Here is a 125,315-nt window from a genome sequence, read left to right as displayed (position 1 = left end):
AATGCTTTAAATTTTCCTATTTCTTTTATGATTATTGGTTCATTCTGTTTTTTACTCTTTCATGAGATAATGGTGATGACATAGTCTTCTGGAAAATCACCCACTTCCTCCAAATTTTCAAATTTATTCCCAAATAATTAACATAAAATGTCCTTAAAATATATCTCTTCTGCATCTGCAATTATGTTTTCTCATATTTAATGTTGCATATTTTTGTGTTCTGTCCTTAAGTTTTCCCATGAGTTTATCTAATTTATTAGTCCTTTGAATACCCACGTTTCTAAATGTATGTTAAAATTATGTTTTACCAAGCCCTTAGATATTCTGTTTTTCCCCTGGATGTGATATTTGATTAGCTTTATAATTCTTCCTTTCAGTTTTTGCTCTTTAACACATTTAGACATATTTTAAGTACTTGGGTACAGGTCTTACTCTGCTTTTTCTCCATATAGTAGACAGTTTTACCAACATTGACTACAGAACAATCCATTCTCCTACAGTTTGCGTGTGTTTGTGTGAGTGTGTGTGTATGTTTCTGAGCTCTCTATTCGTTCCATTTCTCTCTGTAATTCTGTCTGTTGTTGTATTATAAATTCTGATGCTATATTGTTAGGTGCATATATGTTTATGATCATTAAATACTCTCAATTTCTTTTTCCCTGGTTGGTACATAACATTCCTCTTTATCCCTGAAGCTCTCCTGAGCAGCTCTAGCTCTGCCTGGGCACTCACTCCACCAACATTCACAGTGTTCGATGTCCATGTCACTTGTCTCTGCTTTCACTCACCAGACACCACCATACAGATTTCCACCTGACAACAGAAGTACCACAACAGCCTACAGGAGGTGTATGGCTTTGAGGAGTTGGTGAAAGAGTCACAAAATAGGAGACATTGAAACCAGTCCTGAAATAGAGACACTTTGTAAATCTCCATGGTAAGGAGCCCAGGATTAACTAATTAGTTTCATGTCAAATAGAGCCTAATGCCCAGCTTATCTCCACCCTCTGCTTTTCCTCTTAATCACCTCTTTTCACCAGACTGAAAGGAGTGGTACTATGAAATATCATTCATGATATTCAACCAAGTCAGTAAAGAAAAATATGCTGGACATAAACTGAGTCCCACACTCTCAGAAAAGCTACCGCCTCTTCCAGGGTTCCAGGACTGCCTGCTTAGAGAAGTACCCTCAGAGAAAGTGCCTTGATTTGGAAAATTAATGATGCTTTTACATTTGCTAGTGTGATGGTTAATTTTATGTGCCAACTTGGCTAGGCCCTGGGACCCAGATATTTGGTCAAACATGCCTGGATATTGTTGTGAAGGTATTTTTTAGATGAGATTAATATTTAAATTAGGAGACTTTGAGTAAAGCAGATTACTCTTCATAATGTGGGTGGGTCTCTTCCAATCGATTGAAAGCCTTAAGACGAAGATTGACCTCCCCATGAAGAAGAGGGAATTCTGCCAGAAGTTGGCCTTCAGATTCGAACTGCTGTACCAACTCTTCCCTGGATCTCTGGCTTGCTGAACTCACCTGCAGATTTTGGACTTGCCAGCCCCCACAATCACATAAGGCAATTCCTTAAAATAAATCACTCATGTATGTATACACACACACACTCCTACACACACACACATACGAGGAAGTGGGTGATTTTCCAGAAAAATATGTCATAGATAGATGATTGATAGATAGATAATAGATAGATAGAGAGAGAGAGAGAGAGAGAGACAGATAGATAGACAAGGCCGGGCACAATGGCTCACGCCTGTATTCCCAGCACTTTGGGAGGCCGAGGTGGGGGGATCACCTGAGGTCAGGAATTCGAGACCAGCCTGGCCAACATGGCGAAACCCTGTCTCTACTAAAATTACAAAAATTAGCCTGGCCTGGTGGCGTGCACCTGTAATCCCAGTTACTCGTGAGGCTGAGGCAGGAGAATCACTTGAACCCAGGAGGCGGAGGTTGCAGTGAGCCGAGATCGCACCACTGCACTCCAGCCTGGGTGACAGAGTGAGACTCTGTCTCAAAAATAAAGAAAGAAAGAAAAAGATAGATAGATAGGGCAGTGCTTCTGAAATTATTTTCCAACATACACCCTAAGGTAGGGTGGGGAGAGTGGAGGAGGTGGAGGAAGAGGAGGGGGTTGAACTGAGGGAGTGAGGCTCCTGGATCTTGACCTCTTCACAAACAGAGAAGTTCTGCTTTTATTATTATCATATATTGGAGTTCTATGTAATGTCACTTTGGGGGAAAAAGATTCTCCTAAAAGTGTAAAAGCCTGGAAACCACTGTTCTAGGGAATTTCAACGTGGCCTATTTGATGGTAGGATCTGTTTTCTTTTTTCTTTCTTTTTTTTTTTTCTTTTTGAGACAGAGTCTCACTCTGTCACCCAGGCTGGAGTGCAGTGGTGTGATCTTGGCTCGCTGCAACCTCCACCTCCCGGGTTCAAGCAATTCTCCTGCCTCAGCCTCCCGCGTAGCTGGGACTACAGGTGCATGCCACCACGCCCGGCAACTTTTTTTTTTTTTTTTTTGTATTTTTAGTAGAGACGGGGTTTCACCCTGTTAGCCAGGATAGTCTCAATCTCTTGACCTCATGATCCGCCCGCCTCTGCCTCCCAAAGTGTTGGGATTACAGGTGTGAGTCACTGCGCCTGGCCAGGATCTGTTTTCAATGGACCCCCTTCCTTAAGTAGGTTGAGACATGAATTAGGCATTTATTTACTGTTTTCCACAATATTCTGCTCTATAACATCCCATAAATTTCTACGAGACTCTTTAGTATGATCTCAGCCCAGACAAACCCTTTCCAAGGGCTCAGTACATTACGTCACACTTGCAACTTAAGGACGGCCCTGGAGTTTTTCTTTGACGATACCGGGCTCTGCCAGGTTTGTCCACAGTCGGTCTGATGTCCGTGTGTGGAAGGCAGGTGTGGAGGGGCTGAGGGAGCCATGCGCTCCGGGAAGACAGAAGGCAGCCACTGTCAGCGGGGACTCGGTGAGGCTTCCTGCATCTCTAGGTATGACATCTCCGCACGCAAAACTCCCCTGCCCCCAGCCCAGGTCATCATTTCTATAATCATTTACTGCTGGAGACAAAATCTCCGAAGGACTGACTGACTCAATGGTATGTTTTCTTGCAGAGAATCAAAGGAGTAGGGGTAAGAAGGAACTATTTCCCTCCTCCTCCCTCAATAACTGACTTTTGGCTTATTTCAAATACCAAAAGCTGCATTAGTGCAAGCACTCAACTTCGTTTTCTCAGCTCGTTAGGAAAAGGAAGCCGGCGTTCAGTTGACCAGGCTTTCTGGTCTAAAGGCACAGACAAGGGAGCGTTGGCCGTTTGTTTCCTAGACGACGAGGCTGCCTCAGCCACTGTGCGGTGCGAGGCCACCGGCCGCGCCTTCCCCTCCGGTTCACTAAGCCTGTCATTTGCAGCTTGCCCGAGGCACCAGTTCCCACCCCCAGGCAAAGCCCACCCTACCCAGCCAAGCATGTTCTTAAAATTCTTTACAGATTAACCCACATTAATCTAAACCCGGTAAAGGCAAACGTTTTCCCTTCCACTGGGAGCTGCATTGTAATTTACCCCAACAACCTGTTGAAAAGACCAAGGGAGCTTAGCAACCAGCCGTCCCCAGGCCCTGGAGGGAAGCTGCAATTACCGGGTGCGAGGCCGGCGGGGCCGCAGCCCCCACTTCAAAGGCGCGGGAGGAGTCGAGGGAGGCAGAGCTGTAATTAGTGCGGGCCCCGCCGGGCGACCACGGGCCTGCTCACGCCTCGCGGCCTCCGAGGAGCAAGGAAAGGCCCGCGTGGGAGCGCAGAGCCAGGGAGGAACAAAGACGCCTCCTGTTTGATGTGAATCACCCAGAACTAGGGAAGGGAGGCGGGCGCACCTCTCCCGCCCAGGCCCTGCAGAGTCAGGGCGCAGGAAGCCTGGCTTAGGGGCGATGGCATGGGACGGCCACCCCGCCCCGCCAGCGCTCCCCCAGCGCCCCGAAGCAGGATGGAGACGCCCTGGTGTGCCCCCCGCCAGGCTCCTTGGACCCTTTGGGATCTGCGGACACAGGGCCTGGACTGGCCACATCCCTGCTCCCAGAGCGCAGACCCCGCTGGGGCCCACCCTGGGTGTCCGCATAGGGAGGGGCTAGAGAGCAGGAGCCCCCCACCGCCGCGCCTAAGGAGCCATGGGGAGGGTGCTGTGGGGAAGCTTCCAGAAGGACCCCCCAGAGAGAAGGAAGGGTGGGATTCAAGGTGACCGACCACCAGCCATCTGCCTGTTGGCTTGTTGATCCCAGACTGACTCCAAGTCCCCGTTCTGGCCTCCATATTGGTGTCCTATGTTTGTTATCTTAAGGTGTTTTTAAAACTGGGTTTTCTAAGGACACGGATGCAGGAGGTACCCTCCAGCAGCAAGGTGCTGACTGGCGCTCAGGGTCTCTGTGGGTGAGCGTGCCTGTGAGTGTGGACGGGCATGTGTGTGGGAGTGACTTCCTAGAATGAATCCAAGAGGAGCCTCTTTGGGGCAAGGTGGTGGGGCCAGGTGGGAAGGCTCTGGCTCTGTGGGGAAGGTGGTGGGGCCAGGAGGGAAGGCTCTGGTTCTGTGGAAGGTGGTGGGGCCAGGTGGGAAGGCTCTGGTTCTGTGCACATTTCTGTAGTATTTAAATATTCCAGGTTTCAATCATGGATTACTTCTTTTCTAGAAGGACCAAAAGGGTTCATTTGGGATTATGAGCTATTTTTCTTCTTATGATTTTCTAGTATATTTTTAAAAATCTGATAAAGTGGACAAGCACGATGGCTCACGCCTGTAATCCCAGCACTTTGGGAGGCCGAGGCAGGCGGATCACCTGAGGTCGGGAGTTCAAGACCAGCCTGACCAACATGGAGAAACCCCATCTCTACTAAAAATACAAAATTAGCCAGGTGTGGTGGCAGGCGCCTGTAATCCCAGCTACTCGGGAGGCTGAGGCAGGAGAATTGCTTGATCCCGGGAGGCAGAGGTTGTGGTGAGCCGAGATCGCACCATTGCACTCTAGCCTGGGCGACAAGAGCAAAACTCCTTCTCAAAAAAAAAAAAAAAAGTCAAGCTAGGACCACGCTTTTGAAGCATGTCACAGGGATCTGAGACCTGGGGTAAGCCTCGGAGACTGGCTCATCTGGCGCTTTTGGAGCGTGTTGCTGGGGCCTGAGGCCTGGGGCAAGCCTTGGAGATGGGCTCATTTGGAAAGGGCTCACCAGGCTGCAGTCACTGTGTGGACTTCCCCGAGGGCCACCCTGTGCCCTGCTTAACATTCTGCCGAAGACAGCAATGACAAGTTCAAAAAAGTGAGGTTGACAAAGTGAAGAGATAACCCACAGAATCGAAGAAAATATTTGCAAACTATCCATCTGGCAAGGGATTCGTAACCCAAATATATGAGGAGCTCAGACAACTCAATAGCAAAAAAAAAGCAGCCAGGTGCAGTGGCTCACACCTGTAATCCCAGCACTTTGGGAGGCCAATGCAGTGGATCACTTGAGCCCAGGAGTTTGAGACCAGCCTGGGCAACATGGCAAAACCTTCTCTCTACAAAAATACAAAAATTAGCCAGGCATTGTGGCGCACACCTGTGGTCCCCGCTACTCAGGAGACTGAGGTGGGAGGATTGCTGATTGCTTGAGCCCGGGGAGCAGAGGCTGCAGTGAGCCCTGATTGTGCCACTGCACTCCAGCCTGGGCAACAGAGTGAGACCCTATCTCAAAACAACAACAAATAATAAACAAACAAATAAATAATAATCATCCAATTAAAAATGGGAAAAGATGTGAACAGACTTTTCTCAGAAAAAGGCATACAAAGGCCACCAGGTGTTTTAAAATATGCTCAACATCACTGATCAGCAGAGAAATGCAAATCAAACCACAGTGCATTACCATCTCAGCCCAGTGAAAATGGTTTATATCAAAAAGACAGGCAGTAACAGATGCTGGTGAAGATGTAGAGATGGAGAGCCCCCAGACAATGTGGGTGGGAAGGTAACACAGTACAGCCCTACGAAAAACAGTACGAAAAGCAGAACTACCATGTAATCCAGCAATTCCACTACTGGTGTTTATCCAAAAGAAAGGAAATTAATATGTCAGAGATCTCTGCACTCCTGTGTTTATTGCAGCACTGCTCACAATAGCCAAGATACGGAATCAACCTCAGTGCTTATCAGTGGATGAATGGATAAAGAAAATGTGGTAAATATACACAATGGAATATTATTCAGCTATCAAAAAGAATGAAATCCTGTTATTTACTGCAACATAGATGGAACTGGGGGTCATTATGTTAAGTGAAATAAGCCAGGCGCAGAAAGACAAACATCTCATGCTGTCACCATGTGGAAGCTAAACCAGAGGCTCCCGTGGAGGCCGAGAGTGGAGTGGTGGCTCCTAGAGGAAGGAGGCAGAGGGGGAAGAAAGGAGGGAAATCTAAACGTGTTTCTTGTCACTGAGCTGTACGCTTTAAAATGGTGTAGATGGTACATTTTATATGTATGTTATTCCTCAATTTAAAAATTAATGTAAAACGTGAGGTTAATGTTGCAAATGTTGTCACTGAGGCACCCACGTGTTTACCTTGTGTTTTGTGGTACTCAAGGACAGGCAGGCTATTTAGAGTGCACATTTTTTCAGCTTCACCAGAAATAGAATTTGTGGCAGTTTGTGGACTTTGTCATGAATTAAGCTTTCCTTTGGCAAGATCTTCTTTCCTGTGTGGGCTTGGGTGAGTGCCTTTGCCTGCTGGAGGGAGGTGGAGCCCGCCTCAGTGGTGGTGGGGGCTGTGGGGATGGGGGGGTCTTTACCCCATAAGGAGCTCTCAAGTGCCCAGGCATCTCATTGGGATTGCAATCACCATCCCCATGGTGGGCTGATTCCGGGACTCACTGGCAGCCCTCATGACCCACCTGCTGGGCACCGTGAGCCCACCCACCCTCATGACCCACTTGCTGGGCACCGTGAGCCCACCCCAGCTGCCCTACAGATCACAGATGCTTGAGAGGCTCCTGGTGCCCGATCCTGCTCCTGCAGCTGAGCAGCCTGCCACGCCCGCTCCTCCTCCCCAGGACCACAGGCTGCCAAGTTCTGAGTGTCTCCCACCCCAGCCTGTCCCTTTCTCCACCAAGGGCCAGCACAGCCATCTGGGTTGTCCACACCAACTCCCCTCCACAGTCCTCATTCCTGAGGGCACCCCTCCCTACTCAGCCCTGCTGCCTGTTCCTCTAAGGGACCCCTCCTGGACAGGGTTCTCAAAGTCCAGTGCACACGAACCCCTGGGGGTTCCAACTTGTGAGGTCAGCATGGGCTGGGAGTGCCCTGACCCCACTTTGAGAAACACCACAGCTCCATCCCCAGCAGAGGTGCTGGTCCCTCCAGGGTCCTTCTCCATCTTGGAGGGACATGTGCCCTTCACTTGCTCCTACTCAGGATCTAGGCCTCCTTGCTGCGCCCAGCACAGCTGCCCTGAACTCCCCCTCCCCTCCGCCGTGGCCTCCCCTCCACTGCGGCCTCCCCTTCACCGCAGCCTCCCCTCTGCCATAGCCTCCCCTCCACCACGGCCTCCCCTCTGCCGTGGCCTCCCCTCCGCTGTGGCCTCCCCTTCACCGCAGCTTCTCTGGCCTCCTGGGAACTCCTTGGCTGCTCCTAAGCCTTGGTCCCTGGACAATCGCAGGTCCAGCTCAGCACCCACATCCAGGTGATGTTCAAATGGGCCCAGCTTCAATTCTCAGCCCACAGAGCTCAGAAGACAGCTGAGGCCTCTCGTCAGAAGACCCCAGGCTTCCCCAAAGGAAGGGACGTCTCACGAGGACAGCCTGTCACCACCATCCTAAGGGACTTCCAGGGACCACAGTGCCAGCACTTTCCATCAGAACGGCTGACAGTGTTAGAGCTCACACGTCATTCATTCGCCTCACAAACCCTGAGGGAGTGCTTGCTCCAGAGACCCCTGGGCTCCCAGAGCCTGGTGCTGGTGACAGTGGTATGGGAGGGGCACGTGAGCCGGGTGGCACAGCAGGGCAGCACGGCGACCCTAGGGGCGCTGTGCGCGTAGGAGATGGGGGCAGTCCTGGGCCGCTGAGCTTCTCTGAGGGGTCATTGTCCTTCAGGCAAGTAGCAAGAAGCGGCCCACGGGCTTCCAGGTCACGGGAGCAGAGTGAACAAGCCTGCAGCAGGAAGAGCTGAGGGGCCTGGGAACAGCGGAGCCCGCGTGGAAGGGACAGGAAGGGGGATGGAGTCCGGGCAGCAGGGAGAGACCCAGAGGATGGGAGGCCCAGAGCCACCTGCAGCCCTGGGAGAGGCCCTAGCAGCCAGGGCTCAGGAAAAACCATCCTCAGAGAAGACACATGAGGTCATTATTTAGAACAAAAGTAGGTAGATAAAAGCATATCCTTTGGGAGGCTGAGGCGGGCCGATCACCTGAGGTTGGGAGTTCAAGACGAGACCAGCCTGACCAACATGGAGAAACCCCAACTCCACTAAAAATACAAAATTAGCCAGGCGTGATGGCACATGCCTGTAATCTCAGCTACTCAGGAGGCTGAGACAGGAGAATTGCTTGAACCCGGGAGGCTGAGGTTGCATTGAGCCAAGATCATGCCATTGCACTCCAGCCTGGGCAGTAAGAGAAAAACTCCGTTTCAAAAAAAATAAATAACAAGTGGGAAAAAAAAAAAAAAAAAAGCGTATCCCAGCATTAGAGCCATTCTCAGCATCAGAAGTCAAATTGGCAAAATGGCAACTCAGTAAGCATCACCACCAGTGGTGTCTGTGGTGGGAGAGTGGAGACCATAGACCCCCAGCACTGATAATGTTGGTCCAAGTAAAATGCAAGAAATATGTGGTCAAAGTGTCCCTTGAATAACCGCATTTTTCTCGGGTAGAATTCCAAAATTACAGCGCGTTACATAGCACTGGTCCTGCCCCTACCATGATGACCCACTTCTGGGTTGGTGGATGAGAATGCGCTTGTGTCTTACTCGTGCAGTTTGCTAAACTAACAACCCAAAGGCCGTCGCGCCCTTACAGTTTTATTCCCCGCTGACAGATTTGAGGGGAGCCGTCAGGTGAGAAGCTTCTGCGAGGGTTCTAGTGTATTACACCCAGCAAATAGATTACATCACTTAGACATACATTTGCTTTTAAAAATCACTTTATTTTTCCTATGACACAAGAAATAATAGGTTGCTTGTTGAAACCTCATCACACACTGATGACAAAAAGTAGGAAATGAAAATTGATCACAATTTCACTGTCAGAGATAGACACTGAGCATCTCGGCACAGTGCAGCAAGAATGTATGTAGATATCCATGGTAGATAAAAGACACATGGCCATAAGACGTGGACTGTCCCGTCATCTGTGAGCCGCCAGCACAGCTGATGATGTGGGTGGCACAGGCATTGAGTCACTGCTGGGAGTGGCTGTCATCCCTCTCCTGAAGAGGTGGGGGATAGGAGGGCCCGTGGGGTACCTGGAGATGGTCCCTCCTCCACATGGCCTGTGCAGAGCTGTGCAGCTGGTCAGAGTGAGCTCACCAGGAGCACCGGCTGGTTCCAGCCCTGGGCCCCCTTGAGTTCTGCACCAGCACCCCGCCCCTGTGAATACGCAGAGATGAGAGGGACAGGGCCCCGCTGGACCACAGGCTCAGGACGGGTGACCGACCATCAGTGAGGGCCGGGAAGTGGCAGGTGCTGCACACTGGCCTGCTGGCCCAGGATCACCTGATCTTGAACCTGCCTCTTGAGCGCTGATGGTGTGCATCTGTGCCCCAGCACTGCAGTAAGCCCAAGCCGCCAGCAGGCCAAAGACTTGAGGCAGCGCACAGGGCGGCCAGGGGAGCACAGCACCCCTGACCATAGCAAGAGGCACAGCAAAGCGGCCTGCAGCGGGGGGGGGGGGGGTGGTGGAGAGCCTGGTGTCTTCTGCGTCCTATGAGCCAGGCTGCGTGTGCCCCAGTGGCTTCTCCATAACTTCTGGGTTCTGTGGATGTCCCTGCAGCCGGAACTCCTGACCGAGGCAGCCCTGTCAGGGTCCAACCAATTCCCTGAACATTAGGCAAGAGGTGGTTCCTAACCACACATCAGCTTCTTGATGACTGTTAGTGGGTTTTGGCCGCTGTAACAAAATACCACCGACTGGGTGTCTTGAACAACAGGCTGTGTTCCTCACAGTCTAGGGGCTGGAATTTGGAGGCCAAGGTGGCAGCAGGGTCAGGCTCTGGCAAGGACATTCTTCCTGATTTGCTTGCAGCCGTCTTCTTCTTGCACCCTCATGTGGCAGAGACAGCAAAAGTGACAGCATGCTCTCTGGGGTCTCCTTCATAAAAGGACCCCATCATGAGGGCTACAACCTAACCACCTCCCAAACGCCCCACCTCCTGGTGCCTCCACACCAGCGTTAGAATTTCTATACAGGAACTCCAGGGAGATGCAATCGGTCCATAACATTCTATTCCTGACCCCGAAATTTTATGTCCTTCTCACATGCAAAATACATTCATTTCATCCTTCAAACCCCAAAGTGGTGGCTTGTTCCAGCATCAACTCTGAAGTCTAAAGTCCAAAGTATCATCTAAACACCATCTAAATCAGATAGTTTAGTTCCTTCCTAGCTGTGAACCTGTAAAATGGAACAAGTTACGTGCGTCTAAAATACAATGGTGGGAGAGGCATAGGACAGACTCTCCCATTCCAAAGGGAGAAATGGGAAGGAAGAAAGGGGCAACAGGTCCCATGGAGCCTGGACCCCAACAGGGCAAACCATGTTAAATCTTCAGGCTCAAGAATCATCTTTGGCTTGAGCCCCTGCCCTCCAGACCCACTGCAGCAATGGTCCTACCCCTGCAGCTTGTGGGGGCAGGGGTCATGCCTGCAAGGCTCTGGGCAGCCCTGCCCCCAAGGCTTTGGGCAGGGGGCATCTGGCCTGTTGATGCCCATGTGGCAGCCCTGATGGACTCTAAATCACCTTCTGGGTCCTTCTTCCCTTGTCTTGAAAAATAGTGCATGTTCACAGCCAAATAGCTCCCTGGTCCTGCTCAGTACAACCCAAGTCGGACAGCCAAACTCACTTCCTTCTCCTCTCTCCCACCTTTGGTTCAAGATGAGTGTTCCTGCGGGGACAGCTGGTTGTGACTGTGGTTCACACCCAGCAAATCCCCTTATCAGAAGGTCACCTGGCCATGCCCTTAATGTTCTCTTCCAAACACACGTTCTCATTTTTTTACATTATGCATAGGCTGAGGATTTTCCAAATCTTTAAGTTCTGGTTTATTTTTGTTTAACAGCTCGGTCTTGAAATCATTTCTAGCTTCTCACATTTTACCCTAAGCAGCCAGGAGGAACTTAGCCATCCCTTCAACACTTTGCTTATAAACCTCCTCAGCCAAGTATCCTGTTTCATCACTCACAAGTTCTACTTTCCACACAATACCAGGACATGAACACAGTTCAGCCGAGTTCTTTGCCGCTTTTTAACAAGGTGGCCTTTCCTCCAGTCGACACTAGCATGTTCCTGGTTTCCATCTGAGCCTCCCCAGACAGCCTTCCCATCCACTTCTACCAGGGTTCTGCCCACAATCCCCTAGACGTCCTCTGAGAAGACAGAGGCGCTCTCTGCAGTGCTCCTCTTCTGAGCCCTCACCAGAATCACCTTTAAAAAGCTATTCGTAGCCATCTAGGCTTTTTCTAGCACGTGGCTCTGAATGATTCCAGCTGCTCCCATTCATCAGTTCCAAGGCCACATCCACATTCGCAGGCATTGGTTGCAGCAGCTCTCACACCTTGCACTGATCTTCTGTCCTGGCTTGGGTGCCACAACAGTGCACTGTAGACTGGGTGGTGTTCAGACAACAGGCATTTATTTCCTCACAGTGCTGGGGGCTGGGAGTTTGAGACCAGGGTGCTGGCACAGTTGGGTTCTGTTAAAAGCTCTCCCAGCTTGCAGACGGCCATCTTTGCACTGTGTCCTCACACAGTGGAAGGGACAAGGCAGCTCTCTGGGGCCTCTTTTGTATGCACACAAATCCCATTCACAAGGGCTCCACTCTTATGACCTCATCAGCCCCCAAAGGACCCATCTCCCAACACCCTCACCTTGGCAGTTATGGTTTCAACAGATATATTTAGGCGAGACACATTCAGTCCACAACAATGACCACAAAACCCAGATTTTAATTCAATGAAATCCAAACAGCATGGCAAGACTCCTCGCATCAAGATGCTCAGGTTTTTTTTTTGTTTTTTGTTTTTTGTTTGTTTGTTTGTTTTGTTTTGTTTTTGTTTTTTTGAGGCGGAGTCTCGCTCTGTAGCCCGGGCTGGAGTGCAGTGGCCGGATCTCAGCTCACTGCAAGCTCCGCCTCCCAGGTTTACGCCATTCTCCTGCCTCAGCCTCCCGAGTAGCTGGGACTACAGGCGCCCGCCACCTCGCCCGGCTAGTTTTTTGTATTTTTTTAGTAGAGACGGGGTTTCACGGTGTTCGCCAGGATGGTCTCGATCTCCTGACCTCGTGATCCACCCGTCTCGGCCTCCCAAAGTGCTGGGATTACAGGCTTGAGCCACCGCGCCCGGCCGATGCTCAGGTTTTATGTCACATGGAAAGCTAGTCACAGCCCCATCCAACACAAGTCCTATCTGCAAGATGCTGACAGCCTGGTGGCAAGAGGATGGCAAGGGAAGGAGAGGGACGGGCAGGAAAGGCAGGCTCCACAGAGGAGATGCAGGTGAGGGGAAAGGAACACTGGGAACGGCTGGGTGTGAGACTCGGAGCCAAATACACAGCAGTAGAGGGACTTCTGCCCCTGAAACAGTGAGGAGGCCCCTGTGGCCTGGCACCTGCGGCCTGGGCGTGGGAGCTCAGGAAGCGGCCACAGGCTTGGGAGATGCCTGGAGCCAAAGAAGCGAAGCCACAGCCGGGGCCCAGACCAGGCACGCCCTGCAGGGCTCGGCTTCCCTCAGCACAGGTTTTGTTCTTCAGCTCAGTTTTAGGAACAGGATAAAACAGCATTAAAAGACAGAAGCAAGATGGGGGTAAATGAAAATAAACTATGTTTTTACCACACTTCTGACACCAAACGTGTGGGTTTCCATACCAATTCTCCAATTCTGCATCAGTGCCAATGGGGTATCCCGCAATATAATTCAGTTCTGACACTAACTGCCCAGGGTCAGCACAGACCCCTCAGGCCGAGGGGTGGGCCCAGGAGACTGTCCCCACTCCAAGTGCCAATCACAGGTCCAGGGTGTCACCTGTCCCCAGTACCTCGGCTATAAATTGGGAGTTCCCATGACCCCTTCCTTGGGTTCAATAATTTGCTATAATGACTCACAAAACTCAGGGAAACATCTCTTCCGTTTGCTGGGTTACTGTCCTAATAAAGGGTGTACTGAAGAACACAGATGAGCAGCGGGTGAGGGGTGCACAGGGCAAGGCCCAGAGGGACCCTGAGTGCAGGAGCTGGTGTCCCTGGAGCCTGGGCTGCCCCACCCTCCCAGCTCAGGATGTGTTCCCAGCCCAGTAGCTCTCTGCATCCGCTGTGTGGGGGTTTGAAGGAGCCTCTGTGATGCACAACTGGTGAAGTTAGTGACTCCTGGTGACTGACTCAGTCCCCAACCTCTGCACAGAGGTCACAGGTTCCAGCAAGTCCCAGCCTCAAATCCTGCTTTGGTCTTTCTGCCACTAGCACCCCATCCTGAAGCTGCCTAGGGCCCAGGCTCCACTCATCTGCCTTGGTCTTTCAGGACACCAGCACCCCATCCTGAAGCTGCCTGGGGCCCAGGCTCCACTCATCTGCCTTAGTCTTTGGGGACACCAGCACCCCATCCTGAAGCTGCCTAGGGCCTCGCCTCCAGTCATCTCATCAACAAACAGAAAACATTCATCTCTCCTGAGAATCCAAGGGTCTTAGGAGCTAGGACAAAATATTGTAACACGCAAAGCTCCTCTCACCCCATCGCTCAGGAAGTTACAAGCGCTTTAGAAGCTCTGTGCCAGGAACCGGGGCAGGGACCCCAAATCTGTATTTCTGATTATGTCACGGGGCCTTCTAGTCCTGGGGCAGAGGCTGCGTCCAGGATACTGCACGGCTGTGTTTGTGGAACAGCAGATCCATACGGAGTGTGCCCTGACTCTTGGGCACGTTTTTGGCTGTCTCTGACGGCAGTGCCTGCCTTCCCTGCCCCTGGAGCTGGGCCTGCCGGTGGGTCTTCTGGGTGGGGGCGATTGTTGGTTCTTGCCTATGACTGCTCACTTCCTGGGCCTTGGGCCATGAGAAGCAGAGACTCAGGGCATGGGGTACTTCCTCCCCTTGAGCTCTGAGTAACTTCAACCTCCTTGGACTTGCGCACATGCAAAAATAGATTTTGGCTGTTTTAAGCCATGGGGATGTGGGCTGCACCTCATGTGAGCTGAACGGCACATCTGGGCCTGCGTCTCGTGACTGACTCAGCTGCTTTAGCTCTTGGCCTCGGATTGTAGGGTGCCCGGCCTTGGAGCACGACCCCCGAGAGGCAAAACCCTTGTGGGGTCAGGACATGTCATCCATGAGAAAGTGCCACATGCCCTGAAGTCCGCTTCCCCACATGTGCTGTGGCTGTATGTCCCCTCCAAATGTCACTGCTCGAGATGGGGCCCCGCCTGGGGTGGGGTGCAGGCGGGGTTAAACCACCCCTGGGTGAGAGGGAAGAGCAAATCTCTTCACTTCGCTGGGCTTCCATCTCCTGACCCATAAAATGAGAACCCTGCTGGTGGCCAGCGTCCTGCCTCCCCAAGTTCCTACAAAGCAGGTGGCCTGGGTCTGGGCTCAGCCCCCTCCACTGGGCCAGGAGATAATGCTGTTAGCATAACTACAGCAGTGGCCACTCCCAAATGCCACTCGGCCCCTGGAAACTCAGCCTTCCATCCAAAGGGTCCCCGAAGTGGGGAGCAGCCCCTCAGTCATTCCACACAGCAGGGCCCACCCCCCCACCATGCCAGGGTTACACATGCTCAGGGCACACTCCATATGGATCTGCTGTCTGCCTGGATGGCTTCTCACCCACACAGGGGATTCAGGGCATGACACAGGTCTTTAGGACACATTTGTTTAATTCCTGAGCTTCCCAAAACTTGGAGGTTTGGGAGAAAAGGGGCTGGAGCTAGAACAGTAGCTTTGTACCCTGGGGATTCTGGCCAGCTCTTGCTGCCATTCCGCCCGCCCCTGGCCCTGTCCTCTCCCAATTCCCATTTCCAGCCCTGCCCTCCATGCCCGTCCCACAGACCTCTGCCTCCTCACTGTGACCAATGCTGAGTCATTCCCTACTGTCGGAGCCTCCCTCTCCCAACCCCAGGCCCCGGCTACCTGGAGGGTGCCAATAGGAGGGGGCAGCACAGGAGAGGCCCCATCCCTGGAAATGAGGCCAGAGCTCCTCTGGGAATGGCCAGGGCTACCTGGCAGCAAGTCACGAGCAGGGCCTCACTGTCCCTGCATGGCTTCCCCGCCTCCTGCAGGGGCCAGGGCTGGGGTGCGTTCTCTGTCTTCTCAGTGAGGAAGCGTAAATGTTCCAGGATGGAAGATAAACGTTCAGGAAAATGAGGACCCAGAAATTCTTCATGGGCTGCATGAGCCCTGAGGCCCGACTGGCAGGCCGCTGAGGCCACCTGAAAAACTGGTGACAACGGGGGGCTCAGCAGCTACCCAGAGACAATCAGAGCAGGCAGAAGAGTGGCACTGGTGTGGAGCTCCCAGGCTCTGTGGGGCTCCAGGCACCACCTTCTCCAGCCCTCGCAGCCAGGCTGGGGTCCCCAGCTCCCAGTGTTTACCCAGCAGGCCCTGCCTTCTGACAAATTAACTCTGAAAGACACAAAAAGTGTGCTGTGTGCTTTGGCTCTGACCTAAGACAGACAACACAGAACACATAGAGGGTGTCCCACTTGAGGAGCCTCCATGCAGGCAGACAGGTAATCCAAAGCTCTGAATTCCAGGTCAGGCCCATGCACCGTGAGGAGAGAGGAAGCAGATGGTCCTCCCTCCAGGGATGTGTCACGTCCTCCCACAATACACAGGGTCTCCATCCCCCGACGGGGTCACAGGTGCTCCCTGCAGGGTGCGAGACTGTATCCTTCCTTGTGGTCTAGGCTGGAGAAAGGTAGACTTCAGGGGAGAAGACCTTGTTCCTCTCATGGTGGTGGCCAAGGAAGCAGGGCAAGACCTGAGATGTCAGGAGTGCTGGTGTCCTGGGGCTGCTGTGACAGACAGCCACAAACCAGGCAGCTTAAAGCAACAGAAAAGTCTTGTCTCAGACCTGGAGCCAGAGGTCCCAGATCAAAGTGTCGCTGGGCCACACTGTCTCTGGAGGCTCCCGGGGAGGATCCTTCCTGCCTCCTCCAGTTCCTGGTGGCTGCAGTGTTTCCCGGCCTGTGGCCGGATCACTGCAACCTCTGTCTCCATTGTCATGTGGCCACCTGCTGAGTCTCTGTCTCCACATGACCTTCACATAAGGACATATGCCTCTTGGGTTAGGGCCACCCCAATGACCTCACCTGCACTTGATTACACCTGCAAAGACCCTTTTTCCAAATAAGGGCATACTCACAGGAACAGGACTTCAGTATCTTTTTTGGGGTGACCGTGCAGAATCATGGGTGTTTCTGCAGGCCACCGCAGAGGGCCTGAAGTCCAGCCTGTCAGTGGTGAACTAGGGAAACTGAGGCAGAGATCCAGAGGCTTCTTTGAGGCACGGCAAGCTGGAGAGGAGCTGGGCCCACTCCTGGCTGGATCCTCTGGGGCTCTCCAGAAGCCTCGCCTTGAGGCTGTTGCAACATCCCTGTCCTGTTGCCACATCCCTGGGTACCCCAGGTCCACCTGACTTCCCACCTCTGTCCTAGCCAGCAGCAGCTGGGCCGCTGCAGGCTCACATGCTTCCAGGGCACCAGCCCTCCCTGAGTGACCCCCCCTCCTCATCATCTGCCAGTTCACCCACGCGAGAGTAGACAGGAGAGCAGGCATCTTCCTCAGGGTCCCTGTGGCAAGGCAGCACAAGGTTCACTGAGATGATCATTTACAGTAGGCTGCATGTCCAGAGGCCAAGGCAATAGCCTGGTGGGAACAAGTTAGCAAACACGGCAGGACACCACAGTACAGGTGAACTGGCAGAGTGTAGGAACCAGGCCAACGCAGTGAGTGACACAGCTGCCCTGACTGGGCCAGGTATCCATGGGAGGGGCAGACACCAGTGCTTAGCGAGGACATGCAGGGCCCTGTGCCCCGAGATAAATCACAGCTCCCTCCTGAGAGCCCTTCTGGGTGTCCCCCATCTACTGTGGGGCCACAGAGGCCATGTCATGGTGGATCATGGAAACAAACATCCCACAGAGAGGACAGCAGAGAGAGACGGGGCAGCTGGGATCCAGCAAGCAACCAGTCAAGCCTCTCTGAGAAGGGACTTGATGCAGAGGCCCTCTGCAGGGGACAAGGCTGAGGTTTCCAGAGAACAGCCAGGGGAGGGGTGGGGTGGAAGGCAGGGGGAGGGGGAAGGACAGGTGGGGGGCAGGTAAGCAGGGGTGGGGCAGGCAAGTGGGGGCAGACTTCATCTGTTTTGTGGGCAGGGAAGGGTGTCTGTATCTTACTCTGGTGTAACAAGAAGCCAGAAAGGGATTGAGCAGGGTGGGGTGCATGATCTGAGCACTAGGGAAGAGACTTGGGGGCAGAGGTGGGAGCAAGAGACTGTTGGGAGGATCTAGGATGTCCTGGAGAGATGATGCTTGGATAAAACTAACACATTTTAAAGGCTGGACAGACAGAGCTGAAGGAAGAGGAGATGTGGATGCAAGGGAGGAAAGCAGGCATGGGGAGCCCTCTTCCCTCACACACCACTGCTTGGCCAGACTGCAGGCAGAATAAAGGATAGGGATAGCCTGCCACTGCATGGACTCTGGTTTTTCTCCCATTGGTCAAAAATGCAGCATGAAGAGTGATGTGGGGGAAAATGAATTTAAAAGGTGTCATATTCTAAAGCATTTTGAGTAATACAGGAAGTTTCTTCCAAATGGATACAGGAAATAAATGATTTCCCCCAAACTGTCCCCTCTCAGCCCAGCCCTCATCCATGAAACAGAGGCAGCCTGCTTCTGCTGAACAGCCCACTTGAACAGTGGAGTTTGAACCCAAAGATGGAGGAAGAACCTCAGAGCATGGAAGACAAGGGACTCAGCCTGGGCATGGTAAGGAGGGCTTCCTGAAAGAGAGGGTGCATAAGACAGGCTTTGAAGAAGGGGTTTTTGGGTGGAAAAACAAGGGGACAGCAGTTTCAGGCAGAGAACATGCTGGTGGATGCCGGAGCATCCAAAAAGGAGAGTGCGGGAGAGTCTCACTCAAGATATGCTCACAAATGAGCCTACATTCACCGGAAAGCTCATTAGAGGCCTTAAGAGCTCACCACAAACTATCATGAAGACAGAACCAGAACCAAATGTTTTCTTTGTTTATGAAAGGCAACATTGCTCTTATGCACCTGGTGGAATGTACAAGTCATGTTTATTTGGGGGCAATCTCTCAGTATTTAAAATGGCCAGGCCGGGTGTGGTGGCTCACACCTGTAGTCCCAGCACTTCGGGAGGCCGAGGCGGGTGGATCATGAGGTCAGGAGATCGAGACCATCCTGGCTGACACAGTGAAACCCCGTTTCTACTAAAATACAAAAAATTAGCCAGGTGTGGTGGTGGGCGCCTGTAGTCCCAGCTACTCAGGAGGCTGAGGCAGGAGAATGACGTGAACTCAGGAGGCGGAGCTTGCAGTGAGCAGAGATCGCACCACTGCACTCCAGCCTGGGCGACAGAGCGAGACTCCATCCTGAAAAAATAAAATAAAATAGCAATACCTCTGACCCAGTGATTCCTGTTTGGGATGTTTTTTATATACACAGTTTTACCTTCACATACATATAACAACATAAGGACCAAAATATTATGGCAGTGCTGTTTAAGAACAGAAGATGGAAACAAATTGGCTGTCAATACAGAAGGGACTGAGTAAAGGTTGGGATGTGAATTCAAGGGCCACTCAAATGAAGATGGTACATCTGGACATTTTCCATGACACAAGACCCCACATAGATCATTAAGAGAAGCAAAGATGGTAAACCACCATCTCTCCAAGGAGGTATGAATCCAGCAGCTGGCAGAAATGGGTTAGAGGAAGTCATCATCACTCTATGCAACTCTAAATCATGTTCCTGCATTGCTACTCAAAATACTCAATCTAAGTCAAGGCCTTGGTCTGGCAAGCACTAGCTAAGTCGGCTCTCTGTCCTTCCTGCAGAGACCTCTGAGCAGCAGCTGCCAGGTGTCCTCCACAGGGGTCAGCTTCTGACCTGGGAAACCCTGAGAAGCCTTACCTTTCAACTCAGCACACAGGAAATCAAGAGGAGTACATCCTGTTTCCAAGCTTTCTCCTGTCCTGGATCCAGAAGCCCCAAGTCCCCTGAATGGCATAGGCCCCAGGGCAAGCCAGGCAGCTATTAGCAAGGGAAAGATGAGTGGGTGCCAGACAGGCCAAAGCCGTATACATCCCCACAGAGGCAGTGGCAATAATCCCAGTGAGAGAGGAGCAAGAGAAAAGGAGGGACAACTACACACAGACTTAAGAGATGCAAAGGGAGTGAATCAATAGCAACCTTAGAAAAAAAGGTCTTCAACCATGGGCTAGCCCCACTCTCTCAAGGGCATGCAGTCATCTGAGGATCCAGGCCCAAGAGCTTTAAGAGATATATTATTTTCTTGAAATGTAAAGTGAAAAGTTGGCATTAAAAAAGGGATGTTGAGGCCACAATGGGTGCTCTGAAGGTAGAGTGGGCACAGTGGCAGTTATCCTTAACTGCTCCTTTTCTAGCCCCTGCACTTGCCAAAAAACACATTTCTCCTGAGACAGTCGTGTTCAAGCAATGACAATGTAGGAAGAAAGCAAAGATGGCAGTGTAGATCCCAAGTCCATGAAGGAGACACCTGGGACAAGCTTCAGTGTCCCTCCCTCTGTCCATCCACCTGCCCAGCCATCCATTTATGCATCTATTGCTCTTAGACCTAGGGTATCATGTTACTCAAACAGCATGCTGTGAAACGCCGCTCTGCATCCTCTCTGTTCTGGGCCATGAGAGAGGGCTCCACTTCTGCCCCTGCACCTCAGCCCCAGGGTCAGTTGTATATTTGTAGCACCTCAAGGAAGAAGAGGTGGGAAGTTTCACATTTCCTTCAGATGGACCAGTAATAAATCTTTAAGGAAAAGGACACACATCAGAACACCCTCTCCCTCTCTTTCTTCCTCTCCCTCATCCCTCAGAGCCCAGCTGCCATGTAAAAGAATCCAGGCTCTCCTGCTGGACAGGCCATGTGGTACAGAACTAAAGCACAAATTGACTGCCAGCCCTGTGAGGAAACTTTCTTAAAAGTGACCCTCCTTTTAAATCCTTCAGATGATGCAGCCCCAGCCAACATCTAACAGCAACCTCATAAGATGTTCTGAACAAGAACCACCAACTAAGCTGCTCTTGAGTCCCTGACCCCCTAGAAACTGCCATAATACATTTGGCTGTTTTAAGCTACTGATTTGGGACAGTTTGTCACACAGCAGTAGACTACAGTACATACTATAAATCCAGAGTCACTTTGCATTTGGGCACAAGTCTTTCTTCTTGTTGCCCAGCTGCTATGTTTGCACTTGTCCGTTCAGTCCTCAGTCCTGACTTGACTTAGACCCACATGAACAGCAACACAATGCCAATTCTAGCTCAAATAAGACATTTAGCACAGTCTTCAAAATACTCATCCTAAGCTCCAGGCTTATGAATAGCCAAGACATTATTATCTCTTTGCTTTTAATTTCTGCAGGGCTCAGTTTCATTCTATCACAAAATGATGATATATGCAGGAGGCAGATAAGAGAGGGTCCCCAGAGAATCTTCAGCCCACCCTACAAGTGTTTATATCAGATGCTTTTGTGCAGATGAGAGAACCTGCCCAGGGTCTTATCTGCGCATGCTCTCAATGGGTTAGGGGCCCCCCTGTGCACTGGGAGAATGGGGTGGAGGCACGGGAAATGCATGCCTTGTGCAGTGGGGAGGAGCCTGGCCTCTTCAGCTCGCATGTGATGACCTGGAATTCAGTCTGTGAGGCGCGACCCTGTTGGCAGGACCTTGTTTTATTTTTGCCAAGAGCTTTCTTTTAATAAATCTCCTCACCTTTCAACATGTCCACTTGCCTAATTTTTTCCTGGTAATGGGACAAGAACCCAGGTTTTAGCTGAGCTAAGGAGTAAAAATCCTGCATAATTTTGGTGGCCCATACAGGGCCACGAGGAAAGGTGAGCAAATGCAGACCAAAACATCTTTTTCCCTTTTGTTTTTCAACCTATTTGTCCTCAGACTTCTTCTGAAGGTAAAGGAATCAGGCCCCCACCCTTGCCATTCCCAGGGGTCAAGAATGTCAGCCTCGTCCAACCCAGAATTTCTACGGCATTTTCCTTCATTGTTTGGGACAGATGGGTGAGCGGCATCTCCCCACCCGTCTCCCCTCCCAGCTGGGGCTGGGGTGCACGGCTCCAAGGCTGCCTGTGGCAACCTGGCCAGCATTCCCCACCAGAGTCCATGGTGTCTCCCCCTCTCACGGCTGAGGAGTCCAGCTCCGTTCAAGCCCGAGGGAAGAAACAGCAGTAAGTTTCCCTCCCTGTTGGAGGAAACTATTTGCATAAGAATAAGAGATTCTTTCCCAAGGCATCTTTCCAACCCTGCACTTTAAGTGTTTTTTCTTTTCTCCACCAGGTCAAGAGTTAACTTTTAAGTGAGAGGGTTTTTTCCCCCACTTTTAGAAAGTGTTTTACTAAGCCAGGACCCTAGCTATCACTGTTTATATTCCCTGTAAAATTTTAATTATGAAAAAGGATTTGTGGGCCAGGTGCGGTGACTCATGCTTGTAATCCCTGCACTTTGGGAGGCTGAGGTGGATGGATCACCTGAGGTCAGGAGTTCAAGACCAGCCTGGCCAATATGATGAAACCCTGCCTCTACTAAAAATATAAAAAATTAGCTGGGCATGGTGGCGTGCACCTGTAATCCCAGCTACTCAGCAGGCTGAGGCAGGAAAATCACTTGAACCCAGAAGGGAGAGGTTGCAGTGAGCCGAGATTGCACCACTGCACTCCAGCCTGGGCAACAAGAGTAAAAAACTCCATCAAAAACAAAAAAGAAAAAAAGAAAGAGAAAGAGAGAGAGAGGGAGGGAGGGAGGGAGGGAGGGAGGAAAGGAGGGAGGGAAGAAGAGAGAGAGAGAGAGAGAGAGAGGAGAGAGAGAGAGAGAGAAAAGAAAGAAAAAGAGAAAGAAAGAGAAAGAAAGAAGAAAGAAAGAAAAGAAAGAAAGAAAGAAAGAAAGAAAGAAAGAAAGAAAGAAAGAAAGAAAGAAAGAAAGAAAGGAGAGAAAGAAAGAAAAGGAAGGAAGGAAGGAAAAAGGAAGGAAGGAAGGAAGGAAGGAAGGAAGGAAGGAAGGAAGGAAGGAAGGAAGGAAAGAAGATAGATTTGTGAGTTGGTCTTAAGCTACAGCCAATCTGGTGTGCTCTGCATGTCTTTCTGTATGGTCAGTAGCAAACTTTGCTGTAGGCTTCATCTTGTTTTACCTCCTTGGGAGCATGACCTGTAACCTCATGGCAATGCTTTGGTTTAGCCTCCACCATTTTACAATGGTGGCCCGGGTAATCCTGGCTTAGGGAATGAGTTCTTTCTGGTTTGATATCTGCATGACCTTTGTCATTTGTTGATTCCTTTCCCCTCCACAAACTGCCTTGGATTTTCCTTTCTCTGAGCCTTTAGAAAAGTTTGAAAGCCAGAAATATTGGCCACTTGGCATGGCTAAAGTTGGGTAATGAGATTAAAAAGGATTTTATTAAGAGCACTCAGCTTAATTAAAAGTGGATATCCAAGTTATAGGTATATTTAAAAGGCCTTTGTTTTTCTCTTCTTGGATCTTGTTTTTGCTGGAAAGAGGTTTTTCCCAGTCAACTGAATTATTTTTCTCCATTTTGCCTTGCCACTCTTAATGCACACATGAGAGAGGAGAGACCTCTAATTTCCTTATGGAGCCCCAGGAATTAGACGCAGATGGATCCCTCTCAAAATCTATTTTTGTCTTCCAGCTATGCTTGTTTATGAGACCCTAGAAACTGCATGTTTTCCTAGTCTTGCTCTTAAAGGGCTCCACCCAGAGGCCAATAATCCAATTAGGAGATTGGCAAATGAAAAACATTATAGCTACTGAATCTTCTTCTGCCTGTCTGTATAGTTATATATGTGTTGTGTGTGTGACATCTATCAAAAAAAGAGCTCTAATTAATTGACTTAAGGAAGGATAAGCACTTGGATCAAATATTTTTTAAAGGGAAGATAAAAGTTGTGGCTCATCTTTTAGCTCATGTGACTTTAATTTATGGCTTTTCCATAAATTGAGCATTGAAATAAAAGCCCTATCTATCTAGCAAATTTTGCTATCTAGCAAAATTTGTAAAGGATTATAAAAAAGTTTTGCTTCTTAAAAAATGTCTGAGTCATCATTTTGGAGAAATAAATAACTTATGGAAATCTGTAATTCTATTTCACAACATCAACTCTTTTAAACCTCTAACATATTTGACAGGCTTCCTAAAATCAAACTTCTGTTTCAAAAATTGTCTTTCCTGATCCCTGGCCTTTGGATGCTACAGAGGGCCCCTGGAGCACCCAGAAGAGAGGTAAACAGGATTACCTGACATGGTTAGATACATGGGATTGCCAAAATGATCTTTAATCTTCTTCAGGTTATATTTTAGGGAATAATATTAATATATGTTCCAAAATTGTATGGGATTTCTAAAATTCTAATGTCTGAGTATGTGCTATCAATCACAGTTAAGGTTGTTAAGTCATTATAAACTACAGAGATAACCAAGTGTATCTGTCAATTGTGTTTCTGACTCTAACTACCCTGGACATTTCGTTACTCATAGACGATTGTTGTCTTGTCTTGATCCTCTTCAAAGGATGGTTTATAATCAGCTGCAGAACTTTGCCAGGTGCTCTCAAATGCAGGTTTCTGATAACTTTGGAGATTGTGACATTAGAATAAAGGAAAAACGTACAGGACTCATGAAGAGCTGAACTGTTCACAAATATCAAGTAAAACAAGAGTTAACTGAAAGGACGGAACTAATAGAAAACTGAAGTAATCTTTTTTACTTTTGCTTGGAAAATTGCTGATCCTTGTTTTCAGAATCAAGGAAACATTTTGGGCTATTTATGGCCTTTAATAACTGAGTAAGGTATACTCCTGTGAACAACATTTGGAGCATATTTGTCTCTCTCTCTGCCTGGCTTCTCTGGGATTTGAAAACTAGTTGTAAGTATTCTTAACTTATGGCAATATAGCTGTTTGCAGCAGTGCAGTAAGAATCCATTTTCTTTTGCAACAATACACAATTGGAGAAACTGGTTGTTTTACCAAGGCTTTGACTGAAGGGTATGCTTCCCTTTAAGGAGTCAAGCTCAATTTGCAGAGCCAGTAAAAGTCCCTTGGGAAAACTGGCCTCATACCTGGTCTACACAGTCCCCATAAAGGATTTCTAACCTGCAGTGAGTAAAGAATGTCACTTTCTAACTGGCGCAGGAACCCCATGCTATTGGGACCTCAAGAAGATAGGAGTTTACCCAGCTCACAGGTATTTGAGGGTAAAAACCCATGCCGGGGCTCAGCTTTAGAAAGTCCTATCTGAGATTCCTTGTGAAACAGAGTTCCATCAAAGCCAATCTAAAAGGCCCGTGTAAAAATAATTATGCTTGCTGCTCTTTATGCAAATAATCAGGCCAAGTATGGCCGGGCGCGGTGGCTCAAGCCTGTAATCCTAGCACTTTGGGAGGCCGAGGCCGGTGGATCACTTGAGGCCAGGAGATCGAGACCATCCTGGCTAACACGGTAAAACCCCGTCTCTACTAAAAAATACAAAAAACTAGCCGGGCGAGGTGGCGGGTGCCTGTAGTCCCAGCTACTCGGGAGGCTGAGGCAGGAGAATGGCATGAACCTGGGAGGCGGAGCTTGCAGTGAGCCGAGATCCAGCCACTGCACTCCAGCCTGGGCGACAGAGCGAGACTCCATCTCAAAAAATAATAATAATAATAATAATAATCAGGCCAAGTATAAGACTAAAGTCTATTTTGCAAACAACTCAATCCCATCATGATTTAACAAAAATGAGGACTGGAGAGAGAGACATTATCTTTCAAAACTTATCATACATTTGTCATTAAATTCTAGACTCATTTGTTGTTTTTAAGTTTTTGCCTACATTTTAGACTAACCCTGCTTATTCCTGTGAACCAACCAGCGATCTCCAACTGTGGCTCAGAAGGAACAAAAGGGGCTGGGTAATGTAAAAATCTGAATCAATAATTAATTCTGAGCAATTATCCTGCAAATCCTGCCAGGTGATGGGAATAAATATCCCATCACCTGGAGGTTTCCTTTTTGTGAAAGTAAGACCAAGGGAGCTAACCAAGGCCAAGCCCCATGCACCCAAATCTTAGCAATCTTAACTATATCCACCAGTTATCAGGGCATGTCACAGGACATCCTTTTCTCTCCCTTGTTGGAGGAGGACTCAATTCCACAGCTTCATCTTACCATTTGGCCTATGACAAGGAGTCCATGCAACCTCCTCGAGACACATTTTTGTCCCAAACTCAATTCCAAGCTTCAGGTCAAAGCCCTAGGAAAGAAAATTGGATCTGAGGGACCCAGAGGCAGACGACAATGGAAGTTAAAAGGCACAGCACAGGTGAGTGATTCCTGCAGGTTAAGCCAAGCCTCCCGTTTCATGGATAGAGGTCATGCTAGTATCCATGGCATACGCGAGTTCTAGGCAATTCGGAGGCTACTGATAGCAGGAGAAATAGGACGTACATGGGTGAGAGCAGATACTCCCCCCTCTAGGCCCCCCTGGTAACATGGGTGAAAGTTGATTTGACACCCATGGGTGGCACCCTGTTGTGGTCACTGGGACCCAGGGATATGAGGAGGGAAGAAAGAAGGTTGCCTCACTTTCTCTCACTCACATGCCCCAGGTATTTTCTAGGAAGAGAAGGGAACCTGGGATGCCTCAACTCCCTGTTTCTAGATGGGTAGCCATCCATCTTCAACTGTACCCCTTTCAAATGCATCCTGACCCCCAGAACTCCTTTGAAGAATAAAAAAGCCTTCTTTTTTTCCTCTCTCCTCCTGTCCTGTCTTCATAGATAAGTAATTGTGTCTCTGTACAATAGGACACTCCCCTCAGATGCATCCTCCAAACTGGGAAAAGTTAATTTCCCAAACCTTAAACTGGTTGGCTTAGGATTGAACTCAGGGGAAGGAATCCCAGAAGCGCAACATGCTGGCAAAAGGGTCAAGGTTTTTTTTTTTTTACCCGTTGGGTTTTTGGCCTCCCTCTCCTTCTACAAACTGGCAAAAGGCCTCAGGATTTTTGAATTGTCCTTAACCACCCATGATTTCATTTTGATACATGTTTTCTAATAACCTAGTTTGTCTCCTCTCGCCTTCAGGCCATCAAACTCCAATTGGTCATGCAACGGGAGCCTCAGATGATAGCCCCTTCTCCTGGGAACCCTTAAATAGGCCTCTGAGGGAGTTCTGACTGCCGTTTCCCCAAAACAGTGCCCCTGTCAATAGGAAGCAATTAAGACTTCGTCCAAGGCCGGGCGCGGTGGCTCAAGCCTGTAATCCCAGCACTTTGGGAGGCCAAGACGGGCAGATCACGAGGTCAGGAGATCGAGACCATCCTGGCGAACACAGTGAAACCCCGTCTCTACTAAAAAGTACAAAAAAACTAGCCAGGCGAGGTAGTGGGCGCCTGTAGTCCCAGCTACTCGGAAGGCTGAGGCAGGAGAATGGCGTAAACCTGGGAGGCAGAGCTTGCATGAGCTGAGATCCAGCCACTGCACTCCAGCCTGGGCGACAGAGCGAGACTCCATCTCAAAAAAAAAAAAAAAAAAAAAAGACTTCGTCCTTATTCTTATCTTTATTCTAATGCCAATTAGATGTACTTCTTTAGAGGGGGAATGACAGATGCAGAAGACAGATGAGGGAAGTTGTCCAGGGCTTTGTCTGCGCATGCCCACAACAGAGTGGGGGCCCACCTGCGTACTGGGAGGATGTGGTTGAGCCATGGGAAGTTAGAGCCTTATGCAGGGAGAGGAGCCTCATCTCTAGTTCACATGTGGTGAACTGGAATTCAGTCTGTGTGGTAGGAGCCTGTTGGCAGGACCTCTTTTTTTGCTGAGAGCTTTTTTTTAGTTAATTCTGCTTTCCTCACCTTGCAACATGTTCACGTGCCTAACTTTTTCCTGGTTGTGGGACAAGACTCCCAGGTTTTCGCTGAGCTAAGGAGGAGAAATCCTGTATCAATGACACATGGACTGCGTGAATACTACGTGGAGTGTAGACATGTGAACAATGGAAAAATCCCACCTAAGCAGGAGATGCACTTTCCAAACCATTACCTACTTCACTTTTCAGTATTTTATTAAATATTGTAATTATGTTTGTGCTGTTAGCAGAAAAACCAAACTCTCTAAAATTAAATTTTAAAGAGATATTCTGAACCAACATGGCTGATGATGGCCCACGGAAACACAGTCTCATGAGGCCTGAGAAAGTGTGCCTGACGTGTTGGGTTATGGGTTTTTTGTGTGTGTTTTCTTTGAGATGGAGTCTCTCTCTGTCGCCTAGGCTGGAGTGCAATCACATGATCTCAGCTCACTGCAACCTCTGCCTCCCAGGTTCCAGCAATTCCCCTGCCTCAGCCTCCCGAGTAGCTGGGATTACAGGCATGCACCACCACACCCAGCTAATTTTTGTATTTTTAGTAGAGATGGGGTTTCACCATGTTGGTCAGGCTGGTCTCGAACTCCTGACCTGAGGTGATCTGTTCACCTTGGCGTCCCAAACTGCTGGGATTACAGGCCCGAACCACCGTCCCTAGCCTATGGTTCGGTTTTATACGTTTCAGGGGGTCAAGCGTTATAGGCAAAGACATAAATCAATACATGGAAGGTATACATTGGTTCAGCCCAAAAATGAATGTGAAAGGAAAATAAATCTTGGGGCCCCAAAACCCAAGTTAAAGGGAAAATTCAAGCCGGGAACTGCTTAGGTTAAAGCTGCCTCCCATTCTATTCTGCCGAGACCAGCTCAGTCTGGGAGACCCTAACCCAGTGGCGCTAGAAGAATTAAAGACACACACACATTAATACAGAGGTGTGAAGTGGGAAATCAAGGGTCTCACAGCCTTCAGAGCTAAGAACCTCGAACAGAGATGAGATTTACTCATGTATTTATTAACAGCAAGCCAGTGATTGGCATTGTTTCTATAGATTATAGATTAAAAGTATTCCTTATGGGAAATAAAGGGATGGGCTGAAATAAAGGGATGGGCTGGGCTAGTTATCTGCAGCAGGAGCATGTCCTTAAGGCACAGATCGCTCATGCTATTGTTTGTGGTTTAAGAACGCCTTTAAGCGGTTTTCCGCCCTGGGTGGGCCAGGTGTTCCTTACCCTCATTCCGGTAAACCCACAACCTTCTGGTGTGGGCGTCATGGCCATCACGAACATGTCACAGTGTTGCAGAGATTTTGTTTATTGCCAGTTTTAGGGCGAGTTTATGGCCAGAATTTGGGGGCCTATTCCCAACACTATTCAAAGTCATCCCTCTGCTCACGGAGAGAGACGCGTATCTGATTGCTTCCTTTGGAAAGGCTCACCAGAAACTCAAAAGAATGTAACCATTTGTCTACCTATAACCTGTAAGCCCCCTCCCCACCTTTGCTTCAAGTTGTCCTGCCTTTCTGGACCAAACCAATGTTCATCTTACATATATTGTTTGATGTCTCATGTCTCCCTGAAATGTTTAAAATCAAGCTGTGCTCCAACCACCTTGGACACATGTCAGGACCCTGAGGCTGTGTTACGCGCAGGTGTCCTTAACCTTGGCAAAATAAACTTTCTAAAATGACTGAGACCTGTCTCAGATATTTGGGGTCACAGGCAGAATATTGTGAATGGGGGGCTTAGAGGCTGTAGGTAGATTCAGAGATTATTTCATTTGCAATCGGTTAAAGGAATAAAGCTTTGTATAAAACTTTGGAGCAGGCGGAAAAGAATGTTTAACATCAGGAAGTCTTTGAACCAATACACTGGGTCAGTGTGACCTACGAGGTGTGTGGCTTCACCCTTGTCTGGCATGAGCTTAGGTCCTGTTTATACTTTGTCAGTTTTGGGGGACTGTTTTGAGACAGGGTCTTGCTCTGTCACCCAGGCTGCGGTGCAGTGGCGCGATTATGGCTCGCTGCATCCTGGAACTCCTGGGCTCAAGGGCTTTTTGTGCCAGGAGAGAAATATGTTTTTCAGGTTTTTCTTGGATCCCCTTGGCCAAGAGGAGGTCCATTCAGTTGGTGGGGGGCTTCCAATATTCTTTTTAGTTTACAGGGCAGTTCTACACATTTTTGTATTAAGGGAAAATCCAGAGAAAAAAATAAAAAAATAATAATTTAGCACTTAGATCCTTATGTTCATAGAATTTTTAAACTCTAATTTCAATTAACACATCTATTTTTTGTTGCAGGGAAGTGTGATGAGCAACAAAAGACTTTCTGGAATAGAAACACCTCTTTTACGACGGTGAGGAAGCGGACCCTCTGTGTCTTTGGAAAACCAGATCACGTTCCACGGTATTCTCCGGCCTTTGGTCCTTTTACTCTCCCTGGCCCTTGCGGAAGTCAGGCTTAGCAGCGTCTGAGTCCACTGAGCCCTGTGCTGCCACCTCTGTTAGACCCCGCAGGGCATCAGCAGCTCTCAGGGGGCCCCAGCCCAGGCCTGAGTCAGCCTCTCAGAGGCCACCAGCTGCGTTCACCAGGCGGGCGCCAAGGCTGGGAAGCACTGCTCCAGGGCAGAGCCTCTCAAAGGCTTTCCCAGACCAGCCCCAGGGCTATCACCTGGGAATGCATTCGAAATGCAAATTCTCAGGCCCCGCCCAGCCCTTCAGAGTCAGCAGGCAGGGCTGGGGCCAGCCTTGTCTTAACAAGCCTCGGAGTGGCTCTGATTCTCTCTATGGACTGGGAACCAGTGCTGGGGCTTCAGGGAGAAACTCAGCCACGCTGAGACTAGCACCGTAACGCATTTGGGAAGTGGGGGCAGTGGATGAGGAGGGGCAGTGGCAGGCAGGGGAATGAAGCCCGGGTTGACGAGAAAGAGTGAAATTTGAGTAACTGCAAGGAAAGGCCAAGAATCCCACCGTCAGTTCACGGCCTTAGACGTGGCCCACAGGCAGTGAGGGGGAGACCTCTCAGGCTTCACATGGGGTCAGAGACCAGGACCCTGGAAGCAAAGGTTGGGAGCAAGGAAGCAGCGTGACCGCTCACACCCCACCTGGAGGCCTCAGTGGGCCCAGGGCGCCGGCACAGAGCAGGTGAACAGAAATCCTTTCGGGAGCTTCCGCTGCAAGCACTACGGTTGCCCAGGCAGGCGGAGACCTGGACTCGGCTTCTTTCCAGACCTCGCAGTATTTCTGTGCCCTCACCTGGCTGTGAGCTGCAGGTTGAGAGAAAGGCCAGAACTGGGGCAAGGGAGCCCAAGGAGAAGGCCAGATCCCCTCACGGGGGTGGCCCTGAATTCCTTCGCCGGGCAGAGCGTCACTGGGGGTCTCCAGACAATGGACACGGGCTTTGATGAAGGGGCCCCAGAGAGTATGTCTGTTCACCAGCTCTGTGCCGACCAAGGCCTCCAGGTGGGGTGTGAGGAGTGGTGCTGTTTCCTTACTGCTAACCTTCGATTCCAGGGTCCTGGTCCCTGACACCCTCTGAAGCCTGCAAGGTCTCCACCTTCCTTCCTGTAGGCCACTTCCAAGGCTGTGAACTGACTGCGGAATTCTTGGCCTTTCCTTGCAGTTACTCAAATGTCACTCCTCCTGGGCTGGTCCAGGAGACCTCAGCTTGGGGCAGGACCTGTGGCCCCTCCAGCAGCATGCACTGTGCCCATCTGCCACTGGTGAGGAGCTTCCAGGAGAAACACAGCCACCCAAGGGCAGCACCCACACAGCTGGCTCCTCTGCACCGATGCCAGCACCCCGCAGCGCCAGTCACCCACCCCATGCGCTGGCCTCCCTGCACTGATGCCAGCACCCCACAACGCCAGTCACCCACCCTACGCGGCTGGCCTCCCCGCACTGGTGCCAGCACCCCACAATGCCAGTCACCCATCCTACGCGGCTGGCCTCCCCGCACCGGTGCCAGCACCCCGCCACGCCAGTCACCCACCCTACGCGGCTGGCCTCCCTGTATTGGTGCCAGCACCCTGCAACGCCAGTCACCCATCCTACGCGGCTGGCCTCCCCGCACCGGTGCCAGCACCCCGCAGCACCAGTCACCCACCCCATGCGCTGGCCTCCCCGCACCGATGCCAGCACCCCACAACGCCAGTCACCCACCCTACGCAGCTGGCCTCCCCGCACCGGTGCCAGCACCCCACAACACCAGTCACCCATCCTACGCGGCTGGCCTCCCCGCACCGGTGCCAGCACCCCACAACACCAGTCACCCATCCTACGCGGCTGGCCTCCCCGCACCGGTGCCAGCACCCCGCAACGCCAGTCACCCATCCTACGCGGCTGGCCTCCCGCACCGGTGCCAGCACCCCGCAACGCCAGTCACCCACCCTATGCGGCTGGCCTCCCCGCACCGGTGCCAGCACCCCGCCACGCCAGTCACCCACCCTACGCGGCTGGCCTCCCTGTATTGGTGCCAGCACCCTGCAACGCCAGTCACCCACCCTATGTGGCTGGCCTCCCCGTACTGGTGCCAGCACCCCACCACGCCAGTCACCCACCCCACGTGGCTGGCCTCCCTGCACCGATGCCAGCACCCCACACCACCAGTCACCCACCCCACGCGGCTGGCCTCCCCGTACTGGTGCCAGAACCCTGCAACGCCAGTCACCCACCCCATGCGCTGGCCTCCCCGTACTGGTGCCAGCACCCCACAACGCCAGTCACCCAGAGTCCACTTGCCCCGGGAATGAAACCATCCTCAGGCTGGGCGCTGTGTCCTCGGTGGTGGTGTCTAGGGATGGGGCACACAGCCCAGTCTCTGCCCAGGGGTCGGAAGCCCTTGGACAAGTCCCGGCTACTCCCTGCCCTGGCAGGCTGAGCGGATGCCCGTGCGCTGAGCCAACCAACCAACAAACGTCCCTGCTGTGTGTGCTGTGTGTGTGCCGTGTGAGTGCCGTGTGAGTGCCGGGGCGGACGGCCTGCTTGCTATGGATGTGGGGCTCCCTGCAACCCCACAAGGCCTCGCAGCAGCCTGGCTGTGTCCCTGCACCTCTGTGTGTTGGCAGAGGTCAACAACACCTGACCCCTCCATGCTGGCCCCCTGCCTCTCCATTCCCGCTTCCTCCCGTGAATGTGCTGTGCCCTAAAGTCATGCTTCCTCCACAGGCTGCACTCCATCTGCCCAGGTGATGACGGTCACCCAGACACTGTTGCTTACAGAGTCGCACACACATCACTAGCTGGTTTCTTGTTCCAATAACACTGGTATTTTTAAAAAGCAAATTTAATTCCTTGATCCACTGTGGTTGGGTGGAGTTTTGTAAAAGGTAGAATTAAATGCCAGGTGTGTGTCAGATAACTGAACCAAGCTCACAAGGCACAGGTCAGTGAGTGACAATTGTCAGAGGCAGGCAGAGACCGTGATGGGCTCGGCTCTTACACAGAACATTCCCCAAGGGAGCAAAGCCTGGCAGGAGGCCTCCCTTGGAATCCACTGGAAACTTCAGATGCCAGTTACAGGGGAGCATCAAAACGGAGAATGCCGCATTTATGCCCAGGCCCTCGCCCGCAGCGACCTAACCCCTTCCAGAGGCTCTGCTGGCTGGGGCTTGCACCTCTTCCCTGCGGCCGCTGGAGCTCCCGTGCCTGCTCCTGCACCCCGCAGGGTGAACCTTCAAAGGCCCGGTGCCGGGCTCCCTGTGCTGCCGAGAACGAAACCCGCCCTTGGCGGATGAATCCCCTCCACCAGCTCTGGGGTCACAGCGTGGCTAAAACACCAGGCCGGGCTCTGCAGAACGGTGTCTCAGGGGCACAGCCTCTTCACACCCACGGTACCTCCCAGGAGGAGCACAGGCTTCTGGGCGTGCTCTGTCCCTGGGACCCTCAGCTCACAGGCCAGGAGGTGGGACCCCAGTGACTGTGGCAACGGCCGCACGCTCCCCACGTCCCAGGCAACTGCTATGGAAAGAGGTGATTCCCAAAAGGAAATGGGGGAGGGGGCGCCACCCAAATCAGGGAGAATGGGTGCTGTGGCTGAATACAAAAGCGTGTCCCCGCAGCATCTCACAGGCCCCACATCCAGAACAGGGCCCCACATCCATTGCTCCAAACCTGTTCCCGGCCCCTCGGTCCTCCCCGTGGCTCCAGCCACCCCCTGCCCAGTGTCCCACTGGCAAGCCATAGTCCTCCCTTTCTCCCTCTGTCCCCTCCCAGCCATTGGCCCATCCTGTGGATTCCACTCCGAATCCATCTCAGATTAATCAGCACATCCTGTGGACTCCACTCCGAATCCATCTCAGATTAATCAGCACATCCTGTGGACTCCACTCCGAATCCATCTTGAGTGCACCTGCTGTCTCCGTCTCCATAGCGCCCCCTGGCGCCCCTGCCCCACTTCAGCCTCTGGCCTCCCAGCCACCTCCCCCCCTCAACCTGACTCACCAGCGAGAGGGACCCTTTGAGGACCCAGGTCCCAGCGTGTGGCTCCTCAACCTCCTCCAGCCTCTCCTTGCAGGAGGGATAAGCTCCAAACCCCCAGGCTGCCCGATGGAGGCCAGGGCACCAGATCTCTCCCCAGCAGCTCCGCCCGGGAGGCCTCTGCAGGAGGCCCCGACCCGCTGGCTCCTGGACCCCTCGCCCTCTGCTCAGCCCAGCCTTTGCCCGTGAAGCTCCCAGAGCGACCCTTTACAGCCACTGCCGATAGGAAGCCCCCTCTCACCTGCCCAGGGCTTTTTGGGTTCACGGTGTGCGCCCGGAGCCGCTCCTCACCGCCTCGAGCACTGGACGTTCCCTTCGTCCATTTTCACTTGTGTGTCGTCCGTCTCCCCAAATCCACGAGGCCCACAGTTGCCGAGTGTTTTCTCCATTGTTATCCCAGCACCAAGCACAATGCCGGGCACCTGATGGGTAGTAAATAAGTGTAGAGAGACAGAGAAGGAGAGAGGGAGAGACAGAGGAAGGAGGAAGAGAGGGAGGGAGAAACAGAGGAAGGAGGAAGAGAGGGAGGGAGAGAGGAAGGAAGGGAGGGAGGGACGAAGGGAAGGAGCGGGGAAGGAAACGGGAATTTTTAAACTTCTAACATTTAACAATTTGTTGACAACTTATTGCATAAAGATGTGATTTTGGCAACAGGAGCCAGGAAATGCTCAGCGCTTCTTCACCTGCTGAGCCTCTGCCATTGCACATGGCCTCGCTGCCCGGGGCCGACAAGCTGTGTGTGCACACAAGAGTGCATGTGTGTATGTCCATGAACGCGTGTGAGCGTGTGCATGTGCGCTGTGTGCACGTGTACGTGCATGTGAGTGTATGTGCATGTGTGTGAGTGTAGCTGTCTAACCAGCAAGAGCAATAGCCTCATTCGATTCCAAGGCTGTGTGAGTCACCTCCTGCCACAGGTAATTAAAACTGGGGAAAGGCCCATGGCTTTGAATAAGGCAGATAGAATCTAGCCAGATAAAGGAAATGATTGCATCTCCAGGTGGCTGAAGGGGAGGAAGCTGGACTCAGTCCGAGTGTGACTCCAGGTTTTCAAGTGTAAAACATGAGGAGATGTCAGTCGGGTGCCACTGCTAATGAGGCAGCCCGCAACTGGTCTCGACGTGCGTCTGTGCCTGTAAAAGATGAAAGTGCGGCACCCTGAGAGAAATCACACATCTTCGCCGTCCATGCTGCTCAGAGCCCCAGCTACCTGTTCTGCGCGTCTGTGGCTGGGCCGTGTGTTCGTAGTAGAATCCACTGTCAAAGCACCTACCCTCAGGGGCTCCTAGGGGAGGGCCGGTTCGGTCCAGCAGCATGGGAGAGATGGTGCTGATGAAGAGGACAACACAGGGCTGTTTGCAGGGCACCTGCCACCTGCCAGGCTGTGTCCACAAGCACAGCAGCTGCTCCCACATGGCAGAGCTCATGCCACAGCTCCAGGACGGTCTGATGCCAGAGCCCCAGCTCTCCGCCAGCCCCAGGCCACTGTGCAAGGCCCTCAGTGAAGAGGGGGCCGTGGCTCTGGCTGCAGGATGCACGGGCTCAGGATCAGTTTCAGTCAATCCTTGATTTCTCATCATTGCAGCTTCTCAGAGGAGTCAGTTCACAACGAGCAGAACAGCTTCCTGGAGAACCCTCCACACAGGAGGGAACCATGGAAAGAGTGTCTACATACGGCTCTGATATGAGAAACTAAGCTCTGGACTTAGTGCAGTAGCCCATAAACCAGAGAGGTGATGTGAAGAGACCCACCTGAGTGTGCAGCAGCACCCAGGCCGTCGGTGCCCTCCTCATGCTGAAGACCTTTCCAGAGCTCAAGAAACATTTCTAAAATCTCGTGAATACCATCAAAGAGGTAACAAGCCAGTGAGCACTCCTGGGCCAAGACCCAAGAGAGGACAGAAAGCTAAGAGATGGGCCCAGGGTTTGGAACCGCTTTGCTCTGGAGGCATTTGACACCTGCAGGAGGCAGCTAAGCAGCTGAGCTGAGTTGCCCATGACCTGGAGAACAGGAACTGGGGTCTGCCCAACAAAAGTGGGTGCCCCAGGCTGGGCACGGTGGCTCACGCCTGTAATCCCAGCACTTTGGGAGGCCGAGGGGGGCAGATCACGAGGTCAGGAGATCGAGACCATCCTGGCTAACATGGTGAAACCCCATCTCTACTAAATACACAAAAAATTAGCCAGGCGTGGTAGCGGGTTCCTGTAGTCCCAGCTACTCGGGAGGCTGAGGCCCGAGAATGGTGTGAACCAAGGAGGCGGAGCTTGCAGTGAGCTGAGATTACGCCAGTGGACTCCAGCCTGGGTGACAGAGCGAGACTCCGTCTCAAAAAAAAAAGGTGGGTGCCCTGGGAAGCACCTCTGCCTCATGCTAGGACCCAGAAGGGTTGCACTCTAGGACCAGGGTGAGCGGAATACAAGTCAGCCCTTGCACAGCCTGCAGCCTGGCTTCTACGCATTCAGGCCAGGAAAACATCAAGCCCAGAAGTGATGTTAAGGCAATCTCCAAATAGTGATGCCAGGCACCTAGCAGAAGCAATTTTTAAAATCCTATCTGGAAGAAAATAACACTATCCCAGGCCTCAAACTATTTTTTATGAGTAAGTTTTCAGATAAAATGCCCAGAATATAAAGATGACCAAACGTACAAGGATACACAACCACGTGAACAAAAGCCAAAACAACAGAAAATAGACCCTCAAAGACTCCAGCCTGGATACAGATGGAAACATCTGGGCAAGCTTGGAAATTCTGGCAGGAAACTAGAAATTACAAAAAGTGGAATCTGCATGTTTGAAACACGACAAACTGCCACAAACTTAGAGGCTTAAAATAACATAATTTATTCTCATACAGTTCTGGAGGTCAGAAGATCAAAATGAGTCTCCCTGGACTATTCCAACATATTTTTAACTCCAATCCCAGAAGGAAAGGGGAGAGAAAATGGGGAGAAAGGAACATTTGAACAGATACTAGCTGGCAGTTTTCCAAAACTGATAAAATGCATCAATCTGCAGATGTGAGAGACCAAGAGAAATCCAAGCTGGATAGATACAAAGAAACACACAGCTAGTCTCATCATCGTGAAACTACAGAACACTAAAGTCAAAGCATTAAAGCAGCTGAAGAAAACTGCAGATTTCCTTCTGAGGAGCCACAGGAAGCCGCACAGTGGCCGTGGAAGCTGGGAGACAGTGAGGTGGCATTTCCGGTCCTCTCCCAACCTACAATCCCCCACCATGCAGATGCGACCTCCATTCTTTGTACGGCAGCTGGGTTGGTAAAATACAAACTTCAGTATCCTGCCACCTGGGGGCACCACTCATTCTCCAAACATTTATAGGGGGACTGTTCTGTGTAATGGGTTAAATGTCCTCTGGGTGACAGAGCAAGGCTCTGTCTCAAAAAAAAAAAAAAAATACCATCTTGACCCTCTTTGTAATAATTTGAGACCCTTTGAGACCACCCCCCAGTAAAAATTCAAATTATGTGTTAATTTGCAAAATTTATTTAAGGACTGGGCACAATGGCTCACGCCTGTCATCCCAGCACTTTGGGAGGCTGGTGCAGGAGGACTGCTTCAGCCCAAGAGCTTGAGACCAGCCTGGGCAACATAGCAAGACCCCATCTCTACAAAAAATAGAAAAATTGGCCAGGTGTGGTGGTGCATGCCTGTAGTCCCAGCTATTTGGGAGGCTGAGAAGGGAGGACTGCCTGAGCCTGGGAGACTGAGGCTGAGGTGAGTCATGATTATGCCACCACACTCCAGCCTGGACAAGAGAGTGAGAACTTGTCTCTCACACACACACGCACACACACACACAATTTAAGAATGAACAGAACTGGAGTGATGGAGAAGAGGGAGGGTACTCCTACTGAAGTTCAGGAATGTGGGAAGGTTCTAGAAGGCCAATGGCTAGAGCACCAAAGCATGCTGGAGGAGCAGGGAGGTATGGACACCAGGCATGACCCAGAGAGCCCCAGATCTGCTTTGCAGGGCCGCCAGACCCCACATCGAACCCTGTGGACAAACATTTCTCCTGAGAGTCACCTGCCGCAGTTTGCCACAGTTATTACAGTTACCACGGGACTGAACGAAGGAGGACAAACGCAGAAATGAAAACTTAAAAGAAACTGTTTTAAAGAAGGGTTCCGAGGAAGAAGAAGAGGGTTCCTTGCTTCTAGTGAGCAAGGGCCGCCGCCCTGAGCTTCTACAGCCCTTCGTGTGCATTAGGTAGAAAGGGCAGGGAGGAGGGGGTAACAACTGGCCGGCTGCTTGATTAATCACAGGTTCACATTATTGCTCACAGGCTTCAGATGTGCCTCATCACAACAAACACTGGGCTTGAGGCGTGACTGCCCTCAGCATTCCTTCGGGCCACAGACGCAGGTTGTCAGTTTGCCAACATTCTGCATTTATGAGAACAGTTTGCTGTTTACTCACACAGCCTCACTGGTATACAGAGTTGATCACGACCCTCGTGCTTTCGGCCTGCAACACTTGTCTAGCCTTAGCATGCGATGGGGCCTCTGCTTCCCTGCTCCCCTTAACAGCTGTCCAGCCATCTGAAGGACACAGCCAAGAATATGAACAATGACAGTGTCTGCAATGGTTTTCATGGTAGCAAAGACCTGACTGCCACAGGGAAGACTGATGGGGCCTCTGAGGTGACTCTGAAGCAGGGGGCCACTCAGAAACCTGAATGCCAACAAGAGGGAATGTGTGTAGAGGCTGAGAAAGGCTGTGAGTCTGGGCTCAGGAGACGTGCAAGGCTGAATGCCGCCTGTGCCCTGTAGCCGGTCACTATTGTCCATCTGGGCCCCATCTCGGCCCCAGGACACCACAGGCAGGCAGGATGAAAAGGCGCCCACCTGCTTCTGACCAGGCCCCTACCTCCCGCCGCCACCTCTGCCACTCCCAGCATCCTGGTACAGAGCACTGTGCCGGGTATTAAAATAGAACATGTGTCCAAAGACAGGGCACAAGACCAGGGCACCAAGAAGCAATTATCATCAGTGCTGATCCAGACTATGGATATATTTTAGTTCCAGCTTTTTGCTAACCTTCCTTTTCTGATTTTTCCAAAATGATCATAAATTGATTTTTCATTGAAAATTAAAAGGTTTTTTTCAGTGTTTTGTCTATTTAAGGAGAGGCCACTGCTACAGTCCAGGTGAGAGAGAACAACCTAGAATGCAGGTGGGGTAGTTTTGAGAATTACCAGGACACGAGGCCATGTGTTCAGGCAGGGCCTGACAGGGAAGACATGGGGACCCCGGGACCTGAAGGGGCAGCTGGGGGTGGTGACTGGAGCTCCAGCCACAATGACCGGACCACTCAGACGGTTTGGGACAGGGATGGTAGAGAGGGCGTGCACTGACGTTTTCGAGGAAACCATGAGGAGACTGTGGAGGGAGGCGAGTGCTGGAAAGCAGAGGCCCAGGTGGAATCCCACAGGGCCCAGGTGGAAGAGGCCACTGAGGAGGGGCTCCCAAGGGCGAGACTGCACAGTAGAGAGCTGGGGGGTGGGGATGGAGGGTCACGAGAGGTGTGGAGGCGGAACCCCAAAGTCCCTGAATGCTGAAAACCAGCACAAGGCTGGGTGGAAAAGAACTCACTAGACTGGTTGGTAATGAGTGTGAGAAGCAAACTTACCTCAAGCCCTAAGGTTTGGGGACCATTTGCTTCTGCAGCATAAGCCAGGCCCACTCTGACTAACAGAAACACGTCCCCATCCGGGACCCCACAAAACCATACGCAGGCCACAGGTTATTTGCCACATGAGTGGCCAGAGCAGCCCCATGTGGTCCACAAACCCCCAGGGCCAGTTCCTGAGGCCCAGATGGTCCTGCAGCCAGAGGGTACCACCTCCCTGGCCTGCGGGGGCTCCCCCCAATGCCACCCACTCAGCCCTCAGGGGTTGGTGGAAGAGGCCAGCCAGTGTCCAAGGCAAAGCCCTCAGGCTGCACTCTCTGCCAGTGCGGAGCTCCAGGCACAAGTGACACCCTCAGCCACCAAGGCCCACCTGGGGTGTGAGCCGGCACCCACCAGCGACCTCCTCTATCACCTGCAGGTGGATACACCAGCAGCAGCCTGATGTGGGGGCTGCAGGGACCCCAGCTCCCCCTGCAGGGACGCTCACCTGGAAGCCAAGGCGGGCAAATCAGATGATTCAAGTGGCTAATTTATTTATGACAAACAAGCTAAATGTAGGTTAATTACTTTGTAATCATTGTCTGGAGGGTACATGGTAATACCAGAGGCGGTCCACACACACTGAGTGCAGGCAAGTGTGCGCTGTCTCATGGGCCTGCCGCCAGTCACCTGGGGCAACACAGGCTGGAGGTATCTGCCCCGCGGCAGGTGCCCCAGGCGTGGGACGAGCCCAGGCGGAGGAACATCAGGCGTCACCTGTCCGGGGCTTGCACGCTGGTGCCCTGGGCATTTGTGGTGCACACATGTGTACATGCAGAGCCTGTCTGCCCTCAAGTCCTGCAGCCCCTCCTCCTCCCCTGGAGCTGTGTGCCTTTGTGGTCCCTCATAAATGTGGGGCCCACTGTGATACCTGGGGCGGCCCCTCCTCACTGTCACCAGCTGGCCCCTGGGCTTCCTCTGCAGCCTCCTCCTTCCTGGACTCCATCCTTTCCCACACAACAGCACAAGTGAACGTTCCCGAAGGTCAGTCTGGATCCCGGGCTGCAGGGCCCACCAGAGCCGTGCCACGCCTCCCTCACATCCCATCCCCAGGCCCAGTCCCACCAGGCCAGCTCAGGAGCCCCTGCCTCTCCCTAAGCTCCAAAGCTCCACCCTAATTCTAGAACGAGCTACTGCCCTGAGCCCTCCCCACCCTGACCTGGCTCCCTCTGCTGAGGCTTCGGCCTTCCCTGAGCCCACTGAGGTTGAAGCCCCGCCTCGAGGCCACCCCCTCCAATCAGCCGGCCACTTTGGCTGACAGTGGCTGGTAGGCTTCTCCAGCTCCCACAGCCATGGAAGCGAGGGACTGATCCACCCCTACAGAGGGCTCCGGTCGGGCACATAGCAAACCCTGCTATGCCCTCCTGCCGGCACTCTGTGATCCGCAACCCAGAAAGAGCCTGGAGCTGAGCAGCCCCTGCTGCCCTGTGGCCCCTCTTCTCCCCTGTGGACACCAGGCCAGCGGTGTTGCCAGATGACCATGCCCCGCCCAGGGGGACTTGCCCTCATGGGAACTTGCCCTCATGGTAGCGGATGGTGTCCTTGCACAGAGCCCACTGACATCCCCCAGTGGCCAGCCCAGGGGGACTTGCCCTCATGACAGTGGATGCTGTCCTTGCACAGAGCCCACTGACATCCCCCAATGGCCAGCTCAGGGCACCGACACTGATGGGCAGCGGCCTCTCCGAGATGGGGCTTCTGGCCTTTCCTGCTTGTTTGGATGGGCCTTAGCCAAGGTCTGTCGGAATCTCCAAACCCGGCCTCCAAACACCAAGTATGGGCTTTGACGCCCGATGACCAAAGCCAAAATGAACATCATGTAAGCTCTAAACGCTCTTTAAAGGGTGGCGAGCAGGCGTCGAACAAAACTGAATTTATGTTTGCGTCCCCTCCCTGGAGGTGCGCAGCCCTCACTCTCTCCCTGCAGCAGACTTCAGGAGAAAACGCAGAAGATTTGGCTGCGCCCACTCCTGCCCCCAGAGTGCCCCCAGCAAGAACGGTCGGCCTGAGCAGTCGGGCAGAGTTGTGCCTGCAAAAGGCAGACCACAGATTTTTTTTTTTTTTTTTTGAGACGGAGTCTCGCTCTGTCGCCCAGGCTGGAGTGCAGTGGCGCGATCTCGGCTCACTGCAAGCTCCGCCTCCCGGGTTCACGCCATTCTCCTGCCTCAGCCTCCTGAGTAGCTGGGACTACAGGCGCCCGCCACCGCACCCGGCTAATTTCTTCTATTTTTAGTAGAGACGGGGTTTCACCGTGGTCTCGATCTCCTGACCTTGTGATCCGCCCGCCTCGGCCTCCCAAAGTGCTGGGATTACAGGCGTGAGCCACCGTGCCCGGCCAGCAGACCACAGATTTTACCAACATTCCCATCACTACTTCATGATTTTCAAATTTAAAAAGTGACACATATTGGCTCTAACAAGGGAATCAATACAAAATAAAGGTGTGAATTCCCTCAAGGTTCTGCCACTGACTAGGATGGGGGCTAGTCCTGGACGAGCACGTCTGTCCTAAACAGTCAAACACTGGACAGAACGCACAGGCACCTGTCGACGGGCGCGGGTGGGTGAAGGCTGTGATCCGGGTGGAAGGGCACGCTGCAGGTGCCACAGCTCCCTTCCCAGGGCAATTTCTTCCAAGGCACAGAGGCTAGACTCCAGGCAGAGCCTGGCAGGGCCACTGAGCCTAGGAGCTGGAGACAGGAGCAGGAGTGCACAGAGGCAGGGCCTAAAATCCATGGGGCCCCAAGGCCTCAGCTGGGTGCTGCTATATTTGCCCAGAGGGAGCACATGGCAACCGACAGAAAAGCTGCCTTGGGCTGAGGGGGGAGCAGACAAGAAGTGGAGGGTGCTGGGGACATGGGGCTCTGGCCGGGCCAGCATGGAAAGAGCCCCCAAGTCCCTCTGAGATCCCCTGGGCATCTAGCCGAGAAACTAGAAAGGCCACAACCAAGAAGTGAGGAGGACGCCCTCAAGTAAGGTCTACCTAGACCCTGGCCACGCCTAAAGGCGAGCCCTGGCAGGAGCCACAGGAAAGACGGAGGCTGGACGTGGAGACCCGCTCAGGTTCAGAGACTTGGGAGGCCTCTGTGACATTTCTCAGACCCCACCCAACAAAGCATAAAACCAAACTCAGACCAATTCAGGTGGACCCACCAGTTCTCCAGAGCCAAGGGGACCAAGAACAACAGTTCTCTTCTGGAGAATGGGAGAGTCCAGGGCGTCTTCTAGGAACGGTTACATCGCTTTTCTCTCCATGCTCATCACTGCCTTGTTCTGAGGTGACTCCAGCTGTGCTGAGCTGCACGGAGCAGGGGAGACCTTCTCAGAACATTCCAGATTCCAGCTGGAGATGGTGGGGAAGGGGCCCTGGAGTTCCTGGGAAGAGGGCTGGGCAGGGCCTCTCACTCAGGCATGGACCAAGGAAAGTTCTCGGCTCCCCAAAGCTGCACACACAGAGAAAAGGCCCACGCCCCACAGAAAAGCTCCCAAGAGCTCTGCCGCCACCACCAGAGAGTCTGGAAACATACCATTCAAAATACTCACATAAAATCACTCAACATACAGTGAATTTAAAAATTACAATTCCCAAGAAAAAGATGATCAACAGATGCCAACCCCAAGACCCGGCCGAGGCTGCAACCTTCAGACGAGGCTCTGAGGCAGTTCCGGTAGCATCCTCCGGAGGCGAAGGTAGGCACACCTGGGCTGCGTGAGAAGACAGGCGTTCTCAACAGAGAAACGGAGAGCAGGAAACAAACCTACCCAAAGACTGTAGAACTGAAAAATACAACATACGAAATACAAATTTTACCCCATGGGCGCATAGCAGAATGTAGATGGCGGAAGAGTCAGTGACCCTGAAGATGGATGAATAGAAATGGCGCATTCTTGAAGGGGTGGCCTACCCCTCCACACCTGTGGGCGTTGCTTGTTAGGTGGAACGAGAGACTTAAGAAATGAGACACAGAGACAAAGTACAGAGAAAGAAAAAGTGGGCCCAGGGGACCGGCGCTCAGCATACAGAGGACCCACGCCGGCACCGGTCTCTGAGTTCCCTTAGTATTTATTGATAATTATCTTTACCATCTTAAAGATAAGGGAGTGGCAGGACAATAGGATCATTATAGGGAGAAAGTCAGCAGTAAGACATATGGATAAAGATCTCTGTGACATGAATAAGTTTAAAGGAAAATACTGTGCCTTGATACGCATATGCAAACATCTCCATTAACCTTTTAGCAGCATTGCGCCAGCAAGTCCCACCTTTTGCCGTAAGGCGGTTTTCTCCTATCTCAGTAAACAGAGCATACAATCGGGTCTCACACCGAGATGTTCCATTGCCCAGGGACAGGCAGGAGACAGATGCTTTTCTCTATCTCAACTGCCAACATCCGCCAAAAGGCCTTCTTTTCTCTTGTACTAGTCCTCCTCAGCACAGACCCTTCACGGTTGTCGGGCTGGGGGATGATCAGGTTCTTCCCTTCCCACGAGGCCCTATTTCAGACTATCACATGGGGAGAAACCTTTGACAATACCTAGCTTTCCTAGGCAGAGGTCCCTGCAACCTTTGGCCGTGTATGTGTCCCTGGGTACTTGAGATTAAGAGAATGGTGATGACCTTTAACCAGCAAGCTGCCTTCAGGCACTTGTTTAACAAAGCACATCCTGTACAGCCCAAAATCCATTAAACCCTGAGTCACCACAGCACACATGCCTCTTGCAAGGACAAGGTTGGGGGTAGGGTCACAGATTAACAGCATCTCAAATACAGAAAAAAATGGAGTCTCTTATGTCTACTTCTTTCTATATAGACACAGTAACAGGCTGATCTCTCTTTCTTTTCCCCACACATTCTGAAGAACAGAGAGCAAAGGGTGTGAGTGTGTCGTGTGAGTGGCTGTGTGTCCGGGCATGTGTGGGCGTGGCACTGTGTGGGTGCGCAGGTGTGGGGGTCTGGCACGTGATGGTGGTGCAGGGGCGTGGCCAGGTAGCTCCCTGGTCCACTTCCCACCTCACTGTCCTCCAGCACATGGTGTTCAGCATGTCAAGGGCTCTACCCTCCTCTGCTTCCCTGTCACCACCCACATCGTTGTCCACGGCAAACCCTGGCCCTGGGTTCCCAAACAGGAACAGCCCAATGGAAGGTTAGGCTGACTCGGTCCAACTGAGTTCTGGGTTTGGGTCCCTGTTGGGGGGGCCCATTGGCCAGCACCCCAGCCTCTGCCCGCTGGAGGCCAAGAGCACACCGCCCCTCACTGTGACAACCAGAAAGGTCTGCAGATGGAACCCAGTGTGCCCAGGAGGCCAGGCAGCCCCTGGTTAGGAACCTCTGTGGCAAACACAGAAGGGGACTGGGTTGGAGATCACACTCAACTGGAGGTTACATTTTCGTGTTTCTTGCTAGAAGCAGCCGGAATGGACAGGTGTTGGCAAGCCAATTCCAGGACCTCTGGCCAGGAAGCCGGGGCCTCTATCCAGCTCCCAGTGTGCTGAGAGTTGACCTTGACCATGCCACAACTGCCAACTTTAACCAGGAAGGGCTGCCACAGCCAGGCCTGCTAGGTACCCTTGCTAGGTAGCTACTCAGTCTCGTCAGAGCCACCAGACACAGACTCTCATGACCCCACGTCATCAAGGAGGGTCACATGGCTGGTGGTGGCAGGTTGAGGAGCCAACCTGTCTTCCATCCAGGGACGCAGCTCTCAGGCCCAGATGGCTCCACCCAGCCCTGAGGTCTTTGCTGGCAGGCCCAGGATTGGCCAGCTAAGGGCACGTGTTTGTCTTGCCCATGTCCCCATCAGTTCCAGGGGTCAGGTTCTTGCCACATCCACCTCTCAGCAGCCCCTATAGGAGGAGAGAGGGGTGTGCTCCAATGCTGGCTGCCAGCAGGGCTGCTCTGGGGCTGGGATGAGTAGCCTTCCCAGGTGCCCACTCTGGGCTGCTCTGGCCCTCTCTCTCTCATGTACACCCCTGGAGCAGGCCAAATGCTTTGCTGGAACTGCTCCAAAGACGCCCCCACAGGCACACACACTCTCATACATGTGTGCACAAACACACATGCTCGGTGACGTGGAACCCGAGGTCTGGGTGGGATTGGCCCCCCCTGGGACATTTGGGATTGTGCTGTGGCCCCGTCCTCTGCTTTAGGAGCTCCTTCAGGTGGGAACCGGTCCAGGAGGAGAGACCCATGAGAATCCCCAAGTCTCTTCTGCCCTGAAGCTGTAAATGTTTCATGTGGTTCCAACTCATTCAGTATATTATCCAGGATTTCAAAGACCCATTAGCAAAGGACAACCTTCCACGTCTCGTTTCCATCTGAATTGGTTCCAACGTGAGATGGTCCTCTGCCAGAAAGCCCCACACAGGCACGCAATCTGAGTACTCGTCTGGTTTCCCGCTGCTCCTCCACCAGCCCTGAGCAAACAGGAGTGCCGCGCACACAGGCTGGGGCCATGGCAGGTGTCCAACGTGCTCCCTGCCCAGCAGGGATGTGCCTGCCATGGGACGTCCAAGAGGCAGGCACCCAGCACACCTGGGGTACCCAGCACACCCGGCACACTCAGGGCACCCAGGACACTCAGCACACGACACCCACCCACCACAACCAGTACACCCGGCGCACCCAGCACACCCGGGCACCCAGCACACCCGGGGCACCCAGCACACCCGGGCATCCAGCACACTTGGGCACCCAGCACACCCGGGACAGCCAGCACACCCAGGCACCCAGCACACCCGGGCACCCCACACACCTGGGCACCCAGCACACCCGGGACACCCAGCACACCCGGGCACCCCGCACACCTGGGCATCCAGCACACCCGGGCACCCCGCACACCTGGGCATCCAGCACAACCAGCACACTTGGGGCATACCCAGGACACCCATACACCCAGGCACCCAGCACACCCAGCACACGCCGCCCCAGGCCCATGGAACTTGTGCTCTGATCTGAAAGTTCTCTTCAGACTCAGACTGGAATGTTGAGGGTCTGAGATGGTGGCCGCCTGGTAGGGACCTGGCCCTGCAGCGGAAGGGTGAGCAGCTGGCCCCAGGCCTCTCAGTGGGTAACCTCCTGGAGGGACGCCACCCAGGGTGGGGCTCCATCCACCCCACGTTGGAGGAGCTCTCCTTTGGACAGGCCTGGGCGGGAAGGCATCCAGGAGCCATGTTGCTGACTGCTGCCAAGTCTCAGGTGGCCCCGTGGCTGTGCTCTGGAGGTGGCCCCACGTCACCCTTGTGAGGATGCCCCCTTCCCTCCTGGCACACATGTGCCCACGGCCACCTGAAGAACTGACCGGGCAAGGGGGCACAGCTGAGGACAAGATGTCCTGACCACAGCTCAGACGTGCGCTGGGCTGGGAGGGACAGAGACAGGAGATCCTGCCCCGAGAGGTGGGCAGGGGCAGCCTCCTGGACACGCCCACCACAGAGAGAGCTGCTGTCTCCGGAGCTACTCCCTGTTCTCTGAGCTTTGCACACATGGTCTTTAATCCTCACCACCACTCAGGGCTGGGGCGTGACTACCATCAAATCCATTCCCAGACCAGAAAACAAACACCTAGACAGGTTCCCTAGCTCGCCCAGGTCATACAGCTGCTGGGGTCTGAGGCAGGCCAAGCCCCAGCAGGCTGACCGGAGCCACCTTCAACTGCCAGACCCACAGCTCACCTACAGCCACTGACCAGGCAGCAGTGGGGCTGCCCCATGTCAGCCTCTGCCCATACATAGGGCAGGACCACAGAACATACCCTGTCCACCACCCCACACCAACTCTGCCCATGCCCATTCGGCAAACCCCAGACAACAGTCCTGGCAATATCATGAGCAGCTTTCAGGTCTGTGGCCCCCAGCCCAGCCCTACTCACAGTCACACGACAGGGTGCCACTGCAAAGTCTAAACCAGGGATAGGGCCCTGCATCATCTCCCGACCACAGAGATGGAGCTGAACGCTCTGTGCTTTACACACTTGAAAAACCAGTTCCTATCACTTTGCCATCCTAGCCTCTCATGAAATTGTACTCAAAACAGAAAGCGATAGCAAAAGAAAGCTACAGTGTGCATTTTTGTTATCCCTACGACAAGCAACTTAGAGCAACAGCGCTGCCGGCTACCACGCTGGCCGATGGTCACCCCAGGCCCCCGGGGGGTTCTCATAAGGATGTAGGGCAGTGAGTCACCTGACCAGTGCACCACTCAGCTGGGGGCACGGCCGCAGGCAGCTGCAGGGCCACACTTGTGGGAGGCGGACAACATGCGTGGCCACCGCAAGGGGAGGAAAATCTGGAGTCTGGAGCAGAAGGAAAGTGGGTGGGGCGTCCAGAGCACTTCCCTGCTGAGCTGGTGGACAGAGGAACTTACAGGCATGTAAGGGAGGGTGCTGAGGGCCTGGTGTCTCCTGGCCCCGAGTGGAAGGTGAGGCTCTGCCAAGTACAGCACATGGGCTAATGAGCCTGATGGTGGGGGGACCTACAGGGCCAGACCAGGGTGCGAGAAGGGGCGTGAGGTGGCTGTGTTGCAAAGGCCAGCAGCTGAAGTGGGGGCAGGTGGAGCAGTGGAGGCTGCCCAGCAGGCCTCTGGGTCTAGGTGGACACTGCATAGGAGGGTGCAGTGGGCCTCATGCCAGCAAAGCAGACAGGGCTGCTGGCAGCCAGTGCAGAGCCCACCGCACCCCATGGAGGCAGAGGGGCCGCAGTCCTGGAGGGTGGGGGACTTTGCAGATGCAGTGCTGCATCAGGGCATGGCGAGGACCATTTCTTGGCTAGGGCTTTGGCAAGTGACCTCGCCTCCCCCACCTCAACTCCTCAGAACATGTCCTCGGACATCTCATGGCCGGGTTCATAGGGAAGCCTTCAGAGGGGAAGACGCCTGGACGTGTGAGGACTTGGCAACTTCTGGTGTCAGAGCTCGGGTCCTGGAGATCAGGTGTCAGGTTCCACCACAGCCAGCAGCGCTCACAGTCCAGGCATGGGAACAGGGGCACAGGAGGGGCACAAAGGTGGAGAGCCCCGTCTCCCTGACGCTCCTACAGAATCCCCAAACCAGTGCACCCACCCAGTGGAGGGCAGGGCCAGGACACTCACCAGTGTGAGGCCAAGGGCAGGGGTTATGGCTGTTCACCAGGGGATGACGAAGGGCATGGGCCAGCTGCCTCGGGGGCACCAGACAGTTGGCACTGCCCAGTGGGTGGGTTCGCTGGGTGTTGAGGCCTGGAAGGTGTGTCCGGGATGGGGAGGGGTGCAGGCTATGGCTGGCTGAGTGGAGCCGGGGTTTGGGGGAGGAAGCTAGCATCTCCTGTCTCTGCAAGGGGGTTCACATTGCTTTGTCCCCTCAACAAAGTCAGGCTCTGGTGACAACGGGGCACAACCTGGAGAGATCTGAGGAGCTGAACACCTCCAGCTTCCACAGGGCTCAGCCAAGACCTGGGCGCAACAGCATTCCCTCCCAGATGGGGCCACCATCCCCCATCAGCACGACAAGACCTCCTCCCAGGATGCCCCCCACAGCCCAGGGGGCTGGCCTTGTCCACAGCCCCTCTCCAACCCCTCCCCACACCCCAACCAGCCCCACGGTCCCCTTCAGGGCAGGGTTTCCAGAATCCACCTGTCCTTGGTGTGTTCGCTGCCCCTTGGCAGCCCCAAATCTTTGGACCTGTTCCCTGTTCCCTCCTTGTGTCCAGGTGGCATCCCCAGGGCCCTCGCCTCCAGCACAAACTCCAACCTGCAGAAACCTCGTCAGCTCAGGAGGCCACAGTGCAAGGCACGCCCAGGGGAGGGAAGCTAGGCTGCCCTGGGATGCCTTTCTGTGCAGCTGGAGCAGTTCCATATCCAGTGAAGAAACTGATACTGAACAGCACTCCTCTCTGAAAAATTAGCAACCTCATCTACACAGAGACCGGATTGGAGAAGCCCCAGCAGGTGCAGCAATCCCAGAAGTAAGTCAGAGCTATGGACGCCACCTTTGCTGTGGCCCAAGCAGTGAAATGGGGCTGCTAACCCCCAGGACGGGTGAGAAGCCCAACACCCAGAAAATGAGACCCTAGAGCTTCCCCAGCCACTGCAGCAGCCCCCCCTACCCCGGCAGCCCCCCGACCCCGGCAGTCCCCCCACCCCAGCAGCCCTCCCCACCCAGCAGCTCCCCCCATGCCAGGAGGCAGATGGGCGCACGGGAAAATCAAGGACGGCACTCAGCCAGACAGGCAAACCAGAGCCAGCAGACGAAACCCAGAAACACAGAGCAAATGAAATGGTAAAAATCACCATCAATGCCCAAGGCTATCTGTGCAGAAAGGGTCCACAGAGTGGGCGGGGATGGCCGTCCTGAGGCCGGCTGGCCGGGCTGGCCCTTGGCTGGCGTGTGGGAACTGGGATTTCCGAGGGGCTCCCCCCGCCCCACCTCGCTGGGCCTGTGCTGTTTGTACAAGGTGGTTTAGGCAGAACACCCACATCCCCGCTGAGAGCCTGGAATTCTGGCGCAGCCCAGGCAGAAGCTGCTCACGTGACCCGTCCCGGGTACATCACCAGGCAGGGCGTCCCAGCTGCTTGCAGTGGGGGTGAGGCACATCCTGCGTGACCCCTGCCCCAGGAGAGGCCTCCAAAGCTGACTGAGCCTGGTGCCCCTGGGCTTGGCCCCAGGAACCCTTCCCTTGGCTGATTTTGCTCGTTGTCCTCTCTGTGGAAGATCACAGCCGTGAGTACCACGACCTGCGTGGCCTGTGTCCTCCTAGAGAATCACTGCCCTGGGTGGTCTTAGGGACCCCAACTCAGTATCACATTAGAGTTCTTAGTCATTAAAAAGTATGGTTAGTGAGAACACCGGACAGAGGGCAGAACAGACATGCCTGGGGGCCTGTGCTGAGGCACTCACCCAGTACTCCCCACCAGGAGCGGCCTGGGAACCGGCCCTGGGAACGAGGTGCCAGCACCTGGGGGGGCCTGGGGACCCTGCCTCACAGGATTACAAAGAAAAGCCAACTGCAAACTACCAGAACAGAAACAGCAAATCACTGACACAGGAATCTGCCTCTTTATTGACATGCTAAGTAACAAGATGCAGAGGCAGGTCTGATCGCGACCGACCGTGACCACAGAGGACCACAGAGGAGTGAAGACAGGGAGCTGTGCTTCAACGCAACTGCAGGAGGGAAGGGCGGTGGGAACAGCCTGCTGGCTTCTAGTGGTCAAATGTGCCACTAACATGATGGCATCTGCTGAAAAAGCTACAAAATGTCATTTACAGGTTAGTGAACACATCCGTCTCACAGACCCCAACTAACCTGAGAACTCCAGAGAAAGACCACAGAATGACGGAAGGGAGATCAGAAACAGAGAAGAAAACGTGCCAGAGCTAACCCAAATCTGCAGAAAAGGCCCCACCGTGAGGTATCCCAGCTGGGATGATCTGGTGTGCTCCCTGGGGGCAGTGGCCACAGGCTCCTCTGTGGCCAGGTGACAACACGACAAAGGGACACACACTGCAGGGCGGGGAAAACACAGAACTTTATTTCAACAGAGTGATTAGGTTCCACCACACAACAGGGACACCATGGGATTTTTTCATTTAATAAATACAAATGAATAAAAATACTTTGTTAAGAGACTGCCTCTCCTCCCTCTCCCCATTTCACAGAAGCCTCCAGGCCAATTGTGTGCCCCTCAGGGGCCCGCACCCACAGCCCCCGTCTACTTACACAAACGACTCTCCTTTACAGAGAGGGCTCCCTCTCATTTGCCTGCAAATACTACTTAGGTACAATACCGCTCCTTTCCCCCATCTCCTTGCAAATACAAGTTCTTGCCCCGCGTTCCAAATTTTAAATGAGTCCCTTAAGAAAAGGAAAGAATCTGCTGTCCACAAAAGCCCAACGTGAAGCTACTTCAACCAGAAACTCACCCATGACACTCTGTGTGGGTTCAGTCACACAGACCACGATCCATTATGGAAGGGAGGGAGAAAAGTGATCACATCAAATCTACTGTATGCCTCATAGACCATCCCTTATTTCAAAAATAGAAATTCCTATTTAAATGCCGCCTGTGTGCAACAGGCCTGGTATTTGCTTCTGCATGTGGCAGATCTGTTATTGCTTACACTGTGGCCTCCTGGCCTGTGCTGCTCAGCGGGCCCTGTGAGAGAACATGGGAACCACATCAAAATCCTAAGTCACAAAACAAGGGCTCTGTCCCCAACCTGGACCCAGGGGCCCACACGCCCACCTCCACAGCCCAGTCAAGTGTGGGGATAAGGCACTCCTCTGTGCTCTGGGCTAAAATATGGTAGAGTCCCTTCTGACTTTTGAGTTGCAAAGAATGATTTTGTGCTAATAAATTCCCGGTGCATCCAAAATGTACAAAAACCCTAGAATTTCCAGTTTATAGATGGGAAAAAAAAAATTTCTGTAGATCCAGAAAAAAACTTCCATTGAAACTTTAAAGACCTCACTTGCACCTGCTCTAGTAATGCACTAGTTACTAATACACAACTGTAAATCTTTGATGAGTATGATCGGGAAAAAACTGTCTGTCCTTGTGATCAGCAATAAATTTCTTTTTTTTTTTTTTTTTTTTAGACTGAGTCTCACTCTTTTGGCCAGACTGGAGTGCAGTGGCGCGACCTCGGCTCACTGCTACCTCTGCCTCCCGGGTTAAGCAATTCTCCTGCCTCAGCCTCCTGAGTAGCTGAGACTACAGGCGCACGCCACTACGCCCAGCTAATTTTTTGTAATTTTAGTAGACATGGGGTTTCACCGTGTCAGCCAGGATGGTCTCAATCTCCTGACCTCATGATCCACCTGCCTTGGCCTCCCAAAGTGCTGGGATTACAGGCACGAACCACCGTGCCCAGCCAATCAACGATAAATTTCTTTTCTATCTACCCCATTTCTTATTAATTCACACTTAAAGCATTTCCTGGAAGTATTTCTAAGTGTGATGGTTTGTAATACATAACAAATGAAAAAGATGTAATTAGATTATAAGAAAAGCATCTGCCTGTAGAATGTGAAGGAAGAAAGGAAGTAATGGACTCTTCATGGAGCCCACAGGGAACCAGAAGGGACCCAGAAAGGGTGCCGGGCCCTTCCCCTGTGCTGTAGCTCCAGGGCCCCATTTCTTCAGAAGGAGCGTTCTGGGTATTCCATCGTCCCCTGGAAGTCTGGCAGGTGCGACCCCCTCAACACTCCAGGGAGGGAGGGAATCCACAGGAAGCCATGAACTGCTGGTTTCAGCGGGGAGAGGTAGTGCTGACAGCTCTGATAATCTACCTGAAGCCCTTTGTGAGGAATACTGTAAAACTGCAGTAAGCTGTCAATATTCGACATTGAGTCATCACTTCAGAAGAGAAGCCTGTTTGAAGTTGGAAAGGTTTTAAAAAAAAAAAAAAAAGATACTGTGGTTCTTGCAAGTCTGCTTGTTTGGTGCCAGCACAGAGTAGCACTGTCATTAAGTGCTCCGGAGAATGCTGAGCTGCTTGGCGGTGTGTGCGCCTGTGCGAGGCGAGGTCTCAGAGTCCCAGAGACTTCTGGACGATCTGCTTGGCAATCTTATAGAACTGCTCCCGGTCATCGCGCCACATTTTAGACGCATCCACGTTAGCTCCACTTTCGTCATTGGGCTCTGAAAGAAAAGGGAACGCCCTCCATGTAAAAGGGAGTCCTACATGTAAGCAGCCTGGCAAGGCCTCCCATTTACTTAAAACACTGGAGGAGGCTTTCAAGAGCTGTGTCTCAGAAACAAACAAGAACCTGAGAACTGCATGGGGTCAGCCCCACCTCTAGAGGGCTGGCCACGCGGGTCTCAAAGAGCCACTCATGACTCCTGTGTTCTGAGTGTCTGAAGACGCCAGGACAAGCTGCCATCTGTCTTGCTGTGAACACGTGACACCCACCTAAGCACAGGCCCACACGGCCTCCCACAGCAGCCTCCTGGGCCACTGCACTTCCGGCACCCAGACAAGCTACATGGGACCCACCTGCTGCTTATTTCACCTGTCTCAAGACACCCTGCAGTGTGGTTTCTCTCTCACAGAGCACCCTCTCAGCAAAACTGCCCCTCACAGCTCCCACCAAGACAATCCCAAGCAAATGTGCAGCCTAAGGCAGACACCTGACCCCAGGACACTTGACCCACCCACCAGACAGCGGCTCTGGCAGTCACTCCAGAACTGCAGTCAGGAGGCACGGAGGGAACAGCCAGGGCCTGCCGGAAGGCAGAAAGGAGAGAGACCACCAGAAACGGATGACATGTGCTGAAGCAGCGGCTGTGCAGTGTGGCGGCAGTACTGCTCAGAATGCACACGGGGACCGGTTCAGAGCAGAGCTGATGAGGATAAAACCCACAGCTGACATCTGAAGACAGCCTGAGCCACTGCCTCCCTCCCCACCTCCAATCTCCTGGCCTGGCTCCCTCTACTCAGCACATGAAGGGAGTTCCGCCTCAGCCCTCTCAGGATACACACTCACATCACAGGCCCTGACCTCGCATCCCTCTGGACTCCACTCCACGGCGCCCAAGCGCTCTGCAGAGAACAGCTGAGTGGTCTCACTCTGGCATCCACCAACCCCCCGGCCCTCTGCTGGGTCTGCTCTTTCCTTTCGGACTCCCACCTTCCTTTCCCACACCCTTCCTCCTGCCTGCCCTGCTGTCACCCTCCGTCCTACTCCATCACCTGTACCGCCTCATCCAGAAATGACCCCATATCTTCACTCCCATGTTTGACCCCCTTTTGTGGATGGAGCCCCTTGTCCTACACACCTCAAACAGTTCCCCAAATCCTGCTGTCTCCTGAACCCAGAGCAGCACTTCCGGCACACCAAGAACCAGGAGTCCCAGAGCCCGTACCTTTAAGGTCTCCCAAACCACCCCTTCCTCTTAGCCCTGGGACCACTCAGCCCTTCTCTTTTCTCTCCAGGCTTCTGCAACACCACGAAGTCTCTGTTTATCTTCCATCACACTATTAGTAACTGCTGCAAGGATGGCCCTTCGAACGCACAGCTCACAGGACGTCACCCCCCCACTCCAATCCCCAGGGTCTGCTGGGGCTCCTCTCCCAGCAGCCTTGGCTCCAGCCAAAATGAGCTGGCAGTGCCCCCACCAAGTCAGCCGCCTCCTGCCTCTGGGCCTCAGCCCAGGCTGCTTCTTTTGCCCCAAATGTCGTTCCCTCCCTCCTACCTCATCAACACCTACACGTCCTAAACATACTCCAGACAGCCCCACCAGGAAGTGGCCCGAGAGTCCCTGCATGTATCTGATCTCAGGGTGTATCCCGCTGGCCTCTAACTGCTAGTAGGCTTGGACAGTTCCCTAGAACCATGGGAACACATAGGTGGGGTCTTTGTCACACAAAGCTTTACACCCCCAGTCCAGTGGGTGGCATGTAGTCGGTCCTTAATAAACACCTACTGAGGGAAAAAGAGGTTCAAGGACCAGAGACCAGTTAATTATGACCGAAAATACAATATACAACACCAGGCTGCACTAGAAGGCATGCTTACAACTGGACAAGTATATGGAGATAACACTAAACGGCAATAGCATGTGTAAACTAACTGCAAATGAGTAAAAGTTCATTATAAAGACAAGATGACCCAAGGCAGGAGAACACCTGCAGCCTGGGTCTCCACAGCAGCTCCTGCCAGGCGGCTCGGGCCTTACCTGCCAGCATGCTCACCACCGACAGCAGGATCTTCTCCACGCTCTGCACTGGACTCCACCGCTCCGCACTGCTCTCGTAGCCCATGGGGTCGTCGCCTGGCGCGTGGAGGATGGAAATGCAGACTCTCCCATCAGGGTAGACTGCAAGGGTCAGAGGCAGTCAGGTGAACCCAGGAATGGTGCCCAAGGCGTCACCGCGCTGGGGCAGGCTCCACAGATAATGAGAACAAGGATTACAGACACGGCAACCAAGTGTTTGCACAGCTGGGGCATAGCCTGGGGCCCCTGAGTGTCACGCTTCATGTCTGCAGGAATCCCGGTGGGGCCAGCTCACTCACTGACAGGCTCCAGGCTGACCTGGCCAGTTCTAATCAGCTGTAATAATCTAATCCACTTTCATATAAACTTTTTTCAAGCACTATACACAAAAAGAGTAAATGAAAGGTTATCTGGCAAATATTTTATCAAAATATCTAATGTGATTAGGATTATTTACAATACTTTTCAGAGCTAGTTTCTTAGGTATTTCTAATTCTACCATTAAATCCCTGACCTGGTCTGTGTAAAATATATGTTCACATGGCTACAATAAAGGCAACTGGAATTATTTAAATATCTACAAAAAGAAAGACACCAGGATTTCTCTTGGTAGCTTACTCTAATAAGAAGTAAATTATCATCAGTACTACCTGGAATGGAGATCAATGTGTCTAAATCAAATCCCTTTCCACCAAATATCATCATTAAAAAGATACGCAAGGTCTGATGAAGACAAATACATTTTTAATTCACAGCATGTAATCAGTCCTCTTTTACATATAATTGGGAGGAATTCTCAGATGGCTCCGTATATACTCAGACATCCAGCAATCCATCTAGATAGACTCAACTGTAAAATTATAAAGCCATTAAAGTTATAATAATAGAAATAGCAATTTTTAAATACTTTTATTTAACTCACCTAAATTCATGAGTTCTGAATTTCATGAAAATTTGCGAATGTTAATGGTGATCATTTACCTTCAAACAGTCTTGTCTTTCATACCTGGTCCTATGTGTTTCCTTCCACTCATCCATTGTTTCAGTGGTAAATCCTCTCTACTATCCAGGAACTGAACCACAACTTCTCATTCAAGGACAGTGGAAGAAACTAAATGCATACTTGCCCTGCACATCAGGCTGTCCACCTAAGATCCACATCCACAAAATCTGGAAGTTTCCCACTTCTGCGTCGCCTTCTCCAGGTGGGGGTCCCATAGGTGACACTGTGCACCCCCAGAAGCACCAAAAGCACCTGTGTCCCTGCCACAGCCCTTCCCCTTCACCAAGTCCCAGCAGTGCCACATCCTAAAACTCTCGTGGATCCACCCACATCTCTTCATCTTTAGTGCCCACATTTGGTTCCCAAGCTGCCGGTGTCTCCACCCTAGACCACTACAGCTGAGGGCCTGCCTGGCTTCCTCCTATCTGTCCTGTGCACTGTACCCAGAGCGAGCCGTCAGATATCGCTCTGGTCATGCTACTCCCTTGGAACCTTTCAATGGAGTTCTGCCACTCCCAGAAGAAAACATCAAAACCTTCAGTAATGACCAAAAGGCCTGAGGTAGTTCGGCCCCTTCCTTCCTCTTCCCTCACTTCCTGCTCTGGGCCTCTGCACATGTGAAGGACCCCTCCTCCCCGAATCACTTAGGTAACTCCTGCTTCACTCCCTACAGATGGTCCATCCAACCACCACCTCTGCAAGGTGCTGCCCAGACCTTCCTGATGTGACTTTGCATTTGTTTGTGTGATTCTCCCATCAATGTCCATCCCTGTCCTTGGACTATATGCTGCTGAAGGTCTGTTATTTGCTCACGACTATATCCCAGCAACTTGTAGTAAATGTGTTGGATTTTTTTAAAGTACTTATTGACTGTCTAATTTTTATGATATTGATAGACCTACAGTTCTCAAAGATAATTTTTACAAAATCAAAATAATCCAATTACAGTAAGGCAAAAATTTAAAACTGTATTATCTGAGCATTAAAAATAATTACTAGAGGCCGGGCGCGGTGGCTCAAGCCTGTAATCCTAGCACTTTGGGAGGCTGAGACGGGCGGATCACGAGGTCAGGAGATCGAGACCATCCTGGCTAACACGGTGAAACCCCGTCTCTACTAAAAAGTACAAAAAACTAGCCGGGCGAGGTGGCGAGCGCCTGTAGTCCCAGCTACTCGGGAGGCTGAGCCAGGAGAATGGCGTAAACCCGGGAGGCGGAGCTTGCAGTGAGCAGAGATCCGGCCACCGCACTCCAGCCTGGGTGACAGAGCAAGACTCCGTCTCAAAAAAAAATAATAATAATAATTACTAGAACACTAAAAATAATAATCAGACCACCTGCAGTACATAGTCACATAATGTAATCAGTTTATTGGTCATATTTGTCACTAATGCCACATCACAGGTATTGTTCTGAATAATATATTTATCCTCAATACAATTTTAGTATCTTAATTACCTACAATCCTCTTCACAGTTGCATTTTACAGCCAACCAACTTGAAACTGACTACTTCAATTACTCTTACCTATCAATTTTATTTTTTAACTTTTTATTATGGAGAATTCCAAAAACACACTTGAGTAGACAGCATATGATGAACCTCCATGTTACCATTTAACTCAGGCTCATGGCCAGTCTCCCTGAAAGAAAGGCAGGCTTCTGAGCATCTCCTGTGCACACAAGACTGAAGTAGCTCTGAGACAAGAAAAGAAGTACCAGATGGTCTTTCTCAGACGGCCACCCACTACCTATGCGTACCAATATCTGCAGTAAATGAGAAGTCCTTAATGAGGGTTAGGACAGCAAGTCTAACAGCAGAGGGCATTTCCACGAGGGAAGTGGCGGGGGCGTCGGGGGACAGTCCTGAAAACCCCTATGGCAAAGAGGAGTTCGAGTAGGGCTCTGCCTAGACAGGTGTAGACAAGGGGAAAGTATACCAAAGGGATTCCATTTTAACCCCAGAGAGAAGTCAGAGGCTCAGAAAATTCTATAAATTCTCTCATGCTCTTTGATATGCATACAATAAGAAATTTGTTTCAAATAAATATTTCATTTTTGCAAAATAGGATACTTTATTTGCTTTTCTTCTCTATAGCTATTAAGATCGTGATTATCAGCGGCAATAATAATCATTTATAAGAAACATTATTCTAAATAACATCATTGAAGATATAACATATTTCCTTATTAATTCTCTTACGTATAATCCCCAAATGTAAAAGGAAGAAATAAAAACTACAGTTGTTCAGGAATTCCAATTCCTACTACTGGACACATTTTCAAATAGCTACAGTACAATTCACTTAAATGACCTTATTTTTTTCCTCCTTGTAAAAGTAATGTATATTAATTTTAGGGCAAAAAAAGATTTATAAAAAGGAAAAAATAATTTCAATCTGAAAAAAGAATCACTTAACATTTTTGTGCTTACTTTTCCAATTATATATACATTTACATGTAAATTTATTTTTCAAGAGGAAATTACAACAGTCCTACTGCTTTTCCCAGTCAATATAACACAAATATTATTTTGTTTTATTGATTCTTATTTTAGATCATTTTAAAAATCTACATCACATTCTAACATATACGATATGGTTTGGCTGTGTCCCCACCCAAATCTCATCTTGAATTGTAGCTCCCATAATTCCCACATGTCATGGGAGTGACCCAGAGGGAGGTACTAAATCATGGAGGCACACCTTTCCCGTGCTGTTCTCGTGATAGTGCATAAGTCTCACGAGATCTGATGGTTTTATAAAAAGCAGTTTCCCTGCACACACTCTCTTGCCTGCCACCACTAAGATGTGCCTTTGCTTCTCCTTTGCCTTCTGCCATGATTGTGAGGTCTCCCCAGCCATGTGTAATTCTGAGTCCATTAAATCTCTTTCCTTTATAAATTACCCAGTCTTGAATATGTCTTTATTAACAGCGTGAGAACAGACTAATACAACATATAACTTAATTTATTCTTGTGTTAAAAACCCAGGTTAAGTCAAAATTTTCACCATTAAAAATAACACTATGACAAAGATTAGCATAACCCCTTCTGAGCACACACCCACAAGTAAAACTTCCTCCCCAGTGAAGTAGGGTGGCTGGTCAAATGGCATCCAGTTTTCTTTTATCTACATTAAACTGACCTTCAAAATTGAAATCATGTGTTTAATACCACCATGCTTACCTGGCTGAATTTCAAAACCTAAGAAGTGTTTTCTAAAGATCTACATCATAGACACATAGAATATACCACATTTCAAGTGGTTGATAAGATTATCTCTGCACCTATCTTGGTACCACAAAAACTACTTCCAAAAGCACTTACTGTTAGGATGAAACATCTCACAGGTAAATCTCATCTTTGGGGGACTTAACGGGTAATCAAGTGGGAAACTCAGGATGGCAGGAAAAACGCCAAACTCAAAGCAGGTGTCTTCTGGGCCCCTAGAAGATATCAAATATGTAGACTGAACTTCAAAGTACATTTTTCAACATCGACCACAACTGAGAAATGGGTTAAGAACATTTTTACCACTTTAAAAATGCACATGAGGCCGGGCGCGGTGCCTCACGCCTGTAATTCCAGCACTTTGGGAGGCCGAGGCGGGCAGATCATCTGAGGTCAGGAGTTCGAGACCAGCCTGGCCAACATGGTGAAACCCGTCTCTACTAAAAATACAAAAATTAGCTGGGTGTGGTGGCGAATGCCTGTAATCCCAGCTACTAGGGAGGCTGAGGCAGGAGAATCGTCTGAGCCTGGGAGGTGGTGAGCCAAGACTGCACCACTGCACTCAAGCCTGGGTGACAGAGCGAGACTCTGTCTCAAAAAATAAACAAAAATAAAAATTAATAATAATAATAAAAATGCACATGAAAAGATTATCTAAATGACAATGAATTGGTACTTTTTTCCTCAACTGAAAGCAATGTCTCATTCTCCTATTTCAATCTGGTCTAAATCTTAAGTACAAGTACAAAGACTGAGTTACAGGCAGTTTGCACATTTATAAAGGTTAAGAGTTGAGCAGCAAAACCTCTTGATAATTAGGGGATCAGAGAAAATAACTCATGTCAATGCTCTAAGATCTGGGAGCTTTTTCTGCAGATGTGGTACAATCACATTTTAGGATAAGGGTATGAATTACGGCAAAGGATATAGCAAGATTCCATTGTATTTCAACAGATAAGGGGCTAAGAGTTGTATTTTAAAGGTGATTTTTAATTTTTAAACGTGCCCAAGAAGGCATCTTTGCAACCTTCAAGAAGCAGATGAAGAGCACATGTGATCACTGCTGCATGCTAGGTGAAAGGCTAGGCACACAGGTACCACCACTCCAGGCCGCAACTGCAGGACCACGTGTCATGCCTTATCCCACTGATGCAACACTAGAACAACTCCCCGTCATGGGCACAGACACAGGCATGTGAGTCTCCCTGGACCTATACTTTCCTCACAAGTAAATGGAAGAAATAGATGAAACCATTTCAGAAATCCTGCTTAAGGTTTAAAACCCAACAAGTATAAATTAACACTATCTTAACCAACAGTTCAAGGCAAGATGGCCACAGGAGAGGAAAGTGATAGCCACCATGCCTGTACCTTTACACCAGGGATGAACTCCTCCTCTCCGGCAAATCACATTAATAAAACACACATTCAAGGAGTTCTAAAAGATCTTGCACCATCTTTCTTTGATAAAAAAGCAAGACTGCTGAATGACAGTGACAGACACTGAAACAGTGGAAATTGCATTGTGTGCGACTCATCAGATCAATAAACAAGTCAGTAAATCCGTTTTACTTCTATGAACTGAAAGAACAAGTCCCTTCATAAACAGCTCTGCTCCTCTAACAGTAACGGCTAAGGCAGAAAGAACAGCTGCGCGGGGGCCAAGGCCTGGATGAGCAGAGGACAGTCCACACAAGACCTACTGCCTTCAGAAAGAATCCAGGATATGGCACAGGAAAAAAATAATTTTTCAAAAATACATTTTAAATCTTTAGTTAAAAAATAGATTTATTAAAAGTAAAATTTTGCTTTAAAAATCTTAAAATTATCTTGGTTCAGTGAAATTAATAACAACAGATTTGGAAATATTTATCTCTACAATTAAAAGAAAAAGACAAAAATCAAAAAGAAACTGAACAAAGAGCTTTAGCTTTCACCTGGAGGCGGCACTCAGGGCTGTCGGCAGCAACAGCAGATGCCGAACGGCTCATGGCCCTGACGGGGCTGATCTGCGGGCAACAGTCAGAAGAGAACAAGGCAGTGATTGCTTCGTGGAGACAAGATTTTTTCAATCTAAAAGACAAATTTTGATTCTGAAAACTGTCTTTGCTACCTTTTGGGAAGAGAGTGAATATGGCCACTTTGTTTTGGGGAGCGGGTTACTGAGTGACAGTCCCCAGAGCCTCCGCATGACCAGCACAGGGAACACCACCGAGGGAGGCATGAGCACAAGGTCCTGCTACTGGTACAACAGCTACGCTGGAGAGGGCAGTGCCCGGATGAGTACCCCCGGCCCTGCACTGGCCCCCAGCACCCAGTAGCTTGGGGATGCCTCAAGCCTGGGTTACTCTGCTCCCCCTGCAATGGCCTGAACAAACACATTCCTGAAGCCCAACCTTCTCAACACAGGGTGGGCACACACCATGTATCAGAGTGACGCGTGGCCACCCCGAGCCTCCTGTCCAGTACAAGAGCTCAGCGCAAACGATAACCGCCACCCATTCACTCTCCACATGCACTCTGATGAAAGAGCACCAAGGATTGTGGTTTTCATTTTACTGTCAAGCAAGGCTGGAAAATTCAAGGATGAAATGACTTAGTCAAGGTCCTAGATCAATTTAGTATTAGAGTTAAGAGAACACAGTTCAAACTGTGAAATCAGAAATCAGGTACATAAAGATAGTATCTTTAAAAGTAACACTGTTCATATGTCAGGAACGCTTGCCAGCACTCAATATTTCTGGCACCTCTGAGTCTAGAATAAGAAAAAATGTCTGGGTAGTGTTTTTGGAATGAGCCAAATGGTATTTGCTCAATACTTTGATAACAGATCTTTGTTTCTCACAATAGGGCTTTCTTTCAAAAAAAATTTTTTTAATCTACCAGGTCGTTCCTAGCCTCAGAAGCATGACCAAACATTTCCTGAAGTGCGCCCACATCTTAAATATCAAAGTTATTTGCAAACGCTCCGGTTTACTGCTGGTTTGAAACTGGGGTTTCTTTCTCTTTTCTAGAATGCCTGGCGCCCAGACAGGAGGGCAGGTGGGCAGTGGTGTGCAGCAGCATGCCTGACCCTATGGAACATGCCTTCCAGGCAACTCCTGAGCCAGGAGTGGGAGACGCCACAGTGCTGTTTTTGGACAACTTTTATTGCCATACTCCCAGACAACCTCACTTCTCTTTCACCAAAGATGGCCTCACCTGGGAATCTTCAAAAGAAACAACAAGAACAAGGAGGATGCAAATATATTAATCAATGGGGAAATTAATCAATGGGGAAAGAACTGTCTTTTCAAAAATGGTGCTGAGACAACTGGATAACCACATACAAAAGAATGAAACAGACTCCCACCTAACTCACATGAAACTAACTCAAAATAGATCAAAGGCCTAAATGTAAAAGTGACAAAACACAAAACTTCTACAAGAAAACAAGAGAAAATCTTTGTAACCTTGGGTTATATACAACACCAAAAGCATGCTCCATGTAAGAAAAAAATGCAAAATCGCACTTCATCAAAATTAACAACTTTTTAGTTTCAAAAGACTCATATTAAGAAAACAAAATGGAGAGTTGCAGATTGGAAGAAAATATTTTAAAATCCTATGTCTAATGAAGGACTTGTATCAAAATATATTTAAAAAACTCTTATGTCCCACCAACAAGAAAACAACCCAATATAAAAATGGGGAAAAGTTCTGAAGTTCACCAAAGAAGATACATGAATGGCCAATAAGCCTATTAAGAGATGCTCAACATCATTAGTCGTCAAGGAAATCCAAGTCAAATCTGTACGGAGACCGCACTTTACACCCACCAGAACAGCTATTATCAGACAACAGTGTTGGTGTGGAAGTAGAGAAACTAGAACACTCATACACTGCTAGTGGGAATGCAAAATGGTGAGCTACTCTAGAAAGACAGTCTGATAGCTTCTTAAAACATTAAATGCAAATTTACTCCATACCCCAGCAATTCCAGACCTCTATATCTAGTCTAGAGAAATGAACCCCATGTCCACACAGACAGTGTGACATGACAAGTATTTACAGCAGCATTTGCTCAAAAGAGCCAAGAGGTAGGAAGCCCAAAAGTCCATCAACTGGGGAATGGAAAAGGAAGGAGCTGCTGATATGCAGTATAACGTGGATGAATCGCAAACATGTTCTGCCAAGTAAAAGAAGCCAGGCACAGATGATTAGACAGTGAATTCCACGTATAGGAAAAGTCAGAAAAGGCAAATCTATAGTCAGAGGAAAGAGTAGGGATTGCCTGTGGGTTGGAATGGGAACTGACTGCAAATAGGCTTAAGGATCTTTTTCGAAATATTCTAAAACTGGATTGTGGTGATGACTGCAAAACTCTAGAAATTTACTAAAACCACTGACTTCTATACTTAATGCAGGTAAAACGTACAGTATGTAAATTATCTCAATAAAGCTGTTCAGGCTGGGTGCCTTGGCTCCTGCCTGTAATCCCAGCACTTTGGGAGGCTAAGGCAGAAGGATCGCTTGAAGACAGGAGTTCGAGACCAGCCTGGAAAAGAGAGCAAGACCAAAGCATTTTAAAAACCAGCTGGGCGTGGTGGTGTGCGCCTGTGGTCCCAGCTACTTGGGAGGCTGAGGTGGGAGGATTGTTTGAGCCTGGGAATTGGAGGCTGCAGTGAGTTGTGATTAGGCCACTGCACTTCAGCGTAGGTGACAGAGCTAGACCATGTCTCCATAAGAAAGGGAGAGGTGGGGAGGGAAAAAGGAGGGGAGAAAGGAAGAGAGAAAGGAAGGGAGAGAGGAGACGAGAGGAAGGAAGGATGGACAGACGGTTCCAGACCTATTATTCTAGAATCTGCCTTTATCATCTATATTGTGTACATCTTTCCATGCCAGGATGAAAATTCCACCTGAACTGTTTTAGAGCTACATGGCATTACTCTATATAGATGCTCCATAAATTATGTGGAAGAGTGATGTTTCCTTTTTTATTAATGCAATGAATGTGGCAATAACTTCTTCATATAGGGAACTTTGTAACACTTTTGTTGAAGAAACTGCTATGGTGAGATTACATACAATACAAATTATAAACACCTATTTTATTATCTCGGGTCTATTTTAGCAAGGCATAATACTGCCAAGAGATGCTCTGTGACAGTCTTCAGTCAACAAGAAATCTGGACATAAAGGGAGGCTGCTGTGCCCCCGACACTTGCCCCCAGTGTGAGAAGGGCTCCGGGTAGAAGTGGCAGCCTGGGAACCCTCAAGCTGGCTGCCGTGAGCCAGTTGGAGAACCTGGGAGCATCCATCCACCAGCTGGGCCCCAAACACACCATTCAGTAAAGGAAGGTCCTTATTTCACCACAGCCTCTAGAACCACTGGTCTGGGGAGGTGACAGCAGTCAGGCACGAACCATCAGGAAGGTCACTATGCCAGCTGATCTGGGAATGCTGGGGCAGGACACAGCAGACAGCAACGGCCAAGGGACTCCACGGCTTGTCCGGCCACTGGGGTTGAACAGCTGTCTAGGGCTCCTTCCATCCTACAGAAGTGCATCAGTGAAAGAGGGCACCCACCCTCTCTGCAGCTGCACCCCCGTCACCATGACTTAGTGGCAATGGGGTCACAGGCCACGGACCCTAGAGCTGGGCAAGACCTGTAACCATCTATCTAGAAGATGCTGATGAACCTCTCTGTTTTGATCCAAATAAGTGAAAGAGAGGCAAAATGACTGGGCCAAGAGCAGCAGGCCATGCTAGCAACTACAGCCATGGTGGCCACATCCCCTGGTGTGCCGCCGTCCCAGCCACACTTGATTTGACTGCAGGCTCAGACCCCACCATGAGCTCAGCAGGGTCAGCAGAGTTATTTCCGGTGTTTAAAGACGCAGCCTGAGGACTCTCATTATTTAGTCCTCTCATTCACTAATCTGTTCTATTCTCTATCCTAATCCCTCAACCCTGATCTTCCAAGGTAAAGATTTCAGTTCATCTTTGACATGTCTGTATCCTCAGACAAGGGCCCTAATATATAAAAGGCACTTAGTATTTGTTGCTTAGATACCTAAAATGACATTTTCTTCACTGGCCCTTAAGGCAAGCACAACAGCAAAAACCACCAGCCACGAGACTTCCGTGAGGCAACCCCGGGTTTCAGAAATACTAGGGTAGAAAGGCAGCCCTGGAAGCCATCAAAGAATAAAGAGAAAAAGAAGAAACCTATCACCAAGGAGTAAAGACTCAGCCAGATGTCTGCCAAAACAGGAGGGTGAGACAAACCAATGGGAGGACAGTTAATTCCCTAATAGGCGTTTTAAGTGCACTTGTAAACGGCCTCTTGTTTGTGAAGGGTCTGGAACAGGACCAAAACCCACAAACTCACCAGGATCTTCAAGCAGGGGAATTCCACACTAATGCAAAAAGCCTTGTTCAAACACAAAAGTGCTCTACCTAAAAATAGTTCTAATTACTTTTTAAGACAGGTTTTCAAAATATTGGTTTAATTTTATACTGTTTATTTAAAATTGGTAATAGTTACCCTAATAGATTTTTAACAATGAACATTTTTTTAAAACCACACTGGAAGGCTCAACTGTTCCTTTAATGAGCTTCCAAATAGGCGTACTGAGGAGCCAACATCCCCCAAATACTGCAGACCCGACAGGCGTCTTCAACCTCTACACAAAGACAGGCCTCCCGCTACTCTGTGCCCCTGCAGCAGGCATGCTGCCCCACTGGCCTGAGTGCAGATGCGCCTGCGTTAACACATGAAACAAGCAGGTTACACATCAGTTCATGTATATGACCTCCTGCTTCTACAGAAATAAAAAGAGCTGCCCCGAAACAAGTATACAGCCCCACAGCTCACTAATGAGGACAGTGCAGACTGGGGGACTCGCCATTCATCTCATAACTGCCTTGGGGGCCACATTACACACAAACACAGATTCCAGAAACCTTCAGACACAGAAAAAACACATGCCCACAGGCCCAAGCAATTAGGATGTTACAAATGATCAGGAAATGGCAGGCCTGCCGTACCATCTGAATAACGTTTGATGATTTTTTTAAAACATTTTGTTTATCTAAAAAACTAATTTTCATATCAATTTAACCTCCACAGACAATACTTAGCTGTGATTTGTTTCTCAGACTAACCTATAGAGCATTAAGAATTAATGTGATCCAAGCAACTGGCAAATTCCAAAAGCATAAGGAAGTTTAAGGTCACATCAAGCCAGAGCTCACACTTGTTTCACAGCCCTCACTTTCTGGTCCTTGCCCTCTAGAGCACTTCTCAATGCAACAAAATCTAACCCGAGGCCTTTCTGCAAATTAAAAGACCTCACTAATGAGAAAACAAAGACTGGGCTTGGTGCTGTGGCTCAAACCTGTTATCCCAGCACTCTGGGAGGCCAAGGCAGGGGGATCACCTGAGGTCAGGAGTTCGAGATCAGCTTGGCCAATATGGGGAATCCCTGTCTCTACTAAAAATACAAAAATTAGCCAGCCATGGTGGTGGGTACCTGTAATCCCAGCTACTAGGGAGGCTGAGGCAGGATAATCGTTTTAACCCAGGGGGCAGAGGTTGCAGTGAGCTGAGGTCACGTCACTGCACTCCAGCCTGGGCACCAAGAGTGAAATTCCATCTCAAAAAAAAAAAAAAAAAAGAAAAAGAAAAGAAAGAAAACAGAGACTGATTACAAATTTCAGCTTCCTAAATTTTACTTAACCTCACTTTGCTGAAAATATACTAAGAATGGCCAAAAATTGCACATCTAAGGTAGAAAGAAGAAAAAGCAAAGTGAGTCAGGGCCATAGAACACTCTAAAATCAGGGGTTCATGTGTTTCTCTTTCCAAGCAACGTCACCCTAAGTTAAATGCCATGAATCCCAGAACCATGCTGCTCACTTACTTGGGTCAGACAGAATACAAAGCCAACAAACCCAGACGAGGCAACAGAAAAAAGTAGAAGCAGCACAGGAAGATACAAACTGGGAGGAAAGGAGAAGAAAAAGAAGTCCTGGCCCAAAGGCAGGGCAGGCAAGGCTGCACTAACATGCCTGTTGTGATCAGACACACCTTCGAGGACCCTTTTCTCATCAAAATTTCAGACCTGTAGGGACTACTTCTGGAAGCCAAAGCCACCTACACCACTTGAGGTTAATTTAACCACGATCATACAACATTCCAAAATTACCACCTTAAAATTCTCAAATATATAATACATATATTACATGCTTATAACTAAACCTTTGATTGGCTCTAAGGAAACACTCATTTCTTTTGGATCAACGCTCAGGTTCTTCTCTCCTTTCAGACCAGCAGCCTAGAGAAGAGCTGGGCATTACTGGAGAACTCAGTCTTTTTTCCAGGTGACGCTTTTGGGCACAGTCACACTGCTGATGTGATTCTTACATCTGACTTCCAGCAAAGACCTAAAAACTAGTACACATAAGATTAACTTACATGATCAATGCCTCCCATTCAAAAAAATTCTCTTCATTCATGGGGCCTGTAGGGTGAGAAAAAATTTCACAACATTTTAACTTTGAAGGAATTTTGGCAATTAAAAGTAAATTATAAGGAAGTTAACTTTGGTACCTTACCTGCTACAATTCCTTCTGGAGGATTCAGTGTTAATTCTATAAAATTAATAAGTAAAACCATTACCAAACAGAATAAATGTTACATTGTCATTTTAACAAAACACCTTTACAAAATATATAAGCCTATAAACCACAGAATATGCATATTAACAAGTGAAAATTCTGTTTGCCCAAAGTGAATACCTAGTACAATAACGGTTCTGATAAAGACCAAACAGTTTTTTTTGTTTTTTGTTTTTTTTTGAGACAAAGTCTCACTTACTCTGTCGCCCAGGCTGAAGTGCAGATCTCGGCTCACTGCAAGCTCCGCCTCCTGGGTTCACACCATTCTCCTGCCTCAGCCTCCTGAGTAGCTGGGACTACAGGCACCCGCCACCACACCCAGTTAATTTTTTGTATTTTTAGTAGAGACAGGGTTTCACCATGTTAGCCAGGATGGTCTAGATCTCCGGACTCGGTCTCCCAAAGTGCTGGGATTACAGGCGTGAGCCAGCGCACCAGCCCAAACAGTTCTTTATACCAACAAAATACAGACTTTCATTTTTCCTTTTATTTTCACTAATGCAAAAGCAAACATAAGAGGTACAGTGTCTTTCCAAACTGTTTCCACTGGTTACTTTGTTGTTTAGTTTTGAGACAGGGACTCACTCTGGTTGCCCAGGCTGGAGTGCAGTGGGCAGAGTACCAGGGAAATTAATAAAACAGTAAGCAAACATACAGAAAAAAAAAAAAATCAATGAAACCAAAAAGTGGTTCTCTGAAGAGACAGAAAATTATAAATCCTTGCCAAATAAATATTAGGTATAAGGACTGAAAAAGAAACAAAACTCATTATTCACAGATGCTATGTCCATATACACAGGAAAGCCCCAAAAAGTCTAAAGACAATTAGTAAAAGTGAGTTTGGCACAGTTGCTGAATATGAGGTATATACGTGTGTGTGTGTGTGTGTATATATGTCTAAAAGCTATATAAAAATGCAAACAAGAATAGCCAAGACACGCCGGGCGCGGTGGCTCACGCCTGTAATCCCAGCACTTTGGGAGGCCAAGACGGGCGGATCACGAGGTCAGGAGATCGAGACCATCCTGGCTAACACGGTGAAACCCCGTCTCTACTAAAAAAATACAAAAAACTAGCCGGGCGAGGTGGCGGGCGCCTGTAGTCCCAGCTACTCGGGAGGCTGAGGCAGGAGAATGGCGTGAACCCGGGAGGCGGAGCTTGCAGTGAGCTGAGATCCGGCCACTGCACTCCAGCCTGGGTGACAGCGCGAGACTCCGTCTCAAAAAAAAAAAAAAGAATAGCCAAGACACTATCTTTAAAAAGAAGAAACAGAAAGCTTCGTCTATGAGTTACCAAGCCTTCCTTACAGAGCTACGGAAATTCAGGCAATGTAGCACTGGCTCGAAGTTAAATTGAACCATGGGGCAGAAGAGAGAGCCCAGAAGCATACCTGTGCCAAACCAGACCCTGACTCGAGGGAACACAGAGCTACGGCCCAGAGGCAAAGGGCAGTCTTTTCCATGAATGATGCTCATCTCTAAGACAAAAAAAAATCAAACTTTCCCCATCTCACACCACATATAAAAATCAAAATAGGTAAGAAGAAAAAAGGAGGCAGAGTTGAACAGAGCCACTGCCAGAGTCAACATGGATAGTGCTGTGGTCCAAACGCTTTTGTCCCCCCAAAATTCCTATGCTGAATCCTAATGTATGTGGTATTGGGAGGTGGGGCCTTTGGGAGGAGATTAGGTCAGGAGGGCAGAACTCTCATGAATGAAGTTAGTGCCTTTATAAGAAGAAATAAGAGAGATTTGCCTCTTGGCCATGTAAGGGCACAAGGATAAGACAGTCATCTGCAAACCAGGAAGAGAGCCCTTACCAGACTTGCCAGCCTCCAGAATTGGGAGCAATAAATGTTTGTCATTTAAGCTCCCTGGTCTTTGGTTTTTTTTTACAGCAGCCTGAACTGACTAAAACAGATGACAAATAAGCATATGAGAAAATGCTCAACATTGTGAATCATAAGAGTAATGCAAATTAAAACCACAATAAGATACAGCTCAATAGCTTCAGCATTATCCATACCTTTATTCACAACAGAATGACCAAAATTAAAGATTTTAACTGCTGGCAAGTTTAGCAAGTAGATCTCTCGTGCATCACTGATGGGAATGCAAAATGGTCTGGTTACCCTTTGGGAAAGAAGTTTGACCATTTCTACTAAAATTAACTATATATTGACCCTAAGACCCAGCAATTCTACTGGGTCTTATGTTGCCATAGACTTGTGTGTGAATGTTCGTAATAGCCCCAAACTGGGAACAACCCAAAAGTCCATTGATATGGTTTGGCTTTGTGTCCCCACCCAAATCTCATCTTGAATTGTAATCTCAAGGTGCTGAGGGAGAAACCTGGTGGGAGTTGACTGGATCATGGGGGCAATTTCCTCCATGCTGTTCTCATGATATCTAGTGGTTTTATAAGTGTTCGAAAGTACCTCCTTCACTCTTCTCTCTCTCTTGCCACCTTGTGAAGAAGGTGCTTGCTTCCCCTTCGGCTTCTGTCATGACTCTTAAGTTTCCTGAGAACTCCCTAGCCACGTGGAACTGCGAGTCAATTAAACCTCTTTCCTTTATAAATTACCCAGTCTCAGGGAAGTTCTTACAGCAGTGTGAAAACAGACGAATACAGTAAAATGGTACCAGGGTGCTGCTATAAAGACAACCTGAAAATGTGGAAACAACTTCGGAACTGGGTAGCAGGCAGAGGCTGGAACAGTTTGGAGGGCTTAGAAGAAGGAAGATGTGGGAAAGTCTGGAACTTCCTAGAGACTTGCTGAATGCTTTTGACCAAAATGCTAATAGTGACATGGACAACGAAGCCCAGGCTGAGGTGGTCTGAAAAAGAGATGAGGAACTTCTTGGGAACTGGAGCAAAAGTCACTCTTCCTATGTTTTAACAAAGAGAATGGTGAGATTTTGCCCCTGCCCTGGAGATCTGTGGAACTCTGAACTTGAGATGATCTGAAATTGGAACTTGTGTTTAAAAGGAAAGCAGGGCCGGGCGCGGTGGCTCAAGCCTGTAATCCCAGCACTTTGGGAGGCCAAGACGGGCGGATCACGAGGTCAGGAGATCGAGACCATCCTGGCTAACATGGTGAAACCCCGTCTCTACTAAAAATACAAAAAATTAGCCAGGCGTGGTGGCGGCGCCTGTAGTCCCAGCTACTCGGGAGGCTGAGGCAGGAGAATGGCGTGAACCCGGGAGGCGGAGCTTGCAGTGAGCTGAGATCCGGCCACTGCACTCCAGCCTGGGCGACACAGCGAGACTCCGTCTCAAAAAAAAAATAAAAATAAAAAATAAAATAAAAAATAAAAGGAAAGCAGGGAGTAAAAGTTTGAAAACTTTGCAGCATGACGATGCAATAAAAAAGAAACACCCAATTTCTGGAGAGAAATTCAAGGCAGCTGCAGAAATGCACATAAGAAGGAGCCAAATATTAATCGCCAAGACAATTGGGAAAATGTCTCCAGAGCATGTCAGAGATCTTGGCAGCAGCCCCTCCCATCACATGCAGGGAGGCCTAGGAGGGAAAAATGATTTTGTGGGCCAGGCCCAGCCCCGCCACTACTCTGTGCAGCCTTGGTACTTGGTGCCCTGTGTCCCAGCTTTTCCAGCTCCAGCCATGGCTAAAAGGGGCCAAGGTACAGCTCAGGCTATTGCTTCATAGGGTGCAAACCCCAAGCCTTGGCAGCGTCCACGTGGTGTTGGGCCTGTGGGTGCAAAGAATTCAATAACTGACATTTGAGAACCTTCACCTACATTTCAGAGGATGTATGGAAACGCCTGGATGTCCAGAACAGAAATCTGCTGCAGCGGCAGGGCCCTCATGGAGAACCTCTGCTAGGGCATTGAGGAAGGGAAATGTGGGGTTGGAACTCCCAGAGTCCCCACTGGAGGACAATCATCCTCCAGACCCCAGAACAGCAGATCCACCAAGAGCTTTGCACTGTGCACCTGGAAAAGCCGAAGACACTCAATGCCCACCATGAAAGTAGCCGAAGGGGGTGGGTGCAGGAGGGCTGTCCCCTACAAAGCCACAGGGGCGGAGCTGCCCAAGGTCACGAAAGCCACTCCTTGCATCAGTGTGCCCTGGATGTGAGACATGGGGTCACAAAGGAGATCATTTTGAGCTTTAAGATTTAATGACTGCCCAACTGGATTTCGGACTTGCATGGGGGTCTGCAGTCCTTTGTTTTGGCCAATTTCTTCCATTGGAAATGGGAGTATTTATCCAATGCCTGTATTTCCATTGTATCTTGAAAGTAACTAACTTGCTTTTGATTTTACAGGCTGCTAGATGGAAAGGACTTACCTTGTTGCAGATGAGACTTTGGACTTGGACTTCTGAGTTAATGATGAAATGAGTTAAGACTTGAAGGCCTTGCTGGGAAGGCAAGATTTGTTTTGAAATGGAATGGAATGGTTTTGAAACGAACATGAGATTTGGGAGGGATCGGGGGAGAAATGATATGGTTTGGCTTTGTGTCCCTACCCAAATCTCACCTTGAATTATAATCCCCAAAGTGTTGAGGGAGGAACCTAGTAGGAGGTGACTGGACCATGGGGGCAGTTTCCCTCATGCTGTTCTCATGATAGCGAGTTCTCAGGAGAACTGATGGTTCTGTAAGTGTGTGGAAAGTTCTTCCTTGGTTTGCTCTTCTCTTCTCCTGCTCTTCTCTCTCCTATCCCCTTGAGAAGAGGTCTGTTTCCCCTTCTGCCATAATTATAAATTTCCTGAGGCCCCCCAGTTATGCAGAACTGTGAGTCAACTAAACCTCTTTCCTTTATAATTACCCAGTCTCAGGTAGTATCTTTATAGCAGTATAAGAATGGGCTAATATATCCATCAACCGTATAATGAACCCACATCCTGCCATGAACAGGGCCTACACAAGGAAAAATTATTTCACTCAAAATGCCACTAACATCTGCTGAGAAGCCCTGATCCAGGGAACAGAGGTCCTGAAGAGACCCAAGCGCTGTCACAAGGGTATGCCGACACCCAGCAGTGAGAGGAGACAGAGTGGTAAGGAGGGGCCAGCAAGGCAAGTCAAAGGCAAGTGCTGGCCCCAAGGGCCAAGTGCATTAAACATTTTAGGGGCGGGTGGGAATTGAATGTGAATGAGGTCAAGTACCAAGCAGACTAAGACCTTGGATTTCACAAGACACACCCTGATGGTCTCCCTTTGTGCCTCTTCGTGTGGAATAGATCAGGAGAAATAACCACAGAACCCAATTTGCCAGGCTTCCTACACCAAGTCATCTAAAATCTAGTCCCATTCTTGTGTCTCAAGCCAAACCGCCTAATTATAAGAAAAAAATAACAGATTAAGGCAGACAGACTGTAAACTGCTAAGCAGGTGGGGTGCGGGAGAAACACAATGTCAGTGGGCAACTAAGTAGAGGCCTGGCAGCAGAATACACAAAAGTTTTACAAATCACTTTCGTGGAACTATGAAGAAGAGCTCGTACCAAAGAGAGCTGGCTTTATTCTTCATCTGGAGTTCCCCTTTGGCACTCCCCTGTGTGACACCCTCCCTTAGGGAGGGGAAAGGGTGGTCTAAAAACTGCAGCTCCAGACCTGCTCCTGGCGATGCAGGCTCTGCACAGAGACCTGCCCAGGTGTGCGCTGACCTTCCCGCCAGCTTTGTTATTCAACAGTGGCCTCTACTGGTCAATAAAGAATTGCAGCAATAAAGAATTGCAGAGTTCAGAGGCTGGAGGGAATGGTTCTGGACACTTGATTTTTTCCGTTTTGTTTTTTTTGCTTCCAAAGCATATACACGCATACACAAAATAATATACAGCTTTGTGTTAACTGATAAGAAACAAGTTCAAAAAAAGATATGAATCTTAGTATCAGGGCAATTTTCGGAGGCCATTCCTTGCCACTTAAAATAGTGGCTTAACAAATAGCCACCACACAGTGAAATATAAATTTAACCTTTGACCCAGCAATTTCATTTCTAGGAATCCATCCCACAGATAACATTGGTGAAGATAAAAGATGTATACACAGGCCATTCATTTCAGGACTATTTGTAAAAACAAAAAGAAATTAAAAAGGACTCGAGTGTCTATCAACAGAGGACCAGTCAAATTATGATACATATACCAGTGGAATACTTTGCAGGTATAAATACCTCTACATGCAAATACAGAACAAACTCCAGGACATATTACATAAAAAAAACAAGGTGGACAAAAGTGTGTGACTAGGGCCTTTAATGAGGTAATTAAAATTAATGTGGTCATTAGGGTGGACCTTAATCCAATCTGACTAATGTCCTTATAAGAAGAGATGAGGACACAGGCATACAGAACAGGGCCTCAGAAGAAACCAGCCCTGCCCTATTCCTTATCTTGGACTTCCAGCCTCCAGGACTATGAGGAAATACATTTCTGTTGTTTAAGCCATGCCCACTTTGTGGTAGAGCAGCCCTAGCAAGCATAGTGCTGAAACAACTGCACTGCCATTTACAAATAATTTACAAATAAACTTTGGCCTTTATCTCACACCATACGGAAAACTTTATTATATGGATCCCAGACCTAAATATAAGAGCTGAAACTATAAAACATCTAGAAAAAATCATAGGTGAAAATCCTACTGCCACTTGATGTTTAGCAGCTATTTCTTAAATATAACACAATAGCAAGAAATATTTTAAAAGTCAATAACTGAATTTCATTGAAATAATAAAAACCCTCTTTTTTTTTTTTGAGACGGAGTCTCGCTCTGTCACCCAGGCTGGAGTGCAGTGGCGTGATCTCGGTTCACTGCAAGCTCCGTCTCCTGGGTTCACGTCTTTCTCCTGCCTCAGCCTCCTGAGTAGCTGGGACTACAGGTGCCTCCCACCACGCTAGGCTAATTTTTTGTATTTTTAGTAGAGACGGGGGTTTCACTGTGTCAGCCACGATGGTCTTGAACTCCTGACCTCGTGATCCGCCCACCTCAGCCTCCCAAAGTGCTGGGATTACAGGCGTGAGCTACTGCGCCCAGCCAAAGAACTCATAAAACTTAAGAAAATCAATACAATTTTAAAAGGAGCAAAGACTCAAGTCGCTTCATCAAAAAAGACACATGGATGACAAACACATGAAATGATGCTCAACATCATGAGTCTTATGGAAATGCAAATCAAAACCTCAGTAAGGGCTAGGGGCGGTGGTTCACAGTGGTTCACGCCCGTAACCCCAGCACTGGGAGGCCAAGGCGAACTCCTGAGGTCAGGAGTTAGAGATCAGCCTAGCCAACACAGTGAAACCCTGTTTCTACTAAAAACACAAAAATTAGCCAGGTGTGGTGGCACGCGCCTGTAGCCCCAGCTACTTGGGAGGCTGAGGCAGGAGAATTACTTGAAGCCAGGAGGCAGATGTTGTAGTGAGCCGAGATCATGCCACTGCACTCCAGCCTGGATGACACAGCGAGACAGTATCAAAAAAAAAATAAAATAAAATAAAACCCCAGTAAGACTGCTATACACCCAATAGAATGGCTAAAATTTTTAAAACTGGATGAGCACAGTGGCTCACAGTTGTAATCCCAACACTTTGGGAGGTCAAGACGGGCAGATTGCTTGGGCCCACAAGTTCAAGACAAGCCTGGGCAACATGGTGAAACCCTATCTCTACCAAAAATACAAAAATTAGCTAAGCGAGGTGGCATGTAACTGTAATCCCAGCTTCTTGGGAGGCTGAGGTGGCAGGATTGCTTGAGCCTGGGAGGCAAAGGCTGCAGTGAGCCATGACTGCACCACTGTACTCTAGCCTGAGTGACAGAGAACCTGTCTCAAAAACAAAACAAAAAAAAAACACAACACATCTGGTCACGCCAAGTGTCAGCGAGGAGGTGGGGCAACGGGATCGCTTAATACAGATGCTAGTGAAATGTGAACCGGAGGAAAACAGTTTGGCCATTTCTTTAAAAATTAAACATACACTTATCATTATAACTCTGGTTATTTACACAGGTGAAATAAAAGCATATATCCACAGAAAGACATGTACACAAATGTTCATAGCAGGTTTATTTCTAATAGCCTAGACCTGGAAACAATCCAAATGTCCAACAGGTAAATATATAAACAAACTGTAGTCTATCCATGCAATGGACTACTACTCTGCAATAAAAAAAGAACAAAATACTGACACAGGCAACAACACAGATGAATCTCAATATAATAATGCTGAATGAAATAAGTCTGATAAAAAGAAAGTACAAAACAACCTACATGGTAAGTGAAAGTAGATGGGTCACCACCCAAGAACTGGGGCAGAAGGGAGGAAGGGAGAGATGAATTAAAAAGGGGGCAGGAGGAAACTTTTGGGGATAATAGACACATTCATCACCTTGACTGTGGTGATGGTTTCATGGGAATACACACATATCACAACTCACCAAATTGTATGCTTCAATATGTCAGTTTACTATACGTCAATAGTACCTCAAAGCTTTTTTTTTAAAGGTGGCTGGGGAAAAAATGACAGCATAAAGGCTAAAAAGATGAAGCACAAACAGGGATAAAATAATTATAGCATATATAACCAACACAAGATTAGGGGTACAAAAAGGGATGGGACTATATAAACAACTCCTACAAGTCAATAAGAAAAAGACAATTCATCTAAAATTGGTTTAAAAAACAATGAACAGACATTTCACAAAGGAAAAAACATGAATGGCCTATCTACACGAAAGGATGCTCAACTTCATTCAGAATCACAGATGTACAAATTAAAACCTCAAGATACCACATCATACTCATCAGATCGCTAAAAACGAAATACAGTACACCATCAAGGTGTTAGCAACCATGATCAGCGCTGGGAATGATCAGCTGCTGCTGAAAGCAATACATACTGGACAACCACACTGAAAAACAGTTTGGCATTACCAAGGAAAGCTGATTATGAGTGTTCTGTGACCCTGTGTTACGACCCAAATGTGTTCACCAATACACATATTCAAAAACATTCACAGCAGCATTATTTGTAAAAATTAAAAATTGGAAATAACTCAAATGTCCAACGACTGAATGGATGAATTGTGGCTTATTCACAAAATGAAATACTACTCAACAGTGAACATAAACTAAGGCCACAGTTATGCACGACTTAATGCTGTTTCAGTAGAGGATAGGCTGCATATACGAAGAGGGTCCCCTAAGATTCTAATGGAGCTGAGAGATTCTGATCACTAATGATGTGTGTTACATTTTGCCTGCAGTATTCAGTACAGTCACAGGCTGCACAGGTTTGTAGCCTAGGAGCAACAGGCTCTACCATATAGCCTAGGTGTTTAGTAGGCAGTACCATCTGGGTTTGTGTAAGTACACTCTAGGATGTTTATACAATGATGAAATCATCTAACAACACGTTTCTCACTACCCTGGCATTAAGTGACACGATCGTAAATGCTTCAACATACATGAATTTCAAAAACAAGGCTGAGCAAAAGATTTGATTCACAGAACACATATTGCATAATTCCATTTCTACTAAGTCCAAAAACAGGTAAAAGTAAACAATACTTAAGTGTTATATATAAAGAAAATAAAGACTTATACAAAATTCAGAAAGGCAGTTAAGTTTTGGTGGTGGTAGGAAGGAGCACAAAGACTTCCAAGTTGCTGCCACTGTTCCATTGAAACTGGTGCCATGGACACAGACATTCATTTTATCATTTAATCTGAACATACACCTTTTCTATACTTCTACATATACAATATTCTTCACAACAAAAGTTTTAAAACTGGGCAAGACCCTGTCTCTACAAAAATAAAGTTTTTAAAAACTAAAAAGGGGACATCATGGGGAAACACGACAGTAATAGGAAGGGACAGACTGGGTCTGGTGGTTCAGGGAGGGCTCCTCCCTGTAGCAGGGAGGGCACAAGTGATGAAACCAGCCAGGGAAGGAAAGTGTCACTGCACCCAGCCCAGGAGAGGAGCATATCAAGCCCGGAGAGTTAGGGGACAGCAATTAGGTCAGGAGGGCTGGAGGAGAGGGAGCCAAAGGAGAGCACAGGGCACTGGGAGGACTCTGGTTCTACTGCGACAAGGGTCCTGAGCACGGCAGCGTGATCACTCTCTGCCACACTGAGGGCAGAAGAAAATGTGTCAAGAGCAGGAGGTAGAGGACCCAGCTGGATTCTAGGAAAGAATCTAGGCTAGAGGTGAGAGGCGCTTGGACCAGCAGGGAGCAGTGAGCGAAGGTTGAGATGAAGTCTGAAGGAAGGATACCAGATTACACATGGCTATAAAAGAAAGTGAGGTGTTAAGGAAAGTCTAAGGATTTTAGCCCAACAACTGGAAGAACAAGGCTGCTGTAAGTGCAGGGGGGAAGGCTGTATGAACAATGACAGTGGAAAATGCAGGAACTCAGTGGAAAACGCAGGAACTCAGTTTTAGAGCTCAGTTTCATACACGTAAGTTTTGGGTTCTAATCCTATCTAATAGGAATTAAATCTTATCTAATAGGAATTAGATACTGTACTGGGTTAGTGTCCCCTGAAAATTCAGGTATACCCAGGCTCTGTGACTGTAACCTTATTTGGACCAGATTGGGTCTTTAAAGATGTAATTGAGTTAAAATGAGGTCATATCAATTAGGTGGGCCCTAAACCGAATTATTGGTGTTCTTGTAAGAGAGAATACGGGCACCAGTGCACACAGGGAGAAGATGGCCATGTGAAGATGGAGGCAGAGGATGGAATTACACTACCTCAAGCAAGAGAACACCAATAAACGCCAAGGAAGACCACCAACCACCATTAGCTGGAAGAGGCAAGTAAGGGTTCTCCCCTCGAGCCCTCAAGAGGAAGAATGACCCCATCAACACCTTTCAGATGTCTGGCCTCCAGAACTATGAAAGAATAAATTTCTGTTGTGCTAAGCTCTCTATGGGTAGCACTTTGTATGGCAGCCCACTTCTACCTAGGTCTATCTCTGACACTCCTAGGAAAGGCTGGATGATGAATAAAAACAGGACATCAAGACAAGACAGCAGTTTAGAACAATTGAGTTCTTTCCTGGCTCTCCTTTTCCCCTGTTTGTGAACCTAGGCAAAATCATCTTGTCTGTTGCTCAATTCCACAAAATCTGTAAAATTAGGGGGCCTGAACAGAATCATAGGCAAGGTCCCACCACCTCTAAATTTCTGCAGTTCTATGACTATTCCCAAATACAATAAAGTGGGCCTGAACATCTATCCAAATCTATCTAAACCCCTTCTATGTAGAGATTGATTCTGTCAAGTCCACCTTTATACTGGAATGTGCTACCTTAAAATACGTTATGAGGACAAACTAGATGTTAAGATACACAAAAAATAAACACTAAATGATACACAAAAAATAAACATTAAATTTTATCACATTATTAAGATACAGGAAAAACAAAGTCCCCTCAATAACATACCGTATTCATCTTCTGTCACTGCTGTAACACAAACTACCACAAATTTAGTGATTTAAAACAATACTCATTGATGATCTCAGAGTTTCCAAGTGTCAGAAGTCTCGACACAGCATGGGCCAGCTAGTTCTCTGCTCAGAGTCTCACCAGGGCTGCCACTCCAAGTTCATTGAGGTTGCTGACAGAATTCAGTTCCACAGGGCTGTTGGCCGGGGGTCATTCTCAGCTTCTTGAGGCCGCCCACCTTCCTCAGCTCATGGCTCCTTTCATCTTCACAGCCAGCCACAAAAGGTAGAGATCCTGTCATATGTCGAATCTCTCTGACCGCCCCCATCCTGCCTTCATTGCCTGCTTTTGAGCCTTATGTTATTGGATCCTCCAGGGTAATCCAGAATAAACTCCCTCTCTTTAAATCAGCTGATTAGTAACCTTACTTACATCTCCAAAGGCCCTCCACCGCAGTACTAGAAAGCGCTTGAATAACTAGGGCATGTGAATCTTAGGGAGGTATGTTTAGAGTTCTACCTTCCACACATAGTCCAAACTTTCATGTTAACATGTAAAAACACACAATACACTTCTGTGACAAACCTTTGGAAATTAACCATTATTTAGGTTTATTACTGCAAACTAATTGACAATTGAAATAACAGATGAAGCTTTTGTCAGGACAGTAAAAGGGAGAACATATCTTTGCTAATGCAAATATCCTTAGAAAATACAAGTTCAACAACGCAAAGACTGGCCTGAAGCAGCAGCCTGAACTTAATTTCCTATGCAGGGGTTTAATGATTTTCTTCTCAATAAAAATGAGAAAATGGCTGCTCACAGTCTAGCCTCATCCTAGAAACAGGACAAAAATAAAACTAAAACAGAGACACAAACACAAACCAGGACACCAAGAAATGGTAGGTGTTTACACATTTGACCCACCAGCCAGGTTTCCCATGAGGACACAGAAGTAACAGTTCCCCATATCCAATCCTCTGTTCTAGTATGAACGTTGTCAGAATCAAAATGGAGTCACTTTTGTCAAACCCTGACAACATGGAGGTCAAGATGAAGACAGAAAAATCAGCCAGGTGTAGCGGCACGTGCCTGTAGTCTCAGCTACTCAGGAGGATTAAGTGAGAGGATAGCTTGAGCCTAGGATGTCAAGGCTTGCAATGAGCTGTGGTTGTGCCACTGCACTCCAGCCTGGGCAACAGAGCAAGACCCTGTCTCAAAAAAAAAAAAAAAAAATTATTTGCCAAAATATGCTTAATTTTTATTGCTAAAAAATGCTAACAATCATTTGAGCCTTCAGCAGGTCATAATCTTTTTGCCGGTGCAGTCTTGCCGGGATATTGATGGCTGTTGACTGATCAGGGTGGTAGTTGCTGAAGGCAGGAGTGGCTGTGGTAGTTTCTGAAAATAAAACAATTAAGTTTGCCACAGGGACTGACTCTTTCACCAAAGATTGCTCTGTAGTCTGTGATGTTGTCTGACAGCATTTTACCCAGACTGGAACTTCACTCAATATTGGAGTCAATACCCTCAAACCTTGCCGCTGCTTTATCAACTAAGTTTATGGAATAGTCTCAATCTTTTGTTGTCATTTCAACAATGTTCACAGCATTTTCACCAGGAGTAGATCCCATCTCAAGAATCACTTCTTTGCTCATCTGTAAGACTCAACTCCCCATCTGCTCAAGTTTGATCATGAGATTGTAGCAACTGAGTGACATCTTCATGCTCCACCTCTAACTGCAGTTTCCTTGCTATTTCCACCATATCTGCAGTTGCCTCCTCCCCTTAAAGTCATCCATGAGCATTGAAATCAACTTTTTCAAAAGCCTGTTGTTGATACGGTGACCTCCCATGAATCACAGATGTTCTTAATGCCATCTAGGATAATAAATCCTTTCCAGAAGGCTTTTGATTTTCTTTGCCCAGATCCATCAAAGAAATCACCTTTCATGGCAGCTATGGCCTTATGAAATGTATTTCTTAAATAAAAGTGAAAATTGTTCCTGGATCCATGGGCTGCAGAATGGGTGTTGTGTTAGCAGGCATAAAAACATTTATCTCCTTATACATCTCCATCAGAGCTCGAGTGACCAGGTGCACTGTCAGCAATAATATTTTGAAAATAATCTGTTTTTTCCTGAGCAGTAGGTCTCAACAGTGGGCTTATATTCAGTAAACCATGTTGTACTTAGATGTGCTGTCATCCAGGCTGTTGTACCATCCCTAGAGCTCAGAGTAGATTCAGCATAATTTTTAAGGGCCCTAAGATTTTCTGAAGGATAAATGAGCACTGGCTTCAACTCAAAGTCAACTTAAAGTGACTGACATTAGCCCCTAACAAGAGTCAGCCTGTCCTTTGAAGCCAGTCACTGACTTCTCTCTAGCTGTTTAAGTTGTATATGGCATCTCCTCCTCCCAATACTGCATAAGGCTATTTTACGTACCTTGTAAATCTATCGCTTAATTTAAGAGTCACTTTCATCTTGATCTTAGCTAGATCTTCTGGAGAACTTGCTGCTTCACCTTGTGCTTTTATGTTATGGAGACAGGTTATTTACTTCAATCTCATGAACCAACCTCTACTAGCTTCCAATTTTTCTTCTGCAGCTTCCTCACTGCTCTCAGCCTTCATAAAACTGAAGAGTTAGGGCCTTGCTCTGGATTAGGCTTTGGCTTAAGGGAATGTTATGAGTGGTTTGATCTTCTATCCAAACCACTAAAACTTTCTTCACATAAGCAGTAAGGCTTTTTCACTTTATTATTCATTGTGTTCAACAGAGCAACACTTTTAATTTCCTTCAAGAACTTTTCCTTTGCATTCACAACTTGGCTAACTGGTGCAAGAGACCCAGCTTTCAGCCTGTCTTGACTTTCAACATTCTTTTCTCACTAAACCTAATCATTTCTAGTTTTTGATTTGAACTGGGTGGAGTGCAACTCTTCACTTGAACACTTCAGCCCACTGTACGGTTATTACTGGCCTATTCAATATTGTTTTGTCTCAGGGAAGAGAGAGGCCGGGAGAGAGATGGGGAAACAGCCAGTCAGTGAAGCACACACAACATTTATTAGGACGACCATCTTTTATGGGCATGGTTCGTGATGCCCCAAAATAATTACAACAGTAACATCAAAGATTACTGATCGGCCGGGCGCGGTGGCTCAAGCCTGTAATCCCAGCACTTTGGGAGGCCGAGACGGGCGGATCACGAGGTCAGGAGATCGAGACCATCCTGGCTAACCCCATGAAACCCCGTCTCTACTAAAAAAATACAAAAAACTAGCCGGGCGAGGTGGCGGGCGCCTGTAGTCCCAGCTACTCGGGAGGCTGAGGCAGGAGAATGGCATAAACCCAGGAGGCAGAGCTTGCAGTGAGCTGAGATCCGGCCACTGCACTCCAGCCTGGGTGGGTGACAGAGCGAGACTCTGTCTCAAAAAAAAAAAAAAAAAATCAAAGATTACTGATCATAGATCACCGTAATAGATTAAAATGTGACACAGAGACACGAAGTGAGCAAAAATGGTGCCAACAGACTTGCTCCCATGCAGGGTTGCTTGTAAAAAAACTTGTAAACTTGTAAAACATGCAATATCTGCGAAGTGAAACTCAATCAAGCAAAGTGCGCGGGAAAGTAAGTGTGCCTCTACGTTCTGCTTTAGCAGACACTAGGTGGCGAGCGTTATTTGAACTTTTACAGCAGGCCGCGTATCTGCTCCTGCACATTCATGGATTCGACCAACTAGGAATACAAAATACTTGAAAAAAATAACGATTTAAAAATAAAAGTAAAAAAAATCAGTATAACTATTTGCGCAGCACTTACACTGCATTAGGTACTATAAGTAAACCTTGAGATGATTTAAAAGTTATGAGAGGCTATGCATACATTAAATGCAAATACCACGCCACTTTATAGTAGAGACTTGAGCATCCGTATCTGCAGGTGGGCCTGGAACCAATCCCCTCCAGATACCAAGGAATGAATGACCATACCTGAGTGAACCTGTATTTGCAATGTTTTGGTCTGCTTAAGCCAAACATCAACTCTCACTGTGCAGTGTCACCAATACAGCTATACGAAATCAAGCTACATGTATATTCACCACTTATTTCTGTTTTATCACATTCATTAGTTCAGCCTATTTTTAACCTTCTTCCAAAATTACCCTCAATCTAATTACAAAAGCAGCGGCTAACTTTATTAAGAGTTTACACATCAGGTATTTAGCACTTCACCGGCAGTATCAACTTTAACCTTTTAAGATAAAGAAACTGCAGAGACTGCGAGAGAGGAACAAGGTCAAAGAGCTAAGGAGCTGAGAGGCCGGGTCTGAACTCGGGCCCTGCTCTTAGCCGGCTATCTTGTCTCCGCCGGCGAGTCAGGTTTCTGGCGCTTTCAACACAATGGCATTCCAAGACTTCTCGCAGCAGTTCTTCCGAGCGGGAATTCGGTGTAAAACGATGGAATGCCGAGTGCTCCTAGGTTCTCATTTCTCCCTTCGCTCTCCTCAGACATTAGAAATATCTAACGTACCGGGTAGGAAAGCACTCATGAGGTTTTCTCAACACTACCTAGGAGGAGTGACAGGTGGCACTGTTCAAAAGCCCTTTTCCTTCACTGAAGGGAAAGCCAAAATCTGACCTTTCACCTAAAGCTCCACCAACGAGTCTTTTTCCCCTTTTAACGCATACACTTTTCCCCCCTAATTCCTCAGCAGCAACTCAGGCCTTCTTCCCCAAGCTCTCACTGCACGTTCTCAAGGCTGCCAAGAAAAGAATTACTAGAAAAGAGAAAAAAGAAAGCCCGCAAAGACTCAACTGTGTGTGCTCTCAACTAACACGGCGCCGGCGCTGCCTTTACCGACGCTGGGAAGGCTTCTCCTCACTTCACGCGTGAGGGCAGGCAGCGGGCGCAGAGAGCGGCGCTCCGGGGGACCCACAGCGGGGCTCGCGGTGGAGGCCCCGCGCCCGGCTCCCCCGCCAGGCTCTCTGCCCCAGCCCCACCGGACGACGCGGGCCCGGGAGCAGGAATGCGGGACGCTGCTGACCGCCCAGATCCCCGAACTCACGTTTGTACTCGGCCATCAGCCTCTTCAGCGCCGTCCCCGCCATGGCCCCGCAACAGCTTCGCTGAGCGACCTCGCCTCAGCCGCGCGCGTCCCTCCTGCCCCGACACCGGGGGCTGCTTCCGGGTCACCGTCACGAGCCTAGGAACTCTTCCGGGGCGTGGTGCGCAGCGCGCGTGCGCAATCGCGGAAGCGCGCTGTCGGGGCGGTGGCAGTTCAACGGGCGGCAGCGGGTTCTCTCGGCTCTTGCCCCGTCCTTAGTCGCTCTGCGTGGTTGGTTCCGGTCCCGGCACAGAGGCCTCAGGGTCCTGGTCTTGTAGAGACTTCCTGAACGGTGGCGCCTGTTCTAGTGTGTGCGCTGCCTGTTCCGTGCCAGCCACGCGCTGCCGAAGGGCGGGAGGACGGAGTTTGTAGTGGGGAGGATGGAAGTTGGGGAGGGAGGGCGGAGACGAGATGGGAGGTCGCGGGGCGGTCGGGGGCTGGGAACAAGGCGCCTGAGGCACGGGTCCGCACTGAACGTTCCAGCCGCCCCCGGCCGGCCGGGTTTCAGGTTTGAAAAGGTGGGAAGGTTGGCTGTCCTGGCGCTTTTTCTCCACGTGTTGTGCGGCTCCGCTGGAGTTCGGGTCCAGCACCTTCTACTTCGAGGGAGAGAGCCGCCAGCTCCGCTGGGCAGCCTCGACACCAGGGCACCCCCGGGAGGGAGGGCGCGGCTCGGGTCCCTGCCCGAGCCCCTGGGGTGCTGAGAGACTCCCCAGCGCCCCGCGTGGGCTCCCGGCCTCTCCACAGTTGAGGATCCTGTAAGGAGCTAGCCCTTTTCCCGTAATGGCTGTACTGAGTGGGAGTGCTTTCCCGATTGACCCGCTGTGAATAGGTGAGCGATTTGAAACCACATCCTTACTTCACAGTGAGTGCTTCGTGGCTGTCCAGTGCAAGGATGTATATACACACACACCTTTGCAAAAAACGTTTGCATCTCTTGCCTGGCTGTTCGTTGCAATAACCTCTTCATTTGTCTTTTCCCTTCCAGCATTGCAGATGATCTCTGTAAAAGAAGTCTGATCACATTCACACGCTGCTCCGCCCATTTCACTCAGTAAAGCACTGCCTTGGGCCACCCCGCCGTCCTCCCAGACCCTCCCGACATCCCTCTCACTCCACTCCAGCTGCCCTGGCTTTGTTCAGAGTCCCTGACTTTTCCCACCCCGGAAACACTTTCTTCTGGCGGCTCTGGTCCCCAACTCTTCCCACTCTCTTTCAGTCTTTGCTCAAATGTTGCCTCTTCAGTGTGGCCTAGACCATCACCACCCGGCCTTCACCGCATACCTTTCTCTCTGCAACTCCTACCCAACACACCGTACTATAGAACTTACTAGCATGCTATAAATTTATTACCCTTATCTGTTGCTTCTAACCAAAACCGTGTTCCATGAGAGCCAAGGTTCTCTGCCTACTTCTGTCTTGTTTCTGGGGCAGCCTCTGTACCTGGACACCATATACTCTTAATACGGATTTGTCAAATCAAATGAAATTTAACAATGCAAACTTCACAAGTATGCATATTGTAGGAAAATTCCCTAAAATTCAGAATTTCAGTCTACCTCTATCTTTTCAAATGAACACAGTGCTTTATAAAAATGACATTGTTCTTTGAGACTGTTTCAGAGAGTAATTTGTGCAAATGCAATGTGCAAAAAGTCACAATGGAGGTGTTTCCTTCCCCATTCAAGAGCTGCTCTCTCTGTAATCAGACAGCACCCCACACCCCAAGGCGTTTCTGTCCAGTGCTACTAAAGGAAAGCAGCTCCCCTTTTCCAGTTATGGGAAATATGGGCAATAAAGCATTACTGTCAATGCCGTGATGCTCACTATAACATATGCTGGATATTTTCATAATTTTATCAATCTTTTCCAGACATCTTACTGTAGAACACTGTATGTTCTCCAATTACTATTTTTCAGAAATGTGGTTTACGGCTTCTCTCAGGATTAGCTTCGGCTTCAAGTGACAAAAGTCCAAAATATGAGTTGCTGAAATAAGATGGCAGTCTCTCCCCTCAACGGGGCTGTTACACCACCTTATCTTCAGAGAACCAGGCTCTCTGCAACATTTCTTTTCATGGTCATCGTTCAGTTCCTTGTGTGAAATTCAAGTTTAGCTGGGCATCCTGTATTTTAATCGGCTAACTCGTGCAACTCTCAACTCACTTGATCTAAGTGGCACTGGAGTCCCAGGGGTTCTGAGCAGCCAGTGTGTAATACTGCATGGCAGCACACCCTGGAGAGGCCAACTGTACAGAATAAAATTAATGCCTTCTATCTTTAGCAACTGAAGTTCTGAAATATAAAAAGGACCTCACAGCTTAACCCATGTCACACGGTGGGGCTTTCCGGTGAACATCACGCGTTTCCAGCTGGGCACTCCTGCAGCATGGCTAAGACGACAAGTTTCCTGGGAGTGGGGGTTCCTTTCGGTGCAAAAGCTGGAGAAGTTCCAGTTGGAACCCCAGGCATAGATACCAGGATAAATAGGTCCTCTCTCCTCCAGGAGCATCAATTTAACCCAAAGATTCAGTTTCTCATAATTAATGTTCTTGAAAATAGTAATCCCAACAAATCTATTTTTCCAAATGCACAATTCGCATAAATCTCAGAGAAAAGACAACCTCAAGAACATGCCTTTGCTGGGCGCCGTGGCTCACGCCTGTAATCCCAACTACTTGAGAGGCTGAGGCAGGAGGATCACTTGAGGCCAGGAGTCTGAGATCAGCTTGGGCAACTGATTTATAGTTTGGATTTGTGTCCATGCCCAAACCTTATGGTTGAATTGTAATCCCCAGTGTTGGAGGAGGGGCCTGGCAGGAGGTGACTGGGTCATGGGGGCAGATTTTCCCCTTGCTGTTGTCACGGTGAGTTCTCACAAGATCTGCTTGTTTAAAAGTGTGTGGCATCTCCCTCTGCTCTCCCTCCTGCTCCAACCATGTAAGACGTGCCTCCTTCCTCTTCTGCCATGAGTTTCCTGAGGCCTCCCTAGCCACGCTTCCTGTACAGCCTACAGAACTATGAGTCAATTAAACCTCTTTTCTTTATAAATTACCGCAGTCTCAGGCAGTTCTTCATAGTAATGTGACGATGCACTAATACAGCAATATAGTGAGACCCCCATCTCTAAAAATTTTTTAAAACATCCTGCTGGGGGCCGGGCGCGGTGGCTCAAGCCTGTAATCCCAGCACTTTGGGAGGCCGAGACGGGCGGATCACGAGGTCAGGAGATCGAGACCATCCTGGCCAACACGGTGAAACCCCGTCTCTACTAAAAAATACAAAAAACTAGCCGGCCGAGGTGGCGGACGCCTGTAGTCCCAGCTACTCGGGAGGCGGAGGCAGGAGAATGGCGTGAACCCGGGAGGCGGAGCTTGCAGTGAGCTGAGATCCGGCCACTGCACTCCAGCCTGGGTGACAGCGCGAGACTCCGTCTCAAAAAAAAAAAAAAAAAAGGCCGGGCGCGGTGGCTCAAGCCTGTAATCCCAGCACTTTGGGAGGCCGAGACGGGCGGATCACGAGGTCAGGAGATCGAGACCATCCTGGCTAACACAATGAAACCCCGTCTCCACTAAAAATACAAAAAAATTAGCCGGGCGTGGTGGCGGCGCCTGTAGTCCCAGCTACTCGGGAGGCTGAGGCAGGAGAATGGCGGGAACCCGGGAGGCGGAGCTTGCAGTGAGCCGAGATCGGGCCACTGCACTCCAGCCTGGGCGACAGAGCGAGACTCCGCCTCAAAAAAAAAAAAAAAAAAAAAAATCCTGCTGGTTCTTCTGCTGTGAGGTGTTGTGGATGGAAGTTCAAGCAGCACTGTCCTAATACATCCACATATGCTCTTGGCCATTATTCTCATCTAACCTATGTTGCCTGAGACACATCCCTTTCCTCGTGGATTTTGGCAGCCCCTTCGCCTCAGGCTGCCTAGGGAATCTGGCGGATGTCCCCGTCTCTGTATTGTGCCTTAATCCGTGCACTCTTCCTGGTGCAAATGAATCACGTATTCCATCTCCACAGATGCCCATCTTCCTTCACCTTGGGTTCACTCAACTGATGGGCTAAAACAGCTCATTTTCAACCTGAGTTTTGTTACACCATTGCATACTGGGAAATTCTTAAAGCCAAATCAATGTCAGTTCCATTTCAAAGCAGATAGGTAAGTTGTCCATGGCAGAAGGAAAGCCGACTTACATTCAAACACCAGAAAACGAGAGATGTCCTAGACTAACACCCAAGCTCATCTGCCTCTAAAATCCACCCTTTCTTTACATACGAAACCCAGGAGAGGAAGGGTAATCTGTCACAGTGATGCTGGCTCAGACAGCTGTCAGCCAGGAGGTCTCTGAGGAGAGGATACATCCCTCAGCAGGAAAAAGGCTGGACTAGCATTGTTGATGTGCCAGGGGAGGGGAAATGAGCCGCTAGGTGAATGCTAACCTTCCAGCCGCTAGCTTTTCAATCAAAGTTTCTCCGTGCAGTGGCCACGCAGAATCGTCAATTCAAACACTGAACTGTACCGGTACGCCCCAACCTTCAAATGCAGTGTTTAGTAGAAGCCAAGAGACAGAATACCAAACTATATTTACTGTTTACAGTAGTAAAGGACAACAAATAATGTACAAATTGGTGAATAAACACAACAGAGCCAACAAACATCCCACCCGAGCCCATACAGCAAACAGGAAATGAGAACATTTCAGCAAGATTTCAAGCAAGCAAGAGATGATGGGTGGTAGTTCAGGTGACTATAAAAGGCAGAGAATGGCCACCAAGCAGCAATGGAGCCTCAGGGAACGACAGTAGGCAGAACTATGAAAATGTTTAATTGGTATAGATCCCAAAATATTTCACAGAACTGAAATCACCAGACTAATGCATAAATTCAATACATATTTGGAAAGCAGCACGGCACAAACCCACGAGAAGAACATGAAGTCATCATTCCATGGGTTCATTTGTAACCACACTTGGAAGTAGCTCTTTTACACGACAACGTAACTGCAAATTCAGCAATACTTAATCTTACTTTTTTATGTATAGACCATAATTATTCATCAGAAGCAAATACTGGAAGAAATCTGAGGCCACAACACCATTACCAAATGAGAAATGTGGGAATTTCTTCAATATTAAGAGGAAGAGAAAAGCCAATTTTGGTTGTGCCAGTCCTTGCCTGTGTACCAACGCCAGGTACTGAGCAGGGAGTGGGGTGGGAGGGATGGCAGGGGGGTGGGTCCTGGGCCTCAGACCCCGAGATTACATGCTTGAGGGCCAGAGAGCACGTGGGGTCAAATTACCAAAGGACCCAGTTATTTTTTAACCTTTGAAGAAGCATTCCAGTATTTTCCCTTCAACTTTTCCATATACTGACAAAGCATATATTTGCAATATTTAGCATTTTAATCACCTGTGCCTATAACAGCAAGTGACAGTCTATCCTCCCTACCCACCTTGCCCCCATTACCTGTCCAAGAGCTGCACCCCCACTGCGGGAAACACCAATTCTCTGTGTGACTGGAGTGAGCGGGGGAGAGGCAGCAACTCAGGAGTCAGGTCCCTGGCCAGACTAAAAGCGAACATTCAGGCTATAATTCTGGGGTTAAAAAATGTTTTAGGTGGGGGGAAAAACACAAATGAATACACAAAAAAACCCAAAATACCTTGCAACTCATTTTACCTGAACAAAGATAACAATTCTGATTGGCCCAATTTAAGTTACAGATTCATCCCTGCAGATATAGTTTCGAGTTGCACTTGAAGTACATCAGAGAGAGGAAAATCATTGTGGTGAATGTCCTCGAGTTTCCGCAGATGCCTTTGTGGTCGGCATGGTCACGTGCTCACCATTCAACAGCAATGCAAGGACGGACGGCCCAGGCTGGGGACGGGCCCTCTAGAAACCATGCCCTGCCAGGCTGCTCTCCGGCGCACCTCCTGTCTGCTGCTGGAACACGTCGATGGTGTCCTCGTCCTCCATCTCCAGCTGTCAGGGTTGTCACAGCAGGCACACAGAGAGAGAGGGGAGCTTGTTAGTTTTCATCAGAGAGCGGGAAGATCCTCCCTGGCATGAGTGTTCCCTGACACTAGCGACATCACCTGATCCCACCTTGGCTCCTGTCCGTCCCCTCACTGCAGCTCAGCACACATGGAAGAAGCATTGCTATGTGCTCACCACAGCCCTTACGGTTCAGCAGGCTTCCCCTAACAAAACTCACAAAAGCAGATTCACAGCTAAAATGTTAACTGACAGAAAAACTGAGTCTAGAAGATAAACTGAAATGTATAAAATTCTTAGTGAAAAATTACACAAAATCAGAGTCTACTTAAGAACATCTGATTAGCAGCACTGAGTCCTAGGACCCGCGGGAGCCATGCGCTTTATAGCAAGTGTGAGGGACCATGCCATGAAAGCCAAAGCCCCCAGCTCACAGAAGGGCCCATCAAGTGAGGGTCCACTGCTGGCTTCTCCCGCCCCCCCACCCCCGTTCAAAGCCCAGGCAAGGTGGTGAAACACCCCCGCTCACTTCTCTCCTCCCGACACAGTGGGCGCAAAACACCCACCCTGATCATCTTCCATCCTCTGAGCAAGGGGAAGCTTCTGCCAGTTCCTACAGAGACTCAGCGAGGCTGGAAGCAGTCATGCTCCCAAATGGAAAGAAGTCCCATCAGGGCTGTCGGCCACCCTCACCCTGCCACCGACACTACGGGCCGGAGGGAGAGCCCCCAGGCAGGGCTCCCTCTGCCTCTTGGTCCACCTGTCCACAGCCGGCCCCCTGACTCCCAGTCAAGTCCTGGAGACTCCACAAGGCCCTCCCCGCTCAGCTGCTCTCAGCAGCCTCTCCCTGGTGAACACTCCCAGAGCTGCCACTTCTTAGCGGTGTGTAGATTTCGTAAAGTAGCTAGAAATGGATACTTATTGCAAAGATGTTTTCAATATTTAATAAATACTGAATATTAAATGTTTAAAATACTAAATGTTTTGCAAAAGTATTTCCACATAAAACATTCCAGTGGATTCTCACAACTTTGAAAGGGAGAAAAAGCTCCATTTATAGACAGACAAAACTGAGCCTCCACAGGATGAAGTGACTCTTGGTCACAGGGCCATCAGCTGACAAATGATAAGAGCTGCAATTTGAACCAAGTTTTTTAAAAAAAGTCTGTTTCGGGCAGGTGCAGTGGCTCATGCCTGTAATCCAAGCACTTTGGGAGGCTGAGGTGGGTGAGATCAGAAGATCAAGACCATCCTGGCTAACATGGTAAAACCCCGTCTCTATTAAAAGTACAAAAAAATTAGCCGGGCGCGGTGGCGGGCGCCTGTAGTCCCAGCTACTCAGGAGGCTGAGGCAGGAGAATGGCGTGAACCCGGGAGGCGGAGCCTGCAGTGAGCCGAGTTCACGCCACTGCACTCCAGCCTGGGCGACAGAGCGAGACTCCATCTCAAAAAAAAAAAAAATCTGTTTCCAAGTCCAAAGCTCTTTCCACGACAATATGATGCCCTGCGACGTGATATATGAAATCTCATTCATTTCGGCATGTGACAGGTACGTGAGAGAAACAACCTGTGCAGACGGATGATCAGGTGTGATGGCACATTCTGCCCCCACGTCACTTGTGCAAGTTACTTAAAAGGCACAAGAATCCAGTCGGCCCCTTAGCTGCACATGGGCTACAACTGCAAGTGTCCAGAGGATGGGCAGGAAGGGGCCACTGAGTGGTCCTCACACCCCCGCTTCCCTTACAGTGAGGACGGGCCCAGCACTCACTCCATCTCCAAACAGCAAGAATGATGTCTGCAAAGCAGTTTTCTCATTTGAAAATTTAAATCTAAAATTTGAAAAATAAATAATCTAATAATCAATATCATTAAGGAAAAAAAGGAAGGCATTCTGTATGAGCTCCCATCTACGATTCTCAAATAAGTATATCCCAAATGGCAGTTACCCAACGCAAATCGGAAGTCGCCCTGGAACCACGCAAAGCCAGCTCCATACCTGTGCTGGAGTGTCGGTTTCATTAATTGGCTGCCCGTCAAACCTGAATCTAATCTGTCTCATTGACAAACCCTGAAAAGGAAAAGCAGTCGCCATTAAACATGTCCAGATACAGCTTAATTCAAAAATCAAATATTTTAATCCAAGTATCAGCATTCTGATATGCAGATTTATGATCCAGTTCAGTATTAAAAACTCACCAGTGGGCCTACAATCTCAAGCAGTGCCTGACACCACTGCTTTCAGAACCCACTTTTCTACCATCTTCTCTCTGATGGGCTAAAACAGCTCATTTTCAACCCGAGTTTTGTTACACCACTATATACTGGGAACTTCTTAAAGCCAACTCAGTGTCAGTTCAGTTTCAAAGCAGATAGCTAAGTTGTCCATGGCAGAAGGAAAGCAGACACAACATTCAAACACGAGAAAACAAGAGATGTCCTAGACTAACATCCAAACTCATCTGCCTCTAAAATCCACTTTCTTTACATACGAAACCCAGGTGAGGAAGAGTAACCTGTCACAGTGATGCTGGCTCAGAGCTGTCAGCCAGGAGGTCTCTGAAGAGAGGATGCATCCCTCAGCAGGAAAAAAGCTGGACTAGCATTGGTGACGTGCCGGGGAGGGCAAGTGAGCCGCCGGGTGAATACTAATCTTCCAGCGGCTAGCTTTTCAATCAAAGTTTCTCAGTGCAGTGGCTATGTGGAATGGTCAATTCAAACACTGAATCTTCTCTGTCCTGGTGCCCTGACCTGTCCTGGGTCATCCCTCCCATTTCCTTCCAGAAGCCGAGTAGAAATTCTACAATGCTGGCACCACCACCTTCCCCCTTTACAAAGTTCTCAGCAAGGAACAGGTTGTGTGCCAATGAGGGACAGATAAGAAGGCTGCATGAGGCCAGGGAGCAGTCACCACCATGACTTTGGCCTTGTGGAGGGCAGCCGGAAAGAGAGCACGCAGCCTTTCTGTGTCCTGAGGGAATGGAGAAACGTGGTCGGGGCAGAAACATTTCCTCAACAAGCAGTTCTGATTCAACTGAAACAGGACAGACGGCGTTAAAACGTGCATCTCTGCTCCCTCCTGAAACCCCACTGAAATGACGTAAATGAGAAAGGCACAAACAGCAAGGACAAAGAAAATGGCGGCAGGGATGGGCAGAGATGTCAATGCTGGGCTGCGCCAGAGGCTACTGAGGCGTGGACACTGGTGGTCTGATGGACACTGGATTAGGATCCTGGGAAGGAGGGACTGGGCACACCCCAGCCTGTGTGGCAGGCAGCCTATTCTGAACAGCTGCCTGGAAGTTCACATGCAGACTTTAGCAGGACCCCCACAACCCTGTGCCTCCCACGGCAGCACACAGGAGGTCTGCTTTCTGAAGAGGTGGGTGCAGGGCTCCAGGCGTAGGACGAAAACAGGCCCATGGAAGCGCGTGCCCCCAGCGCTGCGCGCCAAGTCCCCTCTCCCCTCCAGATGTGCCCCCAGGAGGCTGGCCGGAGACTGGAGGACTCAACTCTCAGCTTAGCATCTGGGTGCCTCCAGAACCCACAATCCAGACATGTCACTCCAGGGATACACAGCCCTGGCAGCACAGCCATCCATGTACATGGCTTCTCACCAGCTTCTCAGTGCTCCATGCTTGCACAGAAGTCAGCCTGCATGACAGCAGTCAGGGTAAGGCTCACTGTGCAGCAGCCCGGAGAGGAGAGGAGGGGAGGAGCACAGAGAACGGACAGGAAGGAGGCAGGAGAACGCTCCCAACACAGGCCCACACACGCACACACCCCCACACATACACACACATGCACAAAGACATGGACATACACACCACACACACCTACACTCACAATTCAAGTTCTATGGGAAGTAAAAAATAATACTACCTTCAGAAAACAATCAATTGCTACTGAGGAGGGGTATGGTGGCTCACACCTGTAATCCCACACTTTGGGAGACACAAGCAGGAGGGTCGCTTGAGCCCAGGAATTCGAGACCAACCTGGACCACATAGGGAGACCCCATCTCCACAAAATAAAAAAATTAGCCAGGTGTGGTGGCATGTACCTGTAGTCCCACCTACTCAGGAAGCTGAGGTGGGTGGATCAATTGAGCCCCAGAGGTCAAGGCTGCAGTGAACCATGATCACACCACTGTGCTCCAGCTTGGGGAACAGAGCGAGACCGTGTCTCAAAAAAAATAAATCAACTGCTACTGAGAAAAAAAAAACACTCAAAGAACAGAAAGAGAAAAGAACTTTTGGAAATTAAAAATCATGACAGAGATGAGAATGTCCACAGAAAGTGGAAAGATAAAGTTGAAATGACCTCCCGGAAAGGAGACCAACAGCGATAATAAAGCCCAAAGCAAAATGGGAGAAAAATTATCAAATGTAAACTAGGACAATTAGCAGCAGGAACTCCAAAAGAGGGACCAGAGTGTGGAGAAGGACACAAATTATCAAAGAACTGACATAGGGCATATTTCTTGAATAAAAATAAATGTCCAGACCCATAAAGTACCCAGCAGCATGAGTGATAAAATCACACACCTCTGAGGCACATAAGGGAACACTGGAATGCCAGAATATGGTCCCAGATACTTCCAGAGAAAAACCAAGTTACAAACAAAGCACAGAGAATCAGAATCCACTGAACTTCTCACTTTTTTTTTTTTTTTCCTTTGAGACAGGGTCTTGCTCTGTCACCCAGGCTGCAGCAGTGATACGACCTCAGCTCCCTGCAGCCTCCACCTCCGAGGCTCAAACAATCCTCCCACCTCAGCCTCCTGAGTAGCTGGGACTGCAGGCTTGCACCACCACACCTGGCTAATTTTTTTAATGTTTCGTAGAGAGAGGGTCTCCCTGTGTTGCCCAGGCTGGTCTTGAACTCCTGACCTCAGATGATCCTCCCACATCAGCCTCCCAAAGTGCTGGGATTACAGGCATAAACTACCATGCCTGGTAAACTTTTCACTTTCAACATTGGGAGCTATTCTCATGGCTGATCTCTGAAAGAAAAAAAAAAAAAAAAGAGTTTCAACCAAGAATACTGCGTGCAGCCACATACTGAAGTGTGAAAGTTTATAAAAGCAAAAGTCACGTTCAGCCATGCAGTGTCTCAAAGACGCTACCCTTCTCTGCCTGTTCCGAGAAGACCCTGGAGGATGTGCTCCACCACAAAACACAAAAGGGAGGAGGACTAATCCAGGAAACACCAAGAGAGAACCTCTAGGATTTGAACAGGAGGCCCGGGACCACGGCTGAGCAGCCAGCCTCACAAGCAGCAGTGCAGGTGGGGCAGGAGGGGAGCCCTGGAAGAGCAGGGGGAAGGGCAGAGCCCCCACCACATGTACACGGCCCCACACGCCTGCCATCCCACAGTGCAGAGGAGAATGTGGCCACCAGCCCAGGCAGCATAAACTCCGACAAGGGCCAGGGTCCAGCACCAGGCAGAGGCTGGATCATGGGGCCTGCATGGCACCAGGCCACTCACTCTGCTGGGAAGACCGAAGCCTGCGTGTCTGGAAGCTCAGTCTCACCTTTCGCAGGTGAAAATAAGATCTGCCATCAGCAAACACGAAGAAAGGAAGTCAGAGGGTCTGCTTGTCAATAAAGAGTGCAAGGTGGTCACCAGTGACGCCCCTCTGAGCAGGGTATCCAAAGTGAGAGGGAAAGAGGAGGAAATCTAACTGAAAATCCACAGGCAAAAGAGTAAAATAAAAGGGCAACGAGTTGCTGTATTTTCAGAGCAGCTGAAGAAAAGCAGCCTCTAGGTCCCACTCAGGCAAGCAGGGCTCCCTGGGGAAAGGCACCTGGCTGCAGGGCCGGGCCCCAGACAAGCCAGACAGCAGCTGGCGGGCAAAGCCCATAGCAGTGGCCTAGAGAGGGACCCCCTGGCCCAGGGTGAGTCCTCCACAGCATTACCAAGAACAACAGACACACACACACACATCAAGTCACACACAGCAGCCGGAAGGCGTCCACCCAGCTGGGCACTGCCAGTGAGGCAGCTCACTATCCTGAAACTGAGGAAGCAGGGGAACGAATCACAAGCTTTCTTGCCTTTCCTAACAAAATGGAAAACCACACTGCAGATGAGGGCAGTGTTTCTTCAGGGCCACGCCAGCTCATACGTGAGGACGGGGTGACAGCAGCATGGGGCACATGCCACCTGCAGCCCCAGAATGGCCAGATCTGAGCAGGGCCCCCCAGAGCCTTCAGCGTCACAGACTTCACAGATGTTAGTACCCCATGGAGAACACAGCACCCTGGGCAGCCGCCTTATCAGGAAGAAAAACCCACCACATTTCTCTGAGCCTCTAGGTCCCTCCACCTCATAAAAGGCCATGGGGGACACAGTCAGCAAGCCCAGCCTAGGCCAGGTTTACAGCACAAGCCCCCGCCTGCCCATCCATGAAGAGGGCACCTCGAGTGGCTACATCTGGATCCAGCCCTGACACTCGTGCTCTGGGGATGCCTGGTGCACACAGGACCAGCGCGCACACAGGGAAGCCCCGTGGGGGAGCGAGGCGCCGCACCTGCCTCTCGCAGTAGGCCTTCATCAGCTTGCTCAGTGGCGTGTGCCTCTTGATCTTGAACTGCACCACGGAGCCGTCCTGCCCGGCCACCTTCAGGTTGATGTGGTCGTTCTCTGTCTTCACGCCCTCCTGCAGAAGACACCGGAGACTGGCCTAAAAACTGTATCTCAAAATTACCACGACTTGAAAGGGCAAGTCTTTAGGTAATTGTTGCCTTTCTAAAGTCATTAAAACCAACCTAATTCTTAAAATTCTCCAGCAATTCAGAGTCACTCGTGATGGTTTTATTTTTACACAGAATTTATTTTTAACTTCCACTTGTTAAGAATCCATGTGTAAAACAATGCAAGTCTACGGTCCTCTGATATTGTTAATTCAAAGAAAAAACCTTGTTTAGTAAGTCTAGGGAAAAATCAGAGAAAATCCATCTTTATTTTAAAGTTATTCTTGTAGGCTGGGCACGGTGGCTCACACCTGTTATTCCAGCACTTTGGGAAGCTGACATGGAAGGATGGCTTGAGCCCAGGAGTTTGAGACCAGCCTGGGCAACATAGCAAGACCCCATCTCTTTTTTAAAAAAATTCTTATGAAATCAGTAAAAACACATATCCAAAACTCACACAGCTATATAGCATTAGTGAAAGAAACCAAAATCAGAAGAAAACATTTGTGACTCAGAGAAACCCTGTGGGACATTCAAGTGGTAACTTCTGGAATCCAACTGAGGACGGCCACTTCCCACAGCAGGCAGCCAGCCTCCTTCTTGCTGCCCTGACATCAGCAAATGTGAGGGAAGCCACCTCCGAGTACTTTCTTTTTTTTTTTTTTTTTTTGAGACGGAGTCTCGCTCTGTCGCCCAGGCTGGAGTGCAGTGGCCAGATCTCAGCTCACTGCAAGCTCTGCCTCCCGGGTTTACGCCATTCTCCTGCCTCAGCCTCCCGAGTAGCTGGGACTACAGGCGCCCGCCACCTCGCCCGGCTAGTTTTTTGTATTTTTAGTAGAGACGGGGTTTCACCATGTTAGCCAGGATGGTCTCGATCTCCTGACCTTGTGATCCGCCCGTCTCGGCCTCCCAAAGTGCTGGGATTACAGGCTTGAGCCACCGCGCCCGGCCCCGAGTACTTTCTAGTTTCAAATTGTCCCATCTGAGCGGCAGTAGGTGGGACTTTTTACTTTTTAATTCATGCCATGCCTGAAGCTACTCAACAATGGCACAACTGGGGTGTCTTGTTGCCTGAAAATGCATTTGGAGTTGTGGCCGGCCTGCACTGCTGGGATAAATTCGTTTGTGAGTGAAGCAATGAGGCAGGGCCCTCCAGCTCACTCTGAAAGTCAAGTCTGGAGCATCCTGGTACCCTTTCCCCCCATGCTGAGCTGCTGCCTGCAAGGAGCACTGTACGTTACATGCCTTTTCTCTCCACTTCTCCTTACCTTCCCTGGCTGGGAGAGGGACAACTGTCCCAGCGATGCCTAAATACAGGGAGTGGGATGTAGAAGGCTCGCCTGAGGGTGAACCCGGGGACTGCCCCCATGCTTGGTTCCTGGAGACCCTGGGGAGGTACGGTGCTCTGTCAAGGGAACTAGAGTGGCCGGCAAGGGGCCCTGGCAGTGAGGGGCTCCAGCTGCGAACCTGAAGGTGCGTGTCCTGGGCCAGCACTCACTCCCCAACTCCAGTCTTGGGTCAGACACCCTTGCCCACTCCCGGGACGCCGGTGGCTTGGCAGCAGCCTGAGTGGTGAGCTGGCACACCCCCATCCCCCCATCCCAAATGTGGCCTCCAGCGCAGGGAAAACTGGCCTAGGAAGGAAGAGCATGCAAACAGTTCCAGGCGGGATGGAAGTGGGGACCCCTGCATGAGCCCCCTTCACTTCCCCAAGCATGAGGATGCACTGGCTTCTTTAGGCAAGGAAGATATGAGTGTGTTCAAAGGCACAGATGCAGGGCCCACACATGTCCCCACAGGGTAATGGCTGCAGCCCCAGGAGAGGCTGGGGCAGGGCAGGGCCGGCCACAGTGCCTCTGCTCCAAACAGACAGACACCAGCAATGTCGGTCTGTCCCAGACCCCTGGTAAATTCCTAATAAGCAAGTGAACTCGTGAGTTAAAAAATGAAGCCCTAAAAACATGGGCCTCAGTTTGCTAGTCAATCCTCCGCCTCAGCTATCCAGGGAAGTCAGAACATTCTCCTGCCTGACCCAAAAGCTCTTCTTTCCAGCACCACTGGGCCCCAGAGTCCACTTCTTCCCCTTCCTCAGAGCCCCACAGGGTAGAGCTGCTCCCACATGGGCTCAGAGGAGAACCACCAGGAGCAGGGCCTGTGAGGTGGCAGCCACTCAATCATTCTGGAATTCAACAAGTGTTTTCAACGGAATTGGAGCCTGAGGTTGACCACATGGCAGAGCTAAGTGTAAACACTGCTGAGAAAATGAGTATCATACATATTTTATTACATGTACTCTTCATTAAGAGGAAGCCACCTACGAAAACATAAAGAAAGGACATTTATATTTGGCCTAGTTTTAACAAGTATTTAAATATTCAAACAACCCCTGAGTGGGAGAACTTTGACTTCACTGGAGTCAAAATGTAAAAAGCGAAGGTCACTCCAAATGCCATCTGGATAGGGGAGGTTTCCTTGGAGTCTGACCACAGCAAGCAGAGTGCAGACTTCCAGAGGCCGCAACCATGGTTCCGGACGGTTCCATCCCAGTTTCCACCAGTGTCTGGCACTGAGCCTCCACCCTCATCTGTAAAGGGAGGGTGGTCACCTCCAGGACCAGGCCAGTATCAGAGACAGCATCCTTACAGAGCCTTCAGCTCTAGTCATCTTCCACTAGGATGTAACATAGAGGCCAAGAGTGCACACCAAGGGCTTCGGAAAGGTTCTCTTTTTATGATCACTGGAGACCGCGACTAAGGACCCTCCCAAGAAGGAGTGGCCAGTGCACCTGAATGAAGGGTGCATACCCCAGGACTGAGACTGGAAGGATGCACACCCCAGTGTGGCAATGGGGGAAACTAAAGCACACCCAAGGCTGGATAAGGAGGGGTGGGTGGGCATGGCAGGGGAGGCGCAATGGGGAGAGGTGGGCACACACCATAAGGGGCGTGATGGGGAGAGGTGGGCACACACCATAGGGGGTGTGATGGAGAGGGGTGGGCGCACACCGGGGGACGCGACGGGGAGGGGTGGGCACACACGGGGGGTGTGATGGGGAGGGCGACGCAATACGGAGGGGTGGGCGCACACCAAGGACGCGATGGGGAGGAGTGGGCGCACACCGGGGGGCATGATGGGAAGGGGTGGATGCACACTGGGAGACTGATGGGGAGGCGAGGGCGCACACCTTGGGGCATGATGGGGATGAGTGGGCACACACCATGGGCGGCGTGATGGGGGGGGTGGGCGCACACCGGGGTACGCGATGGGGAGGGGTAGGCGCATACCGGGGGACGCGATGGGGAGGGGTAGGCGCACACCGGGATATGCGATGGGGAGGGGTAGGCGCACACCGGGGGACACGATGGAGAGGCGGTGGGTGCACACTGGGGGCACGACCGGGGAGACAGGAAGGAGAGGGGTGGGCGCACACTGGGGGACGCGACGGCCAGGACGCGGTGTGGAGAAGTGGGTGAATACCGGGGGCGCGATGGGCGCCCTGGAAGGACGGCAGCGCTGCTCACAGGGGCTAGGCCCCTCAGAGCGCGCCCCTCGGGGGTAACCCCAGACGCTTATTCCTGAGCCGACTCCGTGCACTTGACACAGGACCCCGCACCCAGGGCGATGCCGGGGGAGAAGGCGACCCCGCCCAGCAATGACTCAGGAGAGGATCACGCAAAGACGCCTCGGGGACACTGCCGGGGCGGGATCCGAGGGCGCTGCGCTCGGCGGGAGCAGCGCAGGGCCCGACACCCGGCGGTCTGGGAGGCGCTAGGCGCGCGCCTTCCCAGCTAGGGAGGAGATGGGCGTGGAGCTGGGGCGTGGCCAGGCCCGGCGGGGACGGAGCTCGCGGCACAGCGCGCTTCGGGGAGGGGCCCGTCTTGGGCGGACCCACTTAGGGGCAGGGCGCTACAGGGGGCGGGGGGGCGGGGCGCTATAGGGGGCAAGGAGAGGCGGAGCAGGGGCACGGGGCGGAGTCGGGCTGGGGGCGGAGTCGGCCTGGGGCGGAGTCAGACTGGGGGTGGAGTCGGACTGGGGGCGGAGCCGGGCTGGAGGCGGGGCGCGCCGCCGAGCGCCGCCGGGCGGGGGAGGGGAGCGGCGCGGCCGGACGGGAGCGGGGGAGGGGCGGGAGCGCGGGCGGCGCTGCAGGCCTGGGCGCGGGTCCCCGTGGAAGCTGCGGTCTTCTATGGCCGCGAGAGTGGCGCGCGGCGGCGGAGGCGCCCGGGACGCCCGCGATGGCCGCGCGTGCGGGCGGGGGCGCCGCGCTTACCTTGGGCTTCTCCTCGGACATGGCTGCGCGGGCGGCGCGGGCAGGCGGCGCGGGGGAAGCAGCGCGGAGCAGGCGAGTCACGCTCTCGGCCCCGCCGCTCTCCCGCCGCAACTGTGCGCGGGGCCGCGCTTTATCCCCCAAATCCCGGCGCACCCGTTGGCCGGCACGGGGTCACGTGGCGGCGCGCGTGCACGAGGCGCGCTCCCCGGGGCGTCGGGCGCGCGCTGGCCGGGCCGCGGCTCCGGGCGGTTGGAGATGCGTCACGGGGCGGGTCCCGCGCGACCCTGGCGGGTGCGGACGCCCTGGGGCGCTGTGGTGGGCGGGCCAGGAGCGCTTACGGGGACTCCGGGCCCTGGGGACCCCTGCCCGCCTCCCCGCCCGTGCCCGGGCCCCGAGTCCTTTCTTGGGGGCCGCGTTCCTGGGGCGCCAGGAAGTGAGGCCGGGGGCGCGGGGACCTGGGGCGGAGGAGGGAAGCCTCTGGGGGTGATGTTCCCTCTCGGGAGCCAAGGACAGAGCGGAGGAGGCGGCCCGCGGGGTCCCGTCAGCGGAGGCCGCGCGAATCGGGCCAGCACCTAGACGGTTGGGGGCGCCACGCGCTTCCCTGCAGCCGAGGGTTCCTGTCAGCCGCAGGCCGGGCTCCTTCGGCCAACCCTCCTACGGGGCTGCCCCGGGCCCTCCACACCCGTCCTCAAGAAGACCCGTTTTTCCTGTGAAGAAACTGAGGCACTGGGAGGTGACACCACCCCCAGGTCAGCGCTGGTGAGGGGCGTCGAGCTGGGCCAGGCAGCCCCGTCGCCGAGCGCGGGCAAACCCAGGCTGGACGCCGCCAGTGCCGGCGGAACGGGGACCGCGTGGACGCGGGAAACGCGCCGGAGCGCTGTGCCGGCCGGACGGCCTCCTGGGACTTGCGGGCGCCATTCCTGGGATGCCCGGCCAGCCTCGGCCTCCCTGTCTGTGATCCCAGGGCCTCGGATGGAACAGACATGAGGGCGGACACCCCTGCATCCGTCAGGAGTGCCAGGGTGGTGCCAGCCGGGGCGTGGCGGGGGTCTCACCTGAAAGTGAGCCCGGCAGAAGATGGGGGAGGCCGCACCTAACAGGCTCAGCTGGGAAATGGCAGGGCTTGGATTTGAACCTAAGGGTCTGAGCCGTTTCTCTCCTGCCTGGGTAAGGCCCAGCCAACTGAGCAACGTCGCAAAGCCATGGAGACAAGTCTTCATGGACCATAACTTCACAAACCGTCTTCGACTCAAAAATTCACTTTCTTGGCTAGAGCCCCCACTTAGGAGCGGGAAGGCTGCTGAAGTCTCTCAGGGAGAGGGTCAGAGAGTCAGCCTGGGTTCCAGGCAGGTCATATGGTGTGGTCCCTTCCTTCTGGAACCTGGAGCCCAGGGCCTCAGCAGAAGATGTGGAGGTGGGTGGCCAGCTCAGACTGTCCTGGGAAGGGGCTCCGCAACCAGCCCCTGCCCCGGAACGCGGGGCCTCAGAGCCCTCAGATTGTTGGCGGGGAAGTGCCCTAGGGCAGGCAGGGTTCAGAGAGTTATCAACTCCAAGACACCGTTAATCATAAAACAGCAGGACCGTTGGTTGCACAGGCACACTAAACTGCAGGCTGTGGATGAGGGCAGCCCACTTCAGTGTTGTGGAAGTGAGAAACACGCAGCTTAGAAATCATGAGACACAGAACCCAAATGTGTTGCCACTAGAAATTAAGCCAGGTGCTGTATCATGAAGTGATGCACGACTACAGTCATGGATAACGGAAAAAGATGCTCAGATGACATTAGGTTTTACAAAGCCAGGCTATAAGACAATGGTGGTCTCAATTCAATTCATGCTGTATCTGTCTCCCACACTCTGACCTGCCCCGAATCCTTCATGTGACAGCAAAGATGCAAAAAGGCTCCGTTGCAGCTGTGGGGACACAAAGGACACCGCTGGTGGACCGAGTGCCAAGAGGTATCTGAAGTACACAGCCAGAGAGGATCCAATGGATGGAGGAACCAGAGCTCAAGAAAAACCAGGGCCTACCAGAGGAACCAGAGCCCCTTTGGAGGGTCACCACACCTGGCAATGGTCCCAACAAGAAGACTCATGAGAAGGCAGGGAACTGGCAAATGAGTAACAGCATTGCTGACATGAAAGCTTGACCCACATGCTGACTAGGAGAGGGGTCCTGGCTGAGGATGCAAAGAACTGCGAGACAAAGTCACAGGACTCTCCCATGACAGAGAAGTTAAGAGAGGAAAGGTCGGGGCTGGGCTCGGTGGCTCACGCCTGTAATCCCAGGACTTTGGGAGGCTGAGGCTGGCAGATCACAAGGTCAGGAGTTCGAGACTAGCCTGGTCAACATGGTGAAAACCCTCTCTACTAAAAATACAAAAATTAGCCGGTGTGGTTGTGCGTGCCTATAATTCCAGCTCCTTGGGAGGCTGAGGCTGGAGAATCAGCTTGAACTCAGGAGGCAGAAGCTGCAGTGAGCCAAGGTAGTACCACTGCACTCCAGCCTGGGTGACAGGGAAGACCCTATCTCAAAGAAAAAATAAAAATAAGAAATTTATCTGAACTAAAGAAATATTTGACTCCATAAATGGAAAGGGCCCCTGAGTATCAAATGACTGAGTGAAATAAGACAGAAACAGATGCGTGGTATGTGAGGAGAAATCCCTCAGGCGTTCAGAGACATTTCTGCTTACAGTTAGGGAGGACTGGTTGCCTCAGACAAACCCAACAAAAATAGCCCAAAAATCAGTATAAAATATTTTTTAAATCTGTTTAAGGCTATCAGCTACCAAAACAAGCCTTTCTGTGAGGGGCAAAGACCTTCCCCCACCTCAAAAAAAAGGGAAGTGTTTTTTTCCTTTGAGGCACTTAGTGATTAGTATCCTGTATTAGCCTAGACTTCCATTAAAAAAATACAGACTTGGGGCCAGATGCGGTGGCTCACTCCTGTAATCCCAGCAGTTTGAGAGGCTGAGCCAGGCAGATCACCTGAGGTTGGGAGTTCGAGACCAACCTGAACAACGTGGAGAAACCCCATCTCTACTAAAATTACAAAATCAGCCGGGTGTGGTGGCGCATGCCTGTAATCCCAGCTACTTGGGAGGCTGAGGCAGGAGAATCACTTGAACTTGGGAGGTGGAGGTTGTGGTGAACTGAGATCACACCATTGCACTCCAGCCTGGGCAACAAGAGTGAAACTCCATCTCAAAAAAAAATAAATAAATAAATACAGACTGGGCAGCTTAAATCATGGATAGTTATTTCCCAGCCTCCAGACAGTTTTAGAGACTGGAAGCCCAAAATCAGTGAGCCATCAGGGTTGGTGTCGTGAAGCCTCTCCTCCCAGCTTGTATGCTGCCAACTTGGCATGTTCTCACAATGGCCTTTCCACTGTGTGTGCAGAGAGGGAGAGATCTCTGGTGTATCTTCCTCCTTTTACAAGGACACCAGTCCTCTGGGATTAGGGCCCCACCCTTATCACCTCAGTTAACCTTAATCACCTCTTTAAAGGTCCTGTCTCCAAATGAAATCACATTGGAGGTCAGGGCTTCAACATGTGAATGCTGGGGGGACACAATTCAGTCTCACATATGCAGTGGAAAGAAGTTGACACATTGAGCATAGCTTTTGCATTTTCTAGGGTTGGGGAGACAATAACTGGTGACAGCCCACAAGATAGGGAGACTCTGATGAGTGACCCAGACCTTCAGCTGAGAGCACTGAGGGCTGCAATAGGGGAGGAAGGCTGAGGGGTGAGTAGATCCTTCCTCTCAAAGTCTGAAACCAAGCTTCCAAAGGGCTCAATCCCAGACTAAGCTGATCTGCCCTCTCCCACAGCCAGCCTGAGCAAAAGGAAATATGCAGAGGAAAATAGCATCATCCAGGGTCTCAAATTAACTAAAATATTTCCATATACAATATCCAGATTTAAAGTTTACAAAGAAAAGCAGGAGACAAATAATCCAGAACCAAAAAATATATATATAAATATAGTAGGGGCCGGGCGCGGTGGCTCAAGCCTGTAATCCCAGCACTTTGGGAGGCCGAGACGGGCGGATCACGAGTTCAGGAGATCGAGACCATCCTGGCTAACACGGTGAAACCCCGTCTCTACTAAAATACAAAAAAAAATTAGCCGGGCGAGGTGGCGAGTGCCTGTACTCCCAGCTACTCGGGAGGCTGAGGCAGGAGAATGGCGTGAACCCGGGAGGCGGGGCTTGCAGTGAGCTGAGATCCGGCCATTGCACTCCAGTCTGGGCAACAGAGCTAGACTCCGTCTCAAAAAATAAATAAATAAATAAATAAATAAATAAATAAATATAGTAGGAATAATCCCATGGGATTACTATGTTAACAGGATATTGACATTATCATACATAGACTTTAAGGTAATGTGATTAACATGTTCAAGAAAATAGATTATGAGATGGAAATGTTCAGCAGAGAAGTGGGGTGTATAAAAAAGCATTTAATGGAAATTTTTAAAAATACAATAACTGAAGTTATAAATTCAATGGATGGGTTTGAAACAGATTAGACACAGTGAAAGAGATGATTAATGAAATGAAAGACAAGTCAGAAGAAAATATTCAGGCTGGATGCAGTGTAATCCCAGCATTTTGGGAGGCCGAGGTGGGTGGATCACCTGAGGTCAGGAGTTCAAGACCAGCCTGGCCAACATGGTGAAACCCCATCTCTACTAAAAATACAAAAAATTAGCCAGGCGTGGTGGCGGGCACCTGTAATTGCTTGAACCCAGGAGACGGAAGTTGCAGTGAGCTGAGATCACGCCATTGCACTTCAGCATGGCCAACAGAGCAAGACTCTGTCTCAAAAAAAAAAAAAAGATCAAAGGTACAAAACACAGATTACAAATATACTATCAGCCTCAATCAGAATAGATTAAAAAAACAAGTGGTTACATACTAAACCTGCTGAAAACCAGAGACAAAGAGAATAGAAGCTCGACATATAAAGGAGAAACTAAAGGACTTACACCTGACTTTGCAACAGAAACATGGAAGCCCAGTGACAATGGAATTAACATCTTCAAAGTGCTGAAAGAAAACAGCTATCTACATAGAATTTTATACCGAATGAAAACATGATATAAAGGCAGAAGTGAAATAAAGATATTTCAGAAAAAGCAAATCATAGAGAAATGTGAAAGGCAAATAAAAACTTGGGACCCCAATTCACTCTGCCAAAAGGAAAAAAACAAGCTGAAAACTGAGTCATGCAAGAAGCTGCCTTTCCTTTGGTTCCTAAGCAGATAGCTAGAGATAAAAGGTTAAACATCTTCACAAGTAGCTGCTCTAAGTTCACCTTATCTTATGGAAAGTGCCAATTTGCTGGGGGTAAGATGAATACACAATTGACTCCTCCCCACTGACTCCTTTTCTCTTGCACCAAGTACATTCAGTCATGTGACTACATCCTTCCTCTTTCCCCTCTAGCCCACTTTTCCTCTTTAAATACTGAAGCCCTCAGAGTCATCTTTGGAGAAAGGCACAGACCACAGACTGTTTCTGTGATTCCATGCTTTTTTCTCCCAGGAATTGTTCTTAACCTTGGCAAAATAAACTTCTAAATTGATTGAGACCTGTCTCAGACACTTTTTGGTTTGCAGAATTAACTGCCAGAAAGCATACACTAAAATAAATACTAAAAGGATTTATTCAGCAGAGGGAAAGTGGTCCCAGATGGAAGTATGAAGTACAGGAAGGAATGAAGAACAATTTAAAAAGTCTGCACATCTGGATAAATCTAAATGGACACTGACTGCATAGAACAGCAATAATAATGTCTTCTGGAGTTCTAAATAGATGTGGAATTAGAATAAGTGATAATGATAGCACAAGGCGGGAGGAATTAAAGTGTTCTAGGGTTCTTGCTGTGTCTAAAAAGCGGTAAAGGGGAGGACAGACAAGTTTAAGATATTTTCAGAAATGCAAATACTTACTGGGTTTTCCATCCACGGATCCTCATTGAAAGAATCATCATGGATTCACTGCAGCAAAATGCAAATGGAACTGATGATAGAGACATTCAAGCAGGATCAGTGTGTGCTGTTGGGTGGACTGTGCACTGCACAACTCCAGAAACATCTGGAACCTAACTCCAGGAACATCACTGTCTTTAAACTACAGTGTGATTGATGAGTTCTCTCAGAGTTTCCTGGCTGGAAAAAAAAAAGTGAGCAAAGAAAACAGCAAAAGTCATTTTTAATACTAAATACTTTGTGCTGCATACTGTAAAAAAAAAAAAAATACAGTATCTGGGACTAAAATCCCAGCAGATTGTAACACAACAGATGGAAGGGGTAGATGGAGGAGAGGGAGACAGGAAGAAGGGGAGTACAAGCATACTACAGTTCTTGTCTGGTTCAAGGTAAAAACATAGATAAAGATATTAATATTTGTTGATAGAATAATGGGAGTTTAAACACATATAAAAATGCTCAAGTTATGTATGCACTTTTCTGTATGTATGTTTCATTTCAATGAAAAAGTGGTTTATAAAGAAAAAATTTACCACCTGGCCAACATGGTAAAACCTTGTCTCTACTAAAAATACAAAAATTAGCCAGGCATGGTGGCGGGCGTCTGTAATCCCAGCTACTCAGGAGGGTGAGGCAGGAGAATCGCTTGAACCCAGGAGGTGGAGGTATCAGTGAGCCTAGATTGTGCCACTGCACTCCAGCCTGGGCCACCAGAGCAAGACTTTGTCTCAACAACAACAACAACAACAACAACAACAAAATTAGGATAATCTGAAGAAAATTAGAAGTAGCTTTCAAACCACTGGGAGAAAAGCAATACAGCAAAAATCAACCAATGTAACAAATTCATTAAAAGAGATATAAACAATAAAAATAATAATGGAAGATAATACATAGCACTTATGTGAAATGCATTCCCCTATACCTTTATATGTATTAATGATAGGAGGTAGCTACTATTATTGTGTCATTTTACAGATGTGGGAGCTGAGGCAAAGTCATACAAGGGTAAGGTTCTGCCTAGAATGTAGAAATCTGAGAAGAGCATTGCCCCTACCCTAAAAACAGAAATACCGAATGACCTACAAAATCATCACTGTTCTTAAATCTATCAGGGAGCTGAAATTGCAGAGTAATCAACCAACCTGAAATCCAAGGATAGACAGGGTGATTGGCTCACCCTTTACAAGGAACAGGAGGAAGATGGAGCTGCTGTAAAAGTGGACGAGAAGAATTCAGACAACCTTATTAGAAAATTGCTGAAGACCGGGCCGGGCGCGGTGGCTCAAGCCTGTAATCCCAGCACTTTGGGAGGCTGAGACGGGCGAATCACGAGGTCAGGAGATCGAGACCATCCTGGCTAACACGGTGAAACCCCGTCTCTACTAAAAAATACAAAAAACTAGCCGGGCGAGGTGGTGGGCGCCTGTAGTCCCAGCTACTTGGGAGCCTGAGGCAGGAGAATGGCGTAAACCCAGGAGGTGGAGCTTGCAGTGAGCTGAGATCTGGCCACTGCACTGCAGCCTGGGCAACAGAGCGAGACTCCGTCTCAAAAAAAAAAAAAGAAAATTGCTGAAGACCAAGTGTGGGCTTCTGTGCAAATATAGAACCCCAAGAACTGGAGACACAAGGGAGGCTCACCCCCTGCTTAGAGGCTCTTCCACACATCACACCCTGGGCACTCACAGGAAAGGCTGGAGCAAGTGGGAGGCCAGAGGAAGCAATATGTGATGGCAGAGGCCCTGGGAGGGGAGGAGCCACCACTGTGGGTGGGGCGAAGGGGAAAAACCCCACCAGACAGTTCTTCCCTATGGAACAGATGCCTTAAGATGCCAGGGAGAGAGGAGCAGAAAACCCTGTCACCTAGGGACCTGTTGTGGCTGGGGAAAACAACAAGACAATAATTCCACCTCTAAGGGAGGGGTTGAAACATGTGTAGGCTCAGCCCTTTGGAGGTCTTCCATCTCCAGTGAAGGAACAGGATTACGGAAAAAAAATCCCACTCTGAAACTCAAGGATGTGAGTCCTGCCTGAGACTGAGCTGGACCAGGGCAGAGAGAAACAAGCAAGAGCAGCCCTCCCAAGTGAGGGGCAGCAACAGGCCCTGTCTCAAGGGCAGACATGCAAAGAAGACCTAAGGTAAAGGTGCAGAGCAGGCTCATTGAGAAAAGTCCTGCAGCAAACCATCCTCAACCCTAAGTTCAAGGTCATGCTACCCTCAAGGTGACCACAGCAACAGCATAACTCAAATCCAGCTCAACTCCTAGCTTGACTGACTCAAACCCCCATAATGACAACTTAATGGGGAATGTCCATTTCCAGATAGAAATACTGTTGTCTCATACAATGTCTGACTTTCAGTAAACAATTATGAGGCACACACACACAAAAAAAGAGAAAAAAGAAAAGAAAAACCACAACCAGGAGACAAAAATCAGTAGAGCCAGATTCAGATATGACTCAGATGCAGGGACTGTCAGATAGGAATTTATGTTAAAGGTCCTAGTGGAGGCCGGGCGCGGTGGCTCAAGCCTGTAATCCCAGCACTTTGGGAGGCCGAGGCGGGCGGATCACGAGGTCAGGAGATCGAGACCATCCTGGCTAACACGGTGAAACCCCGTCTCTACTAAAAATACAAAAAGAAATTAGCCGGGCGTGGTGGCGGGCGCCTGTAGTCCCAGCTACTCCGGAGGCTGAGGCAGGAGAATGGCGTGAACCCAGGAGGCGGAGCTTACAGTGAGCCGAGATCACGCCACTGCACTCCAGCCTGGGAGACACAGCGAGACTCCGTCTCAAAAAAAAAAAAAAAAAAAAAAAAAAGGTCCTAGTGGAAAAGGTAAACAACATGAATGGAAAGGTGACGAGCTTAAGCACAGAGATTGAAATGCTAAGAAAGAGTCCAGTGAAAATGCTAGAGAGGAAGGCTACCTCCAACAGGCTCATGAGTAGACTCAATACAGCCAAGAAAAGAAGCAGTGAACTTCCGGATAAGTCCACAGAAATTATCCAAGCTAAAAAACATAAGGAAAACATGGAAAACAAACAAATGAAAACATCAGAAGTAAAAGAGCCAGCAAAAGCCCTGGAGTAATTTCAAATGGTCTAACATATGTGTAATTGGAGTAACAGAAGAAGAAGAGAGAATGAGGGAGAATAAATAAAAAATAATGGCAAAATTTTTTTCAGGAACAATGAAAGACACCACATCACACATCCAAGTTCAGAAAACCATAGCCAGGATTAAAAATCTTTTTTAGAAATAAAACACCATATCCAGCTGCTTAAAACCAAAGATAAAGAAAACATCTTGAAGGCAAAGAAAAAAAAAAAAAGACACATTATACCTAGAGGAACAAGGATAAGAAGTACAACACACTTGTTAGTAGAAACTATGCAAGCCAGAAGACAATGAAGTGACATCTTTCAAGACTATAAACCCAGATTTCCATACCCAGTAAAACACCTTTCAAAAATGAAGAAGAGACTTCCAATGCTGGACAATATGGAGCAAGTCCTCTCCAGCCTACATTCTTACTGAAGACAACGGAAAGCTCTGGACAACACAAAAAAAACTATCTGAGGACTGGGAAAAGTTAACAGTAGGAAGTAAATTAGGGAATGAGACTGAAACACAAAGAAAAAGCTGGTAAGTGATTTTCCATTTTTCGTCTTTCATCGCCCAGCTTCGACTGCAGGCTGACCTCTGTGTGGAACTGCACAATATGTGTGGACAGAAAAAAATCCAAAAGAAATTCTGTTCTTTTTTTCTGGCCAGAGGAAAAGAGACCCTGCAAGTCAAAGCATGTGGATTGAATTCAGATTTTTTGTTTGGTTTGGTTTTTCACTTTTAAAATCTTTCCCAGCCCTCTCCCAAGAGCGTCCCATCATAGCACTGCACCAGGGTGGCAGAACGGACCCCAAACCTGAAGAGAAATACACATCTTCTGGCCACAGACACTAGAAGAAAGGAGCCTTATGACCAAAGAGCATTGGGGAAGTTCCTGTTGTTTCCTCTTGCTGCTTAGTCCATGGGCAACCCCCCTGAAACTGTGGTGGAGTGTGGGCGGTTAAAGTTCCCAGAGAAATCCCTTCCTTGTAACCAGAGGACTGGTAAAGGGGGCTCTTGGGAGTTGGTGAACGTGGTAGAAATCTCAGCAAGAAGAGAATTGGAGACAGGGGTCCCCTGACTCTGTGAATGAATCAACCCTGAGCTGGGCATGGTGGGGTGATTCAAAGCAACATAGCCAACAGCTTTGAGAAAGAACCGAGAGTGAAATCTTGGCCCCTGGGAGGTGGGACAGAGCTTGCATTCTGAAACTCACAGGACAGGATGCTTGACAAAACAAAAAGAAAAAACAATCATCATCCTCCAAAGGATTTTAACAGGACCCAGAGTGTCACAGCATATCAAAGTGGCCAGTGTAAGATTTAGTTACTTGGTATATAAAGAACAAGGAAAATGTGATTAATTCTCAAGGGAAATGACACCAACATATGTCAACCCACAATGACGTGGGTGTTAAGATTACCAGACAAAAACTTTTGCTGGTTGCTTTTTGTTGCTGTTTAATTTTTTTAGAGATGGTGTTACCAGTGGAGGGTGTCCAGGTTCTTGGCGTTTTGAACAATGAATTGGATGAAGCACACAAAGCAAGGAAAGAATGGAGCAACAAAAGCAGAGATTGATTGCAAATGAAAGGGTGGGAGTCGCCAGAGCACAGGGGCTCAAGACCCCTTACAGAATTCTCAGAGGTTTTGATACCCTCTAGAGATTTCCCCTTGGTTACTTGGTGTTCCACCCTATGTAAATGAAGTAGTGACCTGCAAACAGTCTGATTGGTTGTAGAAAGCAACCAATCAGAGGCTGAAGTGAAGTTACAAAGGTTACATCCTATGCAAGTGTATGATTGGTTGTGGAAAGCAACTAGTCAGAGGCTAAAGTGAAATTACAAAGTTACACTTCTATGCTCACAAAGACTTGGCCTGCGATCAGTCTGATTGGTTGCCAGTCAGAGGCTGAAGTGAAGTTACAAAGTTACACTTCTATGCAAACGTCTGATTGGTTGCAGGAAGCAACCAAGCAGAGATACCTTCAGTTTTCCATCTGCCACACAGAAAAGGGGTGGTGATGGGGGTGGGGTAGGGTGGGGGTGGGGTAGGGGTGGGGATGGAAGTGGGGGTGGGGATGGGGATGGGGATGAGGGTGGGGGTGGGGGTGGGGGTGGGCTGGGCTGGGGTGTGGTGATGGGGGTGGGGTGGGGTGGGGTGGAGGTGGGGGTGGAGGTGGGGGTGGGGAGATTTGCAAAGGGAGCCTCCAGTTCTTTTGTTACTTAGGTGCGGAAAGTTGGGGTTTTCCTTTTGATTAAGTTCTAGGAAGTCAGCATGAATCGGCCTTAGGTTCCCTGCTTCCAGATCCTATTCTCCTGCCTCAATGAGGTCTTGCTCCGTGGCCCTGGCTGGAGTGCAGTGGCAAAATCATAGCTCACTGCAGCCTCGAACTCCTGGCCTCAAAGTGATTCTCCCACCTCAGCCTTCCAAGTCACTGGGACTACAGGCGTGTGCCACCACGCCCAGCTCTGCTGATTGCTTATTTAAGTAAAAGTTAAACTCTCTTGAAATCATTAAAAGATCAAGGTTCTCAGCAGAGAATTAGAAAATATATTTTTTAAAGAAACTTAGAATTTAAAAATAATAGTATCAGGAACTTTTTAATCCCCTGACTGGCCTTAAAAGCAGAATGGAGTTGTCAGAGGAACCTGAAGGGGAGTCAGTAGAAATGATCCAGTGTGAAGAACAGAAAATATTAAAACTAAACTGAACTGAGCCCCAGACACCTGTGGGGGAAAAACAAAAGATCTAATTTTCATGTCATTTTGGAGTCCCAGAAACATTGGTAAAGAAAAAATGTTTGAAGAAATAAGACTCAAAAAATTAAAAACCACAAATTTAATGAAAAGAGAAAAATTTACAGATTCAAGAAGTTCAGCAAACCCCAAAGAAGATAAACTCTAAACCACAATCAGGAACATGACAATCGAAGATAAAGAAAAAAGTCTTGCAGTCGGCCAGAGGAGAACAGTACCTCACCTTCAGGGGAAGCAGTTCGAGCCACCGCACACTCCTCATCAGAAACCACGCAGGCCAGGAGGCAGAAATGACCTTGTGAAAGCACCGAAGGCAATTCAGTTCAGAATTTAATATCTAGTGAAAATGCTCTTCAGGAAAAGCAGTGAAAAAGACATTCTCAGATGAAAGAAAAAAAAGAGAATGTAGAGCCAGCAGACTATGTTTTAAGAAATGATAAGAAAGTTCTTTTTTTTTTTTTTTTTTTTTTTTTTTTTTTTTTTTTTGAGACGGAGTCTCGCTCTGTCGCCCAGGTTGGAGTGCAGTGGCCGGATCTCAGCTCACTGCAAGCTCCACCTCCCAGGTTTACGCCATTCTCCTGCCTCAGCCTCCTGAGTAGCTGGGACTACAGGCGCCCGCCACCTCGCCCGGCTAGTTTTTTGTATTTTTAGTAGAGACGGGGTTTCACCGTGTTAGCCAGGATGGTCTCAATCTCCTGACCTCGTGATCCGCCCGTCTCGGCCTCCCAAAGTGCTGGGATTACAGGCTTGAGCCACCGCGCCCGGCCGATAAGAAAGTTCTTGAGGCAGAAGGGTATATGATAACCAGACAAGGAAATGAAGAACCCCAGAATGGTTAAAATTAACTAAATATAAAAAACATTTGTTCCAGATTTTTAATCATGTAAAAGATAATTAACTGTTTGAAACAGGAACCAACAAACTTCTTCTGCAAAAGAACAGATAGTAAATATGTTATGCTTTCCTAGCCAAAGGCTGGGAGAGTCCTCAACTCTTTAAACAACTGTCATCACAAAAATGGCCCAGCACGGGGACTCATGCCTGTAATCCCAGCACTTTGGGAGGCCGAGACAGGAGGACCACTTGAGGCCAGGAGTTCAAGACCAACCTGGGCAATATAGTGAGACCCCCCATCTCTACAAAGAATTAATATTATTTATTTTATTTTATTTTATTTTATTTTGGGGGATGGAGTATTGCTCTGTTGCCCAGGCTGAAGTGCAGTGGTGCAATCGCAGCTCACTGTAACCTCTGCCTCCTGGATTCAAGCGATTCTCCTGCCTCAGCCTCCTGAGTAGCTGGGACTACAGGCATGCGCCACCATGCCTGGCTAATTTTTGTATTTTTAGTAGAGATGGGGTTTCACCATGTTAGCCAGGCTGGTCTTGAACTCCTGACCTCATAATCCGCCCGCCTCGGCCTCCCAAAGTGCTGGGATTACAGGCATGAGCCACCGCGCCCAGCCCCTTTTGACATTTTACATTTAAAATGCTTTAAATGTAAAAACCATACTTAGCTCATGGTAGACTGCACTTCATCCATGGGCCATAGTTTGCCAACCCTTGGTCTAAAACAGACAGTTGCCACATAGTGGGTTTACAGCATTTGTAAAAGTCAGTCATAACTCAGCATTGTTATGGTGATGACATCGTCATTGGTTATGACATCATCTATAGATTCAACATAACCCCAACCAAAATCTCAGCAGGACTGTTTGTAGAAATCAACACTCTGATTCTAAAAGTTCTCGGGAAAGGCAAAGGAACTAGAATAGTTCAGGGAAATTAAAGGAACTAGAATAGCCAAACAGTTTTGCAAAGAACAGAAACAGAGAACTCACCACACCTGACTTGAAGTCTTAATATAAAGCCACAGTCATCAAATGAAAAGTGACAGGCACACAGATCACTATGTCTGAACACACCGACAGATCAGAGGTGGACGTATACGCAAATGGCCTGTTGATTTTTGACACAGGTGCAGCGACAATGCACTGGAGAGAAGACGCCTTTCCGTGCACGGAGAGACCTCCACGCCGACATCAGTGGGGAGAAGACGCCTTTCGGTGCAGACAGAGAGACCTCCACGCTGACATCAGCATGAGTCCTTGATGGGCTGGTCCCTGATGACGCAGGGCCCATTTTCCTCATGATGCGCCCCCACCTCCCACTGCTTCCTGACCCCAAACAAGGTCAGACCCCAACACGGAATGCTGCAGGATTGCAAGCCCTCACCAACGTGTTCAGGCCAGGGTTGGAGAAATCTATCGAGATTCCAAGCCTGGTAGGTGAAGTAAGGCTGGATCAGGCCGGAGGCACTGGCCTGGGACGCAGGGATTTTACTGTGTTACATCAGGCACTTGGAAATGGGTGCCTCGTCTGGCTGATAGACTCTTGGGCTGCACTGTGGCCAATGAGCTTGACACGACGGCCTTCCTGGCATCCTCGTGCGTGGCCGCTGTACCAGCATCACCTACATTACTCAGGGACCGGTTCCAAATGTGGATTCTTGGACCCCTTCCCAGGCTTGCCAAATCAGAGCCTCAGGGACCTGTTTCCTGGCGAGCCCTCCAAAGGGTTCCCATGCTGTGAGTGTAAGATGCGAATTATGTGTGAATTCTTTAGGAATCCTGCTGCCACACAGCTTCTGACCCAGCAGGTCCTGGGTGGGGATGGACACTATGTGCTCCAGGTGCTGCCAGCCCTGCTGCTGGAGGGGGTGCCTTCAAGGAGCCTCTGGAGCAGGGTCGTCAGTCCTGGCTAGACATTGGAGTCACCTGGAGAGTAACAAGAAACACTTGTGCCAGGCCCACCAAGGCCCCAGGCCCATGAAATCAGTGCGTTGGTGCAGGGTCTGGCAGTGCAGGTATAAACACTCCTCGGTGATTCCAGCGTGCAGCCAAGGTGGAGTCGCTGCCGCAGAGGGTGAGGCGGAAGGCTCACGGAGATACGCGCTGGGGCGGTTTGTGTGCAGCCTGCCTGCTCTCTCCCTGCCTCATCCGGACACTCCCTGCACCAGGTCATTAAGGCGTGGGAAGGCACACAGCCCCCCAGTGGGACTTCTGAGCCCCAAGACGTTGCAAGGGACACGGTCTCCCAGATCTCAGGGGGTACGACTGGAACCCAGCATGCTGGATGCCAGGTGTCAGCACTGAACATGAGAGACAGTGGGAGTGGGCATCGCTGCCAGCCATGGAGGGAGAGGAACTCAGAGCTGCCTGAGCCACAGCGATGGTGGTGGTGGCGGCAAATGCATTACAAGGAGACAGAGGCACAGCTACCAAGCTATTGCCTGACATCTACAGGCAGGAAAACTCTAGGTCTGCTGGGCAAAAACCTAATGGAATCACCACAGTGGGGCCTCCTAAGCCTCTTCCCAAGGTGCGTGGGACTGTGAGGGGGAGCCTCCCATGGGTGTGGGCCCCAGATCAGCCCCTGCTCCTTCCAAGGCCCCATGGCCATTTTCAAGGGTCATGGAGTTCCAGGGAAGGGCAGCACCCTCCAGGGTTATTAGGTGCTGGCTCTGCAGGGCCTGGCCAGCCAGCAAGGTCCCTAGTTGGAGTGGGGCCTCCCCTGAGTCGACCGTACAGTGGGCCCAGCAGGAACACACACATTTAGCAACTGGCAGAGTCTCCACTCTTTCCCTGGCCTCAGATGGAAGCTGCCGTTGCAAGAAGGACCAAGTGAGACCCCGTGCAGCTGTAGCCCCCACCCCACCCCTGACCCCACCCCAACCCTTAAGCCCCCACCCCACCCCTGACCCCACCTCAACCCTGCAGCCCCCACCCCACCCCTGACCCCACCCCACCCCTAACCCCACCCAACCCCTGTAGCCCCCACCCCACCCCTGGCCCCACCCCACCCCTGCAGCCCCCACCCCACCCCTGCAGCCCCCACCCTACCCCTACAGCCCCCACCCCACCCCTGTCCCTATCTCACCCCTGACCCCACCCCACCCCTGCAGGCCCCACCCCACCCCTGTCCCCACCCCACCCCTGTCCCCACTCCCATCCCAGAAAGAGGGAACTAGAGAGACTACCACATCCCCAGAGCTGTGGAGGTCAAGGTGCCAGTCAAGGCTTGTACGACACGCAGTGCCCGAGTTCTGAGCAGAATCGTGTCTCCCTGAATTCCAGTGTTGAGATCTGAAGCCCTAGGACCTCAGCGGGACTGTGTTTGGAGACAGGCTCTCTACAGAGGTGATTAAGTTAAAGTAGGTCACTAGGCTGGTCCCTGGCCCCATCTGACTGATGTCCTTGTAAGAGCAGATGAGGACACAGACCACGTGAGGACCGGGGGAGGAGATGCCGTCTGCACACCGAGAAGAGAGGCCTCAGGAGGAACCGGCCCTGCTGCTCCAGGACCTCAGACTTGCCGTTTTCAGGGCTGAGAGGTCGCCAGCGTCTGTGTGAGGCAGGACCTCAGACTTGCATTTTTCAGGGCTGAGAGGTCGCCAGCGTCTGTGTGAGCCGCCCAGCTGTGGCGTCTGTCATGGCAGCTGCAGCACACACACCCCACGGTCCACGAACCCCCTTCACAGCTGCTGCCACAGCCAGGTGGGGCTTGAAGAAGAAGTGGATTGTCACACACTCAGTCAGGTGGTGATGCCAGTCATGCAAGGCTCCGAGGCAGCGGGTTGCAGGGGCAGAGCCGTGCAGCCCCTGGCACCCAGGATGCAGCTCCTGGCCCAGCCTCTGCTTTGCCAGTTGCTTCCAGTCCTAGCAGCAAAGATCGCAGGGCCTCGGTCCTCATGGGGTGCGGAGCGGAGCACGGGCACCATCCCCTCAGGGCTGGGTCCTCGTTCGTGCCCTACAACTGCAGAGACAATCGCGTGACTTGCAGCACAAGAATGAGCCTGGTAGACAGGAGGCTGGAGAAGCCCGGATGCCTGGCCTGGGTGCCCGTGTGTCCCGGGGGGCAGACAGACCCTGCCCAGCCCAGGGGCCTGCCATGCTCTCCGAAAATGTTGGGATGTCTGAGGGTGGGGGAAGAGAGAGAGGAGAGGGAGAAAGGGAGAGGGGGCGGAGAAGGGAAGAAAGAAAGGTAGAGAAGGAGAGGGTGGGGTGTAGAGAGAGGGGGGGACAGGGCTTGTGTAGGTCCCTGTGGCCACCGCACAGGGTGGCTGTGGGCTGGAGGGCCTCTCTGAGGTTGGGGCCTGCCTATTCCTCATGTGGGTGTGGCTCTGATCCAGTGGCAGGGCCGTGCCTTCGCCTGTTGCAGCCGGGCTTGGAGCAGGAGCAGGTGGGATATAGGGCCAGGCTGCGGCACCAGTGGCCCTGGGGCCTGGGAACCTGCCTGTGGTGCAGGTGTCTGCCCTTCCTAGAGGAGGTGCCGGGTGAGACCCTCCAGGGTGTTTGGGGCCAAGCTGTGTGCACCTTTGATGCCAGCTGTTCTCAGTTTGGAAAGTACTCACCGTGCATGTGGCTCTGGGGGCTGAGCTGTAGGTTCCAGGCCCCCACACATGTCGTGGCCCACAGGCATGAGCCTTGCAGTGCCACCATAAAGGGGAATGGTAAATAGGGACCAGGTCCCAGAAGGTGCACAGGGCACCTGCGCCAGCACATGCCCCGCCCACCCCTCCCAGACTCACCCCTGGGGCTGCTGGCCCTGCCCAACCCTCCCAGACTCACCCCTGGGGCTGCTGGTCCCCCTGAGCTGGGCAGCTACTGCCTCAAAGCCTGGCCAGGCAGCTGGAGCAGGGCAGGGGATCCCAGAGGCAGAACTTCAGGTTGAACATGGGCTTCCCCCTCACGCAGAAGGAAGACAGCCGAGGCGTGGGTCTGAACAGGCTCTTGGGCAGTGGCTATCAGGAGCCTATGGCCAGGGGCATGCGCAGAGTAGGGCTGCAGAGTCGCTGAGCAGGGGCCTGGAGAGGCTGCATGGCTGGGCCTCGTGGCTGGGCCTCTCAGAGCCATCAGTGTGACAAGCTTCCTGCCCCACCAGAGGCCACTGGGGGCACCCACTGCAGAGAAGGCCCCTGCTCAAGTGGAAGATGGCCTGTCCCCTAGATGTCCCCAGGCCCCCCATCCGCCCTTGTCAATGGATCCACCTACAAGGTGGCCATGGTAACTCAAGGGGGCACTGCACCGACATCCCCTTCCCCAGCCTGCTCCGGCTTCTCTCCCCAGGCCTGGCACGGCACTGTCCTCGGCCCTCCTGCCTGGTCACTGTGAGCTGGCCGCTCCTTTCGACTGGTGGGGTAGTGGCGGCTGCCAGCGACCGCCCCCTCTCCGTGCCCCTTCAGGCCCTGTGGTGGTGAAGGCTCCCATTGTGCCATCAGAGGCTGCTGTCTATCATGCTCAACCGTGCCCATACGTCTGCAAGGAGCTCTGCAATTAGATTTGCCTGTGCTTTTTGTGGACTGAGACAGGTGGTTCCTTTGCTGGCTTTGCCTGGGCTCACCCACATGGCCACGGTCAGCTGCTGGCCCAACGAGATCTGGACAGTCCGAGATGACCTCGGCCACATGTCTGGTGTGTAGTGCTGGCCGCGGCTGGGCCCCCATCTCCAGCAGGAGAGCCTGGGCTTCACCCAGCAGCATTACCAGAGGGGAGAGCAGAGACACAAGGCCTCTTGGAGCCCAGGAAAGTCACTTCCACCACATTCTGTTGGTCAAAGTGAGCCACACAGCCAGCCAACCAGCATGGGAGGGGACCAGGAGACGAGATTCCCTGACAGCCATCACACAGTCACCTACCACAGAAATAAAACAGAAAAAAGAGACTCCGTCAGTAGATCCGACTCTGCTCCTGTGAAAAGTGAATAAAACAGAAAAGTTTCCAAGTCTGAAAAAGAAAAAATGGAAAAAGCAGTAGGAATTGTAAAAGGTGAGACTGGGTGCAGTAGGATCACTGCACCTGTAATCCCAGCAAGGCAGGAGGATCACTTGAGCCCAGGAGTTCAAGACCAGCCTGGGCAACAGAGTGAGGCCCTATCTCTAAAAAAAAAAAAATTAACCGGGCGTGGTGGTACACACCTGTAGACCCTGCTACTCAGGAGGCCGAAGCAGGAGGATTGCTTGAGCCTGGGAGTTCAAGATCAGAGTGAGCGATGATCCTGCCACTACACTCAGCCTGGGTGATAGAGTAAGACCCTGCCTCTGAAAAAAAAAAAGATGTTAGCCAGGCGCAGTGGCTCACGCCTGTAATCCCGGCACTTTGGGAGGCAAAGGTGGGCAGATCATGTCGTCAGGAGTTCGAGACCATCCTGGCTAACATGGTGAAACCCCGACTCTAGTAAAAACACAAAAAAATTAGCTGGGCATGGTGGCAGGTGCCTGAAGTCCCAGCTACTCGGGAGGCTGAGGCAGGAGAATGGCGTGAAACCAGGAGGCAGAACTTGTAGTGAGCCAAGATCACACCACTGCACTCCAGTCTGGGTGACAGAGCGAGACTCTGTCTCAAAAAAAAAAAAAAAAAAAAAGGTTAGACAACCTGAATAGACCAATAACCATGAAACAAACTGAGGCAGTATTAAAATACTCAACTCCCCTAAAAAAGACAGCGCCTCTAGATTCCTTAGAGATCTTCTACAACATAGAAAACCATGGAAACTTTCAACTACGACTCGAGCACGACCCTGATGTCCAAACCTAGAAGGACAGCACAAAAAAGACAAAACAGATGCCAGCCTCATGACCATAGGACGCAAAACCCTTACATAAAACGTGCAAATCAAATTCACTGAAGTAGCTGGGTGCACTGGCGCGCACCCGTAGTCTCAGCTACTCGGAAGGCAGAGGCGGGAGGATCACTCGAGGCCAGAAGTTTAAGATCCACTTGGCAAACCCATAACAAAACCCATCTCTACAAAACTTTAAACGAAAAATTACCCATGTAGGCCGGGCACGGTGGCTCAAGCCTGTAATCCCAGCACTTTGGGAGGCCGAGACGGGCGGATCATGAGGTTAGGAGATCGAGACCATCCTGGCGAACACGGTGAAACCCCGTCTCTACTAAAAAAAAAATACAAAAAACTAGCCGGGCGTGGTGGCGGCGCCTGTAGTCCCAGCTACTCGGGAGGCTGAGTCAGGAGAATGGCGGGAACCCGGGGGGCGGAGCTTGCAGTGAGCTGAGATCCGGCCACTGCACTCCAGCCCGGGCGACAGAGCCAGACTCCGTCTCAAAAAAAAAAAAAAAAAAAAAAATTACCCATGTATTAAAATAGTTGTTCATTCTGGTGCCTTCACTGCTGCAGCTCAGCAGACCGGCCGAGGGAAGGCTGACGCCCCCACTCCACCTTTCGGCTCTGTCTGGGACCTCGATAGGTTGGATGATCCCACCCGTGCTGGGGACAGCGTTGGCTTTCCTGGGTCCACCAAATCTAGTGCTGACCCATCAGTACCCTCACAGATGCAGCCAGAAACACATTTAACCAGCTAGCGGGCATCCTGCGGCCCAGTCAACTGACATATAAAATTAACCATCACTGGGGGCTCCACTGCACAGGCCTCATGTGATGACTTCTGGGGGTCTCCATAAAGCAGAGCCTGGGACAAGGCCTTGGAAGTATTCTTTAGGGGGTGGTCTATCGAGGTAGGAGTGTAGGGGTGGGGAGTGTGAGTCAGGCCGGGAGGAAGCGTCAGGAAGGGTGAGCACAGAGCTGTGGGCTGCAGGTGGGGCTGGGGCTTATTGCCGCTGGGACCCTCGAGGAACCAGGCCCAGAGGCTGGGGCGGCCCCTCCTGTGAGGACTGAGCCCCAAGGCAGAGAGCCCTGGACAGTTAGGCCCGGCTGTGGGGCCTTGCCTGGGCACAGCCGTGGCTGCCTCTGCTGCTGATCCAGCCACAGTTAACGAGATTCTCTTCTCCCAGGTGGATGCCTCCCTGAATCCGGTTACCTATAGAGAAATGGGAAGCGGCAGCTCACAGCATCTCCCCAGCTGGCCACGTGCAGGGCTTCTGAGAGCTGCATGGTTCTGTGGGATGGCTCAGGTGTCTCTGGGACAGTGTCCCCTTGCTGGTAACATCTCCACCTGTCCCCAGCATTGAGATTATGGAGCAAGAGACAATGGCAGGGAGCAAGTACCCCAGGAAGCAGACCTGGGTCCAAGTCTCGAGTCTCCAGCCTCCGCCCAGCGACCCTCACAAGGGCGGCGTCAGCAGCATCAGTGATGTTCTTGTTCTTGGTGCTGTCGCCTGAATCGGCCAAGCTCCGATTCCACGTATGTAATGGGCGTGGCATTCCTCCCATACTGCTGGTCTGCGGGAGCACCTGGGGATTAAACAAGGTTACGAGGCCCTGACGTCAGCAGGCAGGCAGTAAGGGATTGCTGCCACTTTGGTTGTGCATGGCATTCCAGCCTTAAAAGTAAAGGGCTGGGGTGAGGGGCAAGAGGGGAGACTGTGGAATCTCCACCAAATTTTCTCCTGTTCCCAGATTGAACGTTTAGTTTGCAGAGGCTCTACATCATTAAACACAGTCACGAGTCGCTTAGGCACGGGGATCGAGGAGTGCAGCACTGGGTGGTTTGGTCCCTGTGCACACATCACAGAGTGCACACGTTACAGAGTGCACGCACACACACCTAGGTGGGAAAGCCTGTGTGCTCAGGGTGCCTGATGGAGGCGATCACTCTGGGCTGCAAATTTTACAGCATGTTACTGTGTGGGAACTGCAGGTAACTGGAACGCAGTAGCCAGGATTTGTGCATCCGGACACAGAGAAGGTACCGTAAACCTACGGTATTAGAACCTTATGGAACCACCATTGTGCATGCGGTCAGTCCATTAAAATCTTATGTGGTGCATGACTGTTTCCCTTTCTAGATCATTACAGACTATTTTCTGATTCATTTTTCCACGTGATTAATCTAAAGCCCAAATTGAGGATTTCAGTGGGATTTAATGCGCTTTCCAGATCCCTTGGGAAACATGGAACATTTACCACCCACAGCTTCCCAGGGTGCAGCACAGCTCCGTCTCCCCTGCACATCACGTGTAACAGACCCCAGACCTCGTTTCCTGTGTGACCAAACTTGCCCAGCCCAGCAACAGCCCCTCACCCCCGTCACGCCTGCGGTGAAATGCCAACGTCGATTCCCAGAGCAAGCTGCAGGTGCCGGCGTCACGGACACAGGTGGCCTGAGAAATGTGGGTGCCTTTTCCCCTCCTGAGGCTCTCCTTTAGGGGCAGAGCCCACTGGACGCTTTTTTTTTTTTTTTTTGACAGACGAGCTCTCACTATGTTGTCCAGGCTGGTCTTGAAGTCCTGGGTTCAAGTGATCCTCCCACCTTGGCCTCCCAAGGCACTAGGATTACAGGCAGGAACCGTTGTGCCAGCATTATCTTGAAAGGCAAACACTCTACTATCTCCGTACAAACCCAGAACAGGGCTGGGCAGGCAGGGGCCCACCTGCTTCTACCTTTCTGCTCGCCTTGCCCTCCATGGGCAATCTGTACCCACAAAGGGGGGCTTTGCTCTCGGGGTCTGCTCTGGGGTTTCCCGGACATTTTATTGATGGCTTCGTCCTAGGACATGTGCCCTGGAAGCAGGCATGGTCCTGGTAACGTGCCATAGGTCAGCCTGCTCTCCATCATCAATCTGAACAGGTCCCTTCCCAATTCCTGATGGGGGAGTGAAAGAAAGATGAGAGCCCTCACCTCTCAGACAAAGGCCAGCCCCCACAGAGCCCCACCAGCCTTGTGGGGGACCCCTCGCCATGGCGGGCGGATCACGAGGTCAGGAGATTGAGACCATCCTGGCTAACACGATGAAACCCCGTCTCTACTAAAAAAATACAAAAAACTAGCCGGGCGAGGTGGCAGGCGCCTGTAGTCCCAGCTATTTGGGAGGCTGAGGCAGGAGAATGGCATGAACCCGGGGGGCGGAGCTTGCAGTGAGCTGAGATCCGGTCACTGCACTCCAGCCTGGACGACAGAGACAGAGCGAGTCCGTCTCAAATAAAAAAAAAAAAAAAGACAAGGAAAACCCCTCACCACCCACAGGGCACAGGTCCCACCACTGCCATCGAATCAGGCCCAGAGTCTGACCCAGGATCCTCTCCCCTGCAGCCCCTGACCTCCTCTCCGCTTCCCATTCCCCTCGGCTGAAATCTCAGCCCCTGAACCAAGCCCTGCCTCACCCTGCCTGGGTCAAACCCTACTGTGGCCTGGGCTCCAAACGCTGGGAGTCCCTCTGAGCACTTCCTGTCTGGAAACATCAGCAGGGTCACACTCATTCCTGGGGCGGGGGACGTGCAGCCCCCGACTCTGGGCGGCTCAGTTCTGTGCCCACCCCGTGCCCAGCCTGATACACAACGGTTTCTCCTTTGCAGATGTGTTACAGGACCCTAACACCCAAAGGCAGTCAGGGTTTCTGCACTACAGTCCCTTCTGCGGTCGCTAGAAATATGTTATAGGAATGAGGTTTGGCTCCAGACCCCAAGAGAGGGCTCTTGGCTCTTGTGCAAGAAAGAATTCAGGGCAAGTCCACAGCGCAAAGCAATAGCAAGTTTATTGCAAAAGTAAAGTAGTGAAAGAATAGCTACTCCATAGAAGAGCAGGGCGTTCTGAAAGTAAGAGGGGGAACACGCCCACCATAGGTACAATGCTGGTATATATGGGGAGGTGTGCCTGGCTGCAAGGGTTTCTTTTCCCCCTTCCCCTTCCCCTCCCTTCTCTTCTTTCTTTCTTTCTTTCTTTTTTTTTTTTTTTTTTTTTTTTTTTTTGAGACAGAGTCTCGCTCTGTCGCCTAGGCTGGAATACAGTGCTGTGATCTCAGCTGACTGCAACTTCTCTGCCTCCCGGGTTCAAGCGCTTCTCATGTCTCAGCCTCCCGAGTAGCCGGGAATACAGGCGCCCACCACCA

The 125,315-nt window shown here is 50.2% G+C and overlaps 2 protein-coding genes and 3 long non-coding RNA genes across 6 annotated transcripts; 1 reads left to right on the top strand and 4 right to left on the bottom strand.

The window, feature by feature from the left end:
* Positions 1 to 15,102: 15,102 nt before the first annotated feature.
* On the bottom strand, positions 15,103 to 35,697 carry LOC144339620 (uncharacterized). The gene is made up of 3 exons (XR_013414866.1): positions 35,623 to 35,697; positions 34,112 to 34,292; positions 15,103 to 18,862 (listed from the first exon to the last, which is right to left on the bottom strand). It is a non-coding gene; the product is annotated as an uncharacterized LOC144339620 (long non-coding RNA).
* On the bottom strand, positions 26,490 to 28,328 carry LOC144339630 (uncharacterized). The gene is made up of 2 exons (XR_013414878.1): positions 28,008 to 28,328; positions 26,490 to 26,854 (listed from the first exon to the last, which is right to left on the bottom strand). It is a non-coding gene; the product is annotated as an uncharacterized LOC144339630 (long non-coding RNA).
* Positions 35,698 to 51,040: 15,343 nt separating the features above from the next.
* UBE2G2 (ubiquitin conjugating enzyme E2 G2) lies at positions 51,041 to 84,798 on the bottom strand. 2 transcript variants are annotated; one of them, NM_001194170.2, is given in 6 exon segments: positions 52,133 to 53,179; positions 55,217 to 55,357; positions 59,585 to 59,703; positions 67,950 to 67,995; positions 68,090 to 68,125; positions 84,652 to 84,798. In NM_001194170.2, coding segments are annotated over 6 exon segments (498 nt in total). In that variant the 5' UTR covers positions 84,695 to 84,798; the 3' UTR covers positions 52,133 to 53,066.
* Positions 84,799 to 84,846: 48 nt separating this feature from the next.
* LOC144339621 (uncharacterized) lies at positions 84,847 to 86,968 on the top strand. Its single transcript, XR_013414867.1, has 2 exons — positions 84,847 to 85,519; positions 85,676 to 86,968. It is a non-coding gene; the product is annotated as an uncharacterized LOC144339621 (long non-coding RNA).
* A 2,278-nt stretch (positions 86,969 to 89,246) lies between these two features.
* SUMO3 (small ubiquitin like modifier 3) lies at positions 89,247 to 101,750 on the bottom strand. Its single transcript, NM_001261108.1, is given in 4 exon segments — positions 89,247 to 90,667; positions 92,679 to 92,750; positions 97,215 to 97,343; positions 101,645 to 101,750. Coding segments are annotated over 4 exon segments (312 nt in total). The 5' UTR covers positions 101,666 to 101,750; the 3' UTR covers positions 89,247 to 90,577.
* Between the last annotated feature and the right edge of the window lie 23,565 nt (positions 101,751 to 125,315).

This window comes from Macaca mulatta, chromosome 3, assembly GCF_049350105.2.
Source record: "Macaca mulatta isolate MMU2019108-1 chromosome 3, T2T-MMU8v2.0, whole genome shotgun sequence".
Lineage (NCBI taxonomy): Eukaryota > Metazoa > Chordata > Mammalia > Primates > Cercopithecidae > Macaca > Macaca mulatta.
This window is presented reverse-complemented; position numbering and strand designations above follow the sequence as displayed.

Bases quoted from the DNA above. Each gene is read 5' to 3' on its own strand.
- UBE2G2 (XM_028844989.2), bottom strand. From the start codon at position 59,618: ATGAGATTTACCTGTGAGATGTTTCATCCTAACA. The intron at 55,358-59,584 runs GTAAGTGCTTTT...TGACCCTTGCAG, and splicing joins TGAGATGTTTCATCCTAACA to TCTACCCTGATGGGAGAGTC. The intron at 53,180-55,216 runs GTAAGGCCCGAG...CTTTTCTTTCAG, and splicing joins GGTGGTGAGCATGCTGGCAG to AGCCCAATGACGAAAGTGGA.